This window comes from Nelumbo lutea, chromosome 3 (assembly GCF_056320005.1).
Source record: "Nelumbo lutea isolate HS-2025 chromosome 3, American lotus-T2T, whole genome shotgun sequence".
Lineage (NCBI taxonomy): Eukaryota > Viridiplantae > Streptophyta > Magnoliopsida > Proteales > Nelumbonaceae > Nelumbo > Nelumbo lutea.
In genome coordinates this window covers 22,964,411-23,106,971 of record NC_142686.1, presented here as the reverse complement: position 1 = coordinate 23,106,971, position 142,561 = coordinate 22,964,411, and the positions used below count along the sequence as shown (strand labels likewise).

Below are 142,561 nucleotides of genomic sequence, written 5' to 3'. Positions count from 1 at the left end.
CTCTTCAAACTTCTAAAATTCTACTTTTCTTTACTTGATTTTTTTAAAAGAGTAAAATTGATTTAATGCATGAATTTTCAAAATAATTAAAAACAAGCACAACAATACCACATGCCTTGAATGTGAAAGGGCTAAACTGATAATTTCATAAATTGATTTTATGATTTATCTTGCACATATTATGTGGATTTTGGTCTGACGTTAATATGCCATAATATGTTTCGTACGAATCATACGGTGCTGAGCAATACACATGAACGCATATCCCCCCACATATGGGACCATGTACATTCTCTTCCTAATTCCTATGATTATCGGTTTCATTAGTATCCTTCACATTGCTCTCTGAGGAATTCGTTGGTTCTACTAGATTCAAATTTAATGTCGCAAATCATCTCACACATATGAGAATAGTTATTGGATCAACTCCCTTTTTTTTTTTTATTTGTATTTTATCCAAAAACAAATAATAATAATTTAAAATAAATATAAATAAAGGACACAGAAGCTTGCTTGCTTGGGCTTCGGTTTTCTTTCTTGCTTTACTTTTTTGGCGGAGCAATATCTATCTATCTAGAACGTTTTATTTTTTTTCTTCTCTTCTTCTGTCGAGCGGATCGGGAGAGAAGAAGGGAGAGCGAAGCGAAATTGTACAGACCAAGATCCCATAGAAGATGAAGATTTTCGTGAAGACCTTGAAGGGAACTCACTTCGAGATCCAAGTGAAACCTGAAGACACCGTACTCCCTCTCTCTCTCTCTCTCTCTCTCTCTCTCTCTCTCTCCAGTCTCCCCTCTGTTTCTTTTTGATATATTGTCTACACAAAATTCTCTTTTGACGCTCTGAACAGCACTCACCACTCACCAGTTGATTAACACTTCTTTTTCTTGGGGCTTTAGTATGATAATCTCGTGTTACGAGTGAAGATGGCTTAGGGTTTTTCAAATTTTCCCTGTTTTCTCCCAACCCCTACTCGTTTTTGTATTGTTTGATGCATTGAATTCCGTGTAATTGGAATGCCATGGGACTAATTATAGGGAAAAGATTGAAAATTATGGTCCAATTTGTTTAAAGTGGATTAATAATTCATTTTCGTGTGGGTTTATTGTGTGAACTTTTAGTTCTGATGGATGCTTTGGTATTGGGGACATGTTTTTCCTCGTACTGCATCGGAATTTTGGATGCAGACATGCTATTGAGCAATTGACTTTAAACCATAACTTGGTTGGCATCCTGCATCCCAATCATGGCCTCGTGGTTTCGAGTTTACCATCCCGGCTAGAAAACTATAAACGGGAATAAAATAAAACTTAGTACTTTGCTTGGTACACTTGCCAGTTGCACGTATTTCGATGTTAACTATGTTAATTGTCACGTAAAATGGCCATTATCCTGTGCCAGTTCTGGCTATCTGGGGTTAGAGTCATCGGTGAGGGTGAATTGGATACAGACCTAGCCTCCCATATCTTATAGCACGAAGTGGGGCCTCTGAGATTCGCTGGTGTAATTGTCAAATGTGTTTAACAATTATAGGCTTGGGCAAAAGAGTTGGATTAGTTTCTCGGCCAGTGATCAGGGCCAATGCCAATGTTTTTATAAAGTTTAATTGGATTAATAAGGTGTTCAAGTGTAGTATTTTCCCATATAGATTTTAGTTAAGTTTTGATTAAGATGGTAGACTAGGTTTAAATTTAGTGAAGTGCCAAAAGTTAGGGACTATTGTTAAGTTAATTGGATTAAATTGGGATGTGGGGTTCAAGTGTAGCATCCCAGGATGCCTTTCACATTAAGAATAAAAACTTTGCTGAACCACTGTTGCATGGAATATTCTAAAATCTAAATTGATGAAGCAGCTGCGTCATGCCTTCCTTTAGTTAAATAGTAGGTTCTTTTCTCACACGAGTCCCCAAATCCAAGGGTTCTTCCACCTGAGGGCTCTATTAAATAAAATTTTGGTTGCTGCTGCATTGGTAACCCTGGGAGGTCAGCGATGGGGGAACAGTTAGAGATCATAATGGATAAATAGTTTCAGTGTGTACTGGGACTATGGGAGAGTGGAACTCATATTAGGAAGAACTCCTACCTCTTCTCCTAGGTCTGCAATTATGTTCCTCTTGCAACCCAAAAGAGTGGAAATGGAAGGGGACTTCACATGCAGGGTGGATGAGTAGATCCATCGATATTTAGACATATACTCTAAGGGAGGCTAAATTTCTAGCTAACAGTCTGAACATCTTATTTATATGCATTAAACGATCTGCTAATAGCTCAGTAGATCAACTTGCTAGAGAAGGGGTAAATTGGATGGACCTCTTTTCAGGGCCTACAATTCAAGGTAAGTCAAGGGGCTCCAGATGTATGGTGAGCAGTGATTTAAAGGTGTGCCTAGGTGCTCAGTTCAAAGTCTGTGCCTTGTCTAGGGCAAGGCCCTTTCCCTTTAAAAAGGTGTGTACGCCTAGTGTTCCTTGGTAAGTGCCTGGTGTGCCTTGAGCCTCAGTTCAAACATGTACCTCAGTTGAATTTTGTGCTTTTTTGCTCTTTTTTGAAGCATGGTTGCTAGGCCGGGAGCTCCGGACCCCCAACCCAAGTCCCTTGAGGCAAGCCTAAACCAGCTCTCATAACCCCCATTTTTGCTAATGTTGTTCATTCATTCTTCTTAATACAAGACACTTCTAAAAGATAAGGAAATATAATCAACCATTTTCTTTATGTATGAATTAAAAATTGAAGACCCTATCATGGACTTGTTTGGGCTTGTCTTAAGGGGCTTGGTACAAAGGTGGCTTGCAGAATTAGGAGTGCAAGATGTTTAACATTACATCAGCCATTTGAAGTAATACAATTAGGAAAGGAATAAAGAGATTGAAAGTTTCACATGCTTGAACTGTTTAGTGCTTGAATATGTTTTATATATTATGTTTATGCATTTTAATTTGAGCTTAGGCTTTTTAAAACATTTAGTTTAAAATTAAAGTTTACATTTTTTTCATAGTTAAAGGCTTAAAGCTACATTTCTTTTTGTATATAATTGAGGGATTTTTGCCTTCTTTACCATTAATACAATACATTTCTTACCACTTATCAAAAAAAAAAAAAAGCTTTGCATTTTTTAATTAATACTATTTTTAATATTGTTTTTTTTTTTGCATTTTTTGAAACTTTTTAAAATTTTACACCTTGCTTCAAAAAGGCATGTGCCTTGCCTTGCACCTTGTGCTTTGGTGCAAAAAGCCCTTTGCACTTTTTTGCGTCTTGTGCTTTTAAAAAACTGATGACGGGTGAGTGAAGCAGCTGGTTTAGTGTGCTTTTACCATGTAAAAACTACTGTAATATTCTCATTTTCTATGACTAAATAAGATTCTCAGATCTGTTTGCGATCAAAAAAGCCCCTGCATCTATGTTTATGGAACTGACCTAATAGTGCAAGTTGTATTTCTAAATTTGGTGCTTGTATCCGATGCAACACTGGAGTCAGTTATCTCAATTAAGGGGTTTAAATGGAATATGTGGAGTGAAGGGTTTGTGTCCTCTGCCTTGTGCCTTCAATCTATTTGTGATTTTAATGCCAGAATTTTACTTTTCCTATTATTAGTTTCTTTATCCAAATACATTGCCAATATTTTCCAAGCGTTTTTTTTTTCTTTTTTTTACTGATAGGAAAAGATTTGAGATCTGAAAAGTGAAATATGATGTCCAAACTGAGGAACTTCAAGACTTTAACTGAAAAGTGAAATATGGCATTCCAACACCATAAGTTTTTATCTTAAAACTGCTTCTATGGATGCCAATAAAAGAACTGATTTTTTGGATAATGCAAAAAACTAATTAAGGGCTAACTGGGAAGATAAAGGATTCATCAGTGACTTGGTAGTATGTCTACTGCCAAAATCTGATGATTTACTTGCAAACTACCCATAAGCAATTGGTAGTTAGAAAATTGCTTATTTTCTTGTTTCCTGCTCAGAACTTTCAGGCTTGAATTGTTTTTCTAGCTTGGCCCATATAAGCAATTGTTCATTTTGGCAATGATGCATCAAAGTCCCAGGTTTGCTTCAAAATAAGATCTCCTTTGTGTTTGATGCCATTCTCCATCCTTGATGCTTTGTGGTGATGTGAAAAATAGTACTCTAGGTTCTCTCAATCTCTTGTGCAATTATTTCTACCAAATGGCAGTTTTAACTTGAATATGTAGGTTCATCATGGAACTATTTGTTGCTGATAAAAAAAAAAAATCATGGACATGGAACTATTTGTTGGAGATCATCTGATTTTCTCAAGGTCTGCATTTATGAGAATATGCATGTGATAAAATTTTAGGTCTTTTTTCTTGATCAGCAATGGTAGTCGGATATTTTGTCAAAAGTGGAAAGTGTGTAAAACTCCAATGTCTCAAAGTTTTGAATCAAGAGACCAATACAACAACACTAGAAGCTAATCCCCAGGCAAGCATCTCCCCCACCAAAAGAAAGTGTCTCCCTTGATACCTCTTGGCCCTTCCCTTGCTAGAACGTCGGAAATGCTGTTTGTTACGTTTGGAATCCATTGAGTAGTTTCGCTTACGGAGACAACCTTGCTTCTTTAACAAAGAATCCAAGGGAGCAAGAGGCCCTTATACATGTAGATAACCATGAAATCACCACTTGGCAGAGTTCTTCACCGTGGTCAGATTGCTAACTTTAGACCTTATAGAAGTGCTTTGGCCCTTAGGGAACTTGATACTTGGCAATCTTCTATAGAAGGTTTGTTTTGGCAATATGGATTTAACGTGTTTCTTGCATGCAAAATTGCAACTTTAAGAACTTTTTTCTTTACTATTTAAGTTAGGAATTTCTGTCCATTGAAATTTTGTAAAAGCAAACATAAAACTTTGGATTACATGTCACCCTCTAATTGGGCCTAAATTTTATATGTGGGCATATTTAGATTAGCTTCAATATGAAAGGTTTCAATCAGTAATAAAGCCATTAATTTGCCCACGTCAAAAATCAGGTAACCCATCTACAAGTAGGGCATTTTTACTATTGGATTCAAGCATCCAAAACTCCGTAAGGGCATTTTTTGATATTTACCCCATTTTGTTGAAGTTAACAGCAAAATCATTTAATAAGGGATGATTAAGGATTAGGATAAAACTGAGGGGATGTTTTAGTGTATATAAGAAACCTTAGTGCTGGTTTAAGGATTCCCCCCTTTTTGTGTTTGCAATGTAGAGGTAAAATAAAACCTGAAGTAAGTTTAGCAAACCTGTAGCAAAAGTAAACCAGAGCTTGTGTTCTTCTCATTTGAACTTTAATGCATTTGTACTAGTGCAAATGAAATTGCACTACAAACAAACATAGCCTTAGAAATTCTTGTTTCTATTGCTTGCATTTCCATTTGGGGCAATAAATGTATTTGTTCATATCATGAAACCTCTCTCTTTTAGCAAACCTATAGCAAAAGTAAAGCAGATCTTGCGTTCTTCTCATTTGAACTTTAATGCATTTGCACTAGTGCAAATGAAATTGCACTGCAAACAAACATAGCCTTGGAAGTTCTTGTTTCTATTTGTTTGCATTTCCATTTGGGGTAATAAACGTATTTATTCATATCATGAAACCTCTCTCTGTCCCCCCCCCCCCTCTCTTTTAGCTAGCTGAGAGTTTATGGAAGGATGCATTGTGGGGGCATTTTATTTTTCTGGATATTCAATACTTCATGCAGTATTCCTTTTTCCCATTAGAATTCTAATTTTGTATTCTTTTAGGGTTTACTTTTAGTTGTCTTATTTTTGTATATTTCTAATTTGTACATGGTTTTCTATTTTCTAAACACACTGCAGGTGGCTGATGTGAAGAAGAACATAGAAACAGTTCAGGGCCCAGATGTTTACCCTGCTGGACAACAAATGCTTATCCATCAGGGGAAAGTTCTTAAAGATGCCACAACTTTGGACGAAAACAAAGTGTCTGAAAATAGCTTTCTTGTCATCATGTTGACCAAGGTGAGATTTTTTTTCTCTCTATATGTATCTATTTAAGTGCTTTCATAATCTGTTAAATATAATTCTTTTAGAGTAAGAATAAAGTAAATTTATTAATTGAATTTTAGATGCTTGCTAAGGTAAATCTGTAGAAAAAGGGCATATTTTTTAGTTCTTTTGTAAATCAGGGTTTGGGGGTATAGATCTGTTGGGGCATTTCTGTTTAAATCCCTGTGTACAGCTCCTTGTTGTACATGTTTTTTTTTTTTGTTTATTTATGAATATTATACTTTACCTGTTTCAAGAAAAAAAAACCTCTGGAACCAGGGCAGGTATAATTAAGCAAGCAGTTACTAGAACAGAGAGTGTTGATGGCATAAGACAAAGGGGGAAACAAGTCCTTTTGAATATTAGCAATCACTAAACCCAAGATGCCAAAAATTGACTTCAGTTACCTTTTATGCTTAACATGTAACCCTAACTGAGAGGGCTGCATACAGTAGTGCACAGTGTTACTACTGTGGTTGTCACCACTATGGATCTATGAAATGGTGTTGGCTGTTAATATCCAATATTATATGCAACATTCAAAATATCGATACAATACACCCCGTGTTAGGCATATTGTATTGTTGTATCGGCAAGGCTCCAATACAACTATTTAAGGTGCTTTCAGGAACCTATTTATTTTGTTTATTAAATAATATAAAAATATTTATAAAAATGAAAATTTGAAAATAAAACTTAAAAAAGTGCATTGTATAAAGCACCGATACACCTACGCTAATACACAGAGGTGTATTGATAATTTCAACCATGGTTCCATGTGATCACAAATGAATTGGCTTGACCTTTATTCCTTTAGTGAAACTACCATGCAGTGAAGGTTTAATATTTACTTTTGACATATGACAAGCTGTTGAACTGTGGTTTTGGAAGTGAATACACCAGTGTTGAGAAAATGAAGAAAATACTGTAAAAACCTGGAATTAGAACAAGGAAGTTGGTCGAAGCAAAAAAGATAAAAAGACAAGTAGATTGCTTTATTAAATGAAGAAACTTGATTAATTGTTTTGATTTCTTTTCTTTTTACATGGATGTTGATTTTTTACTTCCTGTTTTCCCTATATGATTGTTACTATTTTGAAGATAAATAATCCCTATCAAAGCTGTCACATTGAAGTATATTTTCATATCAATGTTATTCTAAGATGATTTATTTTCATGCTGAAATATGTTAGAATAAGGGCTCATCTGGTGGAACTTCAACTGCATCAGCGGCTCCTACAAGTCAGGTAAGCTCTAAAGACAACGAGCAAAATTATCCTGCTTGTTTTCTTTTTCTTCCATTCATTTCTTTTGCATCTTCTTGTTATTTTTTAATTCTCTTCATTTTTTCCTCACATTATCATTGTTGCCAGTTGGGTCTTTTTTTTGTTTTCTGTTTTGCTACCGTTGGGAAGAAATAAAGTTCAAATGGCTATTGGTAGCAAAAATAAATTCCTTGAACCAGATATTACTACCGTGTTTTCAGTGCAAATTCTAATGGTCTTGACTAAAAATACCTATATGCTAGCAGTCAACTAATGCTACATTTGATAACATTTAAAAAGGTTTCTATGAGTGCCACCTTCTATTTAAAGAATCTAATAGCAGGGAACAAACAGTTGATGTACAAAACAACAAGCTGAACATGACAAAATGAAATATACAAAGCAAACTCTCAGGACTGCTGACAAGCACCTGGATCGGTGCCTGCAAAACATGGTTTGATGCTTTAATATCTTGATTTCTCTACTAGAAGCAAGTCAGCTCAAGGCATTAGCTGATTTCAGAATCTGCCTGAGTGATATGTTCAACAAGCCAATGCTTTTAACTCTCTAATTGAGAATCTCTGTGGCCAAGGACCTTCTATAACCGAAGACCACAAATGCAATATCAGCTGACATCCTTAATTTTATAGCCTTTTTAACGTCTTTCTTAAAACAATATCAAATGCCACCTGATATTGGAGATTGTTCCTTGTTCCTTCCAAGTGGGGTTGCTGAAGTAGATCATAACATAATACATTTGAACTTAGCTTGTGCATATGATTGTAGCATGTTGTGTAGATGTTCGAAAACACAGAAACATGAGGGGAGTTTTAGGGCCTTTAGATGTATGGCGTTAAGCCTGAGGCATGAGGTTTAAACCTCATGAGTTGAGTTGGGATCTGCTGCTCATTGGCTGTTTATCACTTGCTACGTGACCAATCACGAGTGAACACACCGGTGTTCCATATGCGAGCATGTGGGCCCCATGGGTATGAGTTTCATGAGTTGCAAATCTTTTAATAAAAATATTAAAACTAAAATGAGGGAAAATATGGTAATATGTACAAAAGGAATGCCTTTTTATATAGGATGGGCATATAAATATAAAAGATCATAATATTTAAGGATCATTAGAACATGATGAGTTTTATCCATACTACATTTGATTGCATAGAAAGTAGGAATAAGTAAAGGAAAATAAGAAAGAAAAGCATTTCAAATTATTTGGTTTCCCACGGAAAGTTAGAGGAAACCCTTGTTTAATTTCTCTTTTAAAATGTAGAAGAAATTAGAGGTCTAGAATTTTCTTTTATGAATGTACTTTGGAACATATACTCACTTGTTTTCTGTTTTGGGATACTGGTATTATTTGGCCTGTTATTTCTTTTCCTGCTTCATGTAATTTTTTTTTTGATAATTTTTCCTGCTTCATGTTATTGAAGCTTCAATTAATCATTTAATCAACAGAAATTTTAGTTACTGAGCTTCAGCATGTTATATTTGGTACTGTGGCAAGAGGGACGATTGTTTCCACATGGTTAATTATAATCTTATTTGTATTGTGCTTCTTTTGAAATTCACCTAATAGAATGAATTTTATATGTAGACCCCACAAACAAGTGCCGCAGCTCCTACAACAACCCCTCAACCTCCTGTAGCAACCTCAGCTCCGTGAGTTTTCATGATCTACCTTTTACATTTGAACAATGTTATTTTCTTTCTTTGATCTGGTGTATATATTAGATGCAATTTACATTCTATTGTCAACTTCATTGCACAGGCCGCCATCAACTCCTGCACCCGCACCTGCACCTGCACCCACACCTGCACTCGCACCTGCACCCACCCCTGTTGCTGCAGCCCCTTCTGCCACTACCCTCTCGTGAGCTCTCTCTCTCTCTCTCTCCCTAACACACACACACACATAGGGATGTAAATTTTTTATGCATATATTATATATTCTTACACAATATGTATATTATATATTATATTTTTATTTATACATTATATATTAAATCTGGGATTGGATGAAAAACCTTGCATGGGCCCAGAAATTTCCAGGTTGGGCAATGCAGGCCTTGTTAGATATGATCATCCCTAAACAGATATGTGCACAAACAGATGTACATGTGGGCACCAATGCATAAACAAGCTATGGGTTTGATGGCTTTTTTATGGGACAACTGGCTGTATTACTTGAGGCATCAATTGTATGGTTGATACATCCAAGGAAGTTAGGTTCCTCATGTGTGGGAATAGGCAGGCTCCAAGGGATCCTTTATATTTTTACTATGCTTTATATTCTTTTGATGTAACTTTTTTTGTACTCTATTCAATGACTAGTTCTTCTCAAACGCACTCATCTGTTGAAAGCAGCACAGAGACAGATGCCTATGGCCAAGCTGCATCAAATCTTGTTGCAGGAAATAACTTTGAGGAAGCCATTAAGCAAATACTAGACATGGGTGGCGGGAGTTGGGACAGAGATACTGTTGTCCGTGCTTTACGTGCTGCTTATAACAACCCAGAGAGGGCTGTTGAATATTTGTATTCTGTAAGTCTGCTCTTCTCTATTTGATTCCCGTTAACTTCAATTTGGATGGAAGTTACCTTCAGCTCAGGTGGATGGTGATGTTTTCTCTTTCATGTTTGTGTTTGCCGGAGAATGTAAAGGTCATTGTGCATGCTGTGTAGCATGTCCATTGGGTATGTGTGGTGCTTGTTATTTTCCTTGTCTGTTACGTATTTTCCTTCTCAAGGAATTTCCTTCTAGAGATACATTGTCCAGCAATTTGAGGTTTTTGAAGGTGCTTGGCATTGGGTTAGAGAAAAATGCTTGTTGTCTTATGGGTAGCCCTGTACTTACTTTCTATTCATTCTTATGGCTGGTAGGGACCTCTTCTATAAAATGAATACAATCTATTGTTGATTAAAAACAAAAAGAAAACTAGATGTTTTTGGGTTTCTGCAACTTTGAGTTATATTAAAGGATATCTCTGACAGTGTTTTTCTACTAATCCTAGTTTGCTTCTTCTAAAGTTTTCTTGCTTTCTTTTTCCTTCTACTTACCACCTCCTAATATTTTCTAATTAACCTTCCAAGCAGCTCCCTGAAATGGTTAGGGCTGTAAATGGATCTAATTGAATCGGATATAGTAGACCCAAACTTGATTTGTTTATATTTGAATTTGAATCAAATTCAGATTGCAATTGGTTATTGATATCAACAAACTAAATTAAAAAGATCTAAATATTATATATTACACTATTAATAAAATGAACTAAACATGTCTTTGATGTTGTATTTCATGAATGAATTGAATTCAAAAAAGCCTTCTATGAAACTTCAACATATGACAATTTAGGTAAGACACAACATTTGAACCAACTCTACTAACCATATTTAAATCAAATCGAAACAGATTTTATTGGTTTGGGATATAATTCAGATCACCCTTAAATGGGATCGAAATTGAAGAAATTGATATCCTTTGAAGCCCTAAAAATAGTATATACGTATTCACTCGTAATATCATTGGCTTTGATTTTTTTAATACCATTCCTGCTTGCAGTTTTTTCCACATCTTATTTATTTTTATTTGTGGAAGTTTCCCCTTTCTTTTTTTGGAGGAAGGAGGGAGGTTGGATGGGTGTTTGTGTACGATTTGGACATGAACATATGGTGAGGGGAATAGGATGGTGGGACTTTCTCCATCTTTATAATCATGTGAATAATGCATATCCTAATCATCTCAGTAGCAAGATGAGACTTATTATTTAAGGCACTATTGGATCTATGTTAATACTTTGATAGAGTTGGTTTTTACTGCTTTTGGGTGAGGGCCTTCATCCTTCTTACCACCCCCCGCCTTCACCCTCAACAAGAAAAAATATTATGTATATCATTTTGCGGTTGTTACTGGAATTGCTGTTTCCATTGAATGATTATTTTGTTTTTTTTTTTTTTTAATTTACTGCATATACCAGGGCATCCCAGAGCAGGCAGATGTTCCCCTCGCGGCTCGCCCTGCTGCAAGTGCTCAAGCTGTGAACTCAGCCCAGGCTCCGGCTCCGCAACCAGCACAGCCAACTGTTCCCTCCACTGGACCCAATGCAAATCCTTTGGATCTTTTTCCACAGGTAGATACTGTAAATCTTTGGTTCTACTTTCATGAAAAATTGCTGGCTGATGTTGAACATTATTGTTCTGCTAAACAGGGCCTTCCAAGTATGGGTTCTGCTGCTGGTGCAGGGACATTGGATTTTCTTCGCAACAGTCCACAGGTCCTTTCTCCCTCCTCTTCTCTGAGAAATAGTCCACATGTACCTATATGCTACTTTTTCTCCTGGTTACTGAAAGCCACCTATGGCGTCTAATGGGAATGGGTATGAAATCCATATGAATTTGTCTCAACTGTTGTCAGATTCTTATTATTGTTAACATCTTAGTAAGTGCAATAGTGCCCCCCCCCCCCCTCCTCTCTTTTTCCCTCTTTCACATTTCAGAGCTGGGGTATTAGTCAAATGGATATGCACCCTTGGTTATATTTCCATGAGCTAAGCATTGGCAAGATGAAAGTAATCCACTTTCCCCTTGTCAATGATTCCTTCTTGCCAATAAGAGAATGATCTGTCACATGCCAAATAGAGAATCTATTGTTCCATTTTTTTTGGTTTGAAGATCATAAAAGTTATTTTTTGAAGGTAGAGTATAAGTACTTTTATGGACAAGTTTATGGGTTTGAATACCAAATGAGAATGACTAATCGTCTTTCACATGTACCATTAACATGGTCAATCCATAACAATAGATGGCTAAATCTCCAGAGCGGCAAATGTTTACTAGCTCCTTTCATATCAGTTTTATCTCCCTCCTGTAGTGGACCCCTTTCTGGTTAACACTCATTGAATTTTCAAATTTGTTATTAGAAAAAGACATTGCTTTTTGTTTCTTTTTTTCTTTTTTGGGATGTTGGCAGCAGGCTGTTGGGATGAAACATACCACATGTAGAGGGTGACATGGACCTGTCTTGGGTTACAATGTAATCTGCTGTTCCTTTCATCTTCTAGTTATCTTTGGTACAAGCTGTCAGCTTTAGGAAAAACTGGGAAAATTTTGAGGGCTAGCATTTATGAACTGCAACACATTATGAAATATGGGAATGCAATGGATAAGGATATTATTCATGCTGTTTATCAGAGGGTCTCCTTTCAGATTATCTGGATTTGTCATGTTAACATCCCTCTTGATGATTGATTATTACCGTAATTGCTGTCACTGAAAGAACAGAAGACATTTGGCCACAGAATATTAAAAAAAGATGATTACATATAATAATGAGTTGTGAAAATAAAGTGCTTCACTGCTTTCCCAAGTCCTATGTGTGGGATAGATGAGTGAGATTACACTTTATTTATTTCAGGTGGAGAGATATTTTAATGAAGTGGTGCTAATAAAGGTGATCTTTCAGAATGAGAGGCTTTCCTTCATCAATGTTTGATGGAATGGTTAGGAGTGTTCAAATTTGGTTACTGAACCGAAAACCAAACCAAACAAGTCAGTTCAGTTCGGTTTGGTTCGGGAAAATTTCTCAACCGAACCAAACCGAAAACTGAAAAATATATAATATACACATATTATATTTTAATTATAAATATTAATCATAGTTTTCAAGGCACCAAGGTGAGGCTAGGTGACAGGGGGGCGCCTTGTCGCCTTGTCACCTAGGTGTCGCCTTGACAACTATGATACTAATATTGTGTTAATATATACTATATATTATACTTATAAATATTAATATTTATATTTTATATAACTGGATGACCACTTTGCCCTTTAAAACCGAACCAAACTGATCAAATTAACACCCCTAGGATGGTTCAAGGGTGTGAGCCTGGAGCTGGTGGAGATCAGAATTGGTTGCGTGTGGGTTGGCATTGTTAAGGAATTGAGATTTTGTGCTGAGGAGATTGAGATTTTGTCTTCCTTGAGAAGTGGGTCTTCCAAAGGCATTAGGGGAACGGGAAGAGGTAAGCGGCAGGCAGTTTAGTCATCCTATTTGGTAGGCGTTTTTTGTGGTCTCTAGGAAGAGTTTGTTTCTCCATTGTGACCTGGGTGACCAGGGTTCAAATCTTGGAAACAGCTTCTCTATATGTACAGGGGTAAAGCTGCATACACTGTCCCCCCCGACCCTGCATCGATGGGAGCCTCGCCTACTGGGCTGTCCTCTAGGGAGATTTGTTGTCTTTGGAAAGATGCAACTTGTAAGTTGATGTTTGAAGTTGCGGCTCTTATATTTCCAGAGGGTTTGTTTGTTTATGGTGGGGATTAAATGCTTGGAATGTGTTTTTGGTCAACATGTTTGGGTTTTCCTGTTTTTGCTCGGACTACAATGCCTTTCATTAAAAATGGTTGAAGAGTCTGTTGAGGGGTGGGACTGATATTGGGGATTTAGACCTCTCTTTAATAAAATATTCTTTGTTATCAATAAAAACAATAATAGATGAATCCTTTTACCATCTCTGTATGCATTGCACGATTGCTTGGAGAGTCTGGTCTCACTTCCTTAATGCTGTTGGTGTTAGCTGGGTAATGCTGAGAACAGTAAAGGATCTGCTCAAGTGCTGATACCTGCCGGGCTTATCAAAAAAAGGAAAATACATTTGGAGTGCCATTCCAGCTGCAGTTATCACTTTATCAGAACTATATGGTCTGAGAGAAATGACAGAATTTTTAGAAAAGAGAAGAAAGAGCCGGAGGTGCTGATTCAGTGTATTGTAGTCAAACTTGCCTCTTGGCTTTCTACCATCCCTGTGTTTTGTAATCAGAACTTGTTTGTGATCAGATCCTTTGGGGGTGAACTGATCCTTGGTCTCCCACCCGCTTTCTTGTATGGTTATCTTCGTCATGAATAAAATTTTCATTACCTTTTTTTCAAAAAAAATAAATAAATAAGCATGATAGATGAGTGTTTTCTAATGGGTAACCACAGATTTATTTTGGAACCCTTAACATGATAAACTGTAAGTTTTACAATTAGACTTGTCTGTATATCCAAGTAAAATAGTTGAGAATATTTAGAGATTTGGTCCTCTCTTTCTAACAATTTAATGTTGGATATTACATTTTATTTGTTGCAGTTCCAAGCTTTGCGAGGTATGGTGCAGGCAAATCCCCAGATCTTGCAGGTCTTGTTTTATTTCTAATGGACTTTTATAACCTTTATTTTGTTTATTTTCTATGAATACCTGACATTTTTATTCTTGGCATGCAGCCTATGCTTCAAGAACTAGGGAAGCAAAATCCACACCTAATGAGACTTATTCAAGAGCATCAGGCTGACTTCCTACGCTTGATCAATGAACCTGTTGAAGGTGGAGAGGGGTGAGATATGCTTCGAATATTGCTTCATTTAATGAATTTATAGTTTGACATATGTTGTGCTAAAATGCTGTCCAATGTTCACCAGGAACCTATTTGGACAGATGGCCCCAGCAACAGTCCAAGTCACTCCTGAGGAGCGTGAAGCCATTGAACGTGTAAGGTTTATTGAACCTTTATCAGGATTCTATTTATGGCATTCTTCTGCCAACTTATGCTAATTCATGGAAATTCCTAGCAACCTTGTTTAGCCTTAATATTTTGTTCTTACATGTTAATATCTTATTTTTAAGTACATATGTTAGCTCATACAACTAAAAATGACTCGTTGAAGCTGCATTTGTTGCTACCTATGTTACTCAGATTTGGCAAGGAAACAAGCTAGTCAGATATGGAATTTATGGCAAAACTTAAAATACCTGACATGATACAACACTGTTGTAGCTGTTATCTGTGTATTGTAGGTAGCTATGGTTGCTCTACGTTCATAAATTTTAACCAGCTAATTTAGTTAGGCAACCTTAATACCTACTGTAGAATACTGGTGATCATTTAGATTTGTCAAAAGAAATATTGGCTATCATTTAGATCATTTCAATTATGTGTATTTATCTTTTTATTAGATAGCTGTGGATGATGGGTTCAGTGGCTTGGACATGGGAATCCGGATTTTGTCCTCACACCATTGTCACAATGTTTGCAGCCATGCATTGGGAACATGTTCACATGAATGAAAATATACAAATTAAGGAAATTTTCCCAATGTATGGCTGCAAGTGTTGTGAGGATCAATTTCATGAGGACAAAATCTGATCTCGGACATGTAGGGTGATTCCAGATCTGGTCCTGACAGCCATTGCAGCTTACATTGGGAATATCTCACCATGACGAAATCTGATCTCGGACATGTGGGGACCCTTTGTTGGGACTAAATCCGAACTCATGTTGGAGAATGCTGAGCTAAACCTGGATTTACTATTAGTGGAGTGAACTTAACTTTGAACCTAGAAATACTTGATGCATTACCTTAAAAGTTTTTCTTTTTTCAGTAAAATTCCAGGTTCGTTTAAAGGTTTTGGTGGGTTGTCAGCTAAGATACCAACTTTATGCTTGTCTAAACCTGGAGTTTATCCAAGTTAGGATCATCTTCTTTCTTCGTGATACTATTTTTTGCAATCAATGGGGCGGGGGCGCACACTCTTCAGCCTTGGTGGACAATGGGGATTGAGGCAGCTGGTTGGTATCTCGATAGTATGCCATTCTCAACCAAGACTGGATACCCTGTCACCAGAAACAGAACAGGAAAGAGTGTGTGTGTGTGTGTGTGTGCGTGCTTACATAGTTACATATGTACGTGTACTACTTTGAATTATGTATATGTAAATTATTTTAGTACCAACAATTTTCCCACTCATTATTGGAACGAAAATATCTATTTGTTTATTTTATGACATAAAATTAATTATTAAAATGTTACAGAGAATTAATTATTTAAAATTAGGGTAAATTACTTAAACCTTGTTATATTTGACAACCACTTTAACCTTCCTTGAACTTTGACCTCTCCAAAATCCTCCCTCCACATTCTGGATAAATTATACAAACTGACCCCTTTTTTTGGTAGATATATATCTTTCCTACTTGAAGCTTCGGAAGATCAAAAAATAGTCTGAAAATATCTATTTGTTTATTTTATGACATAAAATTAATTATTAAAATGTTACAGAGAATTAATTATTTAAAACTAGGGTAAATTACTTAAACCTTGTTATATTTGACAACCACTTTAACCTTCCTTGAACTTTGACCTCTCCAAAATCCTCCCTCCACATTCTGGATAAATTATACAAACTGACCCCTTTTTTTGGTAGATATATATCTTTCCTACTTGAAGCTTCGGAAGATCAAAAAATAGTCTGAAAAGTATATTGTGGTTATGTTCGTTCATATTTGTGTCTCTGTCAGCTTGAGGCAATGGGCTTTGATCGTGCACTTGTGCTGGAGGTTTTCTTTGCCTGCAACAAGAATGAGGAGCTGGCGGCCAACTATCTGTTGGATCATATTCATGAGTTTGAGGACTGAGGCTAGACTAGATGAATGTCTTTTCATTATTTTCCCTTAACCTTTTTATTTTCCTTTTTTTTTTCCTTCCTACTCGTAGTACAAATCTGTAATGTGGAGGATTTGGTAGGTTTTCTTCTTTTCTTTTCTTTTCTTTTTTTTTCATTTGAGGAGTTATTACACTATTCATATAAATGTTGGGAATGACTAACCGTGTATAATGTTTCAAAAAAAAAAAAATCTCGTTTTGTGATGTCGCATTTGATCATTTTAGCACATACCAGCCCATAATAATTCTGCATCGTGTGTTTTTGTATCTCCGTTGATTTTATGACTTTTGTGCGCTTCTTTCATGTCACAGTGCTCACACTGCTTAGCCCTTTTCTTCGTTTCTTTTTGTGGTTTTTGGCCCTTTTTCCCCCCGAGAGGGGGACAATCCCCACTTTACTTGATGGTGGCTTTGGTTGGACGAAGAGGAAAGCTATTATTCCAGGGCAGGCTACACTTTGAAGCTAACCTGACATTTAAAATTACTCCCTGTAGCCTGTAGGGAAGGTTATGTTCCCTTGGAATTTGAAGCTAACCTGACATCTTCGTCACAGGTGAATACCAAACAGTCCTACTTATTAGTTGTTTAGGTCCATGATTTCAAATTCACCTAAATATCATATAATCTTGCAAAGCTTGATTTCACCTGAGGTGAATAAAATCAAAGTCATAAAATTTCAAGCTGGGAATAAGGTAGACGGAAGTTTTAGCGAGACTGGTATCTTGGGCTGTATGTGTATTGGCCTAAAAGGAATTATTATACATACACATTTTAAAGACCTGAGTTGGTCCTGGTTCTGTAGCCTAAAAGAAATTACTACTATACAAGTATTTTAAAGTATTGACGGATGGCATTAGTCCGATGATCCCCGGGAAAGGAATTTGAAAGGAGAATTCCGTCATTCACCTCTAGCACTGCTTGGCAGTTTATCAGTCAGGAATCAGGATGTTCAACCCGTCTTTAAATCCGGTGCCTTGTGAACTCCAAACACCCGAGTTTGAAATCAAAATGGGTTGGTACTTGGTATGGTTGCACTTGCACAGGATGCACCAGATGAATATGAATGTATGTGTCCAATGCACCGTATTCAAACACGGCTTTGACCAACCCAAATGCTTAGTGTTAGGGTTGCTATTCATAAATCCATTTATTTTTAAATCCAACCCCAGGACCAGGAGAGAGATGGAGTTATATCCAACCGTATGTATACTCAGAAAATTTTGAGATCAGTATCCATTATTGCACACGGTTTCCTTTATTAAGAAGCATGCGTTAATCTTGGAAAGCCTTATCTTTACTTAACCAAAGGAAAAACCTAAGGAGGCGTCGTCTGTGTCTCTTTCACACAATTTTGAATGTCAAGCAATCCTTGTCATCAACCCAAGCTTAGACGTGTGGTGGCATTGATAATCGTCTACTCCTAATCTCAGGCCCAGACGCCATTTCTATAGATAGGCAAGGTAAAAAAATTTCAAATCCTTGTCCTGCTCCAAATATTTTTCTCTCTGAATTTCAGGTCAATTCTTGACAACTAGTTTTGGCGAAACAGAAACAACAAGATATGGTCGGCAGACGGTACCTTTAATTATTGTAAGGCTTGAGTTCAGAATCTTCTATAAAATCTCTCACTGTTACAGTACATGTAATAGGTTGGATTGGCATCAATCAATTATTACTTGTTGAAATGAAATGTAGTTGCATTTGGGACATGGGATGGGATGGCTACCTTCATCCTCACTCAGGTCCAGTCAATTTGATTGCTAAGTCCTACCAAAACAGTAAGTGGACAATAATAAACCAACTTCTCTTTATAAATTTGTGTTCCTCCGTTCATAGCATTCAGTATCATACTTAGATGGTTAAGGGATAGAAATTTGTTTGTTTGTTTTTCTCACGGGTGACCACTTAATTGATAAACAAAAATCAACCACTAGAATCATCTTGCCAGCAATGAATGAATATTAGAAAATACTTGCGTCAGATTAGATTTGGCGCAGGCGATAAAAGTTAAATTAGATTATGTGATGCTCACTTATATCTAGAGACCGAAATAAGACAATAAGAAGGAAGGAGCAATCTCTTTGGCAACCACTGAGCTGAGTCCCGAGTGTAATGAAAGATTAGTGTGTGAGTCGCTGACAGGAAGGTCCGAGATTATTCCATATTTCTGTATTTAAAATTTTATTTGTATCTTCTTGGAGAAAAAATCTCTTTCAAGAGACGTGGCAGGTTATGACTGGACGACTTTCGGGTTGAATTTTAATAGTGCTCCTAATAAAAATGATATTTAGTGTCAAATGTAGCCTTCTACTCTTATCCTTCCAAGCAGAGAATTTAAGAGAGAGAGAGATGAAGAGTATAAAACCGTAATGGATATCCCATCCACGACCCGTTGGACTCGATGACCGATCAGTTTGTGATCATTGTCATTACATCCTTTCTCCTTTTAACTGCCGGCCACAAACCTATCTATCTATCTATCAATCTATGGAATTAATGTTTCCTTGCAATTAATAATGAAGCTGGCGATTCTGGAACTAACCCGCCCTCAACTCCAATCCATCTGGGTGAGGTCCTTACAGTTGCCGATGGTTGTTTAACACCTCGCTTTGCGAATTTGCATCAATTGGCCATTAGATTGATAAACAAAAAGAAAGAATTTCCGTGCGATGTGTTGTTAGCTAGGGATTCCACTTCCACCCTGAATCCTGATCAGGTGTCATCTTCTAGATAACACAGATGGACGTCTGTTTGTTTGTGCCCATTTGTATAGATGATGCCAAAACTCATAAATTTTTGCTCCGTAAAGCCTGCAACCCGATAAGAGTAATTGTTATGGGGTTCATCGTTCATGGCGTGTGTTGACCATCTAACGAGTGAAAACAAAAATAGCGAGATTTCTGGTTTTTTTTTTTTGACAGGGAATTGATAAGGCAAGAAGCCAAGAACTGTACAATGTCAGTATATAGATGATTCTCTGAAACAAAATGCTAGATAGATTGATAGAGACTATAAGGAATATAATCGGCGAAGGCCTCATATCACATCCATTAATTATAATTGGCTTGGTTTGGTGCTTGGAACCTGGATTCTAGCTTGGGATTTCCTTAGTCGAGTCTTGAATGATAATACAACTATTATAATGTGGCTGATGTAGGCCATGGATATCAAACCGAGGAAAACTTTGCCACGTGTTCACCCTCCCATTCACATCACCTTTAGGCCCCTCACTTTGTCACGTGCCTATGATATTGTTAGAAGCCCTAAAAACTCATGAAGTTTCTTTTAACCTTGACACTTGCATACTGTCACTATTTGATTCTTCAAAAGTGTGTGCCAATCAGGGTTGTTGGAAGTTGGTGTAAGGACTAAGGAAACTATAGTGTTGATGGCACTTTTAAATTTTCAATGATGAATCAATTTTTTGTGCTAATTACCTCGTCATTCCGTCTTCTTTTAAGTGGATGATGATTCAGATGCCGAAGTGGAGAACTTTTGCTGAATGATGACCTAAATGCCGAGCTAACTAGGTCAAGCTGGAGGCAAATCAGGTGCCGAGCTAACTAGGCCGAGCTGGGGGCAGATTATGTATCGAGCTAACTAGGCCGATCTGGAGGCAGATTAGGTGTCGAGCTAACCAGAACGAGATGGGGGCAGATTAGGTGTCGAGCTGACCAGGCCAAGTTGGGGGTAGATTAGGTGCTGAGCTAACTGGTGGCGAACTGGAGAGGTGACTTTGATGCCTGACTGAATGGTGATGAGCTGAATTGATTGTTGAGCTATGTAGTTCTTCAGAGAAACCTGCAATAAATCAATGTAAGAGGACCCGAGGTGACTAACCCGGCGAGGTTGCTCCGATGATTAAGTTAGTACTCTCATAGTAGATTGCGAGCTAAAAAATTCATAAAGTATGAGAGCTAGAATGTGCTTACTTGCCCCCTATGTCATTGGGGTTGGTGCCTTTATATAGGCATTGTTTGGCGTGGGTTTCACGCACCGCATCCGAGATTTCTGAGAGGTTACCTAAGTGGTCCGAGATTCCTAGAGGCAACCGCCATGCACGTTGACCATCCTCCAGAATGTTCGATATGTCGGCCAACTTCCAAGGATCATGGGAGTGTTGGGATATGCGTGTCGAATTTATCAGCGAGCACATCTTGTAGGTCGCCACCTAGACCTCAGTCAGGCCAGCACACCCTCGAGGGAGATCGCTTCTTGGGTCGAGGTCACTTCAACCAGTGACGAGGTGCTGCAGGTCGACCCTGGATGAGGTGCTTCTACCCAACACGAGTTGTGGTTGAGGTCGCTAGGTCAGCGTCAGTGCCAGGTCACCAGGTCGACATCAGTACCAGGTTGCCAGCTGGGATACCATTATCTTGGCTAAGGCAAGTTGTTGCCTAAGTGGTTCCGGGTGTCACCCAGTTGTTCTGAGATGCCATGTGTCACAATATTAATGGAGGGCCAAATCCGCCCTCATCAATTGCCCCCCACTCCTGAGTTGAAAGTAACTCAGCAAAGGGAGTAGATTGCTCCTTTTGGTCTGGATTGACTAATTCAATGAGCTCGTAAGCGTCGATTCAATTTTCTTCTCAGGTCGGAAGAATCCAAGTGTTTGCAGCCTTGTGTAGGACCTCGCCATCTTTATTTTCGGGGCCCGAGAGCAAATTCATCTGCTCGAAGAGAGGTGGAGCAGGTACCCCAAGGACATCTACCTTATTAGGGATGTGACCATCAAGAGGTTCTACGATCTGGCTAAGTACCTCAATAATGAAGCTCATCATGTCGTTCTTAAGAGGGGGTTCTATGTGACTGCTTTATCAGGTCGCTCCACCTAGGTAGACTTTGACGCAGCATCCTTCGAGCTAGTCCCAACCAGTGAGTTTGATGCAGAGCCTGCAACCAAGGTGGAGGTCGGCTATGAAGAAATCAAGTTTGCATCCATCATGGTGCTGAGAGCGAACTAGTCTTTCCTTTGTTTTCTCGTGTTGAATGCGAACTACTTTATATTTCATCCACGCAAAAGAGGTGACTGGGTCTCAAGTGGTGCCGAGGTCTTTTATCAGCTCGGCACCTTAGCCCTTAGGTTGTGGGAGCGACTCGCAGTTCACTCTCCTTACCCTTGATTTTTCCCATGCCGAAGAGGCAACTAGGTCTTATGTGGTATCGAGGTCTTTTATTAGTTAGGCACTTTAGCCCTTAGGCTCTGGGAGCGATTCACAGTCCACTCTCCTTACCCTTAATTTTGCCCATGCCGAAGAGGCAACTAGGTCTTATGTGGTGCCAAGGTCTTTTATCAGTTTGACACTTTAGCCCTTGAGCTCTGGGAGCGACTTGCAATCCACTCTCCTTACCCTTCATTTTGCCCATGCCGAAGAGGTGATTGGATCTTATGTGATTTCAAGGTCTTTTATCAGTTCGGCACTTTAGCCCTTAGGCTCTGGGAGCGACTCGCAGTCCACTCTCCTTACCCTTCATTTTGCCCATGCCAAAGAGGTGACTAGGTCTTATGTGGTGCCAAGGTCTTTTATCAGTTTGACACTTTAGCCCTTAAGCTCTGGGAGAGACTCAAAATCCACTCTCCTTACCCTTCATTTTGCCCATGTCGAAGAGGTGATTGGGTCTTATGTGGTTTCGAGGTCTTTTATCAGTTCGACACTTTAGCCCTTAGGCTCTGGGAGCAACTCGTAGTCCACTCTCCTTACCCTTGATTTTGCCCATGCCGAAGAGGCAATTGGGTCTTATGTGGTGCCAAGGTCTTTTATAAGTTCGACACTTTAGCCCTTAGGCTCTGGGAGCAACTCGCAATCCACTCTCCTTACCCTTGATTTTGCCCATGCCGAAGAGGTGATTGGGTCTTATGTGATGTCAAGGTCTTTTATTAGTTCGACACTTTAGCCCTTAGGCTCTGGGAGTGACTTGCAGTCCACTTTCCTTACCCTTGATTTTTCCCATGGAGAAGAGGCGACTGGGTCTTATGTGGTGTCGATGTCTTTTACTAGCTCAAAACCTTAGAGCTACGACTGTGGTACATCAGCCTCGTAAGTGATGCCAGTCACCCACTCCTACAAGAAGCTACTGGGAGCTCAACTTACTGGGGGAAACACTACCGACTTTAGGCCACCAGTTCGCACGGGAGCTTTGAAAGGCTCGATCGGCAAGGGCATCCATGCAGTCTGTTGGCCACCAACTCCCAAGGAAGCCATGAAGAACTCATCTTGTAGAGGGTACCTCACGAAGAGGATTGATGAGGTTTTAATCGAGTTGAAATAAAGTCGGCAGAGGTGCTTAGTCTGTTGGCCATCAACTTCCTGCGTGAACTATGATTGGCTCAACCTACGAGGACAGCCTTACACCAAGGTGCCTGTCGCCGGACTGCTAGTTGTCAAGGTCATTTTGCTGCTACCTATTCTGCATCGACATGAATACGTCAAGCTAGGTGTTGATGTTTTTGCCACCTAGTAATCGGTATTTGCCCCCTTTCAGAAGATGAGAACTTAGCTTCTTGTAGTGTTTCCCATAGACGGCGCCAATTGATGAATCAATTTTTTGTGCTAAGTACCTCACCATTTGGTCTGCTTCCAAGTGGCTGATGACTCAGAGGCCGAAGTGGAGAACTTTTGTTGGATGATGACTTGGATGCCGAGCTGACTAGGCTGAGCTAGAGGCAGATCAAGTGCCGATCCGACTAGGCTAAGCTGGGGGCAGATTAGGTGTTGAGCTGACTAGGCCGAACTGGGGGCAGATTAGGTGTTGAGCTAACTGGTGGCGAGTTGGAGAGGTGACTCTAATGCCTGACTGAATGATGACGAGCTGGATTGATTGTTGAGTTATGTAGTTCTTTAGAGAAACTTGCAAGGAATCAATGTCAGAGGACCCGGGGTGACTAACCCGAAGAGGTCGCTCCGATGATTAAGTTAGTACTCTCATAGTAGATTGCGAGCTAAAAAATCATAAAGTATGAGAGCTAGAATATGATTACTTGCCCCCCCCTCCATGTCATTGGGGTTGGTGCCTTTATATAGACATTGTTTGGCGTGGGCTTCATGCACCACATCCGAGATTTTTGAGAGGTCGCCTAAGTGGTCCAAGATTCTCAGAGGCAATCGCCATGCACGTTGACCATCCTCCGAAACATTCGGTACGTGGGCCAACTTCCAAGGATCGTGGGAGTGTTGGGATATGCATGCTGGATTTTTTGGCGAGCACGTCTTGTAGGTCACCACCTGGACCTTAGTTAGGCCGGCACGCCCTCAAGGGAGGTCGCTCCTTGCATCGAGGTCACTTTGGCCAGTGACGAGGTGCTACAGGTCAGCCCTGGACAAGGTGCTTCTAGCCAACCTGAGTTGTGGTTGAGGTCGCTAGGTCAGCGTCAGTGCTAGGTCGCCAAGTCGGCAACAATGCTAGGTCGCCAGGTCGACGTCAGTGCCAGGTTGCCAGCTGGGATACTATTATCTTGGCTAAGGCAAGTTGTTGCCTAAGTGGTTCCAGGTCACCCATTTGTTCCGAGATGCCATGTGTCACAATGTTATTAGAGGGCCAAATCCGCCCTCATCAGTCAACTTTTGCGTAAGAAAGGTGTTGGGACTCGTGGATTTTCTTAATTTCATTGTTGTATATAGATAAGCATATCTTACCCTATCTTATCTTAATCATAATTTTGATGGGGTAATGAATAAGTGAATATAAATATGTTGATCATTAGGCCTGTCCACAAGTCGGGTTTTATCAATGTTTTCGTAATCGGAACGGAGCGAAAAAATTGGGAATCGATCACTTAACCGGTTCCATTTTACCCCAAAACTATTTGATCAAAAAGTGTTGATTTGGTTAGTGAATCACTAACCCAAGTGGTCAAACCGTCGAATTGTTTGACCTAGGAATGGTTTTTAGCAGTTGGGTTTTTTAATTTTTTATTTACTTTTTGTTAGTGGGCCGTTCGTTCGGACCAGACAATCGAACCATTCGACCCGAGAACCTGGCCTAAAACCATGGTTTTAAAAACGACCCCAAATGGAATTGACGGTTCAATTGTCCAATTCGAACAAATAGCCCGTTTTGACAAAAAATAATTAAAATTTAAAAAAGGCAAAAAACCATTGAACGGGTCGACGGGTCAATGGTTCAATTGCCCAGGTCAATGGGTTGTTGACTGATTCAACGGTTTTTGGCCAGGAACCGGGTTTGGGGTAAAACAGAACTAGTTGCCTAGATGGTTCTCGAGCCGAATAGTCCAACCGTTTGAGTCAAATGCAATTGAAAAACCATGCCCATAATGGTTCCCTATCCAATCCGGTTTTAAAAACCTTGGATTTTACCACTCATTAATAGTTTTTATGCAATATCTTAATTCTATCTTCTAATTATATAGTTTTTAATATGTTCTTATTCAATCAATGTTTTCAAAATGAGACTGGACCAGATGGTTAGATTGGAAAAACCAAGAACCATTCACTTGCTCGGTTTCATTTTACCCCAAAACCGCTACTTGGCAAAAAATCATTGATTTGGTCAGCAAACCGTTGACCCAAGTAATCGAATTATCAAACCGTTAGGAATGATTTTTGGCCATTTTTTTGAATTTTTTATTTTTTTGTATGAATAGGCAATCCGTTCGGACTGTTCGACCGAAGAACCAGAGCCAAAAGGGTTCCCTGTCCAGTCCAGTTTTAAAAACCTTCTACTCAATTATACATTTTGCACATCAAATATGAAATTATTTGATTAAAGCCCAAGCCTATTTTTAATATGTTTGTAATTATTTATGTTTTATAATACTTTCGGGTTTGAGCCACGCTCATTTAAAAGTTAAAAGATTCAAACCTGGCCCACAAAAATAATCGGCCCTAACACTTAAAGCCCAATCCTGAGTCTATGGACCTAAAACGGGCCGGGCCATGCTACCCTGCCCATTCATATTCAAAAACGTCATCATGACATCACAGAAAAAGATTCCCGTGACAAAAACTTGAAAGATGAGACACAAATTATGTACCTAGGAAAATCTTATGAGAATATTCTATAAAAGAGACTGAAGTATAACCATTTTCCTTGAATAAAATAAAAAAGAAAATAATAACATTGGCTTTCAAATGGGAAACTGTTGGAAAGAGACTTCCATGATTTTGCCTTGAAAAATCAAAACATAAATTTCAATTAAAAAGTGAGATGCACGTTAATTAAATTGGTAACTTAAAATTAATTTAGATACTCGGTTATTAAAGTTAAAATTAATTAATTAATTATATATTAAAGTAGAATAATGTCACATCATGGCTTGAGCCCCTCTCACATTTTAGCCTTTCTTACTTCCTCATTAGGCCACCACCCCCTTACTCCCTTCTCCCTCTCTTATAATTGCACCTCATCATGCGTGACTCACCCCTCTTTCCTCAATGTTAATCCCTTATATCCCTCCCACTCCCCCCCTCCCCCCCGCTTTCTTCTAAATTATCTATAATTCCTATTTATCTTCTAAATTATCACTAATTTAGTACAGATTCTCTTTAATTATTATAATACAATTATATACCAACTTTAAAATATTTATTCAAAACACAAAAATATCATGGATTAAATGATATTCATATTATTAATAATTTTATACTTTTATAAAATCCATAACGAAATTGTGAACTAACAATATAAATTATAACTTTATAAATTATTCAACTTAAATATTATTCAAATAATAAAAATTTAAATTTAAAAAAATTATTTAAAATATTCAATAACTAAATATTATAAATATCAAAATGTTAAAAATATTATATATAAAACTATTTAATATTATGCAATAACTTTAAAATAAATAAATTTTAAATAATGAAAATTTTTAAATAACAAATTTATGTAATAAATTTGAAATAGTTAAAATAACTAAATTTTAAATAGATAAAATAACCAATTTTTAAATAGTTAAAATAAAAAAAAATTATGTAATAAAATAAAAAAAATTATTAAAAGTAGAAAATTGGTATAATAGATTTCATAATATTTCAATTAATGATAATTTTATATTTTACAAAAATTAATAACAAAATTATTTAATAATAGTATAACTTTTAATTTTGTGGATTATTAAATTCAATAAATAAGTAATATTGAAATAACTACATAGTGATATTATTTAAATAGATGAGTAATATTGTAAATAAATAATTTTAAATATTTTAGATATAAAAAATTAATAAATAAATCATATTATAAATATTATTTAAAAACAAATAAAATAGATTAAATAAAGAAATTCTGTAATAACCTTAAAAATTTTATCAAAAACATAAAAATAAATATAATAGATTTAATAATATTTGATAATAAGAATATAAAATATAAATAATTTACTTTTTTTAAATATTATTAAAATAATGAAAAATAGATTAAATAATTTAGAGGTATTGAAGCTTTCAAATAACAAAAATGGTTAATAACGTTCAAAAAAGTTTTTAATAGATATTAGCAAATAGAATAATAATTGCAATTATTAATGCACTAATAATAAAAACATTATGTAACTTATATTAGTTAATAATTCTAGAAAATAACTTTTAGATAATTGATATTTATTAATAATAATTTTAAAATCTTAATATATATTTATATATACTAAAATTTATATTTATTATATTTTTAGTAATTATTTATTCTATTTTGTGATAAATATATTTTCAATATTTATGTATAAATATATATTTGTTTTTTATTTAATAGAAATTTTCCAATCTACCTATCTATCTATCTATACTAAAGTAGAAATATGCCATGTCATGGCCGGAGCTTTCTCCCTTACCCCAATCGAGAACTATCAAATACTCCTCATTTGAACCTTACTTTCTCCCTCATGAAGCCACATCATCACTGCCTTCTCCCTCTCTCATAATGAATGATTTAATTTATTTAATTAATTATTGGTATTAATTAACATTGTTTTATGATATATCTTTAATTGTTTAATTTATTTAATTAATTAACAATATTAGCAATACATTATTTAATAGTATTTATTAATTAATTATGGTATTTATTTAACTAAATACCATAATTAATATAAATATTGTTAATTAATGAATTACTAATTAATTATATCAAAATACTATTAATTAATAGTATTTTTATAAATATTGTTTTTTAATTAAATAACTAAATAAATACCATAATTAATAACAAAAAATATTGTAATTAATTAGGTATTTATTTATTTATTTTAGGGATTATGGTAATTTTGGTATGCTCAAGGGCATTTTAGTCAATTTGGGTCTAAGGAGGCCAAAACAAATTCTAATCTAATGGTGGGTATTTTGGGTTAAAAATGAAGGGTTGAGATGGATTTGAGTATAGACATTGCTTTTGCGTATACATGCTAATAAGATTCACCAAAATGGAATCTTTTTATATAGAGGGCAAACAAGGGCATTTTTGGTTGAAATTTTACAAGGTGGGGTTTTAAGGCATTTTAAATCAATTGGTGGGGTCAGATTGGTCTAAATAGGCTCGGATTAGGCGGATCTAGAAGGGTAGTGATTCAATTAATTTATTAACTTTAAAACATAATCTGGTGTGATGGAAGGGAAAATTAAGGAATCTTTTATTGAAATTTGGTAGGGTAGTGCTTATGAGCATTATAGGTTGATTTGGTAGGGTCATATTGGCCCAATTATGGCAAGATCGGGTAGATTCAAAAAGGATTTAATCCAGTCAATGTAAAGCTTTGAAATTGAATCTTGGTGGAATATAGGGGGCAAACAAAGGTATTTTGGCTGAATTTTTGTGGGTAGGGTTTTTAGGGTGTCTAGGATCTTGTGAAAACTAGGGTGCTCACGGTTTGGTGATTTTCTAGACCGAACCAATATGTTCGGCTTTTACATTTAACCGAATCGATGCAACCAATTAACCGGTCGACCGATTAACCGTGGTTTGGTTTTTTTGTTTTTTTACAAAATTAAAAAAAAAAAGGAAAAACACAATCGAAGAGAACTAGGACTGTCAGTATCACCAAGATGTAGTAGAGCCTCTAACCCGTTGGGATCGCCAGTGTCGTTCGAAAGAGAGAGAGAGAGAGAGAGAGAGAGAGAGAGAGAGAGCTCAAAGAGAGAGTCCGTTGCCCGTTGGGGAAAAGGGAAAAGGGAAAGAAGGAGAGCTCAGAGACAGAGAGCTCAAAAAACTGGGAGAGTAGGAGTCTAAGAGAGTGAGAGTCCGAGAGAGAAAGAGAGAGAGAGACAGACAGAGAGCTCAAAGTGATTGAGAGAGAGAGAGAGAGAGAGAGGGAAAGAAAGGGAAAAATCCATGCGCAATGGGTGTCATATCAAACAGGTTGTTCGTCAATCTGGCTACCAGTCAGCCAAACTGGCGAACTTGCTGAAAGCCTCAGATTCTCAATTCGGCAATCTAAACACTCTCAGATTGTCAAACTTTTTTATTAGATTTAAAAATAAATAAATTATAATATATATAATATGAAATAAAAATATATTATCAGTCGGTTCGGTTAACCGCCGGTTTTTTTAAATGGTTAACTGAAACTGAATTGAAATTGTTGGTTTTTTTAAAACATCGAACTGAAACCGAACTGACCAATTCGGATAACCAATTTTTTGGTTCAGTTTTGATCGGTTTTTCTCGCTTGATTCGGTTTTCAGTTTTTTTCTCACCCCTAATGGAAACATCTAATTGATTTTGGAGGACCAAAATCATAAAATTTTGGGTCAACGAGAGCATTCAAAATGGAATATTTATTCGATGTTGGGGAAAATGGGGGAATTTTAAGTTGAAAATTTATGGGTAGATTTTTGTGTGTCTATGGTTCAATTATATGGTCTAATTGATCCAGAGGTGTTAGGATCAAGGAGATTTGAGTTGGGTGCTTCAAACTAACGAGTGGGTTCGAAAGTGAATCTTGGTTTGATAAAAGAATAAATGGAGAGGAATCTTGGGTTGAAATTTCAGGGGTAGAAATTTTGGGAGGGCCTAGGTCTGATGATGGTGTTCAAGGATTTTAGGTATTTCAGAAGAATCGAAATGGTCCAATCAGGTATTCAAGGTAAATTGGTGTTTCAACGACGAATTGAGCAAAAATCAAGTGCTGAAAATGGGATTTGTAAATGTATTGGTCTCTTGGGTCATTTGGTGGGGTTTGATTGGTCCATAAATGGTATGATTAAGTGCATTTAAGAAATAAGTATCTTAGCCAATAAGATAGCCAAAATTAAAATCATAATATAGGATTAAGTGAGGGATATGTGTGATGAAATTTTGTGATAAGATGTTTATAAGTATCTATGGCTTTTTAAAATCCCATTAACTCTAATTTACAATTCGGTTTAAAAAATCATGTACATCACACGCTTCCAACTAATATATAACTAATTTATATATTTTGTCCTTTGCTTGCACTCCTGCATGGCATGTGAATTGACGCTAGCATTAGTAAAGAGACTTAATAAAAGACTGGCATGATTGAAGGTTATGATATGGCAATTCAGATTTCCTGCCCATAGGAGACCTTATTAATCTTTGATAGACAGATTAGGAATGCAACTGAATCCGATCAGATAGGATTTCAAAAAGGTCAATTTAAATTTGAATACGTTAAGGATGCCAGATACCTGAAATTGATATTATCCGAATTAATTTCTTTAAAACTTAACAAATTTATTAAAAGAAAAAACATAACAATCTATATAAAAAGGCAAACAATAAAAGCATTTTTTATTGAATTCCTTCATAGCAGATAGGGATGATCCAAATTCAATCCAATTTTTTATCAGATCCTATTATTGGATCTAATGTCAAAATCTGGTTGATAGATATCCAAACCCGATAAAATAGGATCCAATTTGAATTCATTCTATTTAATATCATGATTATAGTTGAAGTTCTTAGACCATTGTATTAGTTAAATATGATTTATAAACTCTGAAGGTCAAATCAGCCCCACACAACGTCCCATAGCATATCCCCATCATGTTGGAACATCTCCCGATGATAATACCAGAAATCATAGAGATGTTCCCAATACACGGTAGGGGTGTGCTGTGGGATGTTGTAGGGGGTAATCTTGCGGGGTCTGATTTGAACTCTAAAATTTGTGCTCTCTCTATATATCTCTCTCTTAGTCGCCCTTTTGTCACAAGTGACTCCTTCACCACGCCATCAAGCACCTACCACAGTGCCATCAGACTGTCTACAACATACCTTCATGATATCATCATGTGTGTCATGGGTGGGCTATGTATGTATTTTGTAAGGGAGGACCGTCAATGGCATTATTGTAATTACTTAGTATAATTTCCCACCCTTTTGATGTATTCTTTTCACTCCCCCAAAAGCTTAATGTACTCTTTGAGGGGAGGTAGGTAGTCGAGTGAGTCATAAGTGTGTAAAGGTTAAGCATGAGACCCCCTCGATATTGAATAGTGTGCTTGTGCTTACCATCGATTAATGCAATACAAGTTGCCTTTTGTCTAATTGTGTGCCTTCTTGTTGCCTTTTGTGTGTTGTTGCTTGCATTTATAGGCTTTCTCAACCCCATCAAGCGTCGCACAGGGCCTCGTCGATTACCCCCGTGATAGTTGGTATCAGAGTAGGAGCTCCTTCCTAGCCATTTGACCCGCGACGTGAGTGACAGTATGAAGCACAATAGGGACATCATGGAGGAGATCGAGCATGGACTCTCCACATCCCATGAGCCCGATGATGCACCCGTCGATGACATCGACAAGGACAAGGCACCAAAGCCTAGCAAACATGAGAAATCTACCAACAAGTATGCAGCCATTGACTTGCGCTCGCTATGTTGTGAAGCCATTGTAGGTGAGATGCGAGATTCAGTAGATGAGCTACACCACAACATGGAAGCCATGGAGAGTACACTGGTGGAAGTGGAAGGCCGCCTAAGCGAAGTTGTGGATGAGGTCTGCGACATACTTAATGGCACGCTCAAAGAATTCTGCAGCACTGCGTGCCAACAAGAAGAAAACTCATCCAACTCGCATGTCCAAGACAAGCTTGATAGCTTTCAAGCCCAACTCAACGAGATGAAGAGAGAATGGGCAACGTGGAGACGAACCATCTCCACATCAATGGCCACTTAGGCCAAACTGAATCAGATGAAGACAGAATGGGCATCAATGAAGTCAGTCGTGTGTTCCTCCTCTGACGTCCAAGCTCAACTAGAGGAACTGAAGGCCGAATGTGCAATCCTGAAGAAGGCCATCACCAATCCGGCCAGCCCCTCCTTTGTACACACTCCCTCCCATATCAAGATTAGGGAGCCAACTCCCTATTCAGGTTCACACAATGCGCGGGAGCTCAACAACTTTTTGTGGCAAAAGGGAGCAGTACCTTGTCGTAGCCAATGTGACTGACGAAACGACTCAAGTGCATAAAGCTACTATGTATTTGACTGATGTTGTTGTGTTGTGGTGGTGAAGAAGGTGTGTTGACATAGAACATGGTATGTGTCATCCGTACCTGGGCTAACTTTAAGCGAGAGCTGAAGAGGTAGTTCTACCCAGAGAACGTGGAGTACCTCGCTCGTCGCAAGATGAAGACTCTCAAGCACGGTGACTCGCTCCATGAATATGTCAAAGAATTTTCAGCCCTCACATTGGAAGTCACTGATATGTCAGACAATGACTTATTGTTCAACTTCATGGATGGCCTAAAACCTTGGGCCAAGCTCAAGCTCCAACGGCGTAATGTTCAGGACCTTGCCTCCGCCATGGCCGTGGCCGAACAACTTATTGAACTGAGACTGTCTGATGATGAAGGAAGCAAACCAACCAGCCCACGTACCACACATTCAAGTGGGGGAGATAGACAACCAAGTCCCTCAAAGGAAAAGTAGTCCTTCAACCACAAACCATTCAAGCACCACAAAGGGAAGTAGCCACTATCATACCTTGAGGCCATCAGGAAAGGACTTAGGCATAGAAAACCCCAACAGAACAAACCAACCCAACCATGCCACACAAATATACACATTGGCCTTGGATGACAGCTGGTTCATGGAATAGTAGAAGAACCTTCCTTCCGCATCAGCAACTCTAAGGGACCAGCCGAAGCCGATCTCCGAGGACATAGATAGAATTGAGTGGGGGAGACTATCACAAGTAACTCCTTCACCGCACCATCAAGCACCTACTGCCGTGCCATCAGAGTGCCTACAGCGTGCCTTCATGGTGTCATCATGTGTGTCATGGGTGGCTATGTATGCATCTTGTAAGTGGGGACTGCCAATGGCGTTATTGTAATTACTTAGTATGATTTTCCACTCTTTTGATATTTTCTTTTGTCACTCCCCCAAAATTTTAATGTAATCTTTGAGATGAGGTAAGTAGTCGAGTGAGTCATAAGTGTGTAAAAGTTAAGCACGAGATCCCTTCGATACTGAACTGTGTGCTTATGCTTACCATCGATTAATACAATACAAGTTGTCTTTTGTCTAATTTGTATGCCTTCTTGTTGCCTTTTGTGTATTGTTGCTTGTATTTGTAAGATTTCTCAAATCCATCGAGCACCGCACGGGGCCTCGTCGATTACTTCGTCGCACTTTGTCGATTCATGAATCATGAAACGTCCCCTTCGTAGCAAAAGTGGGCTGATGGTCCTTACTCATCCATCTATCCGATTAGTGATTACAAGAGTACAAGACTTCTCAAAGTTAGGGAACAACTCGGTCCAGGCCAGTCGCTTCACTTGTACATCTTTCAACTATCACTTGTGTGTGAACACGAGACCTTTCCCTTCTTCACTGTTGTTATTCATCATCAACTGAAGAAAAATTATGCATGTGTGTGTGCTGTCAGTGTAGGAGAAATGCAGACAAAATGTTGGCGATACACCCATTGGCCATTGCCACTCTCAAATCTTTCCAACTCCTGTTCGCTGTTGATTCATCCAAAACTGAAGGACCTGACCCATTGCATCATTGATTATATCAGCTATTCTGATATTAAAATTCCGTAGAGATAGAAACTGTAGGAGCTAAAGAGTAATTTGTAGATGAAAGGACTCCACACTCTTCGCTCTTTCCATTATAATATATATAGATTTTCTTGGCATGTTTGGCTATACAAGTTATCAAGGAGATTATGAGCCCCTTAATAGATGAAGCCAAAATTGGGTTATTACTATACCATCAAGTGTTTTATTATTTAATTATTCACTTCAGCTACTTCAATAGTTGCTAAATGGCCACTTCAATCCATAAACACGTATCGGATTAATGTACTAGAAAGTTCATTATTTTTCCTGCTGATCTACAGAAGTAGGTCAGTCAACAACAAAAGAACTGTAATATTATAAGAAAGAGAAATCATACAAGGTTTTCAGTAAAAATTAAAGGAGTACTCAACCAAAATCTATCTTCCTCCCTATGGGACTTAATTAGCTTCCCCATCATCATAATCCATAAACATTTCTGTAATTTTGTTCCTATATATTAATTAACATGACAAAAAATAACAGAATTCATACAAGAAGACCTAAATATTTAAGGTATACAGTCTCCATTTCCCTTCAAAGCAGACACAACTAATGGCGAGTTTATCAGAATTAATTACACAGCAAAACAGAACACTTCAAAGACTGTAACCAGCTCCACCACACTTTCTTTAATTACACAAGCTCTCCCCCTCCCCCTGCAATCAGCATTAATACAACCAGAATTACAAGAAATGACAACATTATTATCTTTACTACGAACCCATCCTTAATTACCCGGTCAATTTACTTACCTGAGATCACTTACAACAGCTATTACTATTAGAAAGACTCCATTCATTCACACTCTGAATTTGAAATAAAGCATCTTCCAGGCTAACATCAACACCTCTTGAGGTCAGCCCACCCTACTAGAGTTTATCGACCCATATTATGCATCCCTTTTTTTTTGTATAAAAATGTCATTCATTAAACAGAGAAAGAAACACTACAACAAGGACAGAAGGAACTCAAAGACCACCGAGACAAACTAACACAAGACACAAACACAACCTACAACCACCCACTAATAGACCCAACATAGAGACCGACCAAACAACAAAAAAGCTAAGTAACAGCAGCATCAATATTTAGAAAAGCTAACAGCCAATACTTTGGGCTGATCTCGAGCTCTAGACCATTGTATGGTTTTGTTAGTTCTGTAAGCAATGTGGATTGAGGTCGAGCCCACCTTGTATGGACTCTCTAATGAAGCAAACAATATAATGTGTTTCTCATGAACCAGAAGAGTAATATCCAATATGAAATTTCAATTGCCATATAAATTACGATTCTACATCAATTATATTGTTTGCTTCATTAGAGATGCCATACAAGGTGGGCTCAACCTCAATCCACATGGGTTCATTGCTTGTTCATTGCTTACAGAACTAACAAAACCATACAAAGGTGTAGAGCTCAAGACCAGCCCAAAGTACATTGGACTAGTCCTCATTGGTCCGATTAATCCTATGTAATGCCAAAAGAATGGCAGCCTTTTGTTCGCCCTCTCAGAGGCACTACAATCTATGTCGCTTCCTGTTTGTCCCAGAGCTCCCATGAATCAAGCGATGAGGTCTACACACATAAAAGCTAAAGGCATTTATGAAGAAAATTCAATGCATTCTCCCTTAGCTTTCAGGGAAACAGCTGTTTGATAGATGGAAAGTGACGAGTGTAGAAACAAAACTGTCCTGTTCTAATTGCGTATCATGACTCTGACATTACTTGTATCCTCAACAAATTTTACTTTTATAATTCATTTCCGGCCATGAAAATGCGGAATTAACAGTATAAATAAAACGGGAAAAAATCACAAGGATCACTAACTGGTTACATCAACTTTCAAACAATCTATAAATAGAGGGTGGGTGTTAGTGAAGAGGATATCTTAAACATCAAAAAACAGGGAAAGAAAAGAGAAAAAAAAAAAAAGATGAAGAGAAGTAGTCATGACAGAAGGAGAAAGGGAGGGATGAGAACAATGCCCTTCATTTTCTGTAAGCTTTCTTACCATGTTAAAATGAAGATATATACATCATATTCATCATCATTTCTGTTGCTTTGGTCTGTTATTGATAGTTTTCTGATGCAATTTTTCTTTTTCTTTGTTTTTTCGTTGTGCAGTAAATGAAATATCTGAGAAGTTGGCTGTGGTTGGCTTTAATTCTAATATGATTAGCTACTTGACACAGCAGCTACACATGCCTCTAACTAAGGCAGCCAACACACAAACCAACTTCGGGGGAACTGCAAGCTTGACACCATTGCTTGGAGCCTTTGTTGCAGATTCATTCGTGGGACGCTTTTGGACGATAACTATGGGTTCCATTATATACCAAATAGTAAACACCAATCTCTCTCTCTCTCTCCGTGGTTTTGACTTTTGAGAGTAAAATAAGGATGTGTATATGTTGATATATATATATATATATATGTGTGTGTGTACGTTTAGGGAATGACAAGCTTGACTACATCAGCGATCCTTCCACAGCTGAGGCCACCCCCTTGCAAAGGGAAGCAAGTGTGCCAGGAGGCCGACGCTGGAGAGCTAGCCATCCTCTATGTGTCTCTACTACTGACGGCCGTCGGCGCGGGTGGAATTCGTGCTTGTGCGGTGGCATTTGGCGCAGATCAGTTTGATCAGACGGAGGAGAAGCAAAAAGCTAGAACATGGAAGTTCTTCAATTGGTACTACTTTTCGATGGGTGTCTCCATCCTTCTGGCTGTGACAGTGATTGTGTACATTCAGGACAATATCGGCTGGGGGTGGGGCTTTGAAGTCCCAACCATTGCCATGTTTCTCTCCATTCTCATATTCATCGTTGGCTACCCACTCTATCGAAACCTGGATCCCTCCGGGAGCCCCTTCACTCGCTTGCTACAGGTGATTGTAGCTGCCTGGAGGAAGAGAACGTTGCCTACACTTTCTGATCCCAGATTACTCTACGAGAATGAGGAGCTTGATGCCTCCATTTCTGCAACCGAAAAGCTTCTTCGCAGTAAACAATTCAAGTGAGCTCATTATTTTCTTCTATAATTTCCCATTTCATCAATTGTTTATTCGATTATTAATATTTAATAGAAGATAGAATTATTATAATTGATAAGGGAGGCACCAATTAATCATTATTTTCTTCTATAATTTTCTATTACGTGTGAATGGTATAACCCACAATGACACAATACGAATAAACAAAAGGCCTTTATCATTATCATCTAATCCTTGTCCCATTCAGCTACATGAATCCTCTGGTGCTTAACTGCGTTTTTGGTCCTGTCCTGTCCACGATTATAATTGGTGTTGGGTTAGTTGGGATCATCCCCATTCTTATTTTTCACCAGTGGACAAAAAGGGGTATCTGATATTATACATCACATGTCATATTATTTAAGCTATAATGGTATTGAGTTATTTAAAATTGAATTATTTTATTGAAATTTTAAATAATTTCTACTATTTTATTGAATTATAAATTCTACTATTTTATTGAAAATTTAAATAATTCAATAATTGTTTATTGAATTATTTAAAATTTTTAGTAAAAATATTTTTGTTACTTTTTAATTAATTTTCACTTATTTTTGTCAAAATAAATTTTTATTGGTATATAAATTTATCGATGATATTTTCAAATTAATTTGCGTTATTGAGTATAATTACTTATTTATAATTGATTGTGTAACTCAGTGTTTTCAACTTGTCGTTGACCCAGCCGGTTGAATCGTTTGAACCGTCACCCAACCAAGATTCTAGGTCTGGTTCAATCAAGACCCATCAAACAGTTAAAAACCATTGATTTGGTTAAGAACCTTTCGACCTAGTCGGTTCAACTATTGACCCATTCAACCTTGTCACAAGTTGCACACTCAGTGTACGCAAACTTTCGGAGGCCATAACTTTGCACTTTGATGTCCGATTGGGGTGATTTTTTTTTTTTTTTGATAACTTTTCAATGCGTCCCAAGGAATCATAGGTACCTCGCATTTTTTTAAATAAAAAATTAAAAATTGAGTTAAAAATATAAATTAAATATAAAAATACATATAACATATCTAAAACATATTTATACATTATTTATTGATAAAATATATATTTATACACATATATACATATGTATATAAATACATATATATAATGACGTGGGACGGTCTGAACCGTTCGACCTGCGACTTAGAGACAAAAACAATTCGACTTCCGAGTCAATTTTTAAAACATTGTTGTTTGTATATGAGATGTATAAAATTAAAAAGTGTGGTGTGGATGGACCTATAGAACATTTCTCATCCATGTTATAGAACACCCCCTAAATCATTTCTTTTTAATTCCACCCAAGTCATTTTCAATCTATCCCCAACTCTTCTATGGCCTTCAACATGTAACTGATCACTTTTTCTAAAAAGTGTTGTATATGAGTTCAGATCTATTAGCCACGTTCAGTCAATCACACATCTGGAGCATCAACTGTACTTTATGTTGTTCTTCCCAACATACAACTAGATGAGCTTGGCCAGTAATGTGGAGTTTACATCTCCGCCCCACAGCACATCCTTGCCGTGTATTGGGAACATCTCCCAATGATGACATTGGTTCTGGTACTATCATCTGGAGATGTTTCCAATACAAGATGGAGATGTGCTGTGGGGTGGCCTCAATTGTGAGGCAAAGATGTAAACTCTGCAATGTATTGTGGTCAACAGATTGTGGTCATAGTAGATGGTCTTCTATGCACCAAAGCAAACCATCTCAATCTACTTTCATTATTAAGACTCCATATAACTTCATTTCTAACCCTGTCCTTTCCGGACATGCTGTTTCTCAACTACCCAACACTCTCTTCATATAATATAGCTGACTTTACAACTATTTTAAAGAATTTTTTCTTTTAATTGAACTAGTACTTGCCTATCACATAAGATTCCGGGTGGATCCATCCATTTTACCCAACTTGCTCTAACTTTATGGGTGACATCATCTTCAATCTCTCATTTGTTTTGAATTATTGAACCAAGATAACCAAGGTAATGAAAGAGGTCAAAGTATTGTCTCTTGGTCTCCAATCCTAGATTTACCCTGGTTTGCACTCCTATTACAATTAAATTTTCATTGCATATATAATCCTACTCATTTAATAAGAGATAAACTTAATCATTTTTGTACGGTAAGAGAAGATTCAGGAGTACCAAAAACTAGGAAATGATTCTCTGCTACATATTAATTGTAAGCAGCTATGTGCATGCTGCTTTCTACGATAAAAAACAAATCTGGTTTTGATTTAATGCTTTTGTTGGGAAATAATAATCCAAGGAAGGACTTGTTCTATGGGTAATTCGGTCATTACATGATTACAAGGGCCTGTTTGAGCTTTGAAAGCCTATTCTAAAAGGTATCTTCCCTTGGATTCAATTTAGTATTCCCCTTCTCTTGTTTTTGACCATTTGGGGTCTGCCAGAAATTTGTTTTCTGTCCTAAATTTTATTTTGCTTTCCAATTTCTATCATAAACTTTACTTCAGTGAGTTGGCCTGTTAAATATTGAATATAAGAACAATTAATAAGATGGTAAACAAAAAATCTAGACTTGATATTTCATTTTCTCATGGGTTCGTAGGAAAGCAACATACATAATATAAAACTAAATTTATAGATCTTCAAATTTCATGAAACTAGCATCATATTTATGTAATGGCATCTCTGTTCCATGACCATAAAATTCCTGGGCCTCATTTAAAGAACGTTTAAAAGAGGGGAGTGATCGGGATCGGGGCACATCCCTTCTTTGTTAAACTAGGCACAACCCACTGTTTGATAACACGGGTGTTTGTCTTCTAATTAAGGGGTGTGTTCCCTTCATTAAGAAAAATGTGCCCAAATCACTATATATATATATATGAAAATTATCTAATAATTCAATTGTCTATCATACTAAAATTGTTCAACAATAGACTGAAATAGTGAGTAAACAACATTATCTGTAAGGGAGAAATTTTAGTTACCAAGTCTAATGGAGTTTTCATGTCTTTTGAACTTATAAAACTTTGAACAGATTCCTTCTCACAAAAAAAAAAAAAAAAAAAAAGATTCATTGCCATATATTCCTGAAGTGCACATACCATATATATGAATGGTCATTCAAACCACGCAAACCTGGAGATTGGGTGGAGACCATCCAATTGGTGATCAACTATTGGGTGAAATACAAGTCAGAGTACTGACAGTAGGATCTCATCCAATTCACTTTTTAAAAGAAATTTGCGTGTTTTATTCAGTCCATGGACCATGCCATCCATCAAGATGTGGCCAACAATTAAAGCTTGTCATTTGTTATCCCTCCTCTCTCTCTCTCTCTCTGGATTCTGGATTTGCCCCATCCTTATTGCCATGCCCATTTTTGTCTATAGGTGGGCCTAGGTTGACTCCACTCTCCAGTTACTGTGCACTCAGACGGTCCTTATGCTATAGGTTATGTTTGGTTTGATAGAAAATGAAAGAAAAACAGTAAATTGAGGGAAAGTTCTTAATGATTCTTACAAAAACAGCGTTAGAAAACTAATTGGGCCTAGGGTTATAGGAACCCATCCTAGAGGAATTAAAAACAAAGAAAATTTTATAGCTTTCAATGGGTTGGGTGTGTTGGTTACTTGGTTTTGGTTCAGCATGTGGAGACTGGCTCTTGCTGTTTCCACTGATTAAGGCCTGAAACGATTATATAGTTAATTTGGGTTAAAAACACTTGTTTTATTCAACAGATTATTATTTTACTGTCAGTTTTGTTAAGATTAACTATAAAAAAATGAAGTTCTAAGTTATTATTATAATAGAGAACTATAGATGTCAAATATAATTGGGTCAGATCCAATTATCCCAAATAATAATTGGTTTTATGGGTCTATCTTATGGAACCGATTATTAATAATCGATTAAGACTGATCCATTCTTTTTGAAAAAACCACAGATATAATTTCTTAAGAGTGTAAGCTATCTTTTTAACACTAGCCCATCCAAATAGCCCAACCCTAATCTATCTAGTCAACCCACTCAGATATGAGATAACCCATCTAGATCAATCTCAAATAATTTTGATATAAAAAATATTTGGCTTGTTTGAATTAAGAAAATTTTGGGAAGATTAGGAAAAATGGAAACCGGACCTCTGAGTAATAAGTTAATTCTACTGAGGTCTTTCATCATTAAAAATAAATAAATGAATGAATTAATTAATTAAAAGGAGGGAAATCAGAAGGCGATTACACAAACATCTTTGGGTATCAGAATCGACACTAACTATTTTTCACTTGTTTACTCCCTCTCAGAGGCAGAGACAGAGTCAGACCTACTATATTCGTTCAATTCCTCTATATATGTCAAATTTTAATTCCTTACGAAAGCAATGCAATGCAGATTTCTAGATAAGGCGGCTATTGTCACCGAAGAAGACAATCTCAAAGCTTCACCCACACCAAATCCATGGAGACTAAGTACAGTCCACCGGGTTGAAGAGCTGAAATCTCTTATTCGAATGGTGCCAATATGGGCTGCCGGGATCCTTCTCTTCACAGCTTATGCACAGCAGAACACTTTCTCCCTACAACAAGCTCGAACCGTGGATCGGCACATCACCCGTTCCTTCGAAATTCCTCCAGGCTCCATGCTCGTCTTTACCATGTCTTCCATGCTCATAACCATCACCTTCTATGACCGCATTTTCGTCCCCATTGCTCGCCGCTTCACCGGCCTCGACAGGGGCATCTCCGTCCTACAGCGCATTGGCATTGGCTTCGTCATCTCACTGCTCGCCACCCTCGTCTCCGGCTTCGTTGAGATCAAGCGAAAACACGTCGCTTCAGTGCATGGCCTCACCGACAGCCCCAAATCCACCATCCCACTTTCAGTCTGCTGGTTCATCCCACAGTACAGTCTCCATGGTATGGCTGAAGCCTTCACGGCTATTGGGCACCTCGAGTTCTTCTATGATCAGGCCCCGGAGAGCATGAAGAGCACCGCCACCGCACTCTTTTGGACGGCAATATCAGCAGGCAATTACGTTAGTACACTGCTGGTCACGCTTGTGCACAAGTTCAGTGCAGGGTCAGGAGGTTCAAACTGGCTTCCGGACAACAATCTTAACAAGGGAAAATTGGAATACTTCTACTGGTTGATCACATTGTTGCAGGCTTTGAATCTTGTCTACTACTTGATATGTGCAAGGTTGTATACGTTCAAACCAATCCAGCTCCGCCGAAAGGAAGATGTTGACTCTCAAGAGGGAGTCGAGCTCACTGGTCCGGTGTAGTTGAATCTTTTAGTAGAAGATCTCTGGAAATAGTTTGGGATCTTAATTATGCTGTAAATTAAACAACAGTGCAACCCAAGATATGTGAATGATGGAAGTTGAGCGATCGAATGAACGAAGAAGATATGCTTAAACAGACGAAAAAGAAACAACCAACCAAATGCACCTTTAATTAACAGAAATTTTTTATGCTATATGATTTTCTTTCTTTGCATGAAGTAAAAATAACGGTTTCATTATTGGGTCAATTAAGGAGATTTGCTAATGATAAAGAAAGAGAATAAAAACCTTTACAGGGATCCCAGTTATAACAACTTAATATTTTAGGTTGAATGATCACTTGGCATGATATTAGAGTATGTTTGATCAAGTGATTTAGTGTTCGTCCTCATCGACTCTATTATAATTGATTAAATTTCAGAACAAAGTTTGAATTAAGGTGAATTTGATTGTAATACTCATCACATTGTAGTGTTTATTATGTTTGATCGAGTGGTTTAATGTTCAATCTTATGGACTCCATTATAATTAATTAAATATCATAACAATTAATGTTTGAATTAATTAGGTGAACGTGATTGTGATACTCATTATATTATTAATGGTTTCAAAAGAAAACAATTCAATACAAGGATTGTTTCTTTAGGAAACATATCTGAATCAATCTTTGACAATTGTAGTAGATCAGTTTATTGAAACAGAAAAACTAGACAAAATTCGGCAAAGGGTAACTGTTTAGTTTTAATGGTTTTAAGATTAGCCCTCCTGGTTGAATAGAACTTCCTAGTTTGATGCATATTTTTTGTTTTCAAAACATTATTCTAAATGGTGCTCTCCAAAATGATTTTTTTTCTTCTTTTTTGAGTTCTAAGAGCAAAAAATCAACAGAAAGTTTCGGTTATGTAATGGGTTTCTTGATTTTAAAATTGAAACCAAAAACGCAATCTTGAATTTCTAGTTTGAATATGTATTCTTATCAAACGAGGACAGATAAGAAATTCTGATCGAATGGATTTTAGCTAATCCATGAAAGTTTTAAGCCAGTGCTTGTTGGAGGGGCATATAGGAAATTTTAACGTGTGTACCGTACACCAAAACGGTAGTCCATATAATGATATTAGTGGGGACTATTGCACATGTTTTGTTAAAAGAACTTGAGGCAAAAGGACAGCTTGAATAGGCCTAATCCAAGTCCCACTCAATTCAATCAAAGATTTTGCATACGTTGGGCTTGAGTTTTCAACTTCAAGCAAGGCTTAGGCCAAAACAGTCAAGCTAAAGTGCTAATTTGGGCTTGGGTTGAGGCCTTAGGTAGCCCGAGCCCAATTCGACATATTTGAGCTCACCCAACATTTTGTGATATACATATATCTACATATTATTAATATATTCTACCTAGAAATTGGTCTACAAAACTCAACACACCCAATCCCAAGCTCAATTCAAGATGTTGGGTTAAAGCTCAAGTTACACCTAGGTTGGTAAGGGAAAAATTATCGGTAATTTTTAATAATTATTGATAATTTTCTAATATATAACAAAAATAAAATGACAATAATTACTGATAATTTACTAACCCATGTCTGAGTTTACCAACTTAGGCACAACCCGAATTTAACCTAATATCTTGGGTTGGACTTGGACTTGAGCATATTGAACTTTATAGTCCAATTTCCAAGTAGAACATATTGATAAATTGGGTTAGGTCAAGTTTAAACTATCTAAGGCCTCAACACAAACCCAACCTGAGTTTAGATTAGCCTTAAGTTTTTTGGCCTAAACCTAGCTTGAAGTTCAAAAACTCAAGCCCAACTTGTGCAAAATTTTTTGTTCGATTAATTCAGTTTTTAGGAATTTTGATTTTCGGTTTTCGGTTTCAGTTTTCAAAGTCAGAAATCTGGTTAACTGAATTAACCAAAATTCATTATATAATATGTAATATATAATATTTTATGTATATTAATTAAATTTGGTTTTTAACCAAAAACCAAACTGAAAATTTCAGTTTCGGTTGTTTTAATTTTCTTGTAATTTAGTTTCGGTTTGATTTTAATTTTTTTTTTTGTTTTTATAATTTCAATTTATTCAATTCAATTTTTAATCGAATAAACCGAATGCTCACCCCTAATTATATAGTTAAAAGAGTATGAGTATTGGAGAGGGAGGGAGGGAGTATACTTGGTAAAAGTAATGCTGACTAGATGATTCTACATAAGTACATAACCACTTGTTTGCAATGTATTCACCGTTTTCTCAACAAAGTTTAATGATAAAACATTATAATTTTTAAAGTATCAATTAATAATTTAATATAAAATATTATTAATAATAAATATTTTATGTCTATTATGCTTGAAAAATGTAACAAAGTAATTTTAAATAATAAACCATTTATTTATATTGCTCATTAATTAATATAAGAGCTTATGTTTTTTTGTATCTATCTTTCTTTTTTTTAACGCCTGTATCTATCAATCTATGATCATTTGTCTTTTGTTATAAATTATTTTCATGCCTTGCATGAGGTTTTAAAATAGTGTTTTGGAAAGAAGGAAAAGAAAGGTGAGGTTTTAAAATAATGTTTTGGAAAGAAGGAAAAGAAAGGTGAAGGAAAAGGGCCCAACCGGGCTCGAACCGGTGACCTCTTGATCTGCAGTCAAATGCTCTACCACTGAGCTATAGACCCGTTGGTTAATATGGCGCTTTTTTATAAAATAATTGGAAAGGAAAACAAAAACGAAAGAAAAAGAATGTGAAGAAAAGGGCCCAACCGGGTTCGAACCGGTGTGATCTGCAGTCAAATGCTCTACCACTGAGCTATGGGCCCGTTGGTTAATCTGGCGCTTTTTTACAAGAAAATTGGAAAGGAAAACAAAAACGAAAGAAAAAGAATGTGAAGAAAAGGGCCCAACCGGGTTCGAACCGGTGTGATTTGCAGTCAAATGCTCTACCACTGAGCTATGGGCCCGTTGGTTAATCTGGCGCTTTTTTACAAGAAAATTGGAAAGGAAAACAAAAACGAAAGAAAAAGAATGTGAAGAAAAGGACCCAACCGGGTTCGAACCGGTGACCTCTTGATCTGCAGTCAAATGCTCTACCACTGAGCTATGGACCCGTTGGTTAATCTGGCGCTTTTTTATAAAACAATTGGAAAGGAAAACAAAAACGAAAGAAAAAGAATGTGAAGAAAAGGGCCCAACCGGGTTCGAACCAGTGTGATCTGCAGTCAAATGCTCTACCACTGAGCTATGGACCCGTTGGTTAATATGGCGCTTTTTTATAAAATAATTGGAAAGGAAAACAAAAACGAAAGAAAAAGAATGTGAAGAAAAGGGCCCAACCGGGTTCGAACCAGTGTGATCTGCAGTCAAATGCTCTACCACTGAGCTATGGACCCGTTGGTTAATATGGCGCTTTTTTATAAAATAATTGGAAAGGAAAACAAAAACGAAAGAAAAAGAATGTGAAGAAAAGGGCCCAACCGGGTTCGAACCGGTGTGATCTGCAGTCAAATGCTCTACCACTGAGCTATGGACCCGTTGGTTAATCTGGCGCTTTTTTACAAGAAAATTGGAAAGGAAAACAAAAACGAAAGAAAAAGAATGTGAAGAAAAGGGCCCAACCGGGTTCGAACCGGTGACCTCTTGATCTGCAGTCAAATGCTCTACCACTGAGCTATAGACCCGTTGGTTAATCTGGCGCTTTTTTATAAAACAATTGAAAAGGAAAACAAAAACGAAAGAAAAAGAATGTGAAGAAAAGGGCCCAACCGGGTTCGAACCGGTGACCTCTTGATCTGCAGTCAAATGCTCTACCACTGAGCTATGGACCCGTTGGTTAATCTGGCGCTTTTTTACAAGAAAATTGGAAAGGAAAACAAAAACGAAAGAAAAAGAATGTGAAGAAAAGGGCCCAACCGGGTTCGAACCGGTGACCTCTTGATCTGCAGTCAAATGCTCTACCACTGAGCTATGGACCCGTTGGTTAATCTAGCGCTTTTTTACAAGAAAATTGGAAAGGAAAACAAAAACGAAAGAAAAAGAATGTGAAGAAAAGGGCCCAACCGGGTTCGAACCGGTGACCTCTTGATCTGCAGTCAAATGCTCTACCACTGAGCTATGGACCCGTTGGTTAATCTAGCGCTTTTTTTATTAAAAAATAGGAAAGTAAAACAAAACGAAATAAAATAAAAGTGAAGAAAGGGCCCAACCAGGTTCGAACCGGTGACCTCTTGATCTGCAGTCAAATGCTCTACCACTGAGCTATGGACCCGTTCTTATACGTAGAAATCTTAATACACTGTTCTTCTTCTTGGCAATCGTCGTTTGCATGAACAGTGTGACAGACCGCAACTGTAACGAAGCCAGCGATCCGTGGTCTTCCATTTCGCCCTCTCTTCTTCAGCTTCGGCTTCGAGGAGAGAAAAAAAGGAAACAAAAGAATGAAGAGGATCATCACTCGTTCGTTTCTACGCCCCCTTCTGCACCTATCTTTACTCGATTTCTCTGTACAACTTCATCTCTCTCTCGTTCTTTCTAGTTTTTCCCTGTTTATGATAGGTGAAGTTATGGGAAAGCAAGGACATCAACATGATGGGTGAAGACGAAGACGAGTCGTTAGATGATGCCGCTGGAACGCCCCTATCGGAGATAGCAACGGCGTTCAGAGCTCGCTAAGTCCGTCACCACCAGCTCCGATGACCTTCGGTTGGCACCCTTCTGCGACGCCTGCTCCCTCGTCCCCGTTCTATTTAGCTGCCTTGGTGTCGCCTTCAAATTCGCTGAATTGGAGTATGTCTCCAAGGTTCTCTCGCCCCCTCCTTACGTTCCTTTAACCCGCTTCTTGTTGTTTATCTTGCTTGCCTAAAAAAAATAAATAAGAAGTCTCCTGTTTTTCTTTCCTTTTGTTCTAAATAAAAGTTACAGTAGTTACGCCGGAAATTTTGTTCATTTTGTATGCAATAGCTCACAGTTGGTCTCTTTGGGTTTCGGCATTCGTGTTTGTAAAAAGGGAAAAACTATAGCATGCACCTGCTCAACATTTAATTATGCTGCAAGTTAATTCAAAAATCAATAAAACTGACAGCTCTACATTTAAAATTATAAAAATCCCCACTAAGCCTTTTTAACTTATGTTAGACACAACAAAAAACCTATACTTAAATTCTCTTTCTCTGCAATCTTCTCAATCATTCTCTTTATCAGTCAGTCTTTCCTTCTCTCTCATTCTCTTTCTCAGTTAACCTCTCCTTCTCCCTTAATCTCTATTGTTTTCTCTCGATTTCTCTCTTGCTCCCTCTCTCATTCCTTTTTATTTTTCTTAACACTTATATGGCATTAATTGGACGTTATAACAAATAAGACCTATCATTTGTACAAACAAGTTATAAACTTCTATCAAGTTAGTGTAAATTTTATAGTCAAAAGTTTTTTGTTAATTTTTATCAAATTGGGCCGAGGAAGTTAGAACCATACCAAGTTGGTCTTATGTTCTTTAATACCGTCCGATTAATGCCGTATAAGTGTGTAAGAAAAATTAAAAAAAAAACAAGAGAGGGAGTGAGAGGGAAGCTGAGAGAGAATGAGGGAAAATGAGAGATTAACCGAGAAACAAAATAAGAGAGATTGAGGGAGAACAAGAGAGATTGGCAGAGAGGATGTAAAGCCCTTTTTTCAAATGACAGTTGTTGAGTAAAGAGACAACTATGAGAGTGAGAGAGTGGGAAGGAGATCGAAAGACAAAGGAGTGGGAGGGAAACTAAAAACTCTTTTTTTTTTTTTTTTTTTCAAATAACCTAGCATTAAAGGCAATGTCAATAAGCTTTTTTAAAGTGTCCAACATGGATTAAGAGTCCCATGTTGGCAACAACCACATAGGCCTCTTATGACATGACGGGAATTTTTATAATTTAAAATGTACAGCCGATTGTTAGGTTTTTGTTGGTTTATGAACCATATCATTTTAAATGTTGAGCTGGTTCAAATTATAATTTTCCCTTGTACAAATGCACAATGTCAAAGACATTTCTTCTAAGTATCCACATGAATCAAATGCTATCATCAACAATAAGCGAACCAGGAAGGAAGCAGCATGCATCTGAAACTGGCCTATACTGATACCTCTTAATATAATTTTTGCACTTTCAGATGTCAGACATCAGGAGCAAATTAACATGCCCTGATTGTAATTTAGAATTTAGAGTTCAATCTACATTGATAAATTGATAAAGGTTTCACACTTCACAGAGTGAGGAAAAAATCAAAACAGGTCGTGCTTATGTAAAACTGACCCCCATATAAAAAAGCAAGGTATTTGATACTTCCCATTATCATTCAAAAATCTTGAAAGTGATCTCTTAGAATTCCAAGCAAAATTTTCTTCTAGTTCTACTTTTGGTGTCAATTATATTCTATTTACATACACGAGGAACATTAGTAGAGGAAGGTTCAATTCTCCTACTCATTTGTTTCTAGTTTTTGGAAATGGTTTTTCTCTATTTTTCAGCACAGGTGGGAAGCTTGTTCCAATTGGCCTTCTTTACCATGCTAAGAAGAAGATGGAAGATCTTGTGGCGTTGTACAAGGGAATAAGTTGTTTGGAATTTTTTATAGTAAATTAATTTTCATTAAAGGAGAAAGGGAAGGTAGAGCAATGAAAAAGTAATAAGAAATCATCCCAAATCAAAAAAACTTCAGAATTAAAGGGAAAAAAATCACGCTTACACTACCTTGCCAAGCACAAATTCAAGCCTTATAGGACTTCAACGGGAAAGAAATGTAAGAAAATTTATGAAACTTTATGGGAATGCACGTACGTAGCAAAGAAGCAATCGTTGATGTCTATACTCTATAGCATTGAGAATCTAAGATTTTCAGTGACAAAGTGAATGGAAAACAGAAGTCTAGGTCCATGTAATACCAATACATGTTGAGGAAGACAAAATTGTTGGCACAGAAATTGAATTCCGCTTTTATTGGGTTAAGAACTGTGAAGAGAAAGAGATTACAAATACTTTGGCTGATGCATTTGCCAACAAGGGGTGAACAAGGATCAATTATTTTGGACTCAATTGTAATGAGAAAAGTAATTTGGGTTAGGTGGCCGTTCACCAGCCTATGCCTAGGGATGTTTGGCATATCATACATAAGTCATCTTTTCATGATTTAGTAAAGCCTAACAGTTAACAATAAAAAAAAAAAACAATAAAAAAAAAGTAATTGTTTCAAATTTCTTTGCATTTAATCCATATCCAGAGCTACCTTAAAAAAACGCCATTACTCAATGTTGGTCACAGCTATCCGAGGCCTGGAAAGGGTGAAATAAATGAGTTTCGTTTCGCTCCATACTTCCAATTTTTCATGGTGAATGTTCAAGTCACCACACTTAATATTCAAAAGTTTTCAATATTCAAAAATTTTCAACAAAAGGAGGCATCACTGAGTTATCCACAGTGAAAAAAAAAATTCCGAAATAGATATGGTCCTAATCTTTGGCATTTTTCCACAAATGGCCGCTCTTAGACTCAAATCCGCAATCTCATGTTTGGCAGCCTAAGGTTTTACCATTACACCAAGTAATGGTCCTTGTGGAGCTACCTTCCTTGATTATCTCAAAACATTCTAGGTGCAATCTCAAAGTGAAAATCAATCCTTTAACCAAAGAACAGTGATATTCCTTTATGTGCAGGTCAAGCACCCATTTAAAAAATCTGGGGGGGTACACCCTGGTCCCCCTCTGCCAGCCTTATTGAGGCCACAGCATGTCAGAGGCAGATGTGAACCAGGTGGTACAAATATGCACTTGGAAAAGACATATTTGACCCTTCATTTAACAGGAATTTTAATCGTCCCTACCAAGCTCCTCATCTACCTTTCAGAGATGACCAAAGAGTATCAATTTATCTTATATATGGCACTACAGCGCCTGAAAATGTTAAAGAAGCTGATAAAGAAAAGTTGTAAGGTAGTTGATTACTCATGCTCATAAAGCAACATTAGTTTTAAATGCATTACTTGATTTCAGGGTTGATTACTGAGACATGTATGTAGATGTGAAGTCTCAGATATTTTTATATATTTTGCATAAAGAATGCGATTTAAGTTTGCTGATTGAATTTTTTATTGATGGTTTTTTTCTATAGGCTCAGTTTAGAAGGAGTACAAATACAAATATGTGCACCGCAAATACATACAAAATACAAGATTTTGCACTCTACATATTTGTATTTGTACTCCTTCCAAAGGAGCTAAACTTCCATCTATATAGTTCCATTCACAATGTGATAATTCAGAATTGGTTGCTTTCATGATTTCAATCACTGTTCTTGTAACTTCTCTTTTTGTTTTAAAGTTAAATACTCAACATGGATGTAATGCATTCATTGATACATTCAGGTACGTAATCTGGTAGAAGCGTCAAAGACTTATGCTACTTAACATAACATACTTGACCATGATGTTAAAAATGACACAGTGAGAAAGCTAGGGAGCCTTTCACGTAATTTACGCAGAGTCAGACAGGGCCTCGACCTCATCAGAGAATTATTTGGACAATTCCTGGCAACTAAGTATGTTTTACTCCTTTATCGAGAACATTTTTTTTTCTTTCACATCTTATAATTTGAACATAGTTGTTCAACCTTCCATCATGACTGGTATGACTGAAATTCGGGCAAGCTACTGATTCTAGATTCTTTAGAGTGTACATTTTCTTTGCTGATAACTGTGGCTAAATGATTTATATGTTTGGAAAACATTGTTTGATTATGAAGTAAAATGTTGAGGAAGTAATTTCAATTATTCTAGTTTCTTCCATTTCCTATATTGGTAACAAAGAACAAATAGACGTATTTGAAATTATGCATTACTGTGTCTTAATATATCCCTTTCAGCTTTATTGATTTTTTATACAAGGTGAGTCCTTCACCCGGCTTCTGTGATCAATGACTCATTCTTCACTTGCATCTTTGGGCATTGCTCTTTCACCTGAAAGGACTGAAGATGAATTCTGTGTGCTTGGTACTCATAATCCAATAAAAGGTTAAATCTGTTAATGCTAGCACCTTGTAAGTTATAATATTTTCCACAGATCTTGACAACTGGTTTGGAAATCATTCCTAGAAAATATTAGAGGCTTCTGAAAAAAAATATATAAAATCTGAGAGTTTTCATCTTCTCTACTAAAAATCAGCTTCAAAGTTTCCAATAATAGGCACCTTACAGACCTTCCTCATTATGCTATTTTTCTTATATTTTTCTCAACTTCTCTTGTAAAAGAATAAAGATTCTTGAGTGCTCTGTCTAGATTGGATAGAGGAACTGGACAATTTCAGTTAATTCAGTAGTATCCTTCTTTGTAATTTCAGTTATGCATATCGTTTCTAGATATGACGAATAGAAGACTCAAAATATTATATAAAAGAAAATCTTATTAACATATTATTGAAGAGAGGACCTTTAGGTTTAACTTGTTCTATCTCAAAATATTATATAAAAACAAGCATATTAGCACAACTTTTCCAATACCAAGTACACTTGCAAGGTATTCTAAGGCTTGGGGATGACTGTTAAAAGAAATCATTAGCATGGTAAAATGGAAACTCATTGATGATTTTTTCCAGTTTAGAAGAATATGAAAAGCATGTTCATCCCAAAGAATTACTTATTAGAATCTATTTATTATTTGGTTCCAGCTATCCATCAGACAATTATTGCCTCCATATTACCAAGTGAAGCTATCATGTGAATCATAATATCGCTAAAAAACATGTTTTTATCAGCTCTAAGAAAACATGTTTAAGAGTCATAAAATCAAGCAGAGTCAGGACTATCACAGATGATAGTACTTCTGAATAGGTGGATTATGGGGTTCTGCGGTTAGCTTTTGTTTTAGGGGGATGCTAGGCTTGTTCTCCCATTTTTTCCATATTCTCTCTTTTTCGTTTTTTTCATTCCATGGTATACTTTTTGAATGCTCTTGGTCTTTTCCATTATTGATAAAGAGATACAACTATTATACATAATAGATTGAAAGTATAAAAGTACACCAACATTCTACGTAAAGTATGTTTCAGTGCAGATCAACTGCTAGTATCTTTAGCAATGATGAAACCTAACATGCATTCTTTAACAAGATGTAGCTAACAACCTTAATATTGTAACCGCAGATTCATCATATTAGGTAACCAATCAATGTGGGCTTAAATATTAAATCAAGGAACTGATTTATCTTCAGGATAGGCCATCATGTGGAGTCACCTTGTTGATTGGCCACAACAAATGGAATAGTGTACCAGACTTGGAAATTTGGAAGTTCTCATGGAGGGACCTATTTGATGCCACCCTTACGAGGTTTAGAGAAAATGGCCACCAGTTTACCAGTGTCAAACCCTAAAATGCACTGCATATATAACAGAAAACAGAAGATTCGGTGACACAGTCCACAATATAAATGCAATGCTGAGGGAACAGACTAGGGTCATATTTTTAATTTGATGCTAATTTATGGGCACAAAACAATATCTTTGGATGATCGAGCTACTATATTACAGTCAAAAGGGTGTTAAATCTGTTGATCTTTCTCTTAAAATAGATAAAAGAGAAAATATTAAAGCAGAATAAAGGGTGTCATTCACTTATAAATGGGAATCTAACTGCAGTCTCTTCACGATTCTACATATGTCACTTCATTAGTATGTCATATCAATGATAAGTTGCTTTAGCAATGTTCATATAGGCCCTTGCAAAGTCATCATCTATTTAACTAATAATACCATTGTTGCCATTGTTTATCAATGATGATGAGTCATGTATCCACTTTTCAGTGGATGCTCTTTAAGGGAAGCAGCTTCAACAGCTTATCCACAAGTGTTTGCACAATACCATACATGGGCTATCAGGACTGCAGTTGGTGCTGGACTGTATACACTCCCAACAAGGGAACAACTTGTAGTGAAGCTAAATGAAACCAGTGAGTTTGTGAACACTTTTCAGTAAAGTAACTTATAGCTTATGTGGATTACTTCTCAAAAGAAATCTAAAAGTAATTCCTTTCGGTGAGCACTTGGGTGTTAACCATGTAATGGGTTTTTTATCAATAACAGATCAGCCAAGATTTTATTTCTATTTGAAGAAAATAAGTAGACTTACTTAGCCTGGGTCAGCTAGCAAGTCCAAGTACAGTCACGAAAATTCAAAAATCAGCCTCATTTTTAAAACTGCCTGTCCTCCAAGACAGGACCCCAATACAAACAGTCCCAAGAGAATCAGCCATGCTCCTAGGGATCCATTCAAACCAGATGTTCAATCAGGACGCAGATGACCCAGCTTCCCTCATACATGGTCATAAAACCAAGGGATTAATCTGTCACCCATGCACCAGCCTATTACAACTCTGGAATCCCTTTCCATTTCAAGTTCCAAGTACCCCATAGCCACTGCCAATTTTAACCCTTGTAAGATAGAGACTAGAGAGCAGCACAGCACAAGTTGAGTTACCATTTCCAATTGGACTAGTATAAATTGTCCACATCTCACTTGCATTGTTTCTGAAAGTCCTACTAATTCCTGAATTTCTGGGGTTTTCAATGCTTCACAAATCAAAGCTGATCTTGATAGAAGATCCTGATATGGAGCTGAAATGTCTAATTCTTCTCTTGTTTAAAGCCAATGTACTACTCTTTCTAAGATCATTAGAAAATGAGAACATTTTTGGATATACAGGAATATGTTGATATATTCAACATATAGAAGTATTGTGCCTCTGATTTCCACTGACTGCCTGTCATGATAATCAATCGCCAACAAGTATCTCATTTGGAAATCATTGAAAGGGAAAAAAAGAATAGAAAAAAAATCGCATTCTATTTGTTATAAAATGAAATCTTTTTTAGCATATTCAATATATTTGTACTAATAAGTAGGCTGTGCTCTGTTAGTGTTCAATTGTTTTACCATTTTCTTGTTTTATCCCTTTACCTAGCTTAGGTTGTGAATACAATGTTATTATTGGATCAGCAACATCTAATAAGAAATGAATGTAAAACAGAAGATTAGAACTTATAACATTTTCTCACTGAAGCATATAAAACATTTTGTTTGGATCAAACCATGTTAGCAGTGAGTGGTGAGCTAGTAATTCTTTAATATCATTTTAAAGGCAAAATGTCAGACAGATCTGTTTTCAGGTGTTACATTTTTTTTATTTATGTAGTATCACTACCTCTATTGACACATGCCACTAGAGTTCTTATTCCTATATTTGACAGAGGAAACGTAGAAAGAGAAAATACAAGCCAAGTTGTATGATCAACACCTTAGAACTAGTACTGAAAAGCAGAACCAGGAAAAAAGGAAACGGGATTAACCTGTCCAATGCCAGTAACCAGAATACAAGCTCTTGAGCTAACGAGATGGAAGGAAAACAAACCTCTTCATAATAATTCAAAAATCAGAAGATAAATGGCATTCTCTGTTTTGAAATTTATCCTTGTGTGAGAGCTATAGTGGGTTCAGTTGACACTCAGCTCAGTTGGCATTGGCCCAGTCAGAACTGTTTCTTTTGGATTTAATGGATAAATTATCTTGGTAATTGTTAGTTCTTCCATCAATTTCTTTGTACCATAATGTATTCTCATCTTAGCACGTTCACTTTTGTAGGAAAACCAATGCTAGCATCACCACAGGCACTGCCACACACAGGATTCATGAAATCTAACCTTGAGTAATTGGCTATTTACACTGAAATCTATGATGCTAGCATTGCTTTTGTTCTGAATCTACGTTTCTTTCCTGTCTATTGGAGACGGGAGACCCTCAATACTTCACTATTGTTGCAGACCACTCAGTAAGGAAGGAAATGAAAAGGTACATCAATGCCTCACTCCCGGTTATAGAATACATTGATGACCTGTACATCTCTAGGAATATCACCTTGGATTGGTGACATAATCTGTAGGCAATCAGCTTGGAGCTAGCACCATACTTGCAATTTGTCTGGCCAGCAGTTAACATGAGAAAGAATCTACAAGTTGTATGAGTGACATTCAAGTCTACAAACGGCCTACATATTGTTCAATCTTTTTGTGAGCGCCATTCTTGTTGCGTCAAATCCTGGTTGAAGTGATCTTCGGGAATTGTTCCAGTTGATAACAAACATCCTCAAGTTAGACAGCAGATGATACTAATCATCATTGTCCAAGACTAAAAGTACAAGGTGTTTGGGCATTAAATTGTTGGAATTCTTCCCTTTCATTGGTATAGTTTGTTTGAACCATTTCCAAAGAAAATTAGTGTAGTTTGTTGACAAACGAGGATGTCAGTTTTCATCCAAAGGCATGTTAACACCAGCTGCAGCAAGCAGCATTATGCCTTTCTGTAGAATGCAAGTATTGTATATCTGGCGTGAACCAATTTTAGCAAGTCATTGTAACAGTTATCTTGCTTTGATCTTCCTTTTGTAGAATTTAATGAACTTAGTACGTTCAAGTCCAGCTGATACAAAGCATTCTGCTGAGATATATTTTTGTCTTCAGTCCTTTTTTTTCCGTGGGGAGGTAAGATGCACTTGAACATATGTTTCATTATTCAGAAACAGCATGTAAAATTAAGCTACATGCTCAAGCCCAATATGGGCTCTGTTCATTATCCATTATAATTATAGGAATAATACCGGTTGTACACTTAACTTTTAAGCCTCCCTCTTTCTTGCAACAGTCTGTAATTTTGAACCGAGTAGTTGAACAAAAAGCTTGCCTTCGGGCTAGTTTTAATAAATAAATAAATAAATAAGTAAAAGAATGTGGTTAGCAGAGCTTTTCATGTTAAACCATCTAAAACTCCAAACTTCTGATTTTGAATTGTTGTTGTTCACTATGCTCTGTTTCTGGCCTATTCCACTGGTGCACAATTGTGCTCTGATTTGGGTGGCTTCAAGAATTAGTATTTTCCTACGACTTTTTATGTCTTTAAGCATGGTTTTCAAAACCGGACTGGAATGGAAGGTTGGACTGGAAAACCATTGATTTGGTCAGCAAATCGCTGACCTGGGCGGTCAAACTGTTTGAACCATCCAATGATTGACTTTTTTTATTTTTTTTATTTTGTAATTTTTATTTTTTATCAAAATGAGCCATCCATTTGATTCGAACAGTAGGACCATTTGACCCGGAAACCTAGCCTGACCGATTCGTTGTCCATTTTAGTTTAAAAAAAAAAAGTTGCTTTGGAGTACTGTAATGTCTTATTTTCTGGTCAGATGTATGTAACGTGTAAAAAAAAGAAGAAGACCTGTCTAATCAAGATGCAATAGGGGAAAAAAGGTTCAAACTTCTAGGACGCATGGAATCGCGCCAGCCTGGTCTTGGTTCTGTCTAATTAGATGAAAATAAAAGAATGATCATATGCAGGTTTGTTTTTCTGACAAGTATGTGTGATAGACAAACTGCATTGTGCAGGGTTAAGGCTGGGTTCATCTGCCCCTCCCCAGACAAATGGGATTTCCTACCCATTCTGACAACATGCCGCTTTGGCAGGAGCCTCGTGCTGCCGTTTGTGTTCGCCAGACAGATCGTCATGTTGGGTGACCTCTTGGGAGGATTAAGCTTCCTGTCAAAGAATTCTATCTTTTGCTCTTCTTTCCATGATTCTATCTTTGGCCAACTACCATGGATCTGAATTCTTCACTTGTGAGATGGTGGCTGGTGGGTCGTTGCCAGGACATGATTGAATCCACAAAGGTTCAGTTATATGGAGTGAAATTTTCTTTGAAAGGTGAAAAAAACATGGGAACACAAATTTTGGTTTGCTTTTATTTTAAGCTTTACTTTGTCTTGTTTGTTTGCAGTGCATATAAAGTGAAACTGAAGCAAAGTAAAAATTAAATCTGAAGTTAAGTGAACCAGATTTTGCATTCTTCTGATTTGCACGCCCATGCATTTAACTGGAAATTCAACCCGAAAACGCCCTGTTGTTGTTCATATGAAAGCACGTATGCATGCAAAAAACAGAGAACCAAGGGACCCAGCAAAAAATAAATGTATATAGGAAGAATAAAAAATGCCAATAGTTCACTTGTTCACTAACATCTCTGGTCTATATGCCTATATGGTTTCTGGTATTTCTGGGTTAGAAAATTTAACACAGGCCCATCGAATGCACTGCACGCTTCACCTGGCGCTCTGTGGGGCGCCAATGTGTTCTCCATGAGGATTGAGGATAGACTGGTACTGATGGCAGTTCACGAATCCTCACAATTCTCTTGATGGAGAGAGAGAGAGAGAGAGATCAGATTAGCTTAAACAACATTCAAATCTTGAAGAACAAGTGGCTGAAACCACACGGACTGCCAAACTAATCAATCTGCAGCTGTGGGAAAAAGAATATTGTAATGAAATGGGAGGATTTTCAAGTTGTTATCCCAACCCTTATTGAAAGCATGATCGACATGTGAGAAGAATACAGCGTACTAGCAACTGTTTTTCATGGATAGCGTACTAGCAACTTTTCTTAATAAGTCTGAAACTCTGAACAAGTATAACATACAATAAAACATCAAACATCTGCAAGACTTCTACCATGACAGCTACAAACCAACTCCTCAGCCATGGACCATCTGTGTGCCACAGAACTCCATCATGGCTTTTCATCCAATACAAAACCGGCAGGTCCAAGATAACTGCATCTTAGTCAACATAAACCAAAATTGTCGTCTACAATGTTAGGCTCTCTGGATTCTCAACAATCTTTGCAAATGTCTGAAGGAAAGCTGCCAAGTCAGCACCATAGATTATTCGGTGATCAGCTGTAACATTCACCTGAAAATAATTGCATTTCAACTGAGTCAGGGTGGTCTAACAGGTGAACATTTCAAGTGTTCAATTACTAGCAAGGTTTTGGTCAATCTCCTCCAATGCTTGACCAAAGCTTTTTTTTTTTTGTTTCTAAGCTCAATATTAGCAATAAAATGTAAATTGCAGAGCACCACAGACCTGAGATAGGCTAAAGCTAGAAGAAACGCAGAGATAAACCCAATTCCCTTTTATGTGCAAATGCTATAAAATATTTTATTTGAGACTACACAGAAATTTAATAAGATAATGAAAGACATGTCTGATGATTAGAGAAACAACAGTATGATGTCTATATTTAAGAAAAAAGATGATAATACAAAGTTGTAATAATTATCATGGGATTAAACTTATAAACCACACTATAAACTTTGGGAAAGAATAATTGAACAAAGATTATGACTTGAAACAAATGCATTAGACAACTAATTTTGCTTTATACCAGGGAGATCAGCCATGGAAGCCATATTTCTTTTAAGACGATTGATAGAAAAGTTCAGAGAGAAAAAGATAGACCTTCATATGGTGTTCATTGATTTAGAAAAGGCATATGATAGAATTCCTAGAGAGAAAATATGGTGGGTCTTGGAAAAGAAAGGGGTTCAAAATAGGTATGTATACCTAAATAAGGATCAGTTTGAGGGGGGCAACAACTATTGTTAGAACACCAGTGGGGGAGACTTCAGAGTTCAGATTTTACAGTTATCATGGGTTTTCACCAAGGTTCAGCACTTAACTATTATCTATTTGCACCAGTCATAGATGAATTGACTAAACATATTCAAGAGGAAGTTCCAATTCATGTTGTTATGGATGGCTTGTTTTAATTGATGAAACTAATAAATGATTAAATGCAAAATTAAGCTTATGGACATATGCCTTAGAAAGAAGAGGTTTTAAAATAAGACTAAAACAAAGTATATGACATGTAAGTTTAGTAAATAATAAGAGTGTAAATCAAGATGCACTTATGATTATTGGAAACCAAAAGATAACTAAATGTAACCATTTCCAGTCCAGTACCTTGGTTTAATTCATAACAAGGGAGATATTGAGGAGGATGTTACCCAAAGAATTAGAGCATGATGGGCAAAATGGAGGGGTGCATCTAGAGCCTGGACTTTTATGTGATAGGTGAATACCACTCAGATTAAAATAAACATCCTATAAAATAATTGCAACACTAGCTATGTATGTTGCAATTTATCGAAAAAAAAGGTTAACTATGTTGCATGGAGCGGAGTGTTGGGCAGTCAAGAAACATGTCCAGAAAATGAAGTGACAAAAATGTGGATGAGTGGAAAAACTATAAAGGATAGGATTAGGAATTAAGTTATCCATGGAAACCTAGGAGTAGCTCCGATAGATGATAAAATGAGAGAGAATAGACTAAGATGGTTTGGGCATATGTGCATAGAAGACCACCAGCTTCACCAAATAGAAGTGATTGCTAGAAGAGCTCGGGTAGACCAAAAAGGACATGGTAGAAGTAGTAAGAAATTATTTAAGCACTAATAATTTAACAATGGATAAGGCTTTAAATAGAACGGATTGGCAAAATAGGATTCATGTAGCTGACCTCATATAGTTGGTATAAGGCGTGGATGATGATGATGATGATGATTTGAGACTACACAGAAACAGTTCCACAAACATGTAAATTGCAAACTTACACGTGCATTAGAATATCGGGTAGAAGCAATACTATCTTTCGTAAATTTGAAAAAAAAAAAACTATATATTGGAGGATGCAGTCAAGTCGAGTTCCAACTGTACTGGTTCAAGAATGCAGATTGTCCTGTCATTTGTCCAAGTTCAAACTTCAATCAAGGAAGCATATAAAGTGTCCCCTTTATCATTAACCTTCGGTTGTTACTTCTCTTTTCCTTTTTGAGCCATATGTGATATTAGCCAGTCCAGTGCATGAGGCTCCTGCCAATGTGGGTCTGGGGAGGGACAGAAGTGTGCAGCCTTACCCCTGCAGATTCACAGAGAGGCTGTTTCCAAGATATGAAGATATGAACTCTGGTCAGCTAGATCACAATAGAGCAACCCAAGAGTAGTGCCAAGGCCCACCCTCATGTGTGATATTGCATAGTTAATTAAATATTGTATACATGCTTTGAAAGTTACTAAAGTTATGGAACTATGCCCATTTTTTAATTCTAGAATCCTGCATTTAGATGGTCGCCATCATGCATCTGTTGGTTCACAATTAGAATAATGCCAACAGGCAAGGCTTTATGTATCACCACTTCTCTTTGTGTGCTCTTCACATATTAGGACCCATTATAAGATAGACAAAGGTTTACGTGGTGACCCACCATATCTGCAGTGCATGAAGGTGCCAGCTAGCTTTTCCTGGTAAATTCTCTAGCTAATTGTAGCTGTAACCTGGTAAATTCTCATGCACTGGGCTGCCCTTTTTATATATATGTATGTATGTCTGCAGTGCATAGAAGTTATAATAAAGCATTGCCTGCTAGAACTCTTTCAATTATTTCATCACATTCTTTATATGGCTGCAGGCCAACTCTTTCAATTATTTCATCACATTCTTTATATGGCTGCAGGCCAGTGCATAGAAGTGATAATAAAGCTTTGCCTGCTAGAACTGCTCTTTCAATTATTTTATCACATTCTTTATGATACTCCAGAAAATGAGGTGTATTTCATAAGCTTCCATTTTATGAGAAATGAACAAGGTGATAATGATTCAACCTGGAAGGTATTAAACCACTTGGACGAATTAACAGTGAAGTAGGTACACATGGAGAATCAATGACAGGATACTGGCCTTGGAAAATATAAATGGCATGAAAATTAAGAAAGTTGTTTGCAATAGAAAAAGCTGGAAAATATTAAGGTGAAATTGAATTGGGTAAAAATAAGTGCTAATTCTTTTGCTAATGGGTTAGCCAAACAAGGGGTGACTAGGGACTCCATGTTTTGGGCTCACTTGTAATCTCGTTCGCTTTGTTTTTCTGTTTTGTTTATGGGTGGGGGGTTAAGAGATTTTACCTCCCTCTTTCTGTAATTAATTTTCTTAATGAAAGTTATACGAGTTATTGATAAAAAAAAAAAGCAAAAGCTGGAGACAAATCATAGAAAGGCCATCTAGTTAAATGGGGTCTTGGGAGGGGTAGACTGGATATGCTCCTAAAGCTTTTTTTTTTTTTTTTTGCACAAAGTGGCCTCAGACTTGAACCCACAAATCATAGATATAGTCTTTAGTCTTAAGCTGGCTACCAACTGAGATTTGCAAAGGATATTCTTTAGGAAGTACTCCTTTGTAATACAAACCATTTAACTGATTATTTTAGAGTGACGAATGGAAAAGAAATTTCTTTTACCTTCTTTTCCTCTTTGGTGTAACTCCAACAAACTTAAAAGGTTAAACTCCTAATCTCAACAGTAGGGTCATTCCACATTGAAAACCAAACCAATGAGCCACTAAACCTCTTAGTTGAAAGCCGTGATTTCAGCCCAACAGAACATTGCTCTCCAACCTAAAACTGTAAAAGTTAAATTCCACTGGATCCTACACACTATAGCCATAAACCCTGATCTGCTATGAAACATCAGATTAGGGCAATAGAAATGGATGCAATTGAGTCTTCCTGATCTTGCTCAGTGCTTAGAGCATCTTCTTAATCTATAATGTGTTATCTCATACCTTTAAGACAAGCCTCTTCAAATCAAACTTATCTCCCAACTCACCAGTTGTGCAAAGTCTGCATATGGGTTGTTCTTGCCCAAGCAATGTTACAAAGCAAATGTTTTTAACAGGATTCTTACAGCCTTTATGTCACAAAACAATTGAACTTAACACTCTTGAGCATCCTATCTCTTTAGTAGTAGAATATTTTAATAATATTATACTTTTTTGTTTTTAGCAGAAATTCGAGTGTTATTTTTGTTAGAAGTCATCACCATCTATTCTTCACATATGGGTATTGTTGAATAACTTAGTCTTATTTCAGTTTAGTGCTGCAAGGGCACATATGTAATTGTACTTTATTTTATCTTTTGAATGGTTGCCCTAGTATAAATATTAAAAAGGCCGGTGCCGCCAGCTGACTCTTTTCTCTCCAGTCTCTTTTTTCTTTTCTCTCTTCTCCGGTTCTCCCTCTTCTCCTCTCACTATTTTGAGACCGTACTGCATCTTTACCAAGAAAACATGGTATCAGAGCAACAGATCCAATCTTAGGAGCAGGGTGATCAGTTTGTTTCTTCCTCCAACTACCTTATTTGTCTATTGGTGATCGAATCAAAGGAAAGAGGTTTCTCGTGGACGTGTGAAGGAGCTTGCTGTGTATTTCTTCCTCTCCTCTCTTGGTCGTGAGCCCAGAAATCATCAAAGGGAGGGAAGCCGAATGCTGGGAGAGTTTTTTCACATTCTTTCTTCCTCAGCTTTGTGGATCGAACTGATCTTTTTTGTACCCAGGTGAGTCGGTTATGTGGGTCTAATGACCTGTGGCTAGTGAGAGTGTTTTCTCTCAATTTATGTGGATTGAGTGATCCTTCTTATGCCCTGAAAGGTGGGCTGTTCAGGTCTGCAGTTCTGTAACTGTTGGAGGGACTGGTCAGACCTGTTTTTTGATATGTTTTGCACATCTGACCTGGTTTAGTAGGGTTGAAATTTGAGAACAAGTAATGGTGTGTGATCAGTTTTGATTATTCTGTGTGAGAAGTTTTTCTTTGTGCCCAGAACTGTGGCTAACTAACCTTGTTTGACTGAACTGTGAGTCTGAACTGAACTGAGAGCTTGTTCTTCGACTGGATTGTGCCTGAACCAAAATCAAGTTCTATGTCTTCTGAGGATTTTAGTATTTCTGGTGTGACCTCTAGTCAAAGTGGGATGAGTGGAGGTTTTGACATGAGTTTTCCCATGACTGTGATTCCCTTTGATGGCCTCAATTACCTAGAATGGTCAAGGGAATCAAGCTCTACATAACTGCAAAGGGAAAAAAGTGGGATATATCAATGGTAGAGTTAGAGAACCCCAATCTAAAGGTGTGGAACATGATAGGTGGGACCAGGAAAACAGCATGGTGATGTCACGGCTATTATTGTCTATGCTGCCACAAGTGAGAAAGACCTTCATGTGGGCAAAAACAGTTCAAGAGATATGGGAGCAGGCTAAATCTACATATTCAGAACAACGGCATTATGCCAAAATATATCAGTTGCAGGCTGCCTCCTCAACTCGTAAGCAGGGAGAAAGGAATCTCTCCATCTACTATTCAGACTTGACTTCTATTTGGAAGGAACTAGATCACTATTAGAATATAAATTGGAAATGTGATGCAGACGTCAAAGCATACAAGTCTCTGGTTTCCCAGCAACGAGTGTCTGCCTTCCTCTTAGGGCTGAATTCCACATATGAATCTATAAGGGTTCAGATATTGGGGAGTAAAGATCTCCCATCGGTGCAAAAAGCATATGCTCTAGTACAGTCAAAAGAGAGCAGATGGAATATGATGAATAATCCTAAGGGAGAGAAAATTACATTAATAGCAAAAGGGAGTGTTGCTACGGGTGGTGGTAATTCCTTCAAGAAGAGTGACTTCCAGAAGAAAGTTGATGACAAGGATAAACTATGGTGCACACATTGCCAGAAATCTAGACATACTCGGGATACATGTTGGGAGCTTCATGGGAAGCCAAAGTGGGCTCAAAAGCTGAGTAAAAAGTTAGACCGGAATAAGAAGTCAAGACAGCAAGGTCAGAGGAAGTTTAATGCAGCAAACTTAACCTTTCAAGAGCCTCGATCATCTACCACTACTATGAGTCCTTTCGTGACTGATCCTGGGGAAGATATCATTTCTTTCCGTAACCATTTGGAGTTGTATGGGAGGGCAATCCACCAGATGAATTCTACTTCTTCCCCCTCGACTTCCTTTGCATCTACATCAAGTAACGGTTACTCTTCCACGGCTTTCCATGTGTCCTCTCATTCCTCAGACTCTCCTTGGATAATAGATTCTGGAGCTTCGAACCATATGACGGGTAAATCCAATTGTTTTCAATCTTATCATCTATTATCTGGTCGGGATAAGGTGAGACTTGTTGATGATTCTTTCTCCACCATAGCTGGTCAAGGAACCATCTCCCTTCCTCTTGGACTCACCTTTCTGATGTTCAACATGTTCCGAAACTAACCATAAATTTGTTCTCTGTTAGTAGTATAACAAATTCATTAAACTACTTAGTAACATTTTTTCCTTCCTCTTGGATGATACGGGATTTGGCCTCGGAGAAGATAATTGGTAGATGCTCTTTACATGCTAGAGAATAAAGCTAGTCTTGCGGCTATTGAGTCTAAGAGCCTGTCTAATACGAGTCAAGTCCATTTATGGCACAGTCGTTTGGATCATTTATCTTTTGAATCATTGAAAGTTTTGTTACCAAATTTATTTAAATCACTACCAGTGTCAGATTTCACATGTCAAACTTATCAGTTGAACAAACATTATAGAAAACATTTTACTTCAAGAAATAATAAATCTGATTCTCCTTTTCATATTGTTTATTCTGATGTCTGAGGCCCTATTACTTTAACATCCAAGTCTGGCTATAAGTATTTCATTACACTTATTGATGACTACTCCTGATATACATGGGTGTATCCTATGCGGTCCAGAGATGAAGTACCCAAAATTAGTAAAGATTTCCAACGCTTGATATTCACTAAGTTTCAAACGGAAATCCAAATTTTCTAATCAGACAATGCCAAAGAATATTTTCATAGTGATCTCACGGAGTTCTTTGCTTCATGTGGATCCATACACCACAGCTCTTGTGCTAGAACCCCCCAACTGAATGGTGTTGCTAAAAGAAAAAACCGCCACCTCCTTGAAATTGCTCGTGGGTTACTCATACACATGAATGTTCCTAAACATTTTTGGTTGGATGTTGTGTTGTGTGCTACCTATCTCATCAATCATATGCCATCTTGCTTGTTAGGGTACAAGGCCCCCCATCAGCTTCTATTTTTCAAGGCTCCCCTCTTCTCTACTCCTATCTGTGTGTTTGGTTGTCATTGTTTCGTCCAGGATCTATCTCCTACTCATGGTAAACTTGATCCTCATACCATTCCCTATGTATTCTTGGGCCATCCTTCTTCCCAAAAAGGTTATCGGTGCTTTGACCCTGTTTCCAAGAAAATACTGTGTCTTTCTTTGAGAGTGACCATTTTTTCTCAGTTTCTCCTGTAAGGTGGAGGAGAAACCAGTTCAGGTTCTCCCCCCCTCTGCTTGACCCCCCTCCATTCCGTGTTTTTCGTCGTCGCAAGGGCCAGTTAAATTCAAGAGCTATGGAGCAACTTGAAACTGTACTGCCAACATCATCAGATTCACCGGGGACAGATCCAACCAGGTACTATCATTCCTATTGATGTTTTTGATCCCCTTGCTATTAATACTTCATCTGCTAATGACCTATACTTCCCCATTGCAAAAAGGAAGGGAGTTAGGTTTTGTACCACCAAACATCCTATTTCCCATTTTGTTTCCTATGAGAGCATTTCACCCTCTTTTCGTGCTTTCATTTCTTCCATTAGTTGTGTCCCTATCCCTATAAATGTGGCAAAAGATCTCTTAATACCTGAATGGATAGATGCAATGAAAGAAGAGATAAATGCCCTACATAAAAATGGCACGTGGGAGTTAGTGGATCTTCTTGAGGATAAGGAACTGGTAGGGTGCAAGTGGGTGTTCACAATGAAGCACAAGGCTGATGGCACAATTGAAAGGTACAAGGCTAGGTTGGTGGTGAAAGGATTTACCCAGGTATATGGAGTAGATTATGCAGAGACTTTTGCTCCAGTAGCTAAGATGAACTCCATTAGAGTTCTTTTCTCCCTTGCAGTAAATCTTGATTGGGATCTTCATCAGCTAGACATTAAAAACGCCTTCTTGAATGGAGAACTTGAGGAAGAGGTGTACATCATATGACCTCCTAGCTTTGTGCCCTAGGCAAAGAGCAGAAAGTGTGCAGGCTAAAGAAGTCTTTGTATGGTCTAAAACAATCATCAAGAGCTTGGTTCAGCAAGTTTCATCTGGCTATATAGCAGATTGGCTACAAACAGTGTCAGACTGACCATACTCTATTTGTGAAAAGGGAGGAAGGAAAAATTGCAGCCTTGATAGTGTATGTTGATGACAGAGTGATCACAGGTGATTGGAAGGTTGAAATTCAGAGGCTAAAGGATTTCTTAGCCACTCTATTTGAAGTGAAGGATCTTGGTCCCCTTCGGTATTTCCTTGGAATTGAAGTGGCCCGCTCACAAAAGGGGATCTTCATTTCTCAAAGGAAATACATCATAGATTTGTTACAAGATTCAAGAAAATTAGAGGTTAAGCCAACTGACCCTCCCATTGATCCAAATCACAGACTAGGTGACTATTGTGGCGAAGTTGTTAAGAATGTAAAACAATTCCAAAGACTTGTAGGGAAGCTCTTATATTTGTCCATGACCAGGCCAAACATTACTTATGTAGTGGGTGTTCTTAGTCAGTTCATGCATGCTCCTAAGACCACACACTTAGAGGCAGTAAAGAGAATCTTCAGATATCTAAAGAAGTTTCCAGGAGCTAGTTTATTATTCCAAAAGAATAGTCATTTGAAGATTGAAATGTATACAGATGTTGATTGGGCCGGATCAGTTGATGACAGAAAATCCACTAGTGGGTATTGTTCCTTTGTGGCAGGAAACCTAGTAACATAGAGAAGCAAGAAAAAAAGTGTGGTGGCTAGGTCTAGTGCTAAAGCTGAGTATAGAGCAATGTCCCATGGGGTGGCTGAAGCTATGTAGATAAAGAATTTGTTGAGTGAACTGGGTTTTCCTATTGATAGCCCTATGTCCTTGTATTGTGATAACAAGGTTGCCATCAATATTGCAGCCAACCCAGTTCTTCATGATAGAACTAAACATATAGAGGTTGACAAACACTTTATTACAGAGAAAATTGTTAGTGGGGAAGTGTGCACCCCATATGTTAGTTTTAAGCAGTAACTTGCAGATATATTTACAAAGGCTAACACCACTCGCGGCACGATGACTTATGTGACAAGTTGAGCATGGTTGATATCTATGTCCCAACTTGAGGGGGAGTGTTGAATAACTTAGTCTTATTTCAGTTTAGTGCCGCAAGGGCACATATGTAATTGTACTTTATCTTTTGAATGGTCGCCCTAGTATAAATATTAAAAAGGCTGGCGCCGCCAACTGACTCTTTTCTCTCCAATCTCTTTTTTCTTTTCTCTCCTCTCTTCTCCCTCTTCTCCTCTCACTATTCCGAGATCGTACTGCATCTTTACCAAGAAAATAGGTACATTATGCAGCTATGGACTTCTTTTTTACAATTTGCAAGACCCACTTGGATCCAATTGAACTTCATGGGATGAAAAGTATATGGAAATCCCTAAAACCATCACAATCATGGCCACATTAGTTTTATGTTGTTTTTTCTTTTTTTCTATTTGGGGGTGAGGAAAAGTGTATTTTGTGCTACTAACATACTAGGCATTGTTCCAACTTCCAAACAAACCTGTCCATGGATAACATTCCTATATAGTTGGAGGATCCCAATTACCTACGAGTTCTTTATCCTTCCGTATATAGAAACCGCTCCCACCTAGGATGATTTGTATCAATACTGATGGGTCCCTTGGAGACCAATTGGGTGGTTTTGATTCATTTTAAGAGATAAGAATGATCGCATTCAGGTGCTCAGAGCTTACACCCACCCTACTTGATTAATCTGAAGACTTGTTTTAGGAGGTATCTTTTGTTTATATACCCGGAGAGTCCAATGAGCTGCAGACTTTTCATCTAAAGATGCATTATTTTGTAGATGAGTAGATTGAGTCTTGATGAATGTCCTACCTATCTTTGCCATATTTGTTGGGAATGTTGCTAGCGGGTCTAGATATGTACATTCATCATTATCATCATCATCATCTAAGATATGCTCATTTATAACTATCTTTTATTTTTATTTTAATTTAAGCTGCCTTCCCGTTCAAAAAAAAATTGACACTGAATCTTCAAGAGATGACTCTGATGTCCTTTTCTTTCTTTTTTCTAGAGAGAGGTGGATCTCCTAGTATATGTTAATGATATTGAACTATCAATATATGATATCATTCAGGACTAGAAGTACTTGTACCTATCCACATGTTAAATCATTAAAGACCCTCATCCTTAACTGGTTCTTTTGGGTTGTAGATTAATTGGCTGAAAGGTAATAATCTTGTGAATTGAAGTTGCATTTATGGATAATATATTAACATACAAACATCTCAACACAGTATATGTTGGATACCTTAGAGGAAACAGTCAAGTCATGTGTCAATCCAACTGATTTAAAGGAAGGAGCTGAACAATGATCCCTAGATTAGATGCTCATTTGGAGATACAGATCCTTCATATCAGAGACTTCATGGGTATGTCATTTTTTATCAGTGTTCGTGGTATGCCATATGCGGGTGGCTTCATGATGCATATTACGAGATTACTTGAGTGCAAATTGGGAATTAGCACTAGTACATACTCTGCCTCTGTCATACCTTTCTGGTGGAATTCTTTTCATCCCTAAGAACAGGTTTATCAGCTGATTGCAGAGTCTCAGTTTCTCTATGAACAATGGAGCTGGGAGTTTCTCAAGATGGTGAGGCACGGGTTAAGGTGGTGAGTGGTGGGACTAGGGTCCTGGTAAATGGGCAAGGAGTGAAGGAAAGAGAGGCTTTCCTCCGATACTGTCTAAAAGTTGAGATTGGTGGTAATCAGGTTAAGATGGTGAGTAATGAGACTAGGGTCCTGGTAAATGGGCAAGTAGTGAAGGAAAGAGAGGCTTTCCTCCAGCGTTGTCTGATAGGTAAGTTGGAGGTAATCAGGTAGAGCTCCAAAAGATTGAGAACTTGGCTGTCACAAGCTGGAAGTCTAGCAAGAAGCCGGTCATCAGTTCTTTGGCTGGTGGGAGGCTGCTATTCTTGTTTGAGGCATTGAGGGTTCTCAACTCCCACCCATCTCTCCTTAACAGTTGTTGCCTCCAAGTGCAGAGATGGCATTCCTCTGCAGAGAAACTGTTAGGAAGGGAGATAATATCATATATCACACATGGTGGGCCCACCTCTATGGTATGCCGCTGCATGCATGGTGTTGGGTGATGTTTAAGGGGATAGGTGATTCCATCGGCAGTTTTGTTGATGTGGCAGCAGAAAATTTGGACTGGAAGACCTTAGATTCTTTGTGGCTGCTGATCTAGGCAAAATCCCCTCATCTTGTGGCCAGAACGGTGCACATGGTAGTTGACAATGAACCCTTTGTTGTTTGGGTGGTGGTGGAGTCCAGTTTCTTTGACCGACCTGAAAGAATGGTAGGATCCATCTAATGGACGCCATAAAGGTTGCGGAATGGGTGGGCGAATTTCAAAAATTTCCTACCTTCTCTCAACTGGGAATCATATTCCCTAAATTTAGAATACAATATTCAAGGATCCTACTTGAACCATAACCAAACCAGATCTGTACCAAAAGATAAATGGGAGGAATATACCTGATCCGGAGAAGCAGTATCTCCCAAAGTTGGTGTTCACGCCCAAAGAATGCTCCAAGAGCCGTTCCTGCTGAAGATGACACAGCTGTGAATAGAACAGAACCAGTAGGGTGCGTCCTACACACTGGATCCTTCACAAGAATCCTCTGGAAGTATTAAACACTGAATCTTTTTCAGTCTTTCTTGCAAGACTAATGTCAAGAACAGATTTCTTGACTTTCTTTTCTACAAAGATCTAATCTTGCAATGGCAGATGGCGGCGGCAGGAGGAGATCTCCAAAACGAAAAAGGCTGAACTGCTTTTTCTGTTTTTCTGGAGAGTATGAATGAGATCCTCTCTCAATTCGCAGGAGATATCCCATACCTTTTCAAGGTGGTTCGAAATCTCCTCATTTCTTCTTGATTAAGAAACCTCCTTTTTAGGGGTTATCCCAATCCAAATCAGTATTTGGATAGGGGATAATCTTAATCCTTTCTACAGATAGAGTTAGCTTAGTCCTGATCTTATCAGGAGGTTACCAGATTCAAATCTAATTTGAATTTGGTCTCTAAGAGTGGATAAGGCTAAAGGCCCAATCCTTTTACTAACTTTAATCTCAAATTCGCCCCATGGATGGGTGATCATATCAGCCCACCTCGAAATGGGCTTTTGGCCCATTAAGTGTTCAGTGTCTAATTGCTTTCCAATCTGCTGCCCAGTTGGGCTTCTTTGTATGGCGTGGGACCCAAGCATTGATCTACACACCAGCCACATGGGTTCGGCCCAGCCTCTAAAACAAGGCCCAGCCGAATTCACTGAAAAACTCAATGAACCCCTTGAGTCCATCATATGGACCCTATGGGCCCAATACTTACATTAAGTGGTCCCTGGGCCAAGCCATCTTATAAAAACCCAGGAACTGTGGGCAGGTGCAAGATTAGCCCATTAGGTATTATCCTCAATGGTCTTACACTTAACCTCTCAGCCCTTAATGATCAAGCACTGCCCGACAAGAGAGGACCTCTCCCTCGGCTGCAAGGAACAGTGTCGCACTCTCCTCTCACATGGATCCCGGAAATTAAAACCATTTGCAAACAATTCGAAACCGTACATATATATATAAATATATTAATTTTGCAAAACAAAATTCCAACGATTGAAATCAACTGCCGGCAGTTTGGTTTCCATCAGAGAGAGTGCATTCCCGATCATTACCCTTTGTCCGACAAAGTGGCTGATTCTGTCACTATGATCACCCACTCAGATGAATTCTCAAACTGCCCCAACATACCCAGGTTTTGATCCCCGCTAAGGATCTCACTGATTGGCATATCAAAGGCAGCCTGATCCAACACCTAGTGAAGTGTCATAATCGAGTCTAGGGGTCAGGTGTAACTTTCCAGTTTTGCCCATCTATCTCCAAGGTCCAGGGCAATACTGGAAATCTGGTCCGGTTCAAGGATTCAAGTAATCCCATACTGCATGTGCCTCGGGTCTTACCCTGGTGGCTGAGACAGGCCATCCCAACACTTGGTGGCACACCAGTATCAGCCTTGGCAGGATAAATCTCCCCAGACTTATCCAACGGCTGTGAACATTTAAAACTAACACGAGTCTCTATAAATGTCCAGTTTCTTTGACCGACCACCATCGCCCTCATGTTGGTGTTTCCAAAGTAGATGAGGTATTTAATCGGGTAGTCAATCTTGTTGAGGAGAGGCCAAAAGATGTTTCTTCAGAGGTATAGATAGGGGTGTTCAAATCCGGTTGATAAACCAAAAACTGAACCGAGCCAAACAGAATATGCTAGTTTGGCTCAGTTAATTCGGGTGTCGGTTCAGTTTTTGTTTCTTTAAAAAATCGGCTTTCAATTTCAGTTTGGTTTGGTTGAGATTTTCAACTGAACCGAACTAGTGGTTGTATTTAATTAAGTATATTAAATATATAATATTCTATTCAATACTTTATACTTGGTAATTAATAATTATTATCTTTTCCAATGGTCAATTCGCAATTCTCCATTGTGCTTTGGGCGGTTGGGCCTATTCCAACTTTTAATTAATAATAGTTAATTAAATAGCCTAGAGACTCTAAGCAACTAAAGTATTAAAATATATACTAATTATTAATTAGTCATTAATTGTTTGTGAAGAATGAGTGTAGTTGCTTTAATAATTAGTCATTCAACTGTTCATTAAATGACTGTAGTTGTATTAATTGTTCATTAAAACCTAGACTAAATACTAATAACTAATTGTTCATTAATTATTAAAACCGAACCAAACCAAACTGAATTCAGTTAGGATCACTTTGGTTCTAAATTCTAGTCCAGTTTGGCTTGGTTGGGAAAGAGGTTCAAACCGAATAGTCAGTTAGGTCTTCAGTTCTAACCGAACCAAACCGATCAATTGTGCACCCCTAGGTATAGATTGCAATAGGGTGAACAGTGAGAACCCAGAGGGGCTTTGTTCTACAAGCAGACAGAAATCTCCTATCATTGGCCAAGGTAGACAGAGGCAAGAGAACCGGCGTAAACGCCAACTGAGATTCTCAAAAGATTCCAAGGGTGACAATACAGATAACAGAGGGGATGTTTCAGTTCCTTCCAAAGTTGCAAGTGCAACTTATGTCCCTGCTGAAGTGGACAGATGACCAGTGCATTTTGGTGCCAGTGCTGGCAACCAGGACAGGTGGTGTGCATAGTTAGCAAGGCATCAACTAGGTGGCTAGGTACCCTTGTCTGGGCACTCACCTAAACGCCTTGTTTATAGCAACTAGGCACCCATCTAGCCTTTTAATTTAAAAGATCCAAAGGTTTTGAGGAAGGAAACTAAAAAAAGAATAGAATTTTTTTAAGAAATCCCTCCCCCTTACATTAAATACAACAGAATATCCACTCTTGTTTTTTTCTCGTTTGCTCTCATTCTTAAATTTTACCATATAAAAGTATAACCTTCTTTAGTTGCTAACTTGATATGAAAGTGCTATATTCTATATTATATTAGTATCATTTTTGAAAGTGCTGCAATTAATATAATTGAAATACTATTGTTGTAAACATGTCAAGTTGTCATGTTTTGAGATGAAATTTAATGCTATTAATAAAGAATGTTGTTATAGTTAGTATGCATGCTGAATTGTATATAAAATTAAAGAACAAGGAAAACTTACTTTTTTATTTATGAAATCCCAAGGCGGCCAGGCACCCCACTATCACCTAGAATCGCCTAGGCGCCTTAACAACTATGGGTGGTGTGGTGGCTCCCCTAGGTGTCTCGTTTTCTAGTTTGAATTTTGAATCGCCTGCCTCTCAGCCTGAGATGTGGGCAGGAATGAAGTTGAGGATGGTGGGTTAGGATGTGGGGTTCACTTCGAGTCCAGGTCTTAGAATGAATGTGGATGGGGGGTCTACAAAAGTGAGCAGACCTCTTGAGCCTGTGCCCATATCAATCACATTGTTCTTGTTAAACTCGGGTCTTAGAATGAATGTGGATGGGGGGTCTACAAAAGTGAGCAGACCTCTTGAGACTGTGGTCCATATCAATCACATTGTTCTTGTTAAATGCATTTGGGAGAGGCTGAAGAATGACTTGAGCCAAAAGAAAAGCTGGGCCTAACAGCAGGCAGTTCATAATTTAAAGATATCTTTCCATTTAAAAGGCTCGGCCAAAAACATTAGTTTTAAATATACTTGCAAACATTCTTTTCATAAGAATTTTTTGCTCACATTGGAGAGATTAAAAGATGGCAGGTCCCTTTAATTTGAGTTTTTCTCAGGTTGATGAGCGGTTGGTTAAATAGGTGCTGTCTTCAAGGTTCATGCAGCAAGGTTCTTGTTGTATCCTAAAGTTTTCTAATTAATGAAATCTTGTCAGAGTTATTGATCAAAAAAAAAAAAAAGGTTCATGCAGCAAGTTGATAAAAAAAGGTTCGTGCAGCAAGCCCCACCGTAAACAATGCTAAGGTAGTAGGTGCAGAATTGTCGGAGTTGGAGAGGCTGAATGTTTCTACTATACAGCTCGGTATGCAACCAGCCCTAATAGTGAGCAGGTGAAGCAGTTATTGGGGAAGGTAGAAATGCCCTTGATTCCATTGGCAATCAGGTGGATTTTAGAATGAGGTTTGGTAAGTTATTGGGTGTATCATTCCCAAGAGGTGGAGGAAGTATGCGAGAGTGACTTCGGTCTAGAGAGCTGTTGGACCAAGAAGAATGTGCAAAAGCTTCAAAGAACCGAAAAAGATCAGAGGGTGGATCTAGATTCCATGAGTGGTGATGCGCCAGAGTGTCTTGGATAGCTTGATCCCAGGCTATCTAAAAGTGAAGAAACTGGTGGATTTCTACAGAAATGTGGTGGTAAAACCCCAAAGCCAAGGTGCCACTACACCCAAGGAAGGAGTGGAAGAGGCAGGGGAAGGAAAGTCTCAGCTTAAGGGTTTATCTGAGTTGTTTTGGGCTCGCTAGTTTTTTGTTTCTTGGGCCCAGGTGCAAGTGGATTGCTGGCCCAGGCCTTTTTTGGGTCTTTTGGTCTCTTTGGTTGGTGAAGACATTCATTCATGTGACTGATTTGTCAGGAAGAGAAATCATTGTCTAAATTACTGGAAGAATAAAGGTCAAAGCTGGAAGGGATGAGTTTTCTACATGTACAGCCATAATTGTAGGACAAGATGTTGCAAAACAGTGTAAGGAACTTGTTATTACCGTTCTGAATATCAAGCTTCATGGTTCGTGCTCAGGGTCCAAATCTTGGAAACAGCTTCTCTGTGTGTACAGGGGTAAGGCTAGGTACATCTATCCCTCCCCAGACCCCTCATTGGCAGGAGCCTCATTTACTGGGCTGCCCTTTATGTGGATCTACCCCAATCTGATCCAATTAAGATCTAATCTAATAATATTAGCCTGTATGTGCATATGTTCATTAACAAATATAAATAGGATAAGAGTCAAATCTAGGTAGAATCATACCCATTTACAGTCCTAGATGTGATCCCAATTCCCATCAACAGCATTCATAGAAAGGGTGGCAGTAGACGAAGGAGGCTGTAAATTCTCTTTTACAATACTGTATCAATTGTGGTGGTGAGTTATTTCAAGAGGATATTTTTCTATCTTATAGGTTTGGCATAAGATTATTCTTATTAATGTAAAACAGACTACCAGCTCTTTTTTTTCTGTTTTCTTTTGGATTGCTAGGTTTTGCCTTCTTTTTTATCAATAACATGCTAGGTTTTGCCATGTTATCCTATGATCCTATCACAAGTTTACATTATAATATAGAGAAGAATTAAAATTGTGATAGTGATCACTTCAGTGTTTTAAAAGTGCAAGGTGCAAAAAAAAAGCGCATGGGCCAATTTGTGCCTGAAGCACAAGGTGCAAGGTGAGGCACGCGCCTTTTTTAAGCAAGGCGCAAAATTACACCAAAAAAAAAGCAAAAAAATAAAAAAAAAAGTCATAAATTCAAAAAATGCAAAAAAAAAATCAAAAAATATTAAACATAATGTTAATAAAAAATATAAACTTAAATTTTAAAATAAATGTTTTAAAAACCTATTATCTAAAATCAAAATACATAAACATAACGTGTAAAGCGTATTCAAATGAAAATTTAAAAATAAAAGCAAACATATAAAGCATTTTCAAGCATCTAAAACCCACAATCTCTTTTTTCCTTAATTGCATTGCTTCAAGTAGCTAATATGATGTAAAACATATTGAATTCTTGATTCTATGAGTCACCTTTGTACCACGCCCCTCGAGGCAAGCCCGAACAAGTCTATGTTAGGGTCTGAAATTCTTATTTCTCACATAAAAAATAATGATTTTATAACTTTCATTGCCTTTTAAGAATATTTTTTATTGCAATGAAAAAAAAAGGATAAAGCTCATAAAGGACTTGGGTAGGGATACAAGAATAGAAAGAACCTTGAAGACATTTATTAAGAGATCATGGCCCCAAGTAGAATGGAACAATGAGATAGAATCAATGAAACCAACCGGTCCAACCCTAATGTTTTTGGACAAAAGTTGGGTAGTAATGATAACAGTTAATACCAAAAATGTTTGAGATCATGGAATCAGAACCTAGTGAACATACAGGAAAGAAATTTGCATCCCATCCACCATAAGATCTCAGAATGTTGATGAATGAAACATAGCCAGGCCTAGTAAAGAAGCACACTAATCACCCTCACTACACAAGCCTGTGAAAAGAAGCACACTAATCACCCTGATCATACACAATTTTCAAAGTCAACCATTTCCTTCAGAGGGTAGAGGTGGTTACTCCAAACCATATATCACCTAGTTTTAAATCAAACCATAGTTTGCAATTTACAAAGACCAGAGGACAATAGCTACATTTCAGAAGGAAGATTTTTTCTGTTTTTTTTTTTTTTTTGAGGGGGGTGGGGGGAAGAGTAAGATGAGTTGTTTTCAATATCACAGTAAGCAATATATGTAAGCCTAAGGTCATTGTGTAAGCTTCCAATAAAGAAGCTCAGTTTAATGAAACAATTATTTAAGGAAAGAAAAAATAACAGGTTACAGAGGGAACCATATTTACCAGCATTTTTCTATTCACACTGAAGAATCTATCTGCATCTGCCACAACTGTGGGCTTTGATGCTCCAACCGCCATAATAGCCCCCTGCACAAAACTCCAAGCAAGAAGTTGAGAAATAGAGACCATGAGATAATCTGTAATTCAATGGATGTGAGAAAGAGATGAGACACTTCACTCACTTGGCCTGGGGGAAGAATTGCATCAAATATGTCAACTCCAAACATGCCCAAATTGGAAAGAGTGAACGTGCCTATGTAGAGTGAATGCAACTCATTCATTTCAACCTCGACATGAGTTGACTAAGAAAAAACTAAGACAAAAAGGACTAAAATCAATTCAACAGATAAGAACCTGAATTGTACTCATGGGGTTGAAGTTGCTTAGCTCGAGCTTTCTGTACGAGCTCTTTCCATTTTTGAGAAAGCAGATAAAGATCCAACTGCGTCAAGCATAACAAATTTCTGATTAAAACAGAATCAAAGTCGAATAAACTAAATACCAATATCAATCAATCCTTTATTGGTGAATGGAAGAAAAATACGCATATATCCACATCTCAAACATCACAGACCTTATCTGCATCCTGAAGAACAGGAGTTATCAGTCCACCATTAATAGCCACCGCCACTGCTATATTTATATTGCTGTTATATGTAAAACTTTTCCCGTCTTTACAGGTCGCATTCACAACTGGATGTTGCACAAGCGCCATAGCTGTGGCTTTTGCTAACAATGCGGTCATGGTTACTCCCTTCGGTTTCACCTGAATATATCAAATAAATCTAGCTCAAATCCCAAAACCTTAGACTCAGTTTGGAAGAAGTACAAATACAAATATGTATGATACAAATACATACAAAATACAAGGTTTTGCAGTATTTGTAATCCTTCCAAACTAAGCCTTAGATACAAATTGAATTAGAAACTGAAAGGAGAATAGATCAATTAAATCAAGAAAGCACACCTTCTCGTATAAAGCATCAAGGGCGTCAGTTGTCACAGAATATCCAACGCGGAAAGTAGGTACCGAGAGGCTTTCCACCATGTTCTTTGAGACAGCTGCTTGCATGGTTGTGAAGGGGACAACAGTAGAGCCAGGAATTGGAGGAGGCATTGCAGGAGAAGCAGAAGCAGCAGTAGCAGTAGCAGCAGCTGGAGGAGCAGGAGAAGGAGAAGCATTTGCAGAACCTACATTGCTAACGCTACTCTTGGAAGGTCCAATTCCCGCAGCAGACTCGACATCAGATGGCGTTATCCGACCAAACGGTCCGGTCCCAACGATCAATTCAATATCGATCTTATGCTGCTTGGCGAGCTTCTTTGCATATGGAGTAGCGACAATCTTCCTCGGCCCATCATAGACAGGGGGAGGCGACGGTGATTGAGGAGGAGGCGAAGGAGAGGAAGCAGAAGGTGCAGGAGAAGGTGGAGGAGGTGAAGGTGCTGCAGGCGGTGGACTCGAAGGGCCAGTCTTAGAAGAAGCAGCCTTAGCTTTAGCTTCTGCGACTTCTTCTTCCGTTTCAGCGAGCAATCCAATCGGGGCACCAACAGGAGCAGTCTCGCCTTCTCCGACTACAATTGCAGCAAGAATTCCATCGTAGAATGTCTCGACATCCATATCGGCCTTGTCAGACTCAACGACGACAACGCTGTCACCTTTGGAGAGAACGTCACCTTCGGATTTGACCCAAGATACGATCTTGCCTTCCGTCATGGTGGAGCTGAGGGCAGGCATGAAGATCTCTCTGATCTTGGCGTGGACGGTAGGGATCTTCCGGCGCGGCCTAATGTGGAATCTGGAAAGGCGGGAAGGCGATGGAAGGCCATTGGAAATAGAAGATGAGAATGAGATGGTGTTGTAGGTTGGAGAAACCCTAAAAACGATAGAAGAAGCCATTGAGGAAGCTACTTCTGAGCCCTGTGTTTCTCTGTCTCTCGCTCCCTCTCTGTATAAGTCTTTGTATCTGAGGTAGCTTTGGCCGGGGAGAACTGAGAAGAGTTAAAAGAGGAGTGAAGAGAAGGGAATGGCGGAGAGGACGAGGCTCTCTTGGTTACATCGCCTAATAGAGCATGCGAAATGCGAGTAAGGAAATATTTTGGATTTTGCCGATGCGTTGAGGGTGCTCTCACGTGAGGTCATCACACTTGTTATTTGCACTCCTCTCCTGCCCAAAGACTCCATCACTCCACTAGAAAATAGATCCTAATTCGACGTTAAGAAATGGATCTCTCTGAACCTTTGGCCGTTAAAGAAAGATCTCCTTTTTAACGTTCTGTCAATTAATTTCGAAAAATATTCCCATTTGAGTGTTTAAAATTTTTTTAATGGTCAAATTACCCTTTTATAATTAAATTTAATTTATGAAATCATCTTCACCACTATTCCTTCGAGTAATATGTCGTCCTTGCTGCCTTGGTGTCCCCGAGAAGAGGCAGGTATAGTCTTATGCTCGTGCAGAGCGAATAACTAGGTCAAGGCTGCCTTGGTCGGTTAAGATAAAGCTAAGAGTAAATTTCATGAACTATCCTTACTTTTTGCGAAATTGACTCTACTTATTGTTTCGAGCTCAGCGTCAGAAATACTACCTTTAGAGGTACCTCTGGAACATCCTCGAGCTTCTCAGTAGTGGCTTCAGGCTTTCCAGGTTTCAGCCCGGCCATAGACCCTGAGCTCGAAGAAAGCCCTCTCTTTCTCGCTGGGAACAGAGCAAACTATAAACACACTAAAAGAGGCAGTAGCAAACGAATGAGTGGCAATCAACCTTTTTCTTCTGATATCTCCCAAATTTTGACCTGACCTACGCCTTAAATAGCCCTAAGAATTGAGAAACCAGGTCGTTTTCCCCTCTTCGGTGCCTGTGTAGTAATTTCAAAGACATAAATACCCAAAAGATATTACGGTTTTTTTCCCTTCTATTCCATTTCTAAGCAAAAGGAGAAAGCAGATGCACTCATTCACAAATAAAAAAGAGAATTTGGAGTATGAATAAGTGATTATTATATGTTAATTACAAAGGAAGACAACACCACCACCACTCACGGCCGCCGCATGGTCCTCCACCTGCTAGGTTCCAATCAATCAGTGGTTCATGGAATCTCTCACCTCTACTTTCTCCTACAACGAAGAGATGGACCAACAAAAGCAGATCGTAAGCGAGGTTTATCTGATCGCCAGGAAGAAATAGTTGTAAAGAGGATGAAGAAATTGATTGAGTTGAAGTTGATGACTGAAAAGAAGGCTGGGTGCCAGAAGGCCCAAGAAATGTTTTAGAACTTGCTCCCACCTTTTTCCTTCTTCGTGCCATAGCCGCTCACAACCCAGAGCTCTCTCCCGATCACCACACTGGGAGGTCACTGAACCAACTTTCAAATGAGGTGACACGACTTCTGTTGAATTAACTTTTGGGAGGTTATTGAATAATAAGGATATTTTAGAAATTTCAAAATGATATATCACATGGGAGCAAAGTGTGACAGAAAATTAATATTAGGAGAGATTTTAAACAATTGTCAAAAAAAACTTAAAGATACTTTAAGATAATAGTTAAATAATAAGGATAGAATTAATTAATTTCAAAACAGTAGGAATAATGTAAGAGATTTACCCTAAAGCTAATTACTATCCACCAAGTCTATGCAAAGCCGAAAATTTGGAAAATTGTTTTTAGCTAGAGCATCCGATTAATTGAGCCAAACCTTTCGTTGCTCAGGCGAACAGCACTTTCAAATACAGTGGCAATGGAAACAAGGGAGACAAGTATTCTGGGTCAAATCCGAAAGAAATATTGCAAATGTTGTCATGGCAAAATTCTGGAGGATATCTTATAAATCAATCACGGACTTCTCTATGGCGACCATTGAGAAATTCTGGTTGTATAACTAAAAATTCAACATTCGAATTCATGTACGTAGAAACAGAGAATAATGATCTAGAAGACAGGCGAAAGGGACGATGATACCTCCAACAACAAAGAACCACTTGACCTTCTGAAAGCTGCATTTGTTAATTCGATTTGGCATTGTTGAAATGAGGAACGGGGCCATGCTAGGTTAGTTCAGTACGTACTTGAGTTCAAGTGTTCAACACCTAGGCGTCTATTTGGCATTGTTGCCCTTGCTCTAGAAAAATGGTGCCACATCAACGTTATGTCAGAAAAAATAATGTTTTAGAAAATGGGTATTTGTTTGAAATCGTTTTTCATAAAAAATAGTGTTCCAAGTCACGTTTCAGAAATCGGGAAGACATGATTTGGAGTAACGTTAAATTTGACATTTCCTGAAGATACAGTTTGTACCAATAGGGCAGTGATGTGGCACTGGATAATGGGTACCAATGCTTAAAATGTTTTCTGAAGCATTGGTACCAAACAGAAAAAATTTGTTGCTGCTCCAAGAAATGTCCTACTTGGCAGCAAGGATTCCAAACAAAAAAAAGATATAATTTTTCAGAAAATAGTACTTCCAACCCACACATTAGCAACACTGTTTTCTGCATCTGCAGCAAATTGCAAATTCTTTGGAGACATGTATAAGATATGTGTTGCTTTCTTGTAAACGATTCTTTGTGGATAAATACTTAAGTTTGGTGAGATGAATAAGAAATATACAAGAGATTCAATAATTGGCGAACGAAGTGGTCACTGCCTGCAATTGAACCAATCAAAGTCCAATGATGGTACACGGTGCTTGATCAATTTTGGTGTCAACAAATACCAGATGCAAATAGAAGTGGTTATTCAATTTTCTTTTCTTGTAATTCAATAGAAAAGAGCTCCATAAATCCTTGCATATGGTGCAGCTTAACCTCTCCCCATCTCCCTTAATTTCTTGACGTCAATGATTAATTATTAGGTCTGCTCTACAATTTGTTTAACTTCTCTGGATTGATGACTTGTATTAATACCAAGATGCTAATGTCCATTGCCATTTCTCGAGTGTACTTGATTATTGGATCGATATTCCATGGAATGGTTATACATTGTCTTGATTCTGTCTGTTGAGAAGCATAGATTATTAATCAGCCATTCAATTGGTAAACATTCGAGGCATTCCACGGCATTGCAGATTTTGGAGTAGCTCTGCAGTTCATAGAGCGAAGTCAATAATTCGGACACACACACGCACATCAGGTACCGTTGTCTTTTTCATGTACTTCGACTATCTATTCTCTGCAACCCATCTGCTACTTTCGTCGGACTGTAATCTTCTAATGTGATTCAGAAATTTCATTTCATTCAGGGCGTACGTGAAACCGTCCCTTGCTACTTTAGTTATTTTGGTGAAAGTTGTTAGAATTTCAACATATGGACCTCACCACGGGCCAAATCCTCAACAGAGGATAGTAACTCTAGAAGATGCATTCTTAATACGGTTAGTTTTGGTTGATATATTGGTTCAAGATCAGTTAGGTTTTAAGAGAGAATGACAAAAAAATATAGAGAAAGTTTACTGAGATATTTTGGTAATTTAATGGCTTCGTCACTTGACTTAATGATTGAGGGGGGTATTCGTGCAATGTAAAAGTTTAAGGGAATTTTTGTAATTTATCCTTCAAATAATTACCAAACAAAAAGCAGAAGCCTCGATTTCGAATAAGATCCGTCTGTAATTGGATCCATATCCGGTCCGTTATAATCGATTTATTTATATATATATATATATATATATATATTCTCTATGATTTTTAAATGTACTGGTGAAAAACATAGTGGCACATGTATTTGTATGTGTAAGAGGAGAATGTGGATAAAGAAAATAAATGGATCAAAGTGCTGGGTGTAGGCTGGTCATTGACAAATATTGTGAAGAAAACAATAGTTCAGGATTGAATGGAAAATTATGCAAATAAAAAGTGTAATTTAGACATAAAAGTTTAAATAATTGATTAAAATTGGAATGTAAATAAGAAATAGATACATAATAGGAAATCATATATAAATAATAGATAAATTTAAAATATATCAGGAAAATGACCAGAAAGGCCTAATTACTACTAGGGGAGCTGTGTCGTGACAACATGGACTTGTCACTCGGTTTTTGGATATAATTAAAGCTTGAAGATCCTAACCAAAGCAAGCCTAGTCGTATCTTAAGCAAAGATGAAATTGAAGTAATATTTCCAATGAACTACGAAAGAAAATATTTGAATTCTAGTAAATGGTCTGTTTGGTTGTTGAGAAACAAAAATTTATTTTTTCAGTTTTTAGCACTTAGTGTTTGTTTGCTTAGACCTATTATCCTACATGGGTTTAGATCTACAATGACAATAACAGTGGGGTAGTAGATGAAGACATGGGAAGAAGACAACTCCAGAGACAATGGATCTGACCTTCGCCGGAGATGAAGAAGACAACTTAGAATTCCTTGCTCGTTATATTCGTTGAAAATGATAAAGACGGTTATAGAAAGAAAACGATGTTCTAGGGAAAAAAAAAACAAAACAAAAAGGTTCAAACGTTGTTAAACAGAGATGAAAATGATGACTGGAGGTCCTACCTTCACCGGAGATGAAGAAAACGATGATTTGACTTCTTACCGCTAGGGACATGAAGAATGATGAGGCAAAGAAAATTTATATCTATATAAATATATTAAGCTGAAATGTGTACATAAGAAGGCTTGAGTATGAGGGAAATGAAATCTAATAATATTTTTTTCATTTTCTTTATTAAAATTACAAGAATGCCACTCTCTCCTACCAACTCTCTTTCTCTCTCTCTCTTTTCTTACAAATTACAAGAATGTCATCTCTCTCTTACAAATTACAAGAATGTCATTTCTCTCTCTCTTGCCATCTCTCTCTCCTTATAAATTACAAGAATGTCACTCTCTCTAACTGAGAGAGACCTCAGCTCGGTATCTCGGCTGTTAGGAGATCTATAGTCAAAGGTAGTCGAGTTCGAGTCGAGCCGAACTCAAACTTCTGAGCTCAAGCTCACTCTAATTCGAATCGAGCTCGAGCTAGACAACACCTCAACGACTAAGGGAGACCTCGGCTCGACACCTCGGTCACTGAGAGAGATCTCAACTAAGCACCTCGACAACTGAGGGAGACCTCATCTCAACACCTTGTCAACTAAGGGAGACCTTAGCTCGACACCTCGTCTAATAGGGAAACCTTAGCTCGACACTTCACAGGCTGAGGGAGACCTCGAACCTCGATTGCTTGAGAAACATACAATCAAAGGTAGCTGAGCTCGAACTTCTAAGCTTTTGACTCGAGCTAAATTCGAGCTCAAGCTCAAGTCTCTAATTCAAATCAAGCTCAAACTTGATAGTTTATAAGCAAGCCCCTGCATCGCAGGGCTCCCTCCGCTAGTATAAAAAAAGTTTAAATGTTTGTGAAATGGAGATGAAGGTGATGATAGGTGGTCCTACCTTCGACAGAGATGAAGACTTCAATGGTCAAAGTTCTAACCATTTCAAGGGTGTGATGCTCGGTTGGGAGACCAACTCTCATGCCCTCGATAGTTTTTTCTCACTCGCATCTCAGATTTTTCATTTCTCAATGCAATCACACCTATTTGGTGAGACCCCTGGGTCCCAGAGTTTAGAAAGTGAATTCTTATCGCATTTTACTTATTCACCCAGCCCAAAACAAACCCGAGAAAATAGAAATCTTGGGCGACTATTCCTATTTCTCATCCAAGTTGCAAAAACAAAATAGACTGTTAACAACTTCTCAATGATGAAGAGTCATGTGAGCTCAAATTTCGTGGCCCCACCCATCAAGTAGACAACAATTATTGACAAGTTTAGTTTTTTCTATATGATCTCCAGTGGTGTTTAAGATTGATGCCAATTTCTAAAAATCATAGTGCCCCAAGGATTAAAAAATTATTGTTCCTTCTAATCTTAGGCTTAAAAACAACTATACAAAGATGGGCCTAAAAGAGAAATCGTAATTTTCAACGATTCCTCATTTTCAGGTCAATTCAAAATTTTTTGGGTGGGGGATGATGTTGCATTTGACACTGACAAAGGAGATAGTTCCCATAAAAAAAAGAAACCATTGTAGATAATCACTACCAAAGAAGCTGTATACGGAAGCAGTGGTTCCAAATAAACAAATTTTCTAATTTATGAGAAATCAACGATTTTTGAAAAATCTCATAAGAGGAATCATCAATGGTACCAAACATCACCTCAATTTCTCTTCCACTTAGAGTTTGGCACATCAACATTGTATAAGTTGCGCAAATGATTGATCCAAATAATTAAAATCTGATTAAATCCTTTCTTACGTGCTTTTACGTATAAATGAATTCCTTATTCTCAACTTGGTTACAACGTCCTCGTTATCTGTTTTTTTTTTCCCTCTCACAAATGACTGCTTTGTTCCTTGGAGATATTGTTGTAATTTTAAAGTTGACCGCCATTAAAATGATCAACAAGATTAGCAAGTTGTGCAATTGAAACATGTGTTAATGAAGTACTTTAAGTCCATGAGCATGAAACTTCAATCAAACTACTCTCACATTAACCCAAAACTTCGACTCCAACTTCAAATCATTGCCAATGTTAGCCTATTGATTTTCGCCAATTGGTGGTTTTGGAAGCCACTCAGTTCAACCTTCCCAACTCCATCCACTTTTTGACGTTGACACAGTTCAAACACTACATCATCATCTCGCTTCTAAAGGAAGTGGAAGAGTAATGTCAGATAAATGTTTATCCTAAATAGGTTTTTATTCTCTAACATGCCATCTCATGCATAAAACCCACTAAGCTTGAAGGGTGGACAAGCATAAATCCAGCCATACCTTGTGCTGAAATGTAATTAACTATAATGAAGGATATGATGATTGAATTTGACCACTTAATCAAATAGATTATAGTATAATGATATATAATTGTTAAATCCTAAAAGCTTAATCTGTTGAGTGAGATCCCTCGATGGATTTTTATTTTCTAAAAAATAATTTGGGTACTAACCCCGCATGGAAGGAAGTCTGGTGTTGCCATGTGGCTCTCCATTGGATAGTAAAAGGTGCATTTTCTTTTGTTTTATAGGAGTTTGAATCTCAAAATATTAAAGGCATAAGGCTCGGCTGACTTGCTAATGGGTGCCCTGTTTGGAGGACTTTCAAGTGGCAAAGCCCCAAATAGTTATATTATTTTAGCTAGAACTCATAAATAGGGATTTTTATTGAATTTTCTTTCGGTGTCTTCTCTGAAGTAGCTCAATCTAAGCTTTCATAAAAAAAAAAAAAAAAAAAAAAAAATAGGGCTTTCCATTTGTACCGAACCAAACATAATATTGGGGTCACTTGAAGAGAGCTTGACAGTTAAGAGTGGTTCATTTGTTTTGAATAGGCTACTAGACGAGGTCAAGTTTGAAAAGGCTGCACATTGGGAACACCTCTCATGAATGACAGATATATAAATAGGAATGTTCCCAATTGTATTGCGGGTAGGAGATCTGGACAGGGTTGTTAATAATGGGTTAGGTCTGGTTCGGGATAAAGTATAGCCATATCGAATAGAAAAGAAAATCCCCTGTGCCAATCTTAAACTAGACTCTATTAGGGTGAGCAAATGGGTAGGTTATACTCGAAACCGAATGGAACCGACCTTGAACTGACCTTGAACCACCCCTACCTGATTTGTTACAGGGTAGGGTCTAATTCTAAATTCTTGGAAGTGGCTCCCACCTAGGTCGGTACCAAGGTTTAGAGGTTTGCCCTACCCAAACTGACTTGATGAACCGGCCTTAGAACCAAACTTGCTTTGAAATAAACCTCAAAATATTTTTAAGGATGTGAAAATTTGAGCCCAAACACTCATGGTTATAAAAACCATTGTCTCACTTGACCATTGAGTTATTAAGTGATTTGATCATTTGTTTTCATTTTAATATTTGCATGTGTATAATAATTAATGTAAAAGGTAATAATTACAAAATTGAAATTATAATGACAAATTTTCAACCATATATTAATATATTATGATATTTTACATATTAAATTACTCAATTTAATCAATAAAGATAATATAATTTTTAAATAATATATTATCATTATTGAAAATCAAGTTTTCGAAGGTAGGGTAATATCATTATTTTTTTTTTCTTTGAATGGGAAAAATAAAAAAAATAACAAGTTCCACAGATAGACCCTGGAACTGACCCCAAAACTGTTAATGCCAGAACCGACCTTCACAAGGTAGGTTCCAAAACCAAACCAAACTGACCTATATTCATCCTTAGACCCTAGAGGGTCTATCCAAACCCAAAGTAGAACCAATAATTAATTGGAATAATCGGGTCTGAGCCAATAAAACCTGATTATATTATAAAGAAAAGAACAAAATGGAACAAACATTGTATGAGTGGAAAATATTGAAGAAGATAACAAGAGTGAAGATAGAAGAGGGGAATAGATGAAGACAAATTGGGTATGCAGGGTAAATTTTTTATAGTTTTTTCATTTTTTTTAGAAGAAAAGCTATGTCTTCATTGATCGGGAGAGAGAAACGACTAAATTAGAAATTCGCATATCTTATATTTGACCAAACCTAAACCCCCACCAAAACCCTATTTTTTTCATAGGAGTGAAAAAGGTTAAAACCTACAACAATGGTCAAACAATGGATTTATTAAACCTTGTCTTTGTGAATGAGCATAACGGAAATTCCTTTGTTGACTAGGAAGAGCCTACTAACCATGGTTTTAAAAACCAGGGATGGTTGGATTAGTTGGTTTAGGAACTAATTAGGCAATCGATCTCGTTTCACCTTAAAACCGTTATTGGAAAAAAAAAACTATTGATTTGGTAAGCAACTCGCTAACCCAGGCAATTGAACCATCAACTCGAACAACAGTTTTACCATTTTTTATTTTATTTATTTTTTAAGTTATAATAGGTTGTTCGTTCGAACTAGATCGTCAGACCATTCAACCCAGAAAAACCGGTCCCCAAAACGGTTTTGTGTCCAATCTAGTTTTTACAACCTTGATTAGAACACCTTCTTTAAGGTGAAGTTCCATTAGGGAATGATGAAACTTATTCAGATGGCTTCGAAAATAGTGTAAAATGTAAACTTGATTCAACTTGAGTTGCACCCCCTATTTTACATTGCTAATAATTCTGATGTATGGTTGGATGAATATGGCTAACATTTGGCTGAGTCCAAACTTCAGCACTCCTTACACTGACCTCACAACATGTCTTAACTGCACATTGGGAATTCACATCCGCACCCCAGTGAAGGCATCTCACAAACGCCCCACAACGCTGAAATGTGCATGTGAGGCATTTGTATGATACCCCCTGTGGGGTACAGATGTAATTTCCCACAATGGAAACATATCCCATTCTTGCATTTAATTTCGCATAATTTATTTTGATCAAAAACAAAGGCATGGGCGTGAATACTGAAAAGGTGAAAGTGCCCAACCCAAAATCTCTCAAATAGCCAAAGTTCCCCTCTTATCGCCAAATATTATTGATGGGCATCTAATGACTCAGATTTCTTCCTCTTCTTTCTTTGTAAGTCAATTTTAGCTGTCGGCCTCCAACATCCTATGATGCGGAGAGCGTTTCTTTTAGTAAAAAAACACAGAACAGAGCAGAGAAAAAATAAAACTAACCAAGAAAAGAGAAAGACAAACTATAAGTACTACAAAATAAAACTAACAGGGAAAGAATCCCAACACTCCTCAAGAATAAACTTTCCTTTAATGGCCAGGCAAACCTTATTGAAACACGATCAGCACACAAAAGCCTGAATTTACATTAACTACATTAACTGAGTCGCAGAAAATGCAAATCTCCTAGGTTCCAAACCTTTTAACAGCAATACAGCATTCTAACAATACTGCAACTTCAACAAAAAATGCAAAGACCACTTTAGGACCACCACATTTACTAAACAAAAAATCTCCTAATGCATTTGCCATCGAAAACTGCCATCAGATAAAGATTTAAACCCATAATAACTAAACCAACTATTCAAAAAGTCAAATCTCTTCAATTGGACTGGATTTGGTCCAATGTGAGCCCACTTACAAATTGATTGGACCTAATCCGGTCCAAATCTAATCCAAACTGAATGAAATATAAAAAATTATAAAAATATATTAAAAATGCTTTCATAAAAGTATTTCCATAAAAGTGCTTTCGTAAAAGTACTTTTATATAAGTGCTTTTATTAAAGTTATTTTATAAAAGTGATTTTATGCTCGACTTTATTTAGTTTTGATCGGTTTCAAATTGGACAAATGTTTGGATTCATGATCGGATTATTGAAAATTGGTTTAAATTCAATTCAGACCAATAAAAATACGGAGAAGTATGGACAAGTCCAATGCAGATTTATAATTTCCACTGCATAGGTATAAACATTCAAAATGTCAAAAACCCCGAATTGGCATCAATTCACCCAATGTACTTTGAACCTATGGACTAATTTATTTTGGATTGATTCAATCTAATAATTATAATGAACCCTTCCAATCTAATAATTATAATGAACTCTTCACATTTTACCGTGTATTAGGAACATTTCCCGTGTATAATAACTTAAAAGTATGGGAGATGTTCCCAATGCATGATAGGATGTGCATGTGAGGCGACCAACTGCGAGGAATAAATCCCGTCTCTCAATTGATACCTCTAGCTGTTGGGGATTAGTGTGCCCACAAAATTTGTGCTGACATCGTTGTTATCACAGCCGTTTTCACAACGCTTTTAGCCGTGCTCACAAAATAGTGAGCATCTAATCCCATTTCCTTTGCTTGTATCTTCTTATCTTGACAGAATTCAGAAAAACCCGATGGGACACCGCGTCTTTTGAGGAAAAGCGAAGCATACACTACAATTACCCGTCTAACCATGTCTCTACGCATCGGTGCCGGTCGTATATTCTGCTGCAGCACCATCACCGGTCTAGAAAGCCAACCCCCACTTCAGCGTCGTCAGGCGTTTCTCCCATCAACTATCTTATACTCTTCCTTTTCTCTTAGTGGAAGAAATGTTCACATGGCCGGTGCCAGAAAGATCTCATCCCGCACGGGAAGGTTCGATAGCAAAAACAGAAGGAGCGGCGGACTCACCACCACCATAGAGGAAGACGTTGAACAACAACAAGAAGGCGAGGTGTTTGAAGGTTGCCCAGGTGGCCCTGATGATTCCAACAACGCGGTCGATGTCGATGATGGGTACGTGGTGCCGGAGCTTCCAGGAGATCAGCCGGATTTCTGGGAGGGATCTCAGTGGGATGCTCTCGGCTTCTTCGTTCAGTATCTATGGGCTTTCGGTATCGTTTCGCGGTATTTCTCTTCACCATGTCTACTCTCCCTTCGAATTCTTAATTTATGTACTAATTTGATTGTTTCGAGTTTGGTATTTTATTTCTTTGTGTTTGAGGAGCTAATATGATAGGTTTATGATTCCTTAATAAAATAGTTCATCATCTGCTTGTTATTCCGGAGAATTTTACCGAATTGACATGAAACTGTCTGAAAATGTACACGTTCAATGTGTGAAGTGTGAACTTCTGTTTCTTCTATTACTGTCACGAGATGATAATGATATTAATGTTCATACTGACTGAATGGGTGAGCTGAATCGCACAAATAAACAATTTCAGCATAGCCTTTTGATGTGAAAACATGGCAAAACTAAGTTTTTAGTTCTCTCTCTCTCTCTCTCTCTCTCTCTCTCTCTCTCTCTCTCTCTCCTGTGAAAACATAACACCCTAGACATTTGTTTTGGCGTGGCTCTCAAATACTTAGGTGCCATGAAATTAATCAGTCAATAGAGCCTGGTCAATCATGTAAATGCCAAAGAGCCCCGATGTCAATAAAAACTTTTTGGAATTACATAAAAATAACATATAAAACATATTTAAAATGAAATTGTGGATGTGAAAGCAAACCGATATGGATTGTACCGAAGTGCTTTGATAACTCAACAATTAAAGCATGTGAAACTTTCTATGTGCTTATTTATCGCATAGTACTTTACTTGAAGTAGTTAGTGTGATGTTAAATGTCTTTCATTCTTAACCCTAGGAGATTGGCCCTCCGCCTCCTTAAAGCCCCCTTGAGGCAAACACTAACAAGTTTATGTAGGGGCTTGAGACAGTGTCCTTGACATAAATGAAGTTGTAGTCTATTCTATTTTAGGATTATGATCAGATGTTACTTGTATTTTTGTTGTTTCTTTAGTGGAAACTTTTCTGTTTGAGATCCTATTCGCAAAAACTAAGGTTTCATGTATTTAAATGGTCTTTATCTTTGTTTTTTTTTTCCCCTAAAAGTTAATAGATCATCACTAGTGTATAAACAACAATAGAAGGTAATTTTGAAGTTGATAAACCATTATGAAGATGTAACACACATAAGAATTTACAGAAAGAAAAACAGGAAAGGCATATTTAAAATGGCATGCGTTTTCAGAGATGCTATGCCTGGGTTCAGGCGAGGCACATGCCTTAAAATGCAGTGCTTTGCCTGTATGTCTAGGTGCACCTTTTGTAACACTTGTGAGGGTTCTGATATGTACTAAATATATTTCTGAGGGTCTTGCTTCTGAGATATATCCCATAAGATTTATGGTGTTCCGAAATTCAGCTCTAGACACTATGCCCTATCAAGATGGTGCCTTTCTAAGAATTTCGGCAAGACAGGTTTGGTTGGAAAAAGGGAGAAAGTTCTCAATGTAAGGTGGAATATCCTAATGGTACCAGTGCTGGATGCAACTTTGCATATGGTCCACATACATGCATACCTTGGTTCTAGTTCTCTCAAGTGTCTCTCAATTTCCTTGCACTGTCTCTATTCTTGTCACTCATCCGCAGTGCCAGTGCTTCATTGCATTGACTATCTCATGAGGTAATAGGACTGATCATAGGTTGATGATGGCAAAGGATTTGATGCAGCACCAAAGAGCCTTATCCATTTAGCTTAAGGTGCACACACCAACAAAGCTATGTTAATACTCTTATGCTTTTTTTTTTTTTTTTTTCCGATCAGCAATACAGAAAAGGTTTCATTAATTATGAGAAGAAACATGATTACAACAAGAAGTCGTGAAAAGAACCAGCTATTAGAAGCTGCCCCAAATCAGTAGTACATTTGAGCCCAAAACATATGTGTTCTATGTACCCCTTGCTCTGCTAAACTATCTGCCAAGCTATTAGCAGTCCTCCTCACCCATTTGAATTTTCTGAATTCATTCCTCAAGTGCCATGCCACCCTCTCCCCTTTTACCAGCCACTTAACCACAGTTTTAGAATCTCCCTCAATAATCAGCCTACTAATACCCAGTTCTTTTGTCTTCTCAACCCCAAAAACTGCAGTCAAAAACTCTGGTCTTGCCACATCACCCTGCTCCACAGGGCCAGAGTATAAAGCAATTATGTTCCCCTCTTCATCCCTAATGACTCCCCCAATACCTGAGGGGCTTGGGTTACCCAAACAGCTCCAATCAAAATTCAGTTTCTTCCAACCATTTATTGGGGTATAGCAAACCTCAACAGATCTTTGTCTTGTAGTTGAGGATGCAGCAATGATACCCCAAACTCTGAAGAAGTCTTCAATCCTGAAATCCAAAAACAGCTTCGAACTTTTTGCCCAATGTGCTACTCTCAAAGTTATAGTTTCAACCAAGGCTTCCTTGCTTCGTTCCTTCTCTTCAAATATTCTTGCATTTCTTTCCTCCCACACGATCCAAATTAGTGCTGCTCTAGTGCATCTCCACAAGGTCCTACCTCTCTTTTTTGTACAGCTAATGCTAGTAGGGCTAAACAAACCCTCCAACCTATCAGGATGTTAATATAGTACTCTTATCCTCCTTAACAATAGTTGGTTCTGTTCTTGCAAGAATGATATAGATGATCCAGTTTACCCAACCCGTGGCCTGGAATTGAAGTTTACTCCATAAGTGCACATTGAAGAACAGAGAATGGAATTTACTAAAATATTATTCTATGAAAATATTTTGTTAATTTATCTTTAGAGGGAAACTTAGACAGCAAGGCAGGGTTTCTTGTTCTTTAAGGAATCTTATCTTGCCTATAAAGTACTTATTTTCTTTCCCGAATGAATGAAAGTTTTGAGGTTGTATCTACAACTTTGTTGTGGACTTGTGGTTTAAGAATTCTGGTGGTAAAACCCCACATTTCTCTTCTCATGGCTTGGAAGTCTTTTATTGAAGAATTGAAACCTAATAGTGAGACCACCACTTTTGTTAGTCTAATATATATATATATACATATATATATTATTTTTCTTTATTTCCTTTTGTTTTTAGTAAAGCCACCATTAAAGCTTTACCCTGCTATTCTAAGTTTTGCAACTTGAGGTAGTGAGCTCTCTTGAAGTTTGTGCATGCACTAGGATTTAAGATGGGAACCATCCCAAACATCCTCGATGACTGGGATACTTACTATCATGGTTTTGTATAAACCAGTCAGACATGAATAAGAAGCATTAATCTTGGATCATCGTTTGACCATTCACCTATAAATATGGAGTCCCATTAAATCCATCCTTCTTTTACTTTTACCCAACAGCATAAGGTTATTTACACTTCCTTTCATCTTCAACTTCCAACTATCTCCTCTTTTTATTGGTGAAGCAATAGACCTGAATGCTGGTAAGTTGTAGTGTAACCTTGTTGCTTCACCTCGAAACCAATGCTAAAACTCATGCTACTTGGGCACCTGTCTCATTCTTTCAATCCCCAATTCAACTTCAACTCTGTTTGACCAAAAAAATTAACATCATAATTCAATTAGATGGCTCTCCAATCTTAAGGCCGGGGTTTAACTGGTGATTCAAAAGGCGTATGCCTGGTGTGCCTGATGCACCTTGCATCTCAGTCCAGGCATGCACCTTTTGAAAATTTCACACTTTTTTGCTTTTTTTTTTTAACCTAGCGGTTGGGCTAGGGGCTCTGCTCGCTCACCGATGTGGAATAGAACCCCCTATTTGCTAATGTTGTTCATTCATTCATTCTAATAAAATATCTTTTTAAAAGGCAATGGAAGTTATAAGATCATTATTTTTTTTTATGTGAACTTGTTTGGGCTTGCCTTGATGGGCATGGTACAAAGGCAGCTCGTAGAATTAGGAATGCAATATGTTTTACATCACATTAGCTGCTTGAAGTAATGCAATTGAGGAAAAAAAAAGATTGTGGGTTTTACATGCTTGAAAATGCTTTATATGTTTGATTTTATTTTAAATTTTCATTTGAATACGCTTTACATGTTATGTTTATGTATTATAATTTAGGTAATAGGTTTTTTAAAACATTTTATTTTAAAATTTAAGTTTATATTTTTTATTAATATTATGTTTAATACTTTTTGAGATTTTTTTTTTATTTTTTTTTTATTTTTGGATTTTCTGACTTTTTGTTATTTTTAGCATTTTTTTTTAATTTTTGCGCCTTGCTTCAAAAAGGCGCATGCCTCACCTTGTGCCGTGCACTTTTAATACACTGGGTTTAACCCATCTTACCTGTAAAAATCTGATTATCTAGAGTTATTTTCCCTTCAAAGTAACAGAACTGGTATATGTTCTCTCTCTCTCTCTCTCACACACACACACACATGCGCACATACACTTGCATGCACATTTAAATTCATAGGAGTAAAAGTAATTTAGATTTAGAGTATATATTATGCTTTTTAATCTAGTTTTAGATTCTGAAATGGCACTGCAGTCTTTGGGGACGATGTGTTGTGAAGCATTGTTGGTCCTCCATTTTTTCTGAGGACATTGACTGGTGTGTTTCTGGATTTTTATTGATAATTACTGTTTCATACAATGATTTATGCATAAAATTTTTTCATTCTATTTCCTTTCCATAGAAATTTGACACACACTTGGTAAGATATATGTGTTAGAAGCACATAACAATAAGAGCTCATCCCAAAGGCTGATGAATTTCCAAAAGAGTACCTGGAATTAATTAACCTGACCAAAATTTTGAAATTTGATAGCCAGCATGTTGGATAGCGATGACTGGTTCAAACTAATCTGATTGATTGGCTTCAATGCTGGACATCAAATGTTTTATATGAGATGTACTTTTGTTTTTCTGGTAATGTTGATATTGAACAATGATGAAATTTTGAGTAAATTGAGCTGAAAAAAATGGGAAACACTTTAAATGGTTGCACAAAGTATTTGCTGAATAGATCAGTCTGCCTGTTTAGGGACTGATCTCAGCCTCTGGTGTGTATTTCTTTCTCAATAAATATTACTTTACCTTTTCCAAAAAAAAAAAAAAAAATCTTACTTCTGATGCAGGCAATTCCAAAATTACTCTTGATTCTTAACTCTATTAGGGGTATTCCTTGCATGACTAGATCTGATTGTTTGTATAGTTCTTGCCTTCAGTGTTGACATTTTGGTGTCATCTAACAAGTGTTTTGCCAGAATGTTGGTTTTGTCATTCATGATTAATGATTCAACTGGTGGATTGGTTTATTAGGACATCTCACTATTAGAGTTATCCAAGAATCAAGAATAACTAGAAGAATTGGTGTGGACGAGGATTTAGTTACCCTTAAGAAAGGAAACATATGTAACCAATGAAGCAGATTTCATTTTGAGATTTTATCTTTATGGTGTTCTCTTTCCAAAGGAGTAGTTGCATATACTATAATATAAAAGGTGGGTAGTTGGAAATACTCTCTAGATTCGTGTTTATAGTGGGTAGTTGTGGAATCAGAAAGATAATTTTAAGTGCTGCTCAATTGAATAATCTATGGCTGAAGCTATTTCTTAGTTCCTAAAGTTTAAACATTCTTTCTTATTCTTATAAATGTGTTCTCATGAAAGCTCCTATAAACACACTATTTTTCTGATTTAATTCTAGATAATTTCAGGGGTTGCTTAAGTTGATCTATCTATAGTTGAAACTGTTTCTTAGTTTCTAAAATATGAACCTTCTTTATTTCTTAATTTTTAGAAATATATTCTATTTATCAAAAAAAAAAAAAAGAAATATATTCTCATGAGGAGCTCTTATAAAATCACTATTGTAGTAAAATGGGGTTGGAGGGTCTTGGGTTTTGAAAATTTGTGAATGATGTCTTGTCAACTTAATGTACTTTCTTCTTCTTTAATATTTTTTTTCTTTTTTATTTATTGCCAAAAAAATGAAGAGCTCTTATAAAATCACTATTTTCCTGATTTAATTCTAGACTATCTACTTGATTTTCTGCTTCCAGCCACTATAATTATAGCAATTAGTCAGTAGTTCATCACATTCAAAACAATTTGGTAGTTGGTTCAAGGAATGGTGGCGTTTATTAGCTTCGCTTGGACATGGGAAAGGTTAAAATACTTTTCAGCTTCATGATCTGCATCAAACTGGATATATTTTCCAAGCTGATGTGGTATTAGGTGCTTTTGCAACTACTACCTGAATGCGCTTCAGGGATTAAAATTGGCTACATGGTTTCCAAGGATTGATAGTAGAGGGGGACTCGGACTATTATATCATGGTTGATAGGTGGCATGGACGACTGGATGTAGTGGAGTATGAGGCACCAAATCAGGAAAGTAAGACACTTGGTGATTGGAATGACACATTCTTCTCAGTATGCTAATGTGCTGAATAGCCTGCGAGGGTGTCAGTAGACAGGCAGTGCTTAGGGGAGAGTAGCCATCAGGAAAGTAAGACGCTTGGTGGTTGGGATGGACACATTCTTCTCAGCATGCTAATGTCCCGAATAGCCTGCAAGGGTGTCAGCAGACAGGCAGTGCTGAGGGGGGAATACCCATCAGGAAAGTAAGACACTTGGTGGTTGGGATGACATTCTTCTCATGCACGCCTCGGTATGCTAATGAATAGCCTGCAAGGGTGTCAGCAGAAGGCAGTGCTGAGGGGAAAATACCCCTGCAGTAAGAAATTAATTTTTCTTGTATTTGAGGGACTCTAGGGGCCCTTGGTCTGATGGTCAAATCTTGGGCTGGCATGTGTGAGAACGTGGGTTTGAGTCAAAGGGTAGTCATTTCGTGCAAAAAATAGCCAGAGATTAGGACCATACCCAGTCGTCTACTCCTAAGACCCCAGATAGCTGGGACCAACATTGGGTGATGGCCTTGTATTTGAGGGGGTTCTACAGGGTGCTCTAGTGGGTAGACAAAAGGGCCTTCTCAGTATGGAGTCGTACATACATACAGAATACAATTATGTAAATGCATAATGTGCATCTTTGGCATGATTAATAAAATTCAGTTATTGATAAAAAATATCAAGCTTTTTTGTAGGTTATAACTTATAAGTTTGATAGGCATGAGCTTCCATTGTTGTTCCTCTTGGCATCTATAAATACAATGATGTGCCTTTTAGATTAAAAAGTATAATGTCCATGGATGCATGTGTGTCTTTCAGTTCTTTCCCATCAATTTACATTTGAACAGGAATGCAAAATTGTAGCTCGACAGAATGGATATACTAATAATTTTTTCCATTTTTTTACAGCTAATTGCATGTGGAATTGCTGTGGCTACATACAATGAAGGAGCAACTGATTTTAAGCAGACACCTGTGTACAAGGAGTCAATTCAATCTCGAGAATTGTTGGAAGAACCAGAATCATCAACCTCAGATGTATCTGAGACCAATCCGACTGAAGAAGCACCTAGTTTGGAATAGCCACTTAAAGTTGCATTTGGATGATAGCAAGGCCTTTATCATGGGATCTCTTAGTGAAAAGATTTACATGCAAGGCTTCCAGCATCCAGTAAGGTAACTACACTGTTTACACACTGTAATCTTTTACTCTCTCTTTTCCCTTTGTATTTTATTTTGTAAGTGCTTGATACAAAATATATTTCTTTTTGAGCATTTGGGCACGCAGACGGATCTCAGAAAGAGGGTTTAGGTATGTCTTGACATTCACAGTCCTGATGTCTGACCTACTTATTTGGTTACATACAATGGGACTTACACCCATACCCACGTAGGTCATTTCTGGTCTTTTTCCTACTCCAAAATTGTTCTTGGTTGAATCACCATGGGCACCTGCGTTCCTCCTATATCAAATGCTATTGTGCTTGTATGATCATAAAGAATGTAGTATGGTGACTTTTCACTGTAATTTCTGGCTGTAGGGTTAATGGGTTGATGGTTAATCTATTTAATGGTTCATCCTTTGATTTCTTCTTTTTGATAAAACTTCAAAATCATTTACACAAACTTGTGTTCGTGGTTCATTTGGAAGTATGAAACAGGTGCCATTTCTCTTCTAGGGGGTGGGGGGTGGAGATGGGGAATTGGTTTATTAACTTCACTTAAATGCAAGAAACCCGGGTTATCTTTCACATTGGGTGGGGAGGGGGGTTGTAATTAGTTGCTCAAAAAGATAAGATGGTAGAAGCACTTTGATTTCCTCCACTTGCCCATTTCTCTTTTATTTTATGTTTTGGTTTTAGTTGCTTTCACCCCACCAAAAAAAAAAAAAAAAAGATAAAGAATAATGAAGCAGGACATCGTTATGTTATATCAATTTTGTTGCTATAACAGCCATTCCAATTCTCTTATGCATTATAAGCACAGGTTGGAACACCTTGGATTGTTCATTTCTTTTTAAGCGGTTAAAGTCTGTCCTTAAATATTCCAATAATCATATAGAAAATATGTCAGCATAATGAACCCTACCTCTGAAAATTAGAAAAATAAGACATAAAAAATGCAACTTTTTCAAAATGATGGGAAGCAAACTTTTATTTGTTTGCCCTTCCATGTGAGTGAAAAGCTTGTTCCATGGAAAATCAATGTGTCATACCACGTGTGTTGTTGTGAATATGTTGTTCAATTGGTGAATGGTATGTTTAACTGCTTGCATAACTAAGCATGCAATCTATCATACATGAAAAGAAACTCCGGTTTATGAGCTAACAGACTTTTTCCTTTGGTTGTGGTGGTGGTGGTGGTGGTGGGGGTGGGGTGGGGTGGGGTGGGTGTAGAAGGATTGTGGTAGGATGGTGGGTGGTTATTCCATGATGACACCCTTGTGGAATCAATTTCCTAGATTTTATAACATGTCAACCACCTAAAGTTGTCTACTAAGTGGGGAAAAGGAGCACATGCTGCATAAGAGGAGAAAGAGAAGAAAAAGGAGATGGTTAAACTTTTACTTATGTGGCAGGAAGGAATAGAAAACTCAACATTTGCTGTTTCTACAGTGCTGGACCGCTAGTCATCCTTGGTCTACAGTGCTGGATCACTATTTGACTCAACTTTCATTTTGTAAGTTAGGGAATTTGCAGTTCTTGGTACGAGGTTCAAGAAATAGGTCTTAAACCGGTTGGAGTGGATGGGTTATAAGACCCATCATCATTGACCTAAAAAGAGTCCGTTTTTTTTGGTAATCAGAAATATGCACTAACCAAACCCAACGAAAAAAAGAAAAGAAAAACACAATAAACTAACAGACATGAGACACCCAAAACAATAAACCAAGAAACTGCGTAATCCATCAAAATTATATTATTCAGCCAACCCGGAAAACAACCCCAGAATGGCAGAGTTCTGCTTCCTCTGAGAAGAAAAGAAAACCACGTTGAGCCAGCACATGCTCGAGCAGCTCTACCTCATTGCCTGCACGCTTGACAAAAAGCAAACTTGAATCACGTTTATTTCTTAATGCTAGCCACTCCTGGGGTGACTCATTAATCTTAACCTTCAAACAACCCACAACCTAATCCTATCTAACAGAATAAAAATTGAGAAGAAATGTTTTCAGTATAGCAATTTTAATGCTAATATCTCTTCCTCGTTGAATTTGTCCTTATCTGTCCATGGTGTGCAGAGGATAAGCCTTAGAGGTGGATTGCAAATCCATCTTTTCCACCGAGGCTCCCACTTTGGGTACACGATTGCACTTTCATCGCACGTGCTAGCATATCACTTGATTATCTTACAGGTCAACAGTCAAAGATGCCCCCCCCCCCCCCAAGAGTCATATAGCGGCACCTACCATCACCAATTAAGCCGGAAGTGTTTGCTCATATTTGGCTCGGGACCTCTTCTAGCGTCGGATCGGAATATATCCAACACTCATGCTAGCACCCCACCCTATTTCTTTCAGTGCTTGAAAAATGAAAAAAAAAAGAGTCCTGGTTGATTAGCAACTTGAGCCATCTTTTCGAATCTCATACTTTTCCCAATCCCAGCGGCAAGGCTTCGAATCCTATACGGTTACTCTCGTCAAAATTGAGGTACTGGGCCAATCAGCCACCGCCACGTCATAGTCATGAGGGTAATTCGATTCCAACTAGTGGGCTGCAGTGCGCATGTGAGGTTGTCCACCATTGAATTGCTTCCCTACTCCCTACTTCCTACTTCCCTTTCTCAATAGATATATTTTCTGAAGACATGGGCCCACCACAATAAAGTCGAGATCACACTAGTTGAAAGTTGAAACCCAAGCAAGACAAATTCGCTTTCACGCCCCGATCGCCGATCGGTGGTTGTTCCCGTTTGATGGCTTCAATTATTTGTCCTCTCCAGTGCTAATGCTGTCGGCCCCTTTCATTTATCATTCAATTGGAATCTCTTATCTTCGGGACGGATGGAGCGGATTAAGACTTGTACAGTCAAGATTGCACACTCCAGGAGTGACTAGATAAGAATAAGATATTCCAATCCAACAGCCTTGTAACACTTCTAGGTATATTAGAAAACCTAAGGTAAAAAGGTTCCAATCAAACGGTTCTTTAGGGACTAGAGCTTTTTCCTAAAGCTCGGCCTCTGTGGATGAGGTGTGAGCCATTGAATGACGTAGGGCCCACGTGATGTTGTCATCCAGGTGTATAGAACTTTCCTGAGAGAGATTTTGACTTGGGAAACAAGAGAGGGGTGAAGGTCACGTGAATACCGGATAAAGCTGAGTCAGTCAGTTGGTGTTATCACCGGCTAAATCCGGTGTTTGGGATCCGTTTGAGCGAAGCAGCCGGTCAAAAGTATTAAAAACCTAAAAGAAAAAAATAAAAAATAATTAATAAGATTCCTTTCCTTTCCCGCGTCTGAAAAGAATTGGCTAATTTGGGGGCCGGCTTAGCTGTCGGTTTTGGAGTCATTTTCAACGTCTGACGTCACCCGTTTGGCCTTTATTCGGGATCCTTCTTTCCCTCTTGTCCCGAAATTGAATATAATGTTATTTTTAAATATTAAAATTTTGAAACTGAAAGAAGGAAGGGTTTAGAAGCATGCGAGGGATAAGGAACATGGTAAATTCCTACACAAGAAGAGGGCATTTTGGGGAAAGTAGTTACAACTAAAGAATCCCGGCAATTTCTAAGCATTTTCGCGAGCGTTATAGTCACGAACGAAATCCACGCCGTTGATCTCTAAAATCAATCCTCGAAACCCTAACGTCTCCCTCCCTCTTTTTCCTCCCTCTCCTCCATAAAAGACATTCAAAAAGCCATTCAAAACTCCTCCCCTGCTTTCATTTCCGAGTCCCTCTACTGGCTTTCTCAGAACACAGGAGGGTGAGAGAATCACAGATTGCAGAAACCCTCGCCTTCGAATTCTCTCGTCTTTGTTGATTCATTTACTATTTCTATAATAATAACAATAACAGTTGTTTATGCTTTATTTATATCTGGGATAAATTCAAGGTTATTGGTTGAGCCATCCCTCTGGTTCTAGGGTTTATAAATTAGGGCGTCTCTGTTGTTTTTTCGCGTTGAAGAAGCTCGGATCTGAGGTTGAATTGGTTTTCAAGATATGGAGAAATCGACGACTCCAACAAGAACTGCGTTGTTTGAGCGATGGGAAGAGGTGTTTATGTCAAACAATAAAGGAAAAAGAGAGGTGCATTATTATCTGAAGCGGAAGGATGGGAATTCAGAGCTTGCTGTTGTTGGTAAAGAAAGGGGTCTTAGGCACATGGCTTACTACTATGCCCTTCGTAATCGATCGCTCCTCCTCTCTCTTTCCCCTTCCAATACTATCCTCAAGCTTCGTTCTCGAAGGGATGTAGTTGACTGGCTTTCCTCTATAGTTTCAGGTACATACAAGCGTTATCAATTCTGATTATACGAAAGTCAGTTTTTTCCCTTTTTTCTACTCGGTTTTAGTCCCCTTTTTCTTTTATTTTCTAGGTTTATTTTGTGTGATTTTTGTTTCTTTCTATTCCCTCAATTCCAATCTCATCGAAAAGGGGTTTTCTCCTTTCTCTGTCTTGTTATTTTAAAGAATAGATAGTTTTAAAGCCCTTTGTGTTGTGACTTTTGCAACGATTGTGGCGCAATTTGCAGATCTGCTGTAAATTGATAACCTCTCTAATATTCAAAGCGGCATTCTTTTGCTTCTTTGTTCTTTTTCAAATCCTACGGCAGTCGGCCCTTCTCCTACTGCAGAGCTGAGCCGGGGGGCGGCTTACTCGTCTGTTCGTCGTGCAAAGATGGCTCCTTTCTCGACCATTGATTCTCCACCACCCTTCAATTTTTCGTCTTAGCAGCTACCTTCGACGAGGACGCGTCTGTACTTGTTAATTAGCTTATTATAGATCGCGTTCTTGAGAAGGTAAGGATCGTAGATCCACCAGACTGCGTGGGTGTGTTGGAGGTGATTTGGCCGTTGGGAGAGAGGTGCACGCCAGATGATTGCAGCAGGGGCGATTGCATCCATTTTTCCATGATGGTGAGTCAACTTTTAGCTTTTGGGGCCGGCTATGTGATGCTGAATGATGGATTAGACGAAATCCTGGTCATTTTTTATGAACAGCCGTTTGATCTCTAAAATGGTGAGATAGTAGTGCTGGTTCCTTGCGCGCCGACTAACGCCTTCTCATACGACGGGGGAGGTTAACAACCTTGTCAAGACATGATGTAGGCTTGAAAGCTAAAGTTAGTTGAGTTTTCCTGCTCTGTTTCGTGATTAGTTGTAGATCCGGTCTACCGGTAGATCCTCTTTCATAACGAAGTTGAGATTATAAAATCCGCATGATGTAGGTTTTGCGTCTGCGTGCTTTTTTCGATCAAATCGATACTTTGGTAAATTTTTGTTTTATCCCCAGAAAATATTTTCTTTGGTCGTTTTATTCGTGCTTCATATCATTTTGATGCATGGGGGTTTCATGATTTTCTATCATTCCACATCTTGCCCCCGTTTTTCTTATATTTGTACAATTCATCCTGCTTTTTTCCTTCCCTTTTCTTTTTTCTGTTCCTCCTCCTCTCAATCTATTCATGTTATGGGAAACTAACTATATGGTGGGATGCAGGAATTATCAACCACTTAGGTAATTGCTGGTTGAGAGCGTTGGAACCCCCTTATGCCATCCTAACTGCTAGGTCAAGGTCTATAAACCTTATCTTTTGCAATCCTTCCCCCGCCCCCCCTTTTTTGTTGGGACTGCTCCCCATAGTTTCCCAACCAAAACTTCGCTTCAGGCAGTCTTCTTGTTCAGTGTCTTTTTCATTTCTAATGTTTCTATTTTTGTTTTATCTGCACAATTGTTGCTTTGTTCGAGCAATGTTCTTCTTCTGTTTGTTTGATTTCTTTCTAGATGCACTTCTTTTTCTATAAAATTATAACCTTTGCCCCTTCCTCATTCAGATCCTAGTTCTGATGGGTCTTCACAATCGGATGATGGTCCTTTGGAGAGTGAATATGGTCAAGAATCAAAGACACAATCTTCCAAGGTAGGAAGAATGGGCTCAATTGGCTTCCTTGATTTTTTCCATTGGGTTGTCTTTCGATTACTTTTAGGAATTACAGAGGGTATTAATATACTTTTCCCTATATATAATTTTTTTTATTTAATTCTGTAGGATTTTCATTCACAGAGAAAAGAATTTACATGGTTGGGTTCTGCGTGGACATGCCGGAAACGTAGAAGACATTTTAAGTCTTTCTGCCGGAATTGTATTACAATTTCTGTAAGTGCAGTGTGATCTTCCTGATTGATTTTTATCTTTATATGTTCATCTGTAATAATTTCAGTGCTGGTATTGAGATAGTTTCTATGATCTCTGTTTATTTATTTTTTGGCATTGGGGGGTGAAGGGTTTGTTAGCACCCCTTTTTTCCTTCTAACTCTTTGGGTTTTCGTTTTTAAATTTTCAGGTCCATGATTTTGTATATATCATGGCAGAAGAGAACAAAAGACTATTAGCATACATAGAGGATCTTTATGAAGACTCCAGAGGCAACAAAATGGTTGTGGTACGATGGTTTCACAAAATTGATGAAGTTGGTATTGTTTTGCCTCCTGATTTTAATGACAGAGAGATTTTCTTTTCTCTTTGTCTTCAAGATCTCAGAGTTGAATGCATAGATGGATTAGCTACAGTGCTGAGTCCCCAGCATTTCAAGAAGTTTCTGGATGAGGCAAGACACAGATGGTTTGAACCATTTGTCTGCCACAGGATGGTGGACAATGATGATGTCAAGCCTTTCGACATCACCCAAATTCAAGGTTATTGGAAACAAGAAATCCTCCGATTTATGTACACCACTGCCCTTCCAAGAACTGACTTAGAGCCTCTCCATGGTGGTGGTGGCCTGGAAGTAGATGGGGATGAGGATGTTGCAAGAACTAGGCCCAAAAAAAGGCTCCGTCCATTGAAATGTGAGGATGTGGATCAGCAGGACAACAAAAAAGATTTAAAAGATCTTGGCAAGGGTAATAATAAGTGCATTAGCTACTTGGTTTCTGGCATCAATGGATCTGAAATGCATATTCCAAGAGAAAATGGTTTGACTGCACCTTTATCAAGGAAGGAAATTACCAAGGAGGAGCCTCATCAGCATCTAATTGTGGGTTCTCATGTTGAGGTGCTCTCTCAGGATAGTGGCTTGAGAGGATGTTGGTTCAGGGCCATTGTTCTCAAGAGGCATAAAGACAAGGTGAAGGTGCAGTACCAAGACATCCGAGATGCAGTGGATGAAAATAATAATCTGAAGGTAATTTCATTAATCTGTCTTGTTATTTTATTTGTGATACCTTATTGCAGGGATTTTTTTTCTTTTTATCTCTTGGTCAATTTTGTGACATAATTGTTTTTCTACTACGCAGGAGTGGGTTCTAGGATCAAGGATTGCTGGCCCTGACCTTTTTGGTCTTAGGCTATGTGGAAGGACAACCATTCGCCCATGCCCTCCCTACAATAAAGGAAGAGTTTCGTGGGGATTTGATATCGGGGCTTCTGTAGATGCGTGGTGGTGTGATGGGTGGTGGGAAGGCATTGTGGTCAGGAAGGAATCCGAAGATAGAGTACATGTATATTTCCAAGGTATGGGAAAATTGTTCCCTATCAACACATTGACTAGAATTTGATTTGTAGGTAACAAACCAAAACTAACACATGGTAGCATTAATTAACAACCCCTTGTGAACATGCAGGTGAACGGCGGACTTTGATCTTTGGTTCCGGTGACTTGAGACGATCTCAAGATTGGGTGGGCAACAGGTGGAAATGCATAAAAGAGAGGCCAGACATAGTGGCTTCAATATTATCTGGCCTAGAGAGTGAGCAAGATGTAGGTAGACCCAACAATGTTCTGGTATCAGATAACCGACAACCTGGGAATAACAATCATGTAAATACGTTGTTACAAGAAGATGATAAAGCTACATGTAATAAGACTAGCTTAGGAAAGGAGCCGAAAACTTCAATTCACAAGAGTACATCCTTCTCAGAACCTCGTGATAATAATCAGAGGAAAGAAGTGGAGTCTGTACCTAACCTTGCCAATGATGGTTTACTTGCTCAGTTGAAGTGGAAGTCTTCCAGGAAGAGGAGACGTAGTAGAGAGTCGAAGCGTTATGTTGATGGTAGCAGCAGTAGCAGCCAAGAGGAAGGTGGGTCTCCTGCTTCAGAAAGATTTTTGATACCGAAGCCATTGAAGGTTGATCACGAAAATTGCAAATACAGGGGAGATTCTCTATTCAACGCATCCATACCTCCTTTGTCGAGTTTGGTCATGTCTAGGTGATTGCTGATGCTGTTGTTTTTCCCATCAAAAGTTTTGAAAAATTTTTTGGTCTCAACCAAAGATCTTAGTCCATCCCCTTTGTTCTTCTCACACACCCTGTGACTGACGACTGTTCTTACTCAATTTAACCGAGTGTTTTCTCCGGTGTTGACCGGATGTGTGAGTTGTGTATCATGCTGTATCAATATCTAACTGTATCAATATGTAGCCTGAGATGCCATGCTCTATTGGCATCATTTTTGAATGAATGCATATTGAAAATATCAATTTTTTTCCTCTAATACAGTCTATACAAGTTTTGGCCCTTGTTGCTTTCACCAATTGGGAGAAGGGGATGTTTGGTTGCATGGTCTAATTTGTTTTATCCAAGCGAACGATTACTCGAGCCAGGAACCCAAAGAACGAAATAAAGGGTAATTGAACACCAAGGTTTTAGTCAAATAGAGTGGTTGCTGTCTTATTACGAGTGAGAATGACATTTTTTGTTTGAATATTCTTTGATTAAATTTATTTAAAATAGGATTAATGTCAAAATTGTCCTTTTCCATTATCATCAAATGAAAGGTCAATTAAGTAAATTAAATCGATCGATTAGGAGTGTTTTACTAAAATACAAATTTATAGCATTCGTTTGACAAAGGGGTGCTTTAGTAAGTGAAAGAAGTACTCGGGGTTGGGAAAAAGATGGTCGAAACAGCGTATCTGACGCCATCTGCGCTCGGTTGGATTTTTGCTGCAAGTCATTGAAGCAGTCAAGCCGACAGTCAGCACACCCTAGGTGGTTCTTTGGTGTTATCCAACAACAAACCATTAACCATTGTAGTTTCAGCCAATATAGGGGGGCAATATTGAACATTTGGATGTTAAAATTAAGAATAGTTTTGGACTTTGTAGTCATTAAATAACCTATTCTCTAACACGTGATTTCTGTAATCGGTTTAATGTCATTTTGCTATCGCGAAAAGAAAATCCTAAATCGAAATATTCCTCGACATCGTAATTTATTATTTTATAGGGAGACTAATTTTATTTCACGCGATAGGCGATGGGTCTTGTGATCCTTTGTCTTTTTACCGACGTTTTACTGATGTAACATTTTAAGACCCGTTTGAGGAAAAAGGAGAACCAGTCTTCGACGGTTCGACTGGTTCATCTGTATGAAATAAAAAATCAACGTGGGTTCAGTTTCATGGAAACCACCAAAATCCACCCTTACAATTTTTTTTTTCTAAACCTGCCACTGCTTTTATTTGATTCTACAGCATTTGGCTGGAAATAATGGGCGTTCGGCGAGCACTTGGGTTCTTCTGTTGTTATTAAATAAAGACAACAAGGGCAATCAAGGGATGAAATCGTGCAATACGATATTCATTGTTGATCAGTTGTTCTCAGTGAAAACTGAAAATCGTAGTGCAGCGGGAAAGCAGAAAAGCAGAAAAGTCATGCTGCGGAAGTCCTTCCAATCAGCCCGGCCGTATGATGGTTTCACGGGAAGGAAGAGCTTGACGTTCAAATAATGCATCTTCTCAGTGAGAATTGTATGTATGGCGTGTGCCATATCAACTTCTTAGACTCGGAGCCTTCTTCGATCAGCCACACTTTATATGGATGGTCCGCTTAACCCGCCACAATTTCCTGAGGTTTCTTTGTTATGACCTCCAAATAGTGCAACTGCAACATTTGTTTTTACTTCTCTCTCTCTAATAGTTAATGCTTGGCTGCTTGAGTCACACATGTTTTACAATTTGTCTGTTTGTACAAAAAGTCCAGAACTAGTGTTTTTAAGTTCGCCCTTTCGTCATTTATTAAAATATCCTTGTAATTTTATAGATTTATTGGAACCTATCATATGGTGGTTAGGGGTCAGCGAGTCGAGCTCGAATATCATGTCTTTTTTTAGGAGATAATGTCATTTCTGAAGGGACCAATTTGACATTTTCAGTCTCAAGTAGAAGACAATAAACAATGTTTTCTTTTGAATAGTAGTTTTGATATTTTTAACAGATAATGGTCCGTTGATAGTATCTCTAAGGCAAAACTATTTATAATTCATAGACAGTTTTTGAATAATTATAAGTGAGCAGTTTCTTAATTATTATAAGTGGGTAGTTTTTATAGTGAGAGTAAATGACATATAAACCTTTTTTTATGCCTGTTGTATGCTGCTTAGATAAGAGGTAGAGAATGTTCACTAAAAATTTCAGAAAAAAAAGGGGCATTCGTTCTTTTATAGGTAATATAGATTTAATCAATCTTCCATTATATGGAAGTGAAAAATGACAGTTTTAACTTTAATATCCCTTGGCTTCAAACAAATTTAGCCTATAGAAAACAAAAATAAAAATGTCTTTTCTGTTGTAGTAAAATGCAGGTAAAAAGTCTCTTTGATAAAATGTGTTATCTATTTGAGGAAGGCATATTATTGTTGACAAAAAACCCTGGATGCCATTGTCCTCTTTTTTTATTCTGTTGAAGTAAAACATTTTTTTTATTGATAGATTTAAAAATCAAACCTTATTTATTTCTAGAAGCTTGATACCAAGTTTTAGGGATATCTTTGCAATAAAAAAGCACGGACTAATCTCTTAAACATTTCCCACTCTTTTTATATGGTCGCGTACTCACGTTACTAATAAAAGTTCGATTAAGCAAATTGGTTGCAAATTATATAAGGTATTTTAATAAAATGTAAACTGCAGGGTTGGTTTTTATAAATCCGAAGGGTATTTGCACGATTTTACCCTTTTGCTTCTTCCCATTTCCTTAGTATTAACACTTGAACAAAATCAAATTAAACTAATTATCTATCTATCTATATATTTATAATAATTTCATATGGGCATGTTTAAAGTTGTCATTTTATAGAATATGTTTTAAATAGTTTGAGAATAGAGTAAGGCTTGGTAGTCATTATCGGATCTTGTTGGGTCAGACTTCATAAGCCTGATTAATTAAATAACGGGGGTAGTCTTATTGAGTCTGTATTAGGGCTCTTCATAAGAATGCCCAATCTGACCAAACCGATCAATTCAAACCGATCTAACCTGAGTCAGTTGGGTTTTTATCAGTATAGGTTGGTTTTGGGTTGTGCAAATTTAGGAATCGATGATTCGGCTCAGTTTTGGTTTTCATACAAAAAAAACAAACCAAAACCGATCCAAATCGAACCGATTTAGTTTCTAGTTCAAACATAAAGTTCCAAAGCCCATTAGGCCACCTAGTTTTTGATTGGTTGCAAGAAATTCTGGATTAGTGAATAGTGATTAATGAACAACTTTTGTGATTAATTTTTCATTTAAATTTTATCATAGGAGATGGCTGAAATGATGTTTAATTTATGACTGTTTTTAAAACTAGCAAGATTTTATCACATGGATGAATTTAGAACCGAAACCGACCTAATCTGATTCAAGTCGATCAGGTCGATTTTGCTTAATATTGAGTCGGTTTCAGTTTCTATGTCAAGTAACCCAATCAGATTAGATCAATTGAAAAAACTACAATAAATAGATCCAACCCGACCCATGAACAGCCCTAATCTGTACTTTATAAGGTCTCCGGAAAACGATATGAATGTTAATGAGTTCAGGGCTGGGTCTATCCTGACCTGGACCAGACCTGAGTGATTGACAGCTGTTCTGTAAGTGTTGGAAAAGCGAAATGGTCCCCCTTCCACTCTATATTTATTCTACCTTCACGGATGGGCCAATGTACCATATGGCTGCATACATGCATCTAAATGGTGGTGGGGAACGCATCTAGTGCGATACAGTACAGCCCTCGATTGACCTACCCAATATGACATGCTAGGGAAGAAGAAAAGATAGATATTGTTTTCTTTTTCAAAAGATTTTGTTACAATATCGATTGCTCCTACCTTTTCATTCCATTCATATTCCAAAACCAAACTAATCGAATTTTAATTGGTGTTTGTTTATGTTAGCATTTGCCCTTTGATCTAATTTAAAGGGCACGAATCATGCTCGTAAAAATTAGACCCTTCACCAATTATCCAAAAGAGTCAGAATCATTAACCAAGCATGGTGGGTCAGGTTTGGTATCTAAGCTGTTGTTTGAATTTGAAGTAACAATTTGTACCATGCAATTGTTTATTTGCATTTATTTAGATTTAAGATATGTAAAATATCATTAGGTATCACATAGGACAAAACACCTCTCTTAAACAAGAAAGTTACACTTATTTTTTGAAAATGATTTTTTACAGAAATTGAGGTAAAAGAATTTCAACTGCTTAATATTGAATCAGTCAACCAAATTAAAAAAAAAAAAAGGATTGCTTAAAATGTCTATATGACACTAACATAACATTTTTGTTGAAAAAATGGCTACGATGCCAAGCACTATCTTAATTATAAGATTTTATTCATTTGAATTTGGATCATGAAATATCAACTAAGGTTCAAAGTATTGACACAGGGCGTATCAGCCTGTCTGAGTACTTTTTTTATGTTTTATTTATTTATTTTTTAAAATCAGTTCAAAGAAATTAGTTTAAGTCTCGATTACTCTTTAAACTATGGTCACCTGATACAACCCCTGTAAGGACGTATTAAAAAGCCATCGATCAATACGAACTGATACATGTCAATACTTTAAACCTTGATATCAACTAAGTGCTCTTTAATTATATATATAATTCTCTATTTTATTAATATTTTTTATTTAGGATACATGTAACATATAAGGACAAGGAGTTCTTAGGTGATTGATGTTAAATATTTTCCAATCTTTTATCTCACTTCACCTTGACCCCTTTGTGCCTCAACAATCTCAATACAACAACTTCATCCGTCAGCTCTATTAATAGGACCGGACAAATTTAGAGCAGGGTATGGTCATGTTTTGTCGGATTTGTGTAAAGTCCAACCTGAACTCGACCAGTTGGTCCAGCTTCTTCCTCTTTTGTTAGAGGGGAGTAGCCGTTAGAAACTTTAGCTTTTGGCGCTTTTTTTTTTTTTAATGCAAAATGGTCCCTTTCAATTTTGAACATGATTGTTAAGGGGTGTCGGTGGGGATTGGTTTAGTTGGATTAAGCGGTAAACCTTTGACCCAACCCAACATTGTCAGACTTAATTGGGTTAAATGGGCATTTGCTGCGTATAGAGATACTATTTATGGGATGGGGTGGGTAATGTTCAGAACCCCATTTTATTTAATTATGGTCAGGTTGAGTCAGATTCGTGTTGGCTAGATCTTAATTAGTGCAATATCTTGATCTGATAATGACTATGTAATATACTAATTAAAATCTACGACACACTACCTCAACCTCAATGATGATATGAAATTTTTTTACCTTTTAATATTTCAAACATCTGCTGGTTACATGAAAATAATCACAATTCACAAACTATGAAATGATGAACACACTACCTACTGATTCCATTTTAGTGAGAAAGTGATTGAAAGCTTCAACACGTCTGCAATCACTCCTCACTTGTTAGAAGTAACTGAAGACTTTCATAAACAGAGGATCTCTGGCAGCCAACACCAGTGAAGCTCCTCTACAGGCCTTCAACTTTGTACCGGCGCTCCGGCCAATACCCAAATTCGGTGACCGACCTTGGTGGCAAAGCAAAGCAATTATCGGAGAAATTGAAATTTGAATAACAAAACATTAAAACAGAGCGCGTTTATAAGCAGTTCTCTATTAAGTAGCTCTGGCTCATGGGCTCCCTCCTGGACAGCAAATACAACAGTGTAATGTCAGAACCATTTATAAAAAGAAAAAGGTAAATATTAGGAGGCCAGATCTAATATAAAAATCCACACTGATCTTCTTGGTGGAATGCATTGAAGTGGTGGGTCCCTGGACTTTTTTAATAAACTTTGGGGCATTGGTAGGCCTTGGGATGAAGAGTGATGGTACTTGTCTAATAATGGTAGCTGGGCAGGTAGAGATTAACTTCAAAGCTGCAGAGATTTGGGCATCTGCAGTGCAAGCGTCTTCTTCAGAGGAAAAGCGCTCATCGTAGAACTGTCATTGAGCAAGAGGCAGATGCACATGGGTTGTTGATCATAGGAAGCTGAGACGGTGGTAAACAAAATGAGAGACGGCAGAAGTGCAGAGCCATAGAAAGAGAAGCCATGGTGTCTCAACTTAGGTTGAATGAGATGGGAGGAGCTGTAAGTTGCCAATGGTGTAAAATGGATGAAAATGCATTGTTTGGGTCTGAGCTGCTGCGTTTGATTCTGCACGCCACTCTCTCTCTCTCTCTCTCTCTCTCTCTCAAGCATTACTGACTCCACTAAGCCTCTTGCAATTCATTTTTGGTAGTATTCTTCTTTCAATTCAGACATATCTCATAGCTGGAAGTCTAAGATCCTCTCAAAGATGTGAGGTGTGGCTGGCTGGTCAGTTCACCCATTTAGGAAGGAGCCTTTCCTTCACTCCAGGAAGGAGGTAGGGTTCGTTAACATAATTGAATTGTACGTCCATAGGGAATGGAGAAAGGGTCTGAACTCCTCTGATATGGGCACTGGTCTTTTGGTTTTCATGAACAGACAAATATCGGAAGAGAGGAGTAAGTAATCAATCTGACTCTGTTTCCTTTGTTCTTTTATATTGAACTCCTCTGTTGTGGGCACCAGCCTGCTAGTTGGTCCATTTCCTCTCCTGAAAATTCAATTAGCCACTTCATTATTAAAAAAAAGGTTAAAGAAAGAATCATTCTGTTCATTGGAAGTTGGAACATCAGAAACATTCCACTGTGTGACCAAATGTGACCTTAATTAACGAAAACTACTGATAAAAAGATCAATATTATGAAGCTAGTTAAACAGGACAGGATTACTTGACGCCTAAATCTAATCATCTAATGGGACTTGACCCTTTTAACAACATCGACTGAGCTAAAACAATGTGCAATTGATTCTTGAATTTATGACGCTTTTATGCAGATTGGCCTTGTGGAGCAAAGAATCGGAACAACAGAATTAGCTAGTTGCTTGGGCTAACGAGGAGCTGCTCTCCAGGCGTGGAAAGTGGAATCTTAGTCCTAAGGCCTACTGCTGCTACTAAAAACTAGTTGCTAAATCTTTGACCATGGCTTTTATTCTCTCTCTCTCTCTCCCGCGGTGTGTTCATTTATAGAAACAGGGTTTGGTTGTTCATGTTTGTATTAGTGTTGAGAGCAAAAGAGCGAGTTAAAAAGCTGTTTTCTCATCAAACACCGTAAGGAGCATTGGCCACCAGAAGAGGATAGATAGCCCACATGTTTGTATTGGTGTTCTGTAAATTAGATGAGAAATTGTTTTCTCATGAAACACCGTGAGGAGTATTGGTGTCCCAACAGGATAATTGTTTTGCATCATGGACAAAAATATCCATATCACACCTTAATGGGTGTTTTGCAAGGTGTGGCATATTTCTATCCACATTTTGTGTTTGATTCTATGCATCTCAACTACAACATGTGAGATTATCTATGTTGTTAATCATTAAAACATAATATTTTATTTTTTATTAATATATATATATATATATATATATATATATAAAACATTAATAAATTATAAAAATAATTAATAAATAATAGAAATAATATTAATAATAATTAATAGTACTAACAATAATATTAATAATATTTAATAACAAATAATGATATTAATATTAATCAAAATTAGTAATAATAATAATTAAAAATGATTATCATTAATAAAAATAATATTAATGATTAATGATTGATAAAATAATGTTAACAATAATTAACGATATTAATAATAATATTTGATAATATTGTTACTAGTTACTAATAATTAACAATGATTAATAACATTAATAAAAAAATATTCAAAACTTATTGATGAAGAGTGATTTGGCCCGACCTCATGGACAGACGACACGTGTACGTGACTCAACACAAGTGACAACCTGACATAAGCTAGCTCGGTATAAAGCAAGCTCGGGTATGCTAGTACTCCGAACTGGGACCACCTTAGCCTAAGAACACTTCAGCATTCACAAAGGCAGGCCAAGGCGCGAGCTCGAAAAGCTCGCTACCAAGCAGTCGAATATCCCGTAGATAGCCCATCTACCGTACAGATCTCCGCATGGTCACCTCGAGGAATGCACCCCCCCTTTTTTTCTTGAACCCCACTGGATCGTACTTATAACGATAACATTAGTTCACCAACTCTTCGTTCTGGTGGGAAGTGACAATATTACCGTTTGGCAGCGCTTCAACCACCTAACACACGACATGTCCCATCGTAACAGGGGTTCAGTGACTATTCCATCTACTCACCTGAGCCAGTGTATAAAAGACCTCGCACTCACCTGGGGTAGAGGTACGTTCAATTACTATTATTGATTGTGCGAAATCTCTACTCTCTGAGCTCTCATTGTTATCATTGTCAATCTCTACATTATCACTGTGTACTGATTTAACCATTGGAGCATCCACGCCGGTGAGCCACCCCGGGATCTCTGAGCTCCTCTCTTTCAGAAACCCGTCCTCGTCGTCACTAGAAGCCATCTCACCTCTAGCAGGGAGTAGCCGGATTATGCTACATCACTTATTAATTAATAAAAATATTATTAATAATATTACTAATATTGTTTTATGAAGTTATTGACAATTTGACATTACTAGTATTTATTTATATAAAATAATAAATAATAAAATATACATTTATCCAGTTAAATGTTATTACTTTTTCCATGGTTTTCAAAATCAAATTGAATCAGAAAAACCGGGAACCGGTTAGGTGATTGGTTTCGTTTTTCGCCAAAATTGGATTTTGGCCAAAAAAAATGTTGATTTGGTCTGCAAATCGTTGAACCGAGGGTTCGAACCATTCAACGGTTTTGACCGTTTTTTATTTTTTTATTTTTCTGTCAAAACGGGTTGAAAAAAGTCGAGAACCGATCAGGTGACCAGTTCTGTTTTTGACAAAACCGAATTTTGGCCAAAAAAACATTGATTTGGTCAGCAAACCACTGACCCAAGTAGTTGAACCATCAAGGTTCAAAATATCAATACACCCGATATGCCCGTATCAATACACATACGGGCTAATATGTGTCGACACTTTGAACCCTGCTCGAACCGTTCAACAATTTTGACCATTTTTTTTCTATTAAAACCGAACGGTCATACTGAAAAAATCGAGAACTAGTTAGGTGACCAGTTCCATTTTTTGCCAAAACCGAATTTTGGCCAAAAAACATTAATTTGGTCAGCAAACCGCTAACCTGGGCGGTTGAACTATTTAAATCGTTCAACAATTTTAACCGCTTTTTATTTTTTTATCTTTTTTGTCAGAACGGACCGACCATTCAATGTATTGACACAAGTTAATAGTGGTTCAATCCCAAATAAACATCTGTGATAAAAAAAGCCAGATAAACATCTATTCAAATAGTTGATGAACTGATGTTCAATGAACTGGGGTAATTTTGATTGGTGTTGGACACCTTCTTCTAGCGGCAAGGCAGACTGATGGGAGAGCAAGAACTACAACAGTTTCCTATAAAAAAAAATGAGCTACAACAATAATATTTCTTAGGATGAAATAATGATGTGAAGTAGGGGATCAATGGCTCTTAGAGTTTTTTACCATCGTGTGGAGCAATCCACGATTCTTACCCGTTGTCAAGATTTTGCAAGATAATGAAGACTGTTCCACGAGATATTGTGGTTCGATCCACACCATACTGAACCGAATGATGCAAATGAGTTGTAGTGTGTTTTCAAACGCAATATATTAAACACCATCTCAGTCTGAAAAGAGTACAAATACAAATATATAGAATGCAAATGCAGGTTTAGCAATAATATAAAATACAAGGCTTTGCACTGTACATGCATATTTGTATTTGCACTCTTTCCAAACTGAGCCTTGACTTCTAAATGCATCCCGTGCTTCCAAATAGTATTTGGATGAGTTCTAATCAATATACACCCTCCAATTCATAAGGTCTACTTTGTCTAACAGACCTCTTATACCAAACAATTTACACACTCTGATGCTTCTTCAGTCACCAACTGGTTTCTTTTCTCTCCTGAAAAGAAGAAAAATAGCAAATGTCTAAGACCATTTCCAAATTAATTGAATGATTGTGTGATCATGCGAGCTTTCTCAAACTTGTCATGAAGTTCACATTTACTTGTAATGGGCTCACTATGGAGACTTTTACTTGTAATGAAATGATGGAAGAAAGTTAGTTGGTATTACAAAATTTAATCACTTAATATTGCACATACACGGGCCAATTTATATTAGAGGCTGTGTGGTACCGTTGTTGTTTTTACTCAAGCCTCTCATTAATGCCATGCAGGCATTTTGAATTCAACAAATCTATTTCATGTTTGGTTGGGCAGATCAAATATAAATGTTTGTAGTATGTTGTTGATCCGAATGTTCAGACCGTTCAATTCTGAACTTGTCCACGAGGCAATCTATTTTGTTTCACCCTGGAACCATGCCAAAAAAAAAAATGTTGACTTGGTTAGTGATTCATTGATTTGGGTGGTTGAATCATTAACCTGTTTGATTTAGACAATAATTTTTGATTTTTTAAATTGTAATAAATTATCTATTTGAACTAAATGGTCAAACCATTGACCCAAAACTGGTGGCTAAAATAATTATGGTTACTGATTGATTTTTAAAACATTGATTTATACATTTTTCACGTTTTGTTTGGAGGAAACATTTTTTTTTTTTTACGTTTCTTCCACTTCTAATTTCTCATACGGTGTCTATCTAATGGTGTTGATGTACATGAAACAACAATAAAGAATTGTACCTTGAATTTGTGTGCAAAATTGCCTATTTTCCCAAGTTCTAATGCCAAAATCAAGTACAAACATTGCCACTTTAACCAACTATAGTACCAAAAAGAACCTACTGGCTAATTTAAGACAGCGGTTTGAGTTCTCTTCTGCTGCAACTCTTCCTACCTTAGCACCAATTCTTTGGCCATTTTGCAATTCATCCTCTTTCGAGGGGATAATCTACAGGATCCAATGATTGAGCTATCTACTTCATGCCTCAAACGATAACCTCAAGCTAATTGCTACATTGTTTGATAATGATACTTGTTGATCCAATATTGTGAAAACTGTAATTACTAGCATAATGTTCTATTTGTTTATAATGCATTTTTATTTGCACTGATGCAAATATAAGGAATTAAAAATCAGAATAGTATTTATTATTTAATGCTGGTTCACTTCTGCTTTGAGTTTCGTTTTAATTTGCTTCAAATTTTATTTTACTTCATTTACACTGCAATCAAATAAAATAAAGTGAAATGTAAAACGAAAATAAACTAAAAATCAACTTATTTGCAGTCCCATACTTCTCTGCACAGGTACAAATGAAATTACATTGAAAACAAACAACGCCTAATGGACAACACGATTTGTTGATTTGTTAAAGTCTAAGAATGGTAGATCATCTTTGTAGTCCAACATTGAAATACCTAATTTAATTTTCCTCATTAAAATATACCGTTTTAGCCTTTTAGATTGCTATCCTTTGGAAAACCATAAAGGACCAACAGAACACGTTGGAGCGTGTTTTGGATCAGGTCCATAGGGCTGGTATCTAAGTCCTTGTCTTTAATTTCCTTTTACAATGGGGACTGACCTAGTGGGGGTAGATGTGTTAAAAGAAGAAGGTGACACTCACATCTGCTATTGGAAATTCAGAAAGACAAGTTGCTGATCCATGTTTCAATGTCACTTGGATAATAGGTCGATACTTCTATTTTTTATCATAATTTTATAATTTGAAAAAGTAATCAAAGATTCAAAAAGAACTTTGATGAAAGTTATAAGAAATGATTTAATCACCTATAATATAACAATGAATATGGCACAGAACACACAAAGGCGAAACAAGATTCAAAAAGAGCTTTGTGTCATTTCAAGACTGTATTAATGTATCATTTTTTGGATACAAAGTTCTGGCTGACGATGTCAATAGGCTATATGTTTGTGTCGTTCTTGTGACGAAATGAAGAACTATTGGTCGCCGACCATGGCATGGCCATCGCCATCTCCAACCACTACATTCTGCCCCCCAATAGTAACTTTTCACCCCCATCTCCGATCATGGCATGGTCATCGTCTGTCGTTGATCAGGTGGCATATTTCTTTGTTCATCTCCTCTTGTTGCATCAATGTCAATCAAACACCACCAAATTTGTATGCACATTTGCCCCGATCCCAAACAAATAAGAAGAGTGCAAAAACGGTCTAAAGATGTGAAATGACTTTGAGTTCATGAACTTAGAAGATGGTAAATATGTAGTGTACATATTTGTGTTTGCATCGCAATCAAATGCAGCCTTATGAGCTTTAAGCTGTGAGAAGTAAAAATGAGCCAAAAAGTGTTTTAAGGCTTGGTACGAGACTAAGAATTATTTTTAAAAACATAATAATCTAAAGTCAAAACACTTTTAAGCTCATAATTTCATTTTTAGTGAAATCTTGTTGTCCACAGGCTCCGTTTGGGAAGAATGCAAATGCAGGTTCAGTGTATATATGCACTCCAGTTCAGTTTTGCTAGTGTTTGGCAAGAATATATTTGTGCATTGACAATGATAGAAAATACAATTTTCAATACATGTTTGCATCCAAAATGAGAGGAAAGTTTACATCAAAAAAGTTGATATACATTTAACTCAAAGTTGATCAAATGTTAAAAACGCATATTTCTGCCTTGGATTCGTGTTTGCATCCATTACCACTAAAAATCACTTGACAAAAAAAGTAAATTTATCACTGAAAAACTAAATCAACTTTAGATTTGTATAGACCAAAATGTATTCTATTATTTGCATTTGCTCTCTATTTACATTCTTTCCAAATGGAGCCTTGACTTTAATTAGCTTTGATATCCAAGCTTCAGGGCAAAAATGTTTTATATCATTTATGGCCGACCTCGACCTATTTGCAAATATTCTAGTTGAATAAGCTGTTAAATTAAGCAATTTCTCTCTAACCAAAGAAGAAAATTGTGATCTTCAAAATTATATGTAAATTGAGTCGTTGAACACAACTCAACTAAATCCCCAAGTATACTTTTTTTCATGGCCAATTAGTACCTTTTGATGTGATTGATGGGTCCGTGAATAATTAAGGGGCCACAAATATTGCCCAGCCCACCAATTCCCTTAGATTTTGCAATCTTGATTTCCAAAATATTGATCTGAGTTCGGGTAATAATCATGCCTCATTCTTACCCAATTCTTGTCGACCAGGTCCGGTCATTCTACCAAGAACCTCTGAACCTAACCTACTTGCATTTCTTCTATGTTCTCTCCATGGATGGCATGTCAACCCGTAATATACAACCGAGTCTGGTCGGGTTAAACCTTTTCCAGACTAAACGGTTTTCTTTCCAGGCACAGAGAATAAGGGCCTGTTTGGTGTTTTTTTTATGCGGTCTTTTGTTTGTTTATAAATTGGAAAGACTGAAAATCAGTCTATTTTAATTTGGCACGCAGAAGGTTTGGCCGCCAAAAGATGGGGCACCCAAAAGATGTTAAAAACCTATTTTAAATTAATTTCGGGAAGCTCTAAATGAAACTTCTTGCGTCTTTTGAATTTTATTCAAGCATAAAAAGACCTAAAACAATACATTCTCAAAAAGATTTGCCAAACGGACCCTAAATTAGTAATAAGCAGGAATACCCTTTTTTTTTATTTTTTTAGCGTAGAATCATTAGAGAATTAATCTCGTACGAAGGGAGATATATCACACATGCCTTGCCTTCGCCTAGAACAGTAACGACGTATAGACAAGGAAGAGATGCTTTCCCCTTTGCAGTTCCAAGAAAAATCAAATGGGCCAGAAACTAACATTGACCAAATAGCTAGCAATGCCGTCCTCCGCACACCCTTTAACAGAATCAGATTCTGCAATATATAGAAAAGAGAAGAATCCTGACAGAGAAACGTCAATAACCCATTAGCCTTTTTTTTTTTCTTTCAAATTTTATTAGTGCCTTTCCTATCGTCTTTTCTATCACCGAATCAACCTGTCCTCGTCCCGGCACCCGCGTCCAGGCGAGATCAGCCGCCTCGCCACTCAGCCTCTTGTCAGCTTCATGTCACAAAGGGCAAGTTCCGGTTGCATTTCCTTCATTTGTTCCTTTCGTAACTTGCATGATTCTATCAAAACTAGTTAGACAATTTCTTTTTCCTCTCAGATTAATGCTGTGATGGGTGTTTCATGTTTTCTGCTACTTTGCAGCTTTTCTGCATGGTGATGAGGGTCCATATGGACTGCAACGGTTGCTACAGGAAAGTAAGGAGAGCCCTTCTCGATATGCAAGGTGAGGTGCCTTTTTAGTAGGGAGGATTAAATTTAAGCCTCCAAAGATGGGTTCTGTTTCAGATAAACTATTGGTCGAGTCTCACATGAATACTTTCTGTTTGTTTTGTTTGGAATTCTGATTGAAGAGCTGGAGACACATCTGATAGAGAAGAAGCAGTGCAAGGTAAGCGTGCTTGGAAGATTCAATCCACAAGACGTGGCAATAAGGTTAAGGAAGATGACGAACCGCAGAGTCGAAATCCTGGAAATCCAAGAGTTGGGCAACAGCAATGAAGATACCAATCAGAAGCCCGTAGTTACCACAGGATAGTTGCAGATGAGCTGATCCATCTTCTCTTGGGAGTTTGTGTTTAGGAACGTTTATTGATATGAAAAGAGATTTGGAATTCGTTATCCAATTGTAATGGCGCTTTGACAAATTCAATGGAATTGCATATATATCATACAATAACCTGTATTCCGTGCTGAGAGAGCCGGAGGGGAGTGAGGGGAATTACGAGGGCTTGCCCTCTTCGTGTATGAATTGTAAACGTTGATTTTAGCATATATAGATGTAGAAGAATAAGCTCGAATTTTTCAAACATTGTGTTACCATGACCAGAAGTTATGGATAAAAGGTGTTGTGAAGAAGGGCCACTGCTCTCATTTTTTATTCAGTCCCTTTAAATAGTGGAGTAACTGACTCAGGACCTGCTGGGATCGATCAACTCACTAATCAGATGAGTCTGCAACGCTGCATACCTTTCAGTGTACTCTTGTTCATATCTGGCCATTTTCAGATGAGTCTGCAACTCTGCATGCCTTTCATTGTACTCTTCTTCTCATTATCTCGCTATTTTCATGTCTGGTTCAGGTTGAACCTTGCACCCTAACAAAACATGCATCGTTCACTAAAGACAATTGGATATATTGAAATCTCAGGGTCCATTTGGTTCGTGGGAATAGGGGTTTGGAATCGGAATAAGAATTTCCCATGCCTTTTGGTTGGACAGAATCAGAACCCGATTCCCTTTCCTAGTGGAATGCCATTCCCCCCACTTGAGGGAATGCCCATTCTGATTCCCCATAGGAATGAGAATCCCATTCTAGCAGAAGACAAGTGACTCCCCCCAAAGTCTATTCCTCTTTAACTTGATGCCAAGCCTCCCTCCCTCCATCTCTGTTGGTGCTTCCCCTCTTCCAACGGCTGAACCTTGCAAACTCCGGGGAGGTAAGTCACCACCGATCAATGCTGTTGTTTAGTTTTTCTTTTTCCTCATTTTTAGGTGTTTCTTTTCGTCTCTCTATGCTGGCCCCCTCCCCCAACGGCTGAGCCCTGTCGAGTGTCGTCGCCTCGTCGGACCTCGTTTTCTTCCTTTTTTTTTTTCACTTTTTTTTATTGACATAGGTGACCTGTGACCTTGCAGCTCTCCAGCAACTAATCTAAGCCCATTTCCGGCGAGGTAACAGCCTTATCTTCTATTTGACGAGGTAATCCACCAACGTTTTTCTCAGACTTCTCTAATGCATTTTTTTCTTCTATTTTTGAACTTTTATTTTCAGTTTTTGTATTGATTTATTGGTGGATGTTGGAATTGGGAGTTTGCTTGTGTGCTAAGGTGTTCAATATTATTACATAGAAAATAGCATGTCTTCCAATTTCAAATAGAAAACGAAGACAAATTCACAATACCAGAATTATGTGTGAAATGGCCATGATGTGGATTGTTTAATTTAATATGTAGCATTACACTATGTTAATGTATTTCACAATTAGAAGATATCGGTCAACATCATCAAATAAATATGAAAGGAGGATGGAACGGAACGGATTGAATATATAAACAAGCTCACGGTTATTTATCCCTATTGAATAATAAGCTAACTTTATGGATAGTTTAGCTCAACAAAATGTTTGCCAACTAGAGAGCTAGAGTTAGTGTCTAGTTGTGGTGTTGATGTGTATTATTTTTCAATTGTTTGATTATTTCCTTTTTATTTGGATGTATTGTATGCATTATGTTTCATTGATTTTATATTTCTTTATTCAATTTGACATATTCATAAGTTTTATATTTCTTTATTTAATTTTACATGTTTACAGGTTTTGTTGTCATTTTTTTCTTTTAAAGTTTATGAACTGTTACTTTTGGTTGATGGGATGTCTACCAATGTTGAGAATACCCAATCTAAGCGTGGTAGAGGAAAGAACAAGCGTAAGTGGCTTGATGACGAGGATAAGGCATTGATCGAAAGCTTGCAGGAATTATGTACCAATCCTCAATGGAAATGCGATGGCAACTTTAAAAGTGGTTATATGTTGAAGTTACAGGATATGATTCATTCAAAGATTCCAAATTGTAGTCTACAGGCGAGTCCCCACATTGAGTCTAGGGTTAAGTGGCTTAAGCAAAAATACTTTGCTATTGTTCAGATGTTAAAAGAAAATGGATGTAAATGGGATGATACGAAGAAGATGATTCGATGTGAGAAGGAGTGGTATGATCGTTGGTGCAAGGTAAATTGTTCATTATTTCTTTATCCTTAATAATTATATAATTTGTCTTTTGTTTGCATTAGCTCTTAATGTTGCTTGTGTTGTTTAATATGTTAGGCTCACAAGGATGCAAATGGTCTATATGGCATGAAATTCAAATGGTTTTGGGAGCTTGGTAAGATTTATGACAAAGATAGGGCAATGGGTCAATTAGTTGAAACTTTTGAAGATGATGTGCAATACATAGAAATGGAGGAGGCAGAAAACGATGTTGCACATTTTAGTAGTGATGAGGATAATTTAGGTGAGGAGGGCCAATTAGTGACACTAGTCAGCAAATCAACCACTGCAAGCACAAGTACTAAGAAGAAGAAGAAAGAGCAACAAACACTCAAAGGAAATGAAGCAAAGAAGCAAAGAGCAATGCAACCAATTAATTTGGAGGCACAGTTTTTGACTGCCATAGGTAAATTTGAGTCACTTATGCAAGATATTGGCACCCAACTTAGGACTCTGGCTACTATGATGGCTCATGAGGATGAACGAAAGCAACAACTGATTGATAGGAGCAACAACATTGTGGAGGAGCTAATGAAAATTGAAGGCTTAACTAGTAAGGATGTGTTTAGAATAGCTAACATTCTATCCACTGAGCCACCGAAGCTTAATGTGTTTTCTCAGCTTCCACTTGCAATGAGGAGGGAATATGTGCTTGATCTTCTTTATCCTAGTTTTGATGGATCTACTTCTGCCCAATAGGTGTTATGTGTTGTGCTTATTTCTTATAATATGTGGTTTATTTGGCTTAGATAGTTTGTTGGTGTTATCTTACTATGCCCCTATACTTATATGTTATCTTATGTTGGACTTAGTTTAGATAGTTTATGGCATTATGTTATCTTATTATGATTATTTGTATTTTTTTTTTTGTATTATTTATCTTATTTTGTGCTCTTTCTTCATTTTTTTTGTTGTATATTCTCTTTTAACTCTTTATATGTGAATTGAGTGTGAAATTATATATCTATTAAAAAACAATAATAAGTCAAAAGTTGAAGTTTTTATCAGGGGCAAAATTGAAATCTCATTTAATTTTGATTTCAACTTCTAAATGAACTAAATAACATCAATAGGAATTCAATTCCAATTCTTGTATGAACTAAATAGGTGTGGGGAATAGGCCATACCAATTTCAATTTCAGGATTCTGATTCTAATTCCGATTGCAAACCAAACAGATCCTTAGTTTGTTAGGATTGTGAAATGGCTTGTTTGTATTATGAATAGTAGTCAACTTGTCATAGGTTAATTAGATGAATCATGATAAAATACAACACTTATTAAGCCAAGCATGAGAAGCCAAGGGTGCTAGGAGATCATGTTAATAGAGAATCTCTTGAAAGTAATTGTTTCATTCAACAAACAGAAATAAGAGAAGCCAACATACAATAAAAACAAACAGACAGACAACACAGAAAGAAGCAGAAAGCCAGAAACTACTACAGCAGACCAAAGGCACCTAAACCAAAGGGGGAAAAAAAGAAGAAAAACAAAGAAAACAGATACTACACTAACAAGCTAACTTATGAGCAACCCCATTTGCACTAGTACAAATGCATGAGAGCGCAAATGAAAAAATTGTAAAATCTTGTTTAATTTTGTTTTAGGTTTTATTTTATTATTCTTCATATTTTAATTTACTTTATTTGTATTATAGTCAAACAAAATAAACTAAAATTTGAAACAAAAATAGATCAGAATTTATACTCAAATCATTTGCATTGCCATGATTTTGCATCAGTGCAAATTTATTTACATTGCAACCGAACACAGCCTTAGATCCAAGCAATAAAACACCAAATCTCTTAAAATTGGTTGGAAGAGCTTATACATGTGACCTTGTTTTTTCTCATTCTACTACGACCAACTTTATCAGTTTGCTCGAATTGTATTATTGAACCAAACCAACTTATTAAACCCTTTTTCTAACTGACACCTAGTTCATTTTGTTAAATTCTTATTCACAAAAGATATATAAATCGTTAGCCCTTTGCTTGGCCGGAGAAGCCCCAAATCCTCTGCTGCCGTTGAGTTTGCTTTGGTTATGTTTTGCGGTCGGAATATAAGTACTTTTGATAGAGTAAAGCATATCACGAGGCATCAAATTATATGCTTGATGCTCTGTTGACAGGCGTTTGTATTTGAATATGCCAAAACGAAAGAGTTCTATGACTCTGTCTACTGGAATTTTTTAATCAAGTCCTCAGACGCTTTTATGGCGACAAGTACTTTTTTTTTTAAGTCTGGATAACGCTGTAAGCATAAAGGAGATTAGTGAAAAGCTCCCTTGTTGATACCCTTTATTTTATTGTCAAACATCAAAATTTCTAAGTGAAATTTTACCTTTATGCGATTGCAAATTTTCAATTGTTGCTTTTTTTTGGCAAAAGAGTATTCTCATTGAGGAGGATATTTCCAAATGTTGCTTTATATCATGGGGGAACTGGGAAGCAACTTGGGGCGGGCAGCCCAAGCCCAGTTGCTATGACTGACTGTAACTATTTTAGAGGGCCAAGGCCCAGCATATAATGCCATTAATGCCGGTCCTTTTTTTTCGTTTTGTGGTGTTTAAGGGGCTACATGGTTCATGTGAATAAATAAAGAAAATTTAAAGATATTAGAAGGGGGGCCTTACTATACTCTATCATCGAGGATTTAAGTATTGATATGATATACCAGGTATCATCCTCAAAGATCACCGAAATGCAAATTTTTAAGGGTTTGAAAATTTTAATGTTTTTAGTCGTTAAATATAAATGTCACAAGGCCCCATGTAAAATATAAACCAAAAAAAACAAAAGAGCATTGGTCACCCAAAATGCCCAATACACATTTGTGTGCATTAGGCCATGTTTGGGAGTGCTTAAAAATATGTTCTTATTTGGGCCGAGACTCTACCATTAAGCACTTATTGGTGCTTGGGAAATAAGCCTGAAATAAGTGCTTACTTTAAAAGTAAGGGCTTAATTTTTAAGCCCAAATTTTTAGCTTTTTAAGTGCTTATACAATAAACACTTATTCAATATTTTTCTTCCAAAATAATCCCTAGTTGAATTATAAAATACCACTTATAAAATTATCCTTAGTTAAACTTTATAATTGCACTTTCATAAAAGTGCTTTCAAAAAAGTGTATAAAAGTACTTTTGTTTAAAAATTTGAAAAAAAAATGAAGGACAAAGTAGTCACAAATGCTTGTTTAAGTGCTTATTGGAGAAAAAGACTACCAAACATCCAATATGAAATAAGTGCACTTGAAAAAGTTGGGTGTCAAATGCAAATAAGTGCTTATTCGAATAAGCACTTGCTTTTAAGCACTTATTTTTTAACATAAGCACTCCCAAACATGGCCTTAGTGTATCAATACTTCAAATCTTGTAAGAAAGTAGAAAATGGGAAATATATAAAAGGATCAAAACCTAAGTTTTGTTTTACTTCATGGGGCTACTATACAAATGGGGATAGCCCATCCCTTGAAGCCCCCAACACTGGTAGTAGATAACAATGAGGTGTTTGGCAAGTCTTTTTGTGTGGTTTTTGGACTTTTTTAAAGCTTTAAATATTAAAATTTGGTCTATTCTATTTCGCACTAAAAGATAGGAAGTTAGGGAGACCTATGCCCTAAAAAGCTCATGGAAGATTAAGAAAGCCAAAAATCTAGCTTCAAATGAAGCTTCCTGCCTTTTTGCAACTAAAGCTAAAATCTTTCATTTAACAATTTTGTAGATCATGATGATAGACTAGGATACTTACCAAAGGGCCTAGATCTTTAAAGATGAGACCTCAAAACTCATTACATCTTTTGGCATTCTAGGTTAATGACATCTTAATTGATACACCAAATGTTAAGAGTTAGGAGGAAAGCAAAAAAAAAAAAGACTATTACCTTTTGAGTTGTGCCAAACACAAGTTTTTGCATATTACAATACTTTGAACACCTAGATATTGTTTGCATTTGTGGTTCTCCAAATCCTAAAGTTGGTAAAAACACTAAAAAAAATGAACCCGAATTGTGAATATGGTAGGATTGGTCCCCTCATTTCTACCTCTACACTAATTTTACCCATGATTCAAACAACCCATGTAACCTGCTTGCATACAGGGTCATGAGTCATGAGCTGGGTTTGGGTTGTGGTGGCTTTAGATCGGGTCATGTCGATTTGAGCCAAATGCATAAGCATTCCAAGCTCGTTCCATTGACTACTTGTTGTTTAGTCCAAGACCTTAGACTCCATTTGGGAATAGTATGCAAATATAAATATGTAAAGTGCAAATAAAAATGTTCAAAAATACTACAAACTCATGTCCTTTTTAGTCTACCCCAAACTCTTTTAGCCGCTTTGTGTGAGAGAGTTGGTGCTCGGAGGGAGAGAGTTGGATTAATTTCAGGTTTTGTTAGAGTCTTTATCTTCTGCGTCTAGTGCTGTAGAGGCAAGAAAATGGAAAATGATGAAGAGAAGAACCGAGAAGTGAAGAAGATCTTAACAAAGAGTGTAGAGAGGAAATGTGATCTTTATGCAAAGGTGTTATCCAACAAGCCTATGAATGTCTCTGGAGTGATGGACCAACTTAGAAACATGTGGTGGTGGATAAAGGGAGAAATGAAGATAGAAAGAGCAAGTGACAACTTGCTGTGGATTTCCTTTTCCAGAGAGAAGGATGTGAAGAAAGTGTCGAGAGAGGAGCCTTAGACGATTAAAGACTATCCTCTACTTCTCAATGGATATATGGGTGAGGATTTTAAATGCTCCTATAGCTTACAAAACAAAGGAGTCTGGGAACCTGCTTGGCCAAAATGCTATGGAGATTATTGACATCAAGCTTGAGGAAGACAAGGAAAAAAAAAGAAAAAAATCAAAATGGAATAAGGGATTAAGGTTTCGGGTTAAGGATGATTTGAGGAAACCTTTGGTTTTGGGATCTAAAGGTACACTAGAAGATGGAAGGGAAGGGTGGTTTTCGTTCTAGTACAAAAACCTCCCTTTATACTACTTTCAATGTGGTTAATTCACCATTTGGAAAGAAATTTTAAAGATGGATGGAATAAGGAGAAATCGATGGAAAGTCTGGCAAGGCATCTTGAAAAATAGAGGATGGAAGGTTCGGTGGTTCCATCGGGCTACGGTCCTTGGTTGAGGGCTGAAGTTGGGAACGAGGAAGATAGATATGTGAACGCAAGCAAAAAAGAAAAGTGGCAGAAGAACTCAAATTCTAGAACTCAGAGTGAGGACAATAGTGACAAGCCAACTTGTGAGTTGCATCCAACTGGAAACATAAAAGATGGGCTTCAAAGATAATCTGAAAACAATTGGAGAGAGAATGCAAGTGAACAATCAAGGGAAATTTTGAATCTCAATTTAGTGAGAATGCCTGCAAAGAGAAAACTATTCCAGGAAAGAGATGGAAATGGAGATGAACCTCTGTTGGCCGGAAATGAGAGAGGTACTCAGAATTTCAATGTGATCCTATCGTCAGTGTCCTTTTCCTGGTGGAGATCAACTTTCAAGAAAGGGGAGAGGTGGTCATTCAGAGATGGTAAATCCTTTCCAACAAGCTTTACCTTTCCTATCTATACTAGCAGCGAGGAGCAGTCGGGCCTATGCTCGAGCTATATCAGAAAGGGAAAAACTAACCTTACACTCCAAGCATTACCAAAAGTAGGTAGTGAGGTGGATGGTTTGATGTACAAGGAAGGTGGACAAACTTCTAGGTCTAGAAATCAGTTTGAAGACGATTTTGATGCATCGTCCAAGAATGAGATTACATTTGGAAAAGAAATAGGGGCAAGGTTAATAGAAGACTAGTCAATTTAGGTTGTGGATCTAGGTTTGGGGAGTCAAATTGTCTCAAATAAACCGAATCTACCTAATCACTTTACTGGAGATTGCTTGAGCTCTTTCTCTCTTGGAAATAGCAAATCAAAAAGGGAGATGGTGCAGGGTTTAAAGGATGGTGTCGAAATGGCCTAGAAGAAATAGAAGAAATCCAAAGGGACTAAGCTAGAGAGTTCAAATGGCATAGAAGGTGTGGTGTTGAGTTTCTTCAAGTGCAATCTAGAATATCAAATGCCCATAAGCTCATATCTATTAGGTTCTCCACTAAGAAAAGGTACCCTAGAACCCTAACATTGACTTTAGTTTTGATGGTGTTAAATGCATTGTTGATCATAAGATCGATAGTTCTTTATGGAAACAAGAAAACTGTACTTCTTTCTTTAGAAATGATAATCGACTGTTGATGTATGTGGAAAACTATCCGACAATTGCCTTCTTTATAGAGACAATTTTTATTTTATTTTATTTTATTTTGGAGGGAGAGGGTGGAGGGTTTAGAGGATAGTGTTGAAATAGCCCAGAAGAAATAGAAGAAATCTAAAGGGAATGAACTAGAGAGTTTGAATAGCATAGAAGGTGAGGTGTTGAGTTTTTTCAAGTGCGATTTAGCATATCAAATGCCTGAAAGCTCATATCTGTTAGGTTTGCCATCAAAAGAAAAGGTACCCTAGAACCCTAACTTTGATTTTAGTTTTGCTGGTGTGAAATGCATTGTTGATTATTGGGTGGACTTATCCTACGGGTGCAAATTGGATACCTAACTTAAGTAGTTAAGTAATTTATTCAACATTAGGTATGTCCTTCTAATTGGCCTCATATGAATTTTAACAAATCCTCACCCCCAATACTCCCAAATTGAACCCTTAATGGCTTAACCTAACCTGAACTTTTCCCAAGCTTAGGTCTCAGATTTTTGGGCTTTGAGCTCGACTTGGACTAGAAAACTCAAGCGAGTCAAGCTCAAGTTAAAGCACCCCGCTTAAACATATGGTATAAATTACAAACGTAATGCAAAAATACTCATTCCAGAGTATTTGAACATTTACTCATCTATCTAAACAACCTTCAATTATTTAAATTTGGTGTTGTTTGGGAAGTTTTTTTAGAAAGATCTTCTAGCAGCCCAAATAGCCAAAAGATATATTGAGCTTTTGGAGTATTGTCTTTAAAAACAAAGACCTTAGGGTAAGTGGCTTATTATACTGGAATTTTAAAAACACGTTCAAAGGCTATATATCAATTTTTTGAACCACCATTGGCTTGGAAAATCAGACCATTCGATCCAAAAATCGTCCAAGTAATTGGTTCCACTTCACTCTTAACCCTTTCTTGGGCCGAAATCTATTGACTTGGTTAGAGAACCGCTGACTTGGGTGGTCAAACCATCAACCCGATCAATTGCTCGTGGTTTAATAAAGATGTAGAGGAGATTAGAAAGGAACCAAGACAATAACGATCTTAGATTTGAGGTCACTATATCACATAGAGAGTGAGAGAAGAAGAAGAAGATAAAACAAGATTGAGGTTGGAGAGGAATCGGATCTTAGATATGAGATCTATGTTTTTGTTGCCGTTGCAATTTTGTTGTTACCGCCATTGCCGTTGCCATCGCCATTTGTTGGTGAACACTGGATCCTCCTCCTCCTCCTTCCTTGCTTCCTTTTTCTCTCTCATTTCCTTTTTTTCCCCACTTACTCTCCTTCCCTTATTTCTTTTCTTTCTTTCTTTCTCAGTCGAAAATGTAATCTATCTTTCTCATAAAAGACTAAAAGTTTAAAAGAGTAACAAAAGTTAACATATAAACAATATTTGCCCTAATAATCCAAACCGCCTAAACTGTTTGACCTAGACAATCAAACTGCTGACTTGGAAGCTGATGGCCACAACGGTTCCATTTTTAGCTTGATTTTTAAAACCTTGTTATATATCACATGGAAAGACCAAAACTTCATTTGAAGCATTCCCAAAATTCAGTGCTTTTGGTCTTTTCAGGTCTTTTTGCACACACACCTTCTCATCTTTCAGACTTTTGGTTAGCAAACAGAAAAATATAGATTTTCGGTCATTTGAACTTGTCAAAGCCCCAAAAACTGTGCTGAAAGACTTATCAAACACCACCTTAATTAACTGACTTTTACGACCCCAAAATTATTAAATATAGGCCCAAAAGATGTGGGCTTTGGACGGATTGGGCTCAAGCTTACTAGTCGTGCTTGACGGTCCAAGCTTGGTCCCTATGTTTTACATTTAGGCTGTGTTTGGTTTGAAGGAAAAAATAGGAAAAGGAAGAGAAAGGTGGAGAAACATTTACAAACCTTGTATAATTTTCCCTATCTTTCCCTACTTTTTCCTTCAAACCAAACATAGACTTAAGGTTGGGCCTGGGTTGGCCCCAAGCCCGGCCCAACCCACCCAAGTTTCACCTTTGAGCCTACCGCTTGTGCTTCTCTCGAGAACGGACCCACGTAACCCGCAGTCTTACCTGAAGTCCTCAATTCTGTTCCTGTATCTTCTTCCTTTCGGCAGCCATATACCGGTCAACCCTAACCCTAAATTAATTCCATGGCGGGAGACGAAGCGGAGACTCTGAAGAGGCATCGAAGATCTCCCGACGAAGGAACTGAAGGGGTCTCGAAGCGCCGGAAGCACAGCCACCGACACCACCACAGCAGTAGCGGCGGCAGTCATCATCGTCATCACCGTCGTCATTGCTGCAACAAAAGTGACAATAACAGCAAACATGAAGAAGGCGACTTCACTTGGCCTATTGCTATTGTCCCAGCCTCTAATTCATGTCCAGATGACGAAAAGGAAGAAGGAGAGATTCTCGAAGAAGTAGAGGAAGGTTATCAAATTGGCGATGTTGCAATAGTAAAGAAGAAAACAGACTCTGATATTGAGTCCGGCGAGATTGAGCCAGAAGAAGTCGCTGACAGATCGGATAATCGAGGTCGTGATTCGGTAAGTGCAGATTCCCTTTTGTTCATCTCGTTTTCCTTTCTAAGTTCGGTTCTAAAATCCAAAGTCTGGTTTTGTTACATACTATTACCTGTTGACTTCGTTTCAATTTACTTTGATATTGTTGGGACTTTGAAGCCCTTTTCAGGGTTTTATTGCAAAATTCGTTAGAACCTTTGTTTGCTTTTTTCCTTTGTCACTAAAAGGCAATTCCTAAGAACCTATCTTTTTTCTTTTTTCTCTGTTCCCTAAAATTGGTTTCAGTTTTAGAAGTTTGTCTGTTACCATGTTCTCTTATTGCTATTGGTCGTAAATTAATCGCCAGTTAACCAAATTCAAGTACTGCGTTACACATTTTTTCAGGCGAAGTTTCTATAGGCATTTCCCGAAGATTGATGGTGTATAACGAGTTTTTAAGATCTGTTCCCTTTTTTATTAATTTTATTTTGAAATATAGGAGCTATCCTTAGACTTTTATGTGCTTATATTGAACTGTAGAAGCTATCCATAGAATTTTGCTTGTTTATAAGATTAAACATTTTCTGTTAATGCTGTTTATTTTTTTCTGCTTTAGGAGAGATTTGGTGAATGGGACTTCAGTTCCGGTAAATATCAGGAAGAGCTTGAGCTAAATCATAATATGCTGACAGAGAATAGTATAGAAGATAATGCTCAAAGTTCAAAGGCCTCCAAAGATTACAAGGTTCATAATACTGTTTCGGTTTTGGTTGGGGATAGGAGAGACAATGTTGAGTACCAGCTTCATGAATGCTCTGACAGGAAAGATGTTAAGAGCACACTTTCCAAGGTTGATATTCTTGGAAATTCAAGGACTGAATGTCTGGTTTTTTATCAGAGAAACCATGGAGAGGCAGAAATTGATGGGTTAAGTTCTGAGTATGAAGCCTTCAAATCCAGAGAGAAGGGAGAAGGGAGACATAGTTGCTTGTCCTCCAGAGATGACATGCTGAACCATGATAATGGGAATTTTAATCACAAATTTCATGGAGAGGATGAAAGACCTCATGCAGAGCCTATATCCTGTCCCAAAGAAACTGGAAAGGAGAAGGGTTGCAGGAATGTTCAGGAAAATGTGTCAAAAAGGCATAATAGGTCAAGATCTCCAATCACTAGAGAATATGTGGATTCAAGCAAGAAAAGAAAAATAGATGATCAAGGGGCTAAAACTGATTTCTGTGGGGAGACTGAATGGCGTGATTCAATAAGACACAAATCAGAGAGATCTTTGGAATTGAATGACGCTGACAGAATTGATGCAGGGCATAAAATAAGATCAATCTTTCTATCTAATGATTGGTTCCACAAAAAGGTCCATACTAGGGACAGTTCAAGGTCTCATGGTCGTTCTAGAGAGAGAAGATCCCCATCCTATAGCATGTTGCAAGAGAAGAGTAAAACTGATTCTGATCATGAAAGAGTGGTTAGATACTGTAGTGAGGACAGACATAGTAGTAGATACTGGGTGAAGGACAGGGAGCAGCAGAGTAGCAGTTACAGAAGATACAGTGGGCAAGATAATAGGCATGGCAGTAGAGAGACAAGAAACAAAGATAGGAATAGGGTTAAGGAGAGAGATAGAGCTGGAAAAAGGGATCCAGACTGGGATAGGAGTATGGAAAGAGATAGGGAAAGGGATAAGGAGAAGACTAGAAATAGGGATAGAGAAAAAGGCAGAGGTAGGGAGACCCGGTGTGACAGACCCAGCAGGCATAATTATGATGGACATGAAGATGACTATCATGACCAAGAGATGTACAAGGAGTCCAGGCATTCAAAATATGATGAATTGGAACAGCGGGATAGAGTAAGAACAAAAATTGCACCAAAGGTATCTAATTTCATGAATGGTGATTGCGAGGGACATGAACAGAAATTACAAAGGTTGGGGTTCTTAAACATAATCATTTAATTGTTTCAAGTTTCTTAGGTTGAATTGTATTTGACTTCATTTACATATTTCTGTGTTCTAGAGATGAAGAAGAAGATTATGAAGATAAGATTGCATTGCAACTTGTAGACCAGGAAGAGGAAGATCTTGACAGAATTAAGGAGAGCAGAAAAAGAAGACAAGTCATTTTAGAAAAGTATAAACAGCAGCAATTACAACAACAGGTTCTATCTCATTCTGAGAGCTTGGGTAAAGGTATCTTTTAAATAATATCCAAGTTTACCTTAGGAAAATTGTATTTGAAACTCAGAATTGGCGTCTCCTTGATGCTTTAATCTCTTTCTGTCTGTCCGCCCTCATGTTTTTCTCTGTTCACTTGTTTTTTATGATTCTGATCTACTTTCTTTTGCACTTATACTACCCTTTGAACCAGAGGAGGATTATCTCAATGTTGAGAAGCCATCAGAAAAGCCACCCCCTCCAAAAACTGCTGTTAATGTACTCCCTGAAGCTGTTGAAAGTGTGAACGAAAATTCAGATTCCTGTGCAGTTGATGTGTCATTTTCTGTTGGAAATTCACCACTGCAAAATGGAATTTTGGCTCATAAGAGGACTTCTGGTGCTGTGGTACTGGGAGATGGTTCCCCAAAGGTTTGTTAATCACACCCCATGTATACATATATATGACCCCCTACATTCATTATTTTTTGGGCTTCCATCCTGAAGTTTGTTAAGCATGACTCTGCTGCTTCCTCCTTTTATTTAGTTCATTCTCTATATATTTTGTCTTGTATATCAATTGAGAAAACTATTTGCCTTCAGCTTCTAATGCTGCACCTACACATGTAACTGTTTTATCAATCTGTGCAGAGTGAGAGATCAGATGATATGTTCTGTGACGATATTTTTGGTGAGTCACCTGCTGGAATTCGTAAGCAGGTAATTACCAAGTCTTCTCTTCCCTTTTTGATTTTACTGTTTTTATTGCAGCTTTTGTATCTAAAGTAATATCATAACATAGCTTTTCTTTTTAATTTTACTTGTAGTTGCTCTTTTCCACATGCCCCTTTAGAACGAACTACAACTGTTGTAGCCTTCTTATCCTAGCTTTTCAATGCCCATGTAGGTTGGGGCAGGGACTTTATTATTACCTTTTTTAATGTGTACCCATCGTTGACAAGATTGAGCAGATGACTTGACTATGCCAAAGTGATACCAATGAATGTACCATTGAAATGGACTTGTTTCATGGAAGTTGCTGGTTATAAGGTTATGGTGGAACTGTCATGGTGTTCTTATAGTTGTAATTTTCATCTCTAAAAAGTAAAATTTGCATGTTTTATTAACTATTTACTGTCTTTTCTGATAAGCAAAAGAAACTAAACGGTGGATAATTACAAACAGTAGCATTTGAGTTACATAGAACAAAGAAGTACACTTAGAGTCTCAAATCTGCTAATCCCCACACTAAGCTTTCCTGGTTATCCCTGACTATGCTAATGTGTCTGCCTGTGCACTTGCTGATTTTGGAACCCATCTGAATGAGCTATGCAGAGTGTGTGCCAGATGATGTATATTTCAGATAATATGTCCAGGGAATTTCCTCACATCAAATCCAGCTTAGAATGACTTGGCAATCTCCTCCTATTAGAATATCTTTCTTCTATCCTTGTAAGGTTACAAGCTTCAGTCGTTATAATAAATAATAATGCCATTATCTCAGCCTTGAGTTGCTGATTCTGATTGGCCCTGAATATCTGAGCAGTATATTGTCAAGATGATCTCTTACTGATCTACCAATGCTTTCCATTCCTGAGTTTCCGAGGGTGCAACCATCAAGATTTAGCTCTAATTTCCTTCTTCTGAAGCCTCCCATTGTGCCTGGCTATTAGGAACTCTCAGCCGAAAGTCCTCAATTGTTTGTCAATGTCTTATCATGCCATCAATGTATACTCTTTTAAATTCCTCACAAGCCAATGCCCAATGCACTACTCTCACTGTTAGGATATCAATGAAGGTGTTGATGTCTTTCTCTATGTCTTCAAGCATCTTTGCATTTCTCCCCAAATTCTGCACAAGATGGCTGCTCTCATACATTCTGATAGGATTTTTTAGGTTAGATTATCAAAAATGAAGTTTAAAGTTATTATACTACAGATAATTATGTATGCCAAATATAATCGGGTCTTATTGGGTCAGACCTGATAAACATGATTAATGATCAGTTTGGTTCTGGATATGGTATTATGAACCCTATATGTTCTGGTTTGGAGCTGGGTCTACATAGTTTCCTTATTGGTTTGGGACTGGGTCCACACTGTCCTGGACTATACCCCACCCATTGACAGCTCTGATCAAACAAGGTCCTGGGTGTGGTTTACCTGAATGATTTGATTGCTGATTGTTTAATGGAAGATCTTGTTTTAGATAAATAGAAATGGACAGATGCAATTCATGCTGTCAACTCCAATTAGATAAATAGAAATGGACATGCATGAGCATTCCAGCGTTCAAACTTTAATTTTAAACTTAATGTTTAAAAAACTATTAGCTCAAATTTAAACACATAAACATAACATATAAAACATATCCAAAGTAAAAAAATGCAAAAATAAAATAAAAAATAGCATAGAAAACATATTCAAGGATGCCAAGCTTTTAATTCCTTTAATTTTTTTTATCAGTAAAGAAGGATAAATTTTATTAAAATGAAAAAAAAAAGATTACAGCCAGCAGGAGAACACAAAACACAACAATCAAAAAGAATTACGGAACTGCCCAGAATAGATCTTGTCTGTACACTCCTTGTTTTGCTAGCGAGTCAGCCATCCCATTTGCAGTCCTAAAGCTCCCTTGCTAAACTTTCAATCTCTCGCAAGGAATGTCTATAAATCAAGGAGCGTTACCTCTGAAACTGAACCAAGAAATCGCCAGTTTTAAATCTCCTTCAACCTCCAAATTTTTAAAATCTGCTTGTTTGGCAAGTTCTAATCCCTGCAAAAGCGCATGAAGCTCAGCCTTTATGGAGTCACCTGCCCCTATAGGTCCTGAATACATAGCCAGAACTTTGTTTGTTGAGTCTCTGAACCCACCCCCTATACCTGCCAATCCCGGATTCCCTATGGAACTGCCATCAAAGTTCAACTTTAACTTATTTGCACAGGGGGTTTCCATTTCATCACCATCTTTTCTTTCCTCTTAGTTGAACATGCCACTTCTTTCCAAGCCCACAGGATATCAGCCACAGAGAAGCTTTGGAACAGCACGAGTGTTGTTATCCAATGAGCAACTTTTATCTTTACAGCTTCCACCAACTCTTCCTTTGGTCTGCATTTGCCATTGAATATTCTTGCACTCCTTTCCTCCCAAATCGTCCATGACACAGCTGCCCTCGTTGATTTCCACATTGTTCTTCCCCTCTTTGTCGGCTGCCTTAGGAAGTTTGGATTGAAGAGGCTCACTACATCCTGTGGGCAGTGTTTTAAAAGCACAAGGACCAATTTGCGCCTGAGGCGCAACACACAAGGCGAGGCGCGCGCCTTTTTAAGAAAGGCGCAAAATTACAAAAAGAAGCTAAAAAATAAAAAAGTCAGAAAATTGAAAAAAATATTAAATATGATGTTAATAAAAATATAAAAAACCTATTATCTAAAATTAAAATACATAAACATAACATGTAAAGTGTATTCAAATGAAAATTTAAAAAATAAAAGCAAACATATAAAGCATTTTCAAGCATGTAAAACCCACAATCTCTTTTTTTACTTAATTGCATTGCTTCAAGTAGTTAATATGATGTAATACATATTGCATTTTTTACTCTATGAGTCGCCTTTGTAGCACGCCCCTTGAGGCAAGCCCGAACAAGTCTATGTTAGGGTCTGAAATTCTTATTATGTGAGGAATAAGAATTTTAGACCCTAACATAGACTCGTTCAGGCTTGCCTCGAGGAGTGTGGTCGGGGGTCCAGGGGCGGAGCCCCCGGCCCAGTCATTAGACTAAAAAAAACAAAAAGCGCAAAATTTTAAATAGGCACATGCCTGGGCTGAGGCACAAGTCACATCAGGCGCACGCCTTTTGAAAGGGGTGTGCCTAGGACCTGGGCGAGGCGCATACCCCAAAATGTGCCTCGCCTATGCACCTAGGCGCACCTTTTAAATCACTGTTTGTGGGGAGCTCCACCTGCAACCAAACAGAGAGCAAATAGACTTCCAAACAAAAAGCACATAAGGACAGTGGATCAGTAAGTGAGAGAGGGATTCACCATTCACAAAACAAAGAAAGCACACATGAGCGGAGAGGCACAAATGAGGTATCCTCTTTTGAAGCATATCACAGGTGTTCACCTTTCCAAGGAACATCTTCTAGCAATGAGTTTGAACTTTGGGTGGAATGGGCTTACTCCAAATCTCTTTCACCGGGAAATCCTCTTCCCCCTAGAAGAATGCACAAGGGAGTTAAAGAATGCAGCACAGAAAAAAGAGCCATTGGAAGAAGTGGACCAGACTCTAGTGTCCTCCAAAGATTGGACTAGAAAAGCTGATTTGAGGTTATCAAAAAGGCTTAATAAGCTTTCACATTCACAATCCCTTAGACCTCTCTTAAACCCAAAGTCCCAACTCACACCGGATTGAGAAAAGGTGATGAAACTTGAGATAGGTCTCTTCTTATAGTCAGAAATCAAGTAAAGATCGGGGAAAAGAGAACAAAAAGGAGAGTCACCCCACTAAAGGACTTCCCAGAACAGACCTGGAACCACAACCCACATCATATCTAATGAAGTTAAGAAAAGTTGGATATACCTCTTGAATTGCTTTCCAAGGAGAGTTCGGGGTTGATGTCGGAGCGACCTTTGCATCCCAACCATTATTTCTTAGCCCATGAATGCTTTCAATAACCTTGTGCCATAGCCTGTTCTTTCCAAAGGAAACCTCCAAAGCCATTTTCCTAGCAGCGAAGCATTCTTGTGAATTAAATTCCCCAACCCTAAACCTCCCTCTTCTTTTGTCTTGCAAACTTGTTCCCACTTTACTAGATGGTCTCTATTTTCATCCCCGAGCTCCCAGAGAAAGTCCCTCATTTGTTTCTCTAACTCTCTTGCTACCCTCACCAGGACTCTAAAAGTGGACAAGAAATAAACTGGGAGGTTCGCTAATGTTGCTCTAATTAAAGTTATCCTTCCACCAATGGATAAGTATTTTCTCTTCCACATAGCCAATTTCTTCGTAAATCTCTCCACCACTGTTTCCAAAAAACTTCTGATCTAGGGTTAACATGATTTATATCTTTCATTCCTAATTCTACAAGCCGCCGTTATAACAGGCTCCTCAAAGCAAGCTCAAACAAGTTCGTGCTAGGGCCTTGAAATTCTTAATCCCTAAAAAAATGATTTATAATTTTAATTATCTTTTAAAAATATCTTTTATTGGGATGAATGGATGAACAACATTAGCAAAATGCCAAAAAGGGGGTTCTCAAAGCTTCGGTGAGCAAGCAAAATGAATGAGAATTATTAGTAAAATGAATAACATAAACATTTTGCTAATGTTGTTCATTCATTAATCCCAATAAAAGTTATTTTTAAAAGATTAAATTATAAAATCATTTTTTAGGGATTAGAAATTTAAGACCTTGACATGGACTTGTTTGGGCTTGCCTCAAAGGGATTGGTTAGGGGTCTGGGGCTGGAGCCCCGAGCCAGCCACCATTCCTAAAATACACCAAAAAGTGCCTTGCACCTTGCCTCAAAGGGCTGGTACACCTTGCACCTCAGCCCAGGCATGCGCCTTTTGAAAGTGGATGCTTTGTTTTTTTTCCACATTAAAATGTACAATTGATGTGGAAGTGGGCTGATTGTGTTGCCAGTAATTCTCAATTCTATTTTTTTTTCTCATGTGATTCCGGAGGTTGTACCTTGTCTCTCTTCCTGTATTAGCTGATTTTCAATTTTTTGGCTTTTGCAGGGGAAGGGAGATGGTTTACAGATTGAAAGGAGCGGCCTTCATGACAACTGGGATGATGCGGAGGGATACTACAGTAAGTCTGATCAATTTCTTTCTTTCCTTTGTTTTTCTTCAGCAGATGTAGGTGGCTGAATTTTTATGGCCCAGGCTTCTAATTTGATTTTTGATGGTTCTCTTCATTTTTCCATGCTTGTTTTGCATAATCTTGTGGTCCTGGATTTCATCCTTTCTGTACAGGTTACCGATTTGGAGAAATTCTTGATGGTAGGTATGAAGTTACTGCTGCTCATGGAAAAGGTGTTTTTTCTACTGTAGTTCGTGTGAAAGATCTCAAGGCTGGGAAGGGTGATCCAGAAGAAGTGGCCATCAAAATCATACGCAATAATGAGACAATGTCTGTAAACTTGTTTTTCTCCCATGGATATTGGTTCCATTTGTCATAAATTATTGGATTTCACAATCATTTGAAAAATTTACTATTGCCTACCTTACAGGTACAAGGCAGGCATGGAAGAACTTGTCATATTGAAGAAGCTAGCTGGTGCAGATCCTGAGGACAAGAGGCATTGTGTTCGTTTTCTCTCAAGTTTCAAGTACCGGAATCATTTTTGTTTAGTTTTTGAATCTCTTCATATGAATCTACGTGAAGTTCTTAAGAAGTTTGGCCGTAATATTGGACTTAAACTGACTGCTGTGAGGGCATATGCAAAGCAGCTTTTTATTGCGGTGAAGCATCTGAGAAACTGTGGTGTTTTGCATTGTGACATAAAGCCAGATAACATGCTGGTAAGTTATCTTTTTTGTCACAATTCAGATGCTTTCTTGTATAATTTCTTACCATTTTATCATTGCTGATTATATAGGTGAATGAAGCAAAAAATGTGTTGAAGCTTTGTGATTTTGGCAATGCCATGTTTGCTGGTGAAAATGAGATTACACCATACTTAGTCAGCCGCTTTTATCGTGCCCCTGAAATAAGTAAGACTTTTGATTGAGTCATTAGAAAGTTGTTTTGATTGTTGGAATAATTCTTCTTACTTGAAGTATGTGGAGTCCTAACATTGCTTGGGTTTTTAACATGTGGATTTGTATCATGTTGCTCCAGTTCTTGGTTTGCCATATGATCATCCAATGGATATTTGGTCAGTTGGTTGCTGTTTATATGAACTTTATTCAGGGAAGGTACTTTTTCCTGGTCCATCGAACAATGACATGCTTCGCCTCCATATGGAATTAAAGGGCCCTTTTCCTAAGAAGATGCTGCGCAAGGTTAGGTTTGGTTTGAATTCGATCCAACATTGTTCATGTCGGATCCGATCCGATTCAAAGATCTGATCGGATATGATAGGATTTGGTTTGAATTCGAATCCTATTGGTAAGTCGAATCTTCGGATCTGATCCATTCCAACTTGTTTTTTAATTAATAAATTATTAAAAGAAAAATAAATTATACTAATTTAAATAAAGTAAAAACAAAAAATACAAGTTTTTTTTTACTTATTTTCATCATATATACATGTTTTTTATAAAAAAATAAATAACATAACAAATTTATAAAAATATATTTATAAATAAATAACATATATACGTATTATATATATTTATATTTATAAATATATAATACATATCGGATCGGATAGGAGGGGTGATCCTAATCCAATCCGAAGATCTGAACAGGGGCGATCCAAATTCGACCAAATAGGATCCGAGCTCAGATTAGGTCATGATCCGATCAATTTGAACCCCTACTTTTGCTCTTTTTCGGGTTAGTTTGTGTTGTTTTAATTGATTCGTTATTATGTAGCAAGTTTTGAGTAATTGACTTTAGCTGCCTTCCATATGACATCAATGCCATGCAATAATTTATCTAGACCTTTTGTGTCTTATTTTTTTGTCATCAACATCAAAATATGGATTTTATTATTTGGTAAGATAAAATGCACCTCATTTCAGAAGTTAGAATGAAGGCAGAACAAACACATCTTAAAGTTGGCAATTTGCAATATTGTTGCTTCAAATATTGGACTGTAGCCCTGTTGAGCTTTTGCTGATCCTACTTCTATTTTTTCCTCTCTTATCACAGGGTGCATTTACTGATCAGCATTTTGACCAGGATTTGAATTTCCATGCCACAGAAGAAGATCCTGTTACAAAGAAGGTGAGTATTTTCTTTTTGGAAATGCAGTTGCCAATTTATTGTTGATTTTGGATTTAACAACTGTAAAATGTCAGTTCACCTTTATGTTGACTTTGTTTTCTGTAAATTTGAACAAGTTTTCTAATTTGTTTTTGCAGATGGTAAAGAGGCTTTTTCTCAATATTAAGCCAAAAGATATTGGTTCCTTGATTACAAGTTCCCTTGGTGAGGATCCAAAGATGTCGGCAAATTTCAAGGATCTTCTAGAAAGGATATTTATATTGGACCCAGAAAAGAGAATGACAGTATCTCAAGCATTGAGTCATCCATTCATCATTGGCAAGTGAACAAAGATGCTGATTTTCTGACTCCAGAAATGATGTTAAGCTAGATAGATGTTATTGGTCTCACTTTTATAGATCACTAATCATTGGGCATTTCCCTGTCTTTTTATCTTCTCTGTGTTGGACCAAGAGCATTTATCAGAGAGTTATTGCATGGATGAAGTGCGAAAAAGATAAAATGAAGATGTTTGGTCTGGAGACCATCCTTCTTGGCAGTTCTTTCAGTGGGATATTTTCAGTCTATTGTAAGATAACTCGCCGAAGGCGTTTTCATCTCTTGTAATCATTCTTGATAATGGCTTTGTGAAGATTTGTGACATTTATTCTCCCCTTTAAATTTTCTTTTGAACTTTATAGTTCCCTGCAGCCTTGTGGAGAGATGCATTTGAAAATTCCTAAGAATAAAAGTAGTTAAATTCTCTGTGGTTGTAAAAAAAATGTGTTTTTGATAGCTAGCTTCCTTCTCTATTCAGGGGACTGTTACTAGAAACTTGGATATTTCATTTTTTTGGTTACTTTTTGCTGCACTTTGTGTTTCACTTATCCATGTGAATTTGATTCTGGAGAGTCTAATTATATTTTTCATTCAGGGTTTCTTCCAGTGCTGAGGCAACGATTCAGTGCTTTAGATGCTTAGAAGGCAACCAGAAAGAAGGTATCCTGGTTTGTTTATTAGGTAGCTTACTGTCACACAATTGAAACTAAATGACATAATTGTAACTGTAAAGTTGTTGCTTTGAGCTGTTGTAAAACTTTAATTCAACTTCAAAATGGTACTAAAAATCAAATGGTCCGTATTTATGTGGCCAGCAAAATCTTTACCCCATTTCTTTCATGGCTAAATATAAAAATAGAGGTTAGTAATCCACAGTATATCAAGATATATACTTTATCAGTCTATCTATCAAGTATATATATATACACACACTTCAAGATAGTTACACCACATATTTTGAATGTTTCTTCTATTTACCCTCTATATTTTCATAAAACCCCATTACATCTGATCTATCCTTTGATCATTCTGGAGGCTTTTGCACTGGAGATGATCGGTTGCACTGCTGTGGTGAACTGTAGTTTGGTAAGTGTTTTCCCCTAGTTTTTGAATAATGTTCATTAACATGTTCTGTGCTTTTCCATTTCTTTTGTTTCACCATTTTTATTAATAAGGTACAGTGACAGCAATAGTGAACTTATGGTTGCTAAGTTATCTGGATTTGCCTGTAAGTATTCTACTTCTCATCTACATTGTGAACTGCCCACCTTAATGTGGTTCAAGTTATGGTTTCTTTCTGATGGTAAGTGCCATATGCACTTGTTCTTTAGAGTTTTCTGTTCTCTATTTTCTTTTAGTAAATTCTCTCAGTCTGATGGTAATTGTCAATTCCCCCTTGTGTGTGCCCATCTTTTGTTTTTCTCTTAATGGAAGGGTTTTATTGCTTAGGAAAACCGTTTCTGTATTAACTTATCAAAAAAACCTGCCTGTGGTTTGAGTTCCAGATATCTTGGTTGCTTGATTTCTCAGTTTAGGGCTATACTAGCCTGATATTATATAGAATAAGAGTGGGGCCATGTTTGCTATAACAGATTGCAATTTGATGTGCTTGCATATGCTAGCCTTGATGCTTTTCTCATTTTTTTATAGTTCTTTTATG

General features: G+C 37.5%; 6 protein-coding genes, 2 long non-coding RNA genes, 7 other non-coding genes and 1 pseudogene across 34 annotated transcripts in view; 8 read left to right on the top strand and 8 right to left on the bottom strand.

Moving 5' to 3' along the window:
• Positions 1–283: 283 nt before the first annotated feature.
• Positions 284–16,976, top strand: LOC148863610 (ubiquitin receptor RAD23c-like). Of its 6 annotated transcripts, none has more exons than XM_088979370.1 (12): positions 284–740; positions 5,822–5,983; positions 7,204–7,257; positions 8,882–8,946; positions 9,056–9,157; positions 9,652–9,829; positions 11,262–11,414; positions 11,493–11,558; positions 14,415–14,462; positions 14,549–14,658; positions 14,744–14,813; positions 16,621–16,976. In XM_088979370.1, the coding sequence occupies exons 1-12, from the start codon at positions 675–677 to the stop codon at positions 16,735–16,737; spliced, it is 1,191 nt and encodes a 396-aa protein (XP_088835496.1). In that variant the 5' UTR covers positions 284–674; the 3' UTR covers positions 16,738–16,976. The 6 variants fall into 6 exon arrangements, with proteins under 6 accessions (XP_088835496.1, XP_088835497.1, XP_088835495.1 ...); XM_088979369.1 differs by having other exon boundaries at positions 369–740; positions 9,649–9,829; XM_088979374.1 differs by having other exon boundaries at positions 513–740; positions 15,705–16,976.
• An 18,663-nt stretch (positions 16,977–35,639) lies between these two features.
• On the top strand, positions 35,640–42,232 carry LOC148863609 (protein NRT1/ PTR FAMILY 3.1-like). Of its 2 annotated transcripts, none has more exons than XM_088979621.1 (4): positions 35,640–35,745; positions 35,873–36,090; positions 36,240–36,760; positions 41,147–42,232. In XM_088979621.1, exons 1-4 carry the CDS (start codon positions 35,682–35,684, stop codon positions 42,036–42,038), a joined length of 1,695 nt encoding a protein of 564 aa, XP_088835747.1. In that variant the 5' UTR covers positions 35,640–35,681; the 3' UTR covers positions 42,039–42,232. The 2 variants fall into 2 exon arrangements, with proteins under 2 accessions (XP_088835747.1, XP_088835746.1); XM_088979620.1 differs by having other exon boundaries at positions 36,201–36,760.
• A 2,420-nt stretch (positions 42,233–44,652) lies between these two features.
• On the bottom strand, positions 44,653–44,724 carry TRNAC-GCA (transfer RNA cysteine (anticodon GCA)). Its single transcript has one exon. It is a non-coding gene; the product is annotated as a tRNA-Cys (tRNA).
• A 357-nt stretch (positions 44,725–45,081) lies between these two features.
• On the bottom strand, positions 45,082–45,153 carry TRNAC-GCA (transfer RNA cysteine (anticodon GCA)). The gene has a single exon. It is a non-coding gene; the product is annotated as a tRNA-Cys (tRNA).
• Positions 45,154–45,651: 498 nt separating this feature from the next.
• On the bottom strand, positions 45,652–45,723 carry TRNAC-GCA (transfer RNA cysteine (anticodon GCA)). Its single transcript has one exon. It is a non-coding gene; the product is annotated as a tRNA-Cys (tRNA).
• A 75-nt stretch (positions 45,724–45,798) lies between these two features.
• On the bottom strand, positions 45,799–45,870 carry TRNAC-GCA (transfer RNA cysteine (anticodon GCA)). Its single transcript has one exon. It is a non-coding gene; the product is annotated as a tRNA-Cys (tRNA).
• Positions 45,871–45,945: 75 nt separating this feature from the next.
• On the bottom strand, positions 45,946–46,017 carry TRNAC-GCA (transfer RNA cysteine (anticodon GCA)). The gene has a single exon. It is a non-coding gene; the product is annotated as a tRNA-Cys (tRNA).
• A 75-nt stretch (positions 46,018–46,092) lies between these two features.
• On the bottom strand, positions 46,093–46,164 carry TRNAC-GCA (transfer RNA cysteine (anticodon GCA)). The gene has a single exon. It is a non-coding gene; the product is annotated as a tRNA-Cys (tRNA).
• A 74-nt stretch (positions 46,165–46,238) lies between these two features.
• Positions 46,239–46,310, bottom strand: TRNAC-GCA (transfer RNA cysteine (anticodon GCA)). Its single transcript has one exon. It is a non-coding gene; the product is annotated as a tRNA-Cys (tRNA).
• A 184-nt stretch (positions 46,311–46,494) lies between these two features.
• LOC148863601 (ACD11 homolog protein-like) lies at positions 46,495–55,120 on the top strand (annotated as a pseudogene). Its single transcript, XR_016109540.1, has 4 exons — positions 46,495–46,841; positions 50,432–50,604; positions 52,861–53,006; positions 54,874–55,120. The product of XR_016109540.1 is annotated as an ACD11 homolog protein-like (transcript).
• LOC148863600 (uncharacterized) lies at positions 55,116–56,941 on the top strand. 2 transcript variants are annotated; one of them, XR_016109541.1, is made up of 3 exons: positions 55,116–55,250; positions 55,498–55,590; positions 56,491–56,941. It is a non-coding gene; the product is annotated as an uncharacterized LOC148863600 (long non-coding RNA). The 2 variants fall into 2 exon arrangements; XR_016109542.1 differs by having other exon boundaries at positions 55,167–55,291.
• A 476-nt stretch (positions 56,942–57,417) lies between these two features.
• LTA2 (2-oxoacid dehydrogenases acyltransferase family protein) lies at positions 57,418–79,380 on the bottom strand. 3 transcript variants are annotated; one of them, XM_088976155.1, is made up of 9 exons: positions 79,273–79,375; positions 79,001–79,103; positions 78,575–78,844; positions 76,953–78,153; positions 76,560–76,751; positions 76,340–76,427; positions 76,168–76,238; positions 75,989–76,072; positions 57,418–57,849 (listed from the first exon to the last, which is right to left on the bottom strand). In XM_088976155.1, the coding sequence occupies exons 4-9, from the start codon at positions 77,883–77,885 to the stop codon at positions 57,745–57,747; spliced, it is 1,473 nt and encodes a 490-aa protein (XP_088832281.1). In that variant the 5' UTR covers positions 77,886–78,153; positions 78,575–78,844; positions 79,001–79,103; positions 79,273–79,375; the 3' UTR covers positions 57,418–57,744. The 3 variants fall into 3 exon arrangements, with proteins under 3 accessions (XP_088832281.1, XP_088832282.1, XP_088832280.1); XM_088976156.1 differs by having other exon boundaries at positions 79,019–79,103; positions 79,273–79,371; XM_088976154.1 differs by having other exon boundaries at positions 76,953–79,380.
• A 20,935-nt stretch (positions 79,381–100,315) lies between these two features.
• On the top strand, positions 100,316–105,191 carry LOC148863598 (Agenet and bromo-adjacent homology (BAH) domain-containing protein). 2 transcript variants are annotated; one of them, XM_088978094.1, is made up of 6 exons: positions 100,316–100,975; positions 102,529–102,614; positions 102,744–102,851; positions 103,039–103,878; positions 103,991–104,207; positions 104,318–105,191. In XM_088978094.1, exons 1-6 carry the CDS (start codon positions 100,693–100,695, stop codon positions 104,908–104,910), a joined length of 2,127 nt encoding a protein of 708 aa, XP_088834220.1. In that variant the 5' UTR covers positions 100,316–100,692; the 3' UTR covers positions 104,911–105,191. The 2 variants fall into 2 exon arrangements, with proteins under 2 accessions (XP_088834220.1, XP_088834221.1); XM_088978095.1 differs by having other exon boundaries at positions 100,331–100,975; positions 102,759–102,851.
• Positions 105,192–110,702: 5,511 nt separating this feature from the next.
• On the top strand, positions 110,703–112,308 carry LOC148863597 (uncharacterized). Its single transcript, XR_016109194.1, has 2 exons — positions 110,703–111,455; positions 111,832–112,308. It is a non-coding gene; the product is annotated as an uncharacterized LOC148863597 (long non-coding RNA).
• A 6,364-nt stretch (positions 112,309–118,672) lies between these two features.
• Positions 118,673–122,614, top strand: LOC148863596 (uncharacterized). The gene is made up of 7 exons (XM_088978593.1): positions 118,673–119,008; positions 119,143–119,224; positions 119,352–120,035; positions 120,148–120,436; positions 120,633–120,696; positions 121,310–121,723; positions 121,820–122,614. The coding sequence occupies exons 6-7, from the start codon at positions 121,367–121,369 to the stop codon at positions 122,459–122,461; spliced, it is 999 nt and encodes a 332-aa protein (XP_088834719.1). The 5' UTR covers positions 118,673–119,008; positions 119,143–119,224; positions 119,352–120,035; positions 120,148–120,436; positions 120,633–120,696; positions 121,310–121,366; the 3' UTR covers positions 122,462–122,614.
• Positions 122,615–130,045: 7,431 nt separating this feature from the next.
• Positions 130,046–142,561, top strand: part of LOC148863595 (uncharacterized) — an 18,983-nt gene continuing 6,467 nt past the window's right edge. For 3 of the 9 annotated variants that reach the window (XR_016110018.1, XR_016110021.1, XR_016110022.1), the window contains exons 1-14: positions 130,046–130,555; positions 131,127–132,454; positions 132,544–132,716; positions 132,895–133,112; positions 133,332–133,400; positions 138,426–138,498; positions 138,663–138,819; positions 138,920–139,211; positions 139,289–139,403; positions 139,531–139,694; positions 140,509–140,583; positions 140,721–141,151; positions 141,497–141,561; positions 141,937–141,987. Coding sequence is in view for 1 of the 9 variants with exons in the window: in XM_088978592.1 (XP_088834718.1) it covers positions 130,157–130,555; positions 131,127–132,454; positions 132,544–132,716; positions 132,895–133,112; positions 133,332–133,400; positions 138,426–138,498; positions 138,663–138,819; positions 138,920–139,211; positions 139,289–139,403; positions 139,531–139,694; positions 140,509–140,583; positions 140,721–140,909 (3,252 nt within the window). In the remaining 8 variants the exon portion in view is untranslated. Of the gene's footprint in view, positions 130,556–131,126; positions 132,455–132,543; positions 132,717–132,894; positions 133,113–133,331; positions 133,401–138,425; positions 138,499–138,662; positions 138,820–138,919; positions 139,212–139,288; positions 139,404–139,530; positions 139,801–140,508; positions 140,584–140,720; positions 141,226–141,496; positions 141,583–141,936 lie in introns of those variants that run through there. The other 6 variants (XR_016110020.1, XR_016110023.1, XR_016110017.1 and 3 more) reach the window with 5 other exon arrangements.

Excerpts from the sequence above, each read along its gene's own strand:
- LOC148863610 (XM_088979369.1), top strand. The coding sequence starts at position 675 with ATGAAGATTTTCGTGAAGACCTTGAAGGGAACTCACTTCGAGATCCAA. Across the intron at positions 11,415-11,492 it reads CTTTGGATCTTTTTCCACAG|GGCCTTCCAAGTATGGGTTC; the intron begins GTAGATACTGTA and ends TCTGCTAAACAG. Across the intron at positions 14,814-16,620 it reads AGCGTGAAGCCATTGAACGT|CTTGAGGCAATGGGCTTTGA; the intron begins GTAAGGTTTATT and ends TGTCTCTGTCAG.
- LOC148863609 (XM_088979620.1), top strand. The coding sequence starts at position 35,682 with ATGAAGAGAAGTAGTCATGACAGAAGGAGAAAGGGAGGGATGAGAACA. Across the intron at positions 35,746-35,872 it reads AACAATGCCCTTCATTTTCT|TAAATGAAATATCTGAGAAG; the intron begins GTAAGCTTTCTT and ends TTCGTTGTGCAG. Across the intron at positions 36,091-36,200 it reads GTTCCATTATATACCAAATA|GGAATGACAAGCTTGACTAC; the intron begins GTAAACACCAAT and ends GTGTACGTTTAG.
- LTA2 (XM_088976154.1), bottom strand. The coding sequence starts at position 77,885 with ATGGCTTCTTCTATCGTTTTTAGGGTTTCTCCAACCTACAACACCATC. Across the intron at positions 76,428-76,559 it reads TTCTTCAGGATGCAGATAAG|TTGGATCTTTATCTGCTTTC; the intron begins GTCTGTGATGTT and ends TGCTTGACGCAG. Across the intron at positions 76,073-76,167 it reads CAATTCTTCCCCCAGGCCAA|GGGGCTATTATGGCGGTTGG; the intron begins GTGAGTGAAGTG and ends AGTTTTGTGCAG.
- LOC148863598 (XM_088978094.1), top strand. The coding sequence starts at position 100,693 with ATGGAGAAATCGACGACTCCAACAAGAACTGCGTTGTTTGAGCGATGG. Across the intron at positions 102,852-103,038 it reads GGAATTGTATTACAATTTCT|GTCCATGATTTTGTATATAT; the intron begins GTAAGTGCAGTG and ends TTAAATTTTCAG. Across the intron at positions 104,208-104,317 it reads AGTACATGTATATTTCCAAG|GTGAACGGCGGACTTTGATC; the intron begins GTATGGGAAAAT and ends GTGAACATGCAG.
- LOC148863596 (XM_088978593.1), top strand. The coding sequence starts at position 121,367 with ATGTCTACCAATGTTGAGAATACCCAATCTAAGCGTGGTAGAGGAAAG. Across the intron at positions 121,724-121,819 it reads GGTATGATCGTTGGTGCAAG|GCTCACAAGGATGCAAATGG; the intron begins GTAAATTGTTCA and ends TTAATATGTTAG.